The sequence below is a fragment of the Zonotrichia leucophrys genome, chromosome 27 (assembly GCF_028769735.1).
Source record: "Zonotrichia leucophrys gambelii isolate GWCS_2022_RI chromosome 27, RI_Zleu_2.0, whole genome shotgun sequence".
NCBI lineage: Eukaryota > Metazoa > Chordata > Aves > Passeriformes > Passerellidae > Zonotrichia > Zonotrichia leucophrys.
The window spans coordinates 6,169,717-6,309,133 of NC_088196.1; the positions used below are offsets into that span (position 1 = coordinate 6,169,717).

The 139,417-nt window shown below is 47.2% G+C and overlaps 7 protein-coding genes across 12 annotated transcripts; all 7 read right to left on the bottom strand.

The window, feature by feature from the left end:
- Nucleotides 1-288: 288 nt before the first annotated feature.
- On the bottom strand, nt 289-85,015 carry HOXB3 (homeobox B3). Of its 4 annotated transcripts, none has more exons than XM_064733811.1 (6): nt 84,881-85,015; nt 33,041-33,311; nt 20,685-20,752; nt 13,005-13,061; nt 3,797-4,275; nt 289-1,114 (listed from the first exon to the last, which is right to left on the bottom strand). In XM_064733811.1, the coding sequence occupies exons 5-6, from the start codon at nt 4,176-4,178 to the stop codon at nt 321-323; spliced, it is 1,176 nt and encodes a 391-aa protein (XP_064589881.1). In that variant the 5' UTR covers nt 4,179-4,275; nt 13,005-13,061; nt 20,685-20,752; nt 33,041-33,311; nt 84,881-85,015; the 3' UTR covers nt 289-320. The 4 variants fall into 4 exon arrangements, with proteins under 4 accessions (XP_064589881.1, XP_064589883.1, XP_064589882.1 ...); XM_064733813.1 differs by lacking the exon at nt 84,881-85,015 and adding an exon at nt 37,876-37,993; XM_064733812.1 differs by lacking the exon at nt 33,041-33,311 and having other exon boundaries at nt 84,881-84,973.
- On the bottom strand, nt 39,151-43,205 carry HOXB4 (homeobox B4). Its single transcript, XM_064733390.1, has 4 exons — nt 43,092-43,205; nt 42,494-42,863; nt 40,233-40,503; nt 39,151-39,208 (listed from the first exon to the last, which is right to left on the bottom strand). Exons 1-4 carry the CDS (start codon nt 43,203-43,205, stop codon nt 39,151-39,153), a joined length of 813 nt encoding a protein of 270 aa, XP_064589460.1.
- Nucleotides 66,648-68,720, bottom strand: HOXB5 (homeobox B5). The gene is made up of 2 exons (XM_064733814.1): nt 68,126-68,720; nt 66,648-67,198 (listed from the first exon to the last, which is right to left on the bottom strand). The coding sequence occupies exons 1-2, from the start codon at nt 68,673-68,675 to the stop codon at nt 66,951-66,953; spliced, it is 798 nt and encodes a 265-aa protein (XP_064589884.1). The 5' UTR covers nt 68,676-68,720; the 3' UTR covers nt 66,648-66,950.
- HOXB6 (homeobox B6) lies at nt 71,235-84,980 on the bottom strand. Of its 2 annotated transcripts, XM_064733818.1 has the most exons (3): nt 84,881-84,980; nt 75,236-75,387; nt 71,235-72,108 (listed from the first exon to the last, which is right to left on the bottom strand). In XM_064733818.1, exons 2-3 carry the CDS (start codon nt 75,258-75,260, stop codon nt 71,849-71,851), a joined length of 285 nt encoding a protein of 94 aa, XP_064589888.1. In that variant the 5' UTR covers nt 75,261-75,387; nt 84,881-84,980; the 3' UTR covers nt 71,235-71,848. The 2 variants fall into 2 exon arrangements, with proteins under 2 accessions (XP_064589888.1, XP_064589887.1); XM_064733817.1 differs by lacking the exon at nt 84,881-84,980 and having other exon boundaries at nt 75,236-75,714.
- A 3,140-nt stretch (nt 85,016-88,155) lies between the features above and the next one.
- On the bottom strand, nt 88,156-92,427 carry HOXB7 (homeobox B7). Its single transcript, XM_064733819.1, has 2 exons — nt 91,844-92,427; nt 88,156-88,679 (listed from the first exon to the last, which is right to left on the bottom strand). The coding sequence occupies exons 1-2, from the start codon at nt 92,244-92,246 to the stop codon at nt 88,426-88,428; spliced, it is 657 nt and encodes a 218-aa protein (XP_064589889.1). The 5' UTR covers nt 92,247-92,427; the 3' UTR covers nt 88,156-88,425.
- A 2,043-nt stretch (nt 92,428-94,470) lies between these two features.
- Nucleotides 94,471-96,069, bottom strand: HOXB8 (homeobox B8). 2 transcript variants are annotated; one of them, XM_064733816.1, is made up of 2 exons: nt 95,652-96,069; nt 94,471-94,997 (listed from the first exon to the last, which is right to left on the bottom strand). In XM_064733816.1, exons 1-2 carry the CDS (start codon nt 96,067-96,069, stop codon nt 94,693-94,695), a joined length of 723 nt encoding a protein of 240 aa, XP_064589886.1. In that variant the 3' UTR covers nt 94,471-94,692. The 2 variants fall into 2 exon arrangements, with proteins under 2 accessions (XP_064589886.1, XP_064589885.1); XM_064733815.1 differs by having other exon boundaries at nt 94,471-95,000.
- Nucleotides 96,070-107,144: 11,075 nt separating this feature from the next.
- HOXB9 (homeobox B9) lies at nt 107,145-114,262 on the bottom strand. The gene is made up of 2 exons (XM_064733391.1): nt 113,872-114,262; nt 107,145-107,380 (listed from the first exon to the last, which is right to left on the bottom strand). Exons 1-2 carry the CDS (start codon nt 114,260-114,262, stop codon nt 107,145-107,147), a joined length of 627 nt encoding a protein of 208 aa, XP_064589461.1.
- Between the last annotated feature and the right edge of the window lie 25,155 nt (nt 114,263-139,417).

A 139,417-nucleotide genomic window follows, 5' to 3' on the forward strand; every position in this document is an offset into this window, starting at 1 on the left:
ATCTGGCTTGGAAACGACGGATTTGGCCGCTCCAACCCTGCAGGATTCCCACCAAACCACCCCGAGCCCGTTTCAGAAGCATTGGTGTCAAAACCCAGGAGGTTCCTCCCTTCCAAAGCCACCAAAACCAAAGCCACCAAAACCGCTTGGTGCTCATAACAAACCCCGAAACCGCTTGGTGCTCATAACAAACCCCAAAACCGCTTGGTGCTCATAACAAACCCCAAAACCCTTCCAAAACCAGTGAGGCCGGAAAGAAACCCAACACAACCCAAACCACCCTTTTTTTTTTCCCCCAAAAGTAAAACCAGCTTCCCCTCTCACAGGTGGGTGAGCTTGGGCGCCTCTTGGATTCTGCCCTGAGAAGTCGCGTGGTGCGACGAGAGCTCCGCGTAGGCCGCGTGGCTCTCGCACGGTCCGTGGGGCTGGCCCGGCGGGACCCCTCCGTAGTCCATGGCGCCGGCCTGGTGCTGCTGGCCCAGGTGGTTGAGGCCGTACAGGGCCGGGCCCGAGGCGGGCAGAGAATCCACAAAGTTCCCTCCGACGTAGGCGGGGCTGCCCTGCATGGCGCCCGCGCCGTAGGCCGCGCCGTTGGCCTGCAGCACGTGCGGCTCGTACTCGGCCGCCGCCGCGGGCCCGGCGAATTTCTGCTGGTTGGGGCAGCCCTTCAGGGCGGCCTGGTAGCCGGGGTTGGGCACGGCGTAGGCGTTCTGGTGCGCTTTGCCGAAGGACGGCGGCGAGGGCGCCTCGTAGGCCCCGCTCATGGGGTGCAAGGCGTTGAGGAACCCCGCCGAGGCCTGCATGGGCTGCGGGGGGCTGCCCGCCGGCGAGGGCCCCCCAGAGGAGGAGCCGCCCATGCCTTTGGATTTCTGATCCTTTTTGTACTTCATCCTCCTGTTCTGGAACCAGATCTTGATCTGGCGCTCGCTGAGGTTCAGCAGGTTGGCCATCTCCACGCGCCGCGGCCGGCACAGGTAGCGGTTGAAGTGGAATTCCTTCTCCAGCTCCACCAGCTGGGCGCTGGTGTAGGCCGTGCGTGCCCTCTTGGAGGCCGAGGAGCCCGGGGGGCTTTTCTCACCGCCGCCGCCTCCTCCGCCGCCGCCGCCGCAGGTTTCTGTCGCGCCCCCGGAATGAAATAAAAGAGAATTACTTAGGCGCAGAAATTGAATGCGTCGCTTCTTAATAAAGCCGCCCCTCGCCCCCCTGCGCCGCGGCCTGCACTCCATAATCGTGGCGTTTATTAAGAGTCCTGTTCTCCAAAGCTGCCCCTGCTTTATGAAAATTGGATCATGTCATGTAGGAGAGGATTCCCGGGCCCTTTATTGAGGAGGAGATTATTTCCCGGGGATAATTTTGCGGAAAATGAGGTTTGGCAGGGCAGGGCGGCCGCGGGGCCAATTAATGCGGGGTGGGGAGGGGGTGGTTTGCACACAGGTGTGACACCAAGGCGTGGTTTGCACACAGGTGTGACACCAAGGCGTGGGTTGCACACAGGTGTGACACCAAGGTGTGGTTTGCACACAGGTGTGACACCAAGGTGTGGTTTGCACACAGGTGTGACACCAAGGTTTGGGTTGCACACAGGTGTGACACCAAGGTTTGGGTTGCACACAGGTGTGACACCAAGGTGTGCTTTGCACACAGGTGTGGCACCAAGGTGTGGGTTGCACACAGGTGTGACACCAAGGCGTGGTTTGCACACAGGTGTGGCACCAAGGTTTGGTTTGCACACAGGTGTGACACCAAGGTTTGGGTTGCACACAGGTGTGGCACCAAGGTGTGGTTTGCACACAGGTGTGACACCAAGGTGTGGTTTGCACACAGGTGTGACACCAAGGTGTGGTTTGCACACAGGTGTGACACCAAGGTTTGGTTTGGACACAGGTGTGACACCAAGGTTTGGGTTTGCACACAGGTGTGACACCAAGGTTTGGGTTGCACACAGGTGTGGCACCAAGGTTTGGTTTGCACACAGGTGTGACACCAAGGTTTGGGTTTGCACACAGGTGTGACACCAAGGTTTGGGTTGCACACAGGTGTGACACCAAGGTGTGGGTTGCACACAGGTGTGACACCAAGGTGTGGTTTGCACACAGGTGTGACACCAAGGCGTGGTTTGCACACAGGTGTGACACCAAGGTGTGGTTTGCACACAGGTGTGACACCAAGGTTTGGGTTGGACACAGGTGTGGCACCAAGGTGTGGTTTGCACACAGGTGTGACACCAAGGTTTGGGTTTGCACACAGGTGTGACACCAAGGTGTGGGTTGGACACAGGTGTGACACCAAGGTTTGGGTTGCACACAGGTGTGGCACCAAGGTGTGGTTTGCACACAGGTGTGACACCAAGGTTTGGGTTGCACACAGGTGTGACACCAAGGTTTGGGTTGCACACAGGTGTGACACCAAGGTTTGGTTTGCACACAGGTGTGACACCAAGGTTTGGGTTGCACACAGGTGTGACACCAAGGTTTGGCTCTGAGAGAAGAAAACTTCATAAATTGTGTTCATGGGGGATGGAGCGCTCACCACGGGGTTTGTGTGAACGGGTTTGTCAAAGTTGTGGTGAATCCAAACTGAATTTTTGCTTTTTATCTGAATTGATCTGAGTTCTGGTAAATCTGAGCTGAATTTTTTGGTTTTTTTTCTGAATTCATCTGTGAAAATTTTGGTTTTCATCTGAATTTATGTGAACTGTTGTAAATTTGAGATGAAATTTTGGTTTTCATCTGAATTTATCTGTGAATTTTTGGTTTTTATCCAAATTTATCTGAACTGTGGGAAATCCAAGCTGAATTTCTGATTTTTATCTGAATTTATCTGAACTGTGGCAAATCCGAGCTGAATTTTTGATTTTTATCTGAATTTATCTGATGTGTGGCAAATACAAACTGAATTTTTGATTTTATCTGAATTTATCTGAACTTGGACATAGCACCCCACCTGCTCTCTCTGAGTGCCGGGAAGGCACCAAACAGAATTTTAGCGGCGATTTGGGCAGCTGGGAGAACATTTTCCCCAAATTTGTGTCCACCAGGCAAACCAGGGTTTGGCACCCGTGGTTGTGTTTGAAATAAACCCATAAATAAATAAATAAATAAATAAATAAATAAATAAATAAATAAATAAACAAAGCAGGGGTGGGTGGGCAGTGCCCGGACCCTCCTGGGGTCTCACGGGGTCCTTTCCCCACACCTCCAGAGGAGAAGGGAAATGTTCACCCCTGTGAGCTCTTCCTTCCTCCCTTTGGGATTCTGGGCAGGAAAACGGGAATTTGGGTCTCTCTTAAATTGATTTCTGCAACCCTTAGACATGTCTTTGGGATTCTGGGCTGGAAAACGGGAATTTGGGTCTTGCCTAAACTGGTTTCTCCAATCCTTTGCTGTTCTTAGACCTCTCTTTGGAATTCTGGGCTGGAAAACGGGAATTTGGGTCTTCTCTAAGCTGATTTTTTCCCACCCTTTGGGATTCTTAGACCTTGCTTTGGACTGCTGGGGGAAAAAGGAGAATTTGTGCCTTCCCTAAATGGCTTCTCCAACCCTTAGGCCTCTCTTTGGAATTCTGGGCCGGAAAACGGGAATTCAGTCCTTCCCTGAACCGTTTCCTCCAACCCTTTGTGATTCTTAGACCTCATTTTGGAATTCTGGGCAGGAAAATCAGAGTTCTGGCTTTCCCTGAACCAATTCCTCCAGCCCTTCGCCGCTCTCAGACCTCCTTTCCCAATTCTTTGGCTTTTGAGCCTTGTTCTCTCACAGCGGGCCAGGCCGGCGCGCGACACCGCGGCCTCCCCATCTACCTGCGCCGGGCGAGCCGCTCTTCTGCTTGGAGTTCTGCCTCGACTCCTTCATCCAGGGGAAGATCTGCTTGGAGATGCTGCCGCCGGCGCCCAGGCTGGATTTCCCGGGGCTGTTTTTACCGGCGCTGTTGTTGTTGGCGCTGTTGTTGTTGGCGCTGTTGGCGTTGGGCGACGCCGGCGGCTCCGCGGGCCGCATGCAGCTCCCGTTGAGCTCCTTACTCTTGCCGTGGGACTGCAGGGAGCAGGAGGACCTCTGGAAGTCGCTCTCCAGGTGGGAAGAGGCCTGGAAGGGCCCCTGGGCGCCCTCGTAGCCGAACCCATTGGCGTAGGAGGAGTAGGCCCCGAAGAGCGCGGAGCTGTCGTAGTACGAGGCCTTCTGCATCTTCCTTGGCTACCAGGGTCCTGACACCCCTATGGCAGAACATTGGCACCCCGAGGCCACGTGACGGCCCCTCTCCAGCTGGCTGGTGGGAGCTGACCTGAAAGGTTAGCAGAAAAAACACAATAATAGTGCCAGGAATCCATCTTGGGGCCTGAAAGGCTCCTGACATGAATAGGGTCCCGCCGAACGGGGGGGGAACAGATGCTGCCAGCAGATTTCACCCTGCCCAGCCTGGGAGAAATTTGATTTTTGAGGGGGTTTTTGGGGTGGCAGAGCTTCTCTTTCCGCGGCTGGTTTCGCTCTGTGGATTCACTGGGGATGGCCTCTGTACATTGATTTATTCTGGATTTATCCCCGCGCACAAACCCCCTAAAACACCCCTGGGGGGTTGCGTCACTCACACATTTACACACCCAGCCAAACCCCAAATCAGCACAAATGCGAGAGCACAGAGCGGAGAATCGGCCGGCCGAAAACACAAAAACAACCAAAGTCCTCCTTGTCCCACTGAAATCACGCACGGAGCAGCCCCAGAACCCTCCCAGCACAGAAATTCAAAGTTTATCCCCAGGGTTTGTTTGCTTTTGAGCTGCAAACAGCAAAAATCCGTGTTTTCCCCCAGGAACAGCAAAAATCCGTGTTTTCCCCCAGGAACAGCAAAAATCTGTGTTTTCCCCCAGGTAACAGCAAAAATCCCTGTTTTTTCCCCAGGAACAACAAAAATCCGTGTTTTATCCCCAGGAACAGCAAAAATCCGTGTTTTAACCCCAGGTAACCATGAAAATCCGTGTTTTCCCCCCAGGTAACGCTGTCCCGGCACACTTGGCTCCGTTTTTTGTTTACTCAGGAACTCCCAGCGCCTCTGGAATTCAGGGCAAGGATTCCCAGCAGATCGGAGCAGGCAGGAATTCCAAACGCGATTTCTGCCCCTGGCCTGCTCTGGGTCTCTCTCCCCTCCCTGACAGGTTCCATTTAGAAAATAATTCCTTTTTTTTTTTTTTTCTAATTTTTTTTTTTTTCCCCGGCACGGTTTTGCGTTTCTCAGCCCAAATCCCGAGCTGGGGAGCGGATCCCCGACCCCGCTGGGGTTTCATCGCTGTTGTTGTTTGATTTTTTGTTTTCTCTCTTTCTCGTGGAAAACAAACACTTCACGAGGCCATGTGCTCCTGGCTTTGCACCCCTTGGATTTTCCTCTATCCCAACTCAAAAAGTCTAAAAAAGCCCCAATCCAAAGCTGAAAATCACAAAATTAAACCTCTTTTTTCTCCCCTCTGAGATTTTTCTGATTTTTCTCCATCTCTTTCTTTTCCCTTTCCTTTTTCTCCCAGCAGAAACTTTCTCCTCCATTAAAAACAGAGCAGAAATACCCCGAGAAAAAAGGTGAAAACAGCTTGGGAATAATCGGCAGAGGGATTTTTAAAAAGGGCAGAGACTCCTCTCTGCCTCAGGAGCCAGCGCGCGTTTGTTTGGGGATTGATATCCATTGTATATTTAATAGTATCTCGTGTATATTCAGTTTTATCTGGGCCTCTTTCATCCTGCACAACAAAACAAAACAAACCCGGCCCAGATAAAGCCCAGCGCGATATTTTCAAGTGCCGGGGCTTTTACAGAAGCCCCAGCTCGACAATAAATTACATTTTTTTCCCTCCTTTTCCTGGCTGCTGTTTTTATGTCACTTCACGCCGAAGCTCCGTTTGCTTCACCCCGTCCGCGGAGGGACCGCTGGGGCTTTTGGAAAATTTATTTATTTAATTTTTTTTTTTTTTTTTTTACCCTGATTAAATCCTTCCCGCATTCCCAAATCCGCATCGGATCTTCCTCGGAGATGCGTTATTGTCTGCGCCGAGGGCAGATCCTCGCTGCGAGTTATTCTCCTCCTCCTCCTCCTCCTCCTCCTCCTCCTCCCTGGCCATGATAAATTTGTCTTATTAAAAAGTAGCCTCCGCTCCCCGAGCCGTGAATTAATTAATTAACAAACAGCAGCGCCTTGATTATGAATAGGTTCGCTGGAAATATCTGCGAGGGGGCAGAGGTGGGAATTTCTCCAAGGCCTCTCTGTCTGCTAAAGATTTACTTAAAAAATAAAAAAACAAAACCCAAAAAACAGCGAAAGAATCCCAAACCAGAACCTCGTGAGGCTCGGCCAAAGCAGCTAAAAATAACGGCGATTATTCTTTTTTTTTTTCCTGGTTTTTTTTTTGGGTTCCTGTTGTTTTAAACGTCCATAAAATAAATTTACAACCCCCTCCGCCTCGCTCGTGGCTCCGCTTTGTACCTCATCTCTCAGCGCCTCACAAATGCCGCTCATTTATCTTCGCCCGGGACGGCCGCAATCCTAATTATTTACTCCAAGGAATTGCTTAGGAAAAGGGGAAAAAAAAAAAAAAAAAAAAGAAAGGAAAAAAAAAGCCCGGGCAGAATAATAAATATTCGATGATGTCGCGCTCCAATTAAAGGCGGGCGCTGGGAGTTTCACTCGGGCAGCGATTCCCCAAAAAACTCTTTGCCTGCAACTTTGGAGGGCGAGGATTTTTGGGGCCATTTAAATAATAATAATAATAAAAAAATAAATTTAAAAAATCAAAATAAATGAAGAACCGGGAGGGGGGGAAAGGTGAGGCAGCGAAAGGGGTGCGGGGAGGATGAGGATGCTCGGGGACAAAATGGAAATATAGAAATGCAGAAATATAGAAATGCAGAAATGTAGAAATGCGGAAATGTAGAAATGCAGAAATGCAGAAACGCAGGGATCAGGCGGGGAAAGGGAGGGAAGCAGCCGAGGCCGAAGGGATTTTCTGCCCCTCCATGTTGGAAAATCCGAATTTCGCGATCCGAGCGCGCTCGTGGGGGGCGCGCAGCCCCCTCTCCCCTCCCCCGCCCCCGGCGGCCCCACCGGGCTCGGCCCCGCCGCTCGTTCCGGTTCCGACCCGTCCCAAATATCCCAAACGCGCCCCGCAACAATGGGGGGCGAGCCCGAGCCCCGCGCCCGCAAAAACAACGGAGCGTCCCCAAAATTCCCCTTCCTCCATCCCCCCCACCCCAAAACAACGTCTGGAAAAAAAAACGCGGGGAGAGGCGGAAAAAAATTAAAAAATTTAAAAAAAACGCGGCGAGAGGCAGAAAATAAAATTCAATTTATAAAAACGCGGGGAGAGGCGGAAAAAAAAAATAAATGAAAAATGAAAACAAACCGCGTGGAAAGGCGGAAAAAAAATTTAAATAAATAAAAATATAGAGGGTGGGGGGTGGCGGGATTTAAAAAAAAAAAAGAAAATGCAGGCGGTGGGTGAGGGCTGCAAAAGAGGCTCTGCGTGGAAGGAAGCTTAAAGCTTGTGAACTCTTCTTGAACCGAGATTGGAGTCATATGGTCATAAATCATTGGGACATATACTCCGCCATTCACAAAGTGATAGCCTATTTGAGTCCGGCTTACCTTAGTCTCTGACGAGCCAAGCACAGGCAGACATAATATATTTTCACATCCAGCATCCACGCAATCAATAAGCGAGGAGTGACCCCCCCTCCCGCTTCCCTCCCGGTACTCCCCGCTTTTTGCTGCTTTTTTTTCTTTTTTTTTTCTCTTTTTTTTTTTTTTTTTTTTGGTCTTTCTCTCTCTCTCTCCCTCTCTCTCTCTCTCTGCCTCCTTTCAAAACGTTACGGGGATAAACGTGCGGCAGAAGCGTCAAAAGGATCAAAAAAAAAAAAAAAAAATTAAAAAAAAATGGAAAAGATTCAATCCGGTTTTGTGGCGGGGTGGGATGGGTTGGTAAAAATGTTATTTTTAAAAAAAATATATATTTTTAAAAAATAAAACAGAGGGGGAGAGGGGGGGTTCAGCCAGGCGGTTACGGCGGCTCAGATTGTCTCGCTCGCTCTCCGTTTAGGGGGAACGGGGGGGATAAATAAAAAAATAAATAAATAAATAAAAAATGATTTAAAAAAAAAAAAAAAAATCAGGAACGCTTCCCAGCTTTGGCGAGGCGTGCGGGAAAAGGCGAGGGGGGTTTGGGAATGGCCAAACGCTGGAGGTTCCACTTGGCCTCTGCTACGCGCTGCTCACTGATAACAATGGCCTCTGCTCGAGCAAAGGGGAAGAAGGGAGACGAGAAGGGAGGAAAAAAAAAAAAAAAAAAAGGAGAAGGAAACAAAAAAAAAAAAAAAAGGAAAAAGCGACCAGAAATTCAGAGATAATTCGGAGATAATTCGGAAATAATTCGGAGATAATTCGGAAATAATTCGGAAATAATTCAGGGATTATTCAGAGATAATTCGGAAATTCCCCCCCTCACCAGCACCACCCGAACCCCCCCAGGAACCGCTGGGATTTAAATTAAAATTAAATTTTAATTGAAATGAAAATGATGGCGGGAAGGCTGCGGGGGCTCGGAGGTGATGGGAGGGGGGTTCGGAGCAGGGACCCCCCCAAATTGGGGTTTGGTTGGGGGCGCTGGGGAATGGAAATCGCGGGGCCCGGCCTGGGCAGGAGGCGGCGGCGGCGCCTTTGATCCACGTGATGAGCAATTAGGCGTCAATTTATGCAAATGAGCCTGGCGGGCAGCTCCCCGCCCCCCCCCCAGCTGAGGGGGCGCCCCCAAATCTCCTTCTCCAGGGCACCCCAAAAAACAAACCCAAATTTGGGGGGTTTCGGAATGTTTGGTGTGGCTACAACCCGGAGTAACTTCAGCGGAACTTCCACCACCCCAAGGATGCTCCCTCAATTTCCCTTCTCCTCAGCCACCCCAAAAACCAAACCCAAATTTGGGGTTTCTGAAAGCTCGGTGTGGCTACAACTCGGAGTAACCTCAGCGGAACTTTCACCACCCCAAGGATGCTCCCTCAATTTCCCTTCTCCTCAGCCACCCCAAAAAATAAACCCAAATTTGGGGTTTCTGAAAGCTCGGTGTGGCTACAACCCGGAGTAACTTCAGCGGAACTTCCACCACCCCAAGGATGCTCCCTCAATTTCCCTTCTCCTCAGCCACCCCAAAAACCAAACCCAAATTTGGGGTTTCTGAAAGCTCGGTGCGGCTACAACTCGGAGTAACCTCAGCGGAACTTTCACCACCCCGAGGATGCTCCCTCAATTTCCCTTCTCCTCAGCCACCCCAAAAACCAAACCCAAATTTGGGGTTTATGAATGTTTGGTGTGGCTACAACCCGGAGTAACTTCAGCGGAACTTTCACCACCCCAAGGATGCTCCCTCAATTTCCCTTCTCCTCAGCCACCCCAAAAAATAAACCCAAATTTGGGGGGATTCGGAATGTTTGGTGTGGCTACAACCCGGAGTAACCTCAGCGGAACTTCCACCACCCCAAGGATGCTCCCTCAATTTCCCTTCTCCTCAGCCACCCCAAAAAACAAACCCAAATTTGGGGTTTCTGAAAGCTCGGTGCGGCTACAACCCGGAGTAACTTCAGTGGAGTAACCGCACGACTTTCACCACCCCAAGGATGCTCTCCTCAAAATTCCTTCTCTCAGCCACCCCAAAAAACCAAACCCCAAAAATTTTGGAGGTTTCTGGGGGTGTTTTGAGCAATGCTCGCTCTTTCTACAACTCGGAGTAACTTCAGCGCAACTTTCAGCGCTCCAGAGCCAATCTCCCTTCTCCTCAGCCACCTCAAAAACCCCAAACCCCGTTTCTGGGCTTTCTGAATGTTTGGTGTTGCCACAACTCGGAGTAACTTCGGTGGAACTTTGAGCACCCCAGAGGATGCTCCCCCAATCTCTCTGCTCCTCAGCCACCCCAAAAACCAAAACCCCAAACTTTTGAGGGTTTATGAAGGGTGTTTTGAGCAATTCTCACTGTTCCTACAACTCGGAGTAACTTTGGTGGAACTTTCAGCGCCCCAGAGCAAATCTCCCTTCTCCTGGCAGTCACCCCAAACCCCATTTTTGGGGTTTCTGAGTGTTCGGTGTTGCTACAACTCGGAGTAACTTCGGTGGAACTTTGAGCACCCCAGAGGATGTTTCCCCCAATTTCCCTTCTCCTCAGCCTCCCCAAACCCCAAATTTTTGGGGGGTTTCTGGGGTGTTTTGAGCAACGCTCAGTCGCTACAACTTGGAGTAACTTCGGCGGAACTTCGAGCACCCCGGAGCCAATTTCCCTTCTCCTCAGCCACCCCAAAAACCAAACCCCAACATTACTGGGGGGTTTTGGAGCAATTCTCTCTGTTCCTACAACTCAGAGTAACCTCAGCGGAACCCTGAGCGCGCTCAGTGTCGCTACAACTCGGAGTAACTTCAGCAGAACTTCGAGTAGCCCAGAGGATGCTCCCCCCACTCTCCCTTCTCCTCAGCCACCCCAGAAACCAAACCCCAAAATTTTGGGGGGTTTTTGGGTTTTCTTCTGAGCAAAACTCACTGTGGCCACAACTCGAAGTAACTTCAGCGGAACTTTGAGCACGCTCGGTGTTGCTACAACTCCGAGCAACTTCAGCGGAACCTCGAGCACCTCGGAGCCAATTTCCCTTCTCCTCAACCACCCCAAAACCCAAACGCCAAAATTTTGGGGTTTTTTTTTTGAGCAATTCTCTGATCCTACAACTCGGAGTAACTTCAGCGGAACTCTGAGCACGCTCAGTGTTGCTACAACTCGGAGTAACCTCAGCGGAACTTTGCTCACCCCTTGGCCCCGAGGGGTTCTGGGGGGACCATAAAGATAATTATGATGGCTGTTAATAAAGTTAATTATGATGGCTGTTAATGAAGCTAATTACTAGTGCTGGTATCAATAACCCCAAATTTACGATTTTCGCCTCTCCCGGCAGCCAAAACTTGGCCAAGAGGGGATTTTAGGGAGTTTTTTGGGGATTTTAGGGACTTTATTTTTAGGAATTTTGGGGATTTTTAAAAAGAGAATTTAGGGATTTTTTTTTAGGGATTTTGGGGTTTTTAAAGGGATTTTAGGGCGGAATTAAAAAATCCCCATAATCAGGAGGGGCTGGCGAGTGGGAGGAAGGCAGGGCTGAGGAATTTAGGTGTCTGCACTTTTTTTTTTGCTTATTTTCCCTTTTCCCCCCTTTTTTTCCTTTTTTTCTTTTGTTCCCCACCCCAATTATCTCCTTTAATTGTGGGCGCTCCCCCCTCGGCCCGAAGTGCTGACGAGGGGAAATTTGGGGAAGAAAAAGGGAAAGAGGCTCCGCAAAAATCTCATTGGAGCTGCCTGGGATGGTGGGGACTCATCGAGGGGTCCCGTGGCCTTTTCTTTCTATTTTATTTTTTAAATGATTATTCTTTAATTTTTTTTTAATTTCTGTGTGCTGCAGCTTCAGGCTGAGAACTCTGGAGAGCAAAGGAAAAAAGAAAAAAAAATTAAAAAATAAGTGGAAAAAAAGAAGAAGAAAAAAAAAGAAGAAAAGGAAAAAAAGAGAAAAAATTTAAATTAAAAAATATAAGGAAAAAAAAAGGAGGAAAAATAAATTTAAAAATAAGGATGCCCAAGGGAAGATTTGGACTTTTGGGGGCTCTCTCAAAAGCCGAGGTTTTCCAGGTGATTTTTAAAGTTTTATCCCGAAAATTCCGGGTTTTTTTGCAGCTTTTGTTGCGGCCGCAGCCCCAGCTGGGAGCGGGACCACCGCAATTGGCGATTTATGAGGATTTTGGTTCCCCTCCCCTCTCATCTGAGATTTTATGAGCGGCTCCGACATCAATCTCCGGCTACGAGACAGGTCCTGCCGGCGTGGGATTCCCGGGGAAAATGGGAAAAAGAGGGAAAAAAGAAGAAAAAAAAAAAGAGGAAAAAAAGAGGGAAAAGAGGACAAAGAGGAAAAAAGAGGAAAAGGAGGAACAAGAGCAAAAAAAGAGGGAAAAGAGGAACAAGAAGAAAAAAAGAGGGGAAAAAGAGGGGAAAGAGAGGAAAAACAAGTGGAAAAAGGGGAATAAGAGGAAAACCAACCGCGGGCTGTTTGCAAACTTCTCCAGAGCTGAACCCCCCAGGATTTCTGCATTTCTGATTTTTTGGGATCATTTCTGCATTTCTGGGGTTTTTTGGGGTAATTTCTGCATTTCTGGAGCTCCAGGACAGCCAGAAGTGCCCTGGGTGCCGGGAGCGGCCCCTCCGCAGGGTGAGAAATTCGGATTTTTACCCCCAAGCCTGAGAAATTCGGATTTTTGCCCCCGCGAGCAGCCGGGACAGCCCCGCGACTCCTGCTCTGCCCAATCAGTCGCGATATGGGAGTTTCCCTCCAAGGCGGATGTCGCGATTTGGGCTTCCCCTTACAAGGTAAATGCCCCGATTTGGGCTTTTCCCTCCTTTCCAAGGCAAATGTCGCGATTTGGGCTTTCCCTTCCAAAGGCAAATGTCGCGATTTGGGCTTTCCCTTACAAGGTAAATGCCGCGATTTGTGCTTTTCCCTCCCTTCCAAAGGCCAATGTCGCGATTTGGGGTTCACCTCCAAGGCAAATATCGCGATACGGGGGTTTCCCTCCAAAGATCAATGTCGCGATGTGGGCTTTGCCCTTCAGAGGCAAACGTCGCGATACGGGCTTTGCCTTCCTTCCAGGGCGAATGTCGCGATTAATAATAATAATAGTAATAGTAGTAATAGTAGTAATAATAGTAATAGTAGTAATAATAATAATAATAATAATAATAATAGTGATAGTAGTAGTAGTAATACTAGTAGTACTAGTAGTAATAATAAAAGATAACGTAAAATAATAATGAAATAATAAAAGATAACATAAAATAATAATGAAATAATAGAAGAGGCCAGGCTGTGGGAGTGTGGGGGTGCTGCTGAGGACGGACGGACGGACAGAGGGACAGAGGGACAGACAGACTGACGGACGGACAGGACAGACGGAGCTAATTGGAAACTCACCGGGTCTCCGGGGGCGGCTCCAGCAAATCCGAGGCCGGCGTGGGGCGAGGAGCGGGGCTGAGGAGGGAAATGAAATAAAAGTGAAATAAAATAAATGAAAAATTTGGGTCAGAACGGGGCGGGGAGGGGACGGAGCAGCGGCGGTGGCGCTGGGGGCACCAGGGACAGAATGGGGACAGGAGGAGCAAAATGGGGACAAGGGGAGCAAACTGGGGCAAGGGGGACAAAGCTGGGACAGGAGGGACAGAATGGGGATAAAAGGGACAAAATGGGGACAAAAGGGACAAAATGGGGACAAAAGGGACAAAAGGCCCCCCGAGGTTCCTCCCCCGGTGTCGCCTCCTCCAAGTTGGGATTTTCCCGGAGGATTTGGGGCGCTCTGGGGTTTCCTTCTGCTTCCCCTCACTGGAACCCCCCTGGTGGGGACACCGGGGACATTGGGGGACACCGGGGGACATCGGGGGACACCGGGGACCACCAGAGAACACCAAGGGTCCACCAGGTGACACCGGGGACATCAGGGACATTGGGGGACACCGGGGGACACCAGGGAACACTGAGGAACCCAAGGGACATTCGGGGACACTGAGGAACATCAGGGGACACTGGAGGACACCAGGGGACATCAAGGGACACCAGGGACCACCAGGGGACACCAGGGTCATCAGGGGACACTGAGGAACACTGGGGACCGCCAGGGGTCCACCAGGGGACACCAGGGTCATCAGGGACATTGGGGGACACTGGGGAACATCGGGGGACACTGAGGAACCCAGGAGGACACCAGGAGACATCAAGAGATGCTGAGGGACACCAAGAAGACATTGAGGAACCCTGGGGACCACCGGGGGACACCAGGGGACATCAGGGGTATTGGGGGACATCGGGGGACATCAGGGGACATTGAGGAACCCATGGGGACACCAGAGGACATCAAGGAACACCAGGGGACACCAAGGGGACACCAGGGACATAGGGGACACTGGGGACACTGGGGGACATCAGGGGACATCAGGGGACATTGAGGAACCCATGGGGACACCAGGGGACACCAGGGACCACTGGGAGACCACCAGGGGACACTGAGGAACAGCAGAGGACACTGAGGAACCCCGAGGAACACTGGGGAAGCCAGGGGACATCAAGGGACACCGAGGAACTCTGGGGAACACCGGGGGGACACCAGGGGACACCAGGGACATCAGGGGCATTGGGGGACATTGGGGGACAGCAGGGGACACTGAGGGACACTGAGGAACCCATGGGGACACCAAGGGGACACCAGGGACACCAAGGGGACACCAGGGACATGGGGGACATTGGGGGACACCGGGGGACATCAAGGGACACCAGGGACCACCGGGAGACCACCAGGTGACATCAGGGACATTGGGGGACATTGGGAGACACCAGGGGACACTGACAAACCCAAGGGACATTCGGGGACACTGGAGGACACCAGAGGACACTGAGGAACCCTGAGGGACATCCGAGAACACTGGGGACAACCAGGGGACCACCAGGTGACACTGGGGACATCGGGGACATTGGGGGACATCGGGGGACATCAGGGGACATTGAGGAACCCCGAGGGACATCAGAGAACACCGGGGACAACCAGGGGACCACCAGGTGACACTGGGGACATCAGGGACATTGGAGGACATCGGGGGACACTGAGGAACCCTGAGGGACATCAGAGAACCCTGGGGACAATCAGGGGACCACCAGGTGACACCGGGGACATCAGGGACATTGGGGGACATTGGGGGACAGCAGGGGACACTGAGGGACACTGAGGAACCCATGGGGACACCAGGGGACACCAGGGACATGGGGGACACTGGGGACATTGGGGGACAGCGGGGGACACTGAGGGACACTGAGGGACACTCAGGGACACTGAGGAACCCATGGGGACAGCAGAGGACACCAGGGGACACTGAGGAACCCAGGGGGACACCAGAGGACACCAAGGGGACACCAGGGACATGGGGGACATTGGGGGACATTGGGGGACAGCAGGGGACACTGAGGGACACTGAGGAAGCCATGGGGACACCAAGGGGACACCAGGGACACGGGGGACATTGGGGGACAGCAGGGGACATCAAGGGACACCAGGGACCACCGGGAGACCGCCAGGGGACATCAGGGACATTGAGGGACATTGGAAGACACCAGTGGGGACACTGACAAACCCAAGGGACATTCGGGGACACTGAGGAACATCAGGGGGACACTGGAGGACACCAGAGGACACTGAGGGACATCAGAGAACCCTGGGGACAACCAGGGGACCACCAGGTGACACTGGGGACATCAGGGACATTGGGGGACATCGGGGGACACCAGGGGACACTGAGGAACCCAGGGGGACACCAGGGGACATCAAGGGACACCAGGGGACATTGAGGAACCCCGAGGGACATCAGAGAACACCGGGGACAACCAGGGGACCACCAGGTGACACTGGGGACATCGGGGACATTGGGGGACATCGAGGGACATCAGGGGACACCGGAGCCCCCCCAGACTCCCGGGTTTGGGGTCCCTTTGGATTCGGTCCCAAAATTCCCCCAAATGACCCCAAATTAACGCCCTGGAGATGCAACAATATTAAAAAAAAAAAAAAAACCAAAACATTTCAAAAGCCAGGCCGGGACAGAGCCGCCCCCTGAGCGAGTGAGGAGGAGGCAAAAAAATGAAATTAAAAAAAAAAAAAAATCTAATTTAAAAATATTTTCGTTTTGGGACGCATCGGGTGGCTTCAATAATCCCGTTTCCTCTGTGGGTGTTGATGGCGTTAATCTGAAATAAAATCGTTCCCCTCGCATCCATCAGCGCGGGGGCTTTATTAGGATTATTATTGTTATTATTGTTATTATTGTTATTATTGTTATTATTATCGAGTTTTTAATGCGCCGCCCCCGCGATTTTCCCCTCCCGTCTCAGCCGGGGCTGCTCGGGTCCCTCGGGGGGTTTGAAAAATGGGAAAAAAATTCAAAATAAAAGGGGGAATAAAATTAAAATAAAAGGGGAAAATCAGAATAAAAGGGGGAAAAAAATCCCTAAATAAAAAGGGAAAAATGTCAAAATAAAAGGGTGAAAAAAAATCAAAATAAAAAGGGAATAGAATTAAAATAAAAGGGGGGAAATCAGAATAAAGAGGGAAAAAACCATCCCAAAATAAAAGGGGAAAATTGTCAAAATAAAAGGGTGAAAAAAATCAAAATAAAAGTGGGATAAAATCAAAATAAAGGGGAAAAATCAAAAGGAAAACCAACAAAATTAAAGGGAAAAAAATCAGAATAAAAGGGGGGAAAAACCATAATAAAAGGGAAAAAAACCACCCCAAAATAAAAGGGGAAAAAATCGAAATAAAAGGTACAAAAAGGAAGATTTCTGCGTTGTGATCTCAGCAAACGCTGCCTCTTCCCCAGTTCCTCCCAGGCCGGGAGCGGGGATGGAGAAAAGTGGGAAAAACGAGGGAAAATCGGGTTTTTTGGAGAGAGGGAGGGGAAAAACAGAAACAAACGCGAGGAGCTGAATAAAGAACGGCTGCGGCGGGGGGGGCCCGTTGTGCTTTGTTTTTCTTGTTGTTTTCCTTCCTTTTTGATCATTTTTAATTTATTCCCTCGCAGCAGAAACTTTCCCCGCCCTTCCCCGCCTTCTTTGGTTGAATTTGGGGTTTTTTGGGTTTTTTGGGGTTTTTTTTCTGTATTAATTCTTCTCTCAGGGGCGGGGCCGCTCCCGCTCCTCCCGCATCTCAGACCTTTTAATTTTTGGGCAAAAAAAAGGAGAAATTTTGGGATTTCCATCCCGCAAACAGCGAGGAGGAGGAGGGGAGAGCAACGAAGGCTCCGGGGCCTGGCGAAACCCCGAACAGAAGCGGAGCAGGGGAAGAAATCCAAATTTTTGTCGTTGTTTTTGGTGACAGATCGGAGTTTTTGCCTCGGCCTGACCTTTGCTGGGAGCAGCAATAATTCACCGGTTAATGATCAACCCGGGGAAGCGCTTCGGAGCTGCCTCCCAAAAAATAACACCAAAAAAATTCCCAAAAAATCAAAATAAACCCAAAAATCCGCCACAAAACACTCCCTGGATGGGGGCACATGGGAATCCAGAAATCCAAGGAATTTTTGGGGATCCTGAGGAATTTGGGGGCTCCCAAAAGCCCCCGGAGTTTTTTCCCAAAAAATAACAGCAAAAAATTTCCAAAAATGAAAATAAACCCAAAAATCCGCCCACAAAACACCCCCGTGATGGGGGCACATGGGAATCCAGAAATCCAAGGAATTTTTGGGGATCCTGAGGAATTTGGGGGCTCCCAAAAGCCCCCGGAGTTTTTTCCCAAAAAATAACAGCAAAAAAATTTCCAAAAAATCAAAATAAACCCAAAAATTCCCCACAAAACACCCCCGTGATGGGGGCACATGGGAACCCAGAAATCCAAGGAATTTTTGGGGATTCTGAGGAATTTGGGGGCTCCCAAAAATCCCTGGAGTTTTTTCCCAAAAAATAACACCAAAAAAATTTCCAAAAATCAAAATAAACCCAAAAATCCGCCCACAAAACACCCCCGTGATGGGGGCACATGGGAATCCAGAAATCCAAGGAATTTTTGGGGATCCTGAGGAATTTGGGGGCTCCCAAAAATCCCTGGAGTTTTTAGGGGCTCCAGGACTTTGAGACATTCAAAAATCCAGGATTTTTTGGGGAGGCCCCCAGAAGTTTTTAGGAGCTCCAATATTTTTGGGGGAACCCAGGATTTTTTTGGGGCTCCAGGATTTTTGGGACACTCAAAAATTCAGGATTTTTTGGGGGGGGCTCCAGGAATTTTTAGGGAGCCCCAGGAATTTTTGGGGGGAATTTGGGACACCCAAAAATCCTCTCCAGGCTCAGCGAGAGGGGGAAAATTTTAAATTTTTGGGGATTTTGGGGGGCAGGGATGGGAATCCCCTTCCCCCTCCCCCTTCCCCATTCCCGCCCCTTTTTCCCCAAATCATCGCTGGAATTCTGCGCCCACGTGACCCAACCACGTCAAACTTTTGGGTTTTTGGTTTTTTTTTTCCCTCATTTTAGCGAGAATTGGGAATCCCAAGAATTCCCGAAACTCCTCCAGGAGCCGAGGCCCCAACTCCAATCCGGATTTTTCCTTCTCTTTTTGATTTTTTAAAAATTATTTTCTCTTCTAATTTTCATTTTCCCCCCTTTTTCTCTTTTGCATAAACGGAGAGAGTTGCAGCACCAAGCACGGCTCGCAAATCCAGAGAGGAAAAAACAGGATTTGGGATCAAGGAAAATGAAAAATTTGGGATTTTTTTCTGCCTCCCAAATCCTGGGGATGGCCCCGGCATAGAGGAGGTGGTTCCCGTTTTTCCCCGTTTTTTCCCGTTTTTTCCCGGTTTTTTTTCCCCCTTTTTTCCCGTTTTCTTTCTAATTTTTAACCCACCCTCTCCCTCCAAAAGACAAAAAAATAGGAAGGGAAAAACAAAGAAAAGACGGGGAAAAATGAAGATTCAAACTTTTCTCCCCCGAGCTTTTCCCAGGGCCGTTTTTGCGAGGAAAAGGAGGAATTGGGTGAATTTGATTTTTCCTTGCAGGAATCCCCGCCCGGATCCCGGAAGGAGCGAGACGAGAAAAGCCGAATTTCCTTTTCACCTCAAAAACATTTAAAAATCCGCAGAAAGAAGGAAAAGCGGCGCCAAGAAATTCGATTTTTCCGCTCTGGGACGGTTTCACAGCCAGGATTTCTCCGCATCCCAAAACAGCCCCAAAACCACCGCGCCCGGCTCTTTTTGGGGTTAAAATTCGCTTTTTTTTGGTTGTTGTTCTGGGCATCCTCATCAGCACTTCAAAGGGATCGGGTTAATTTTTAATGGGGGGGGATTTGGGAGGGGAGGCACCGAAAGGGTTAAATCCCATTCCTGCCAAAATCCGGGAGAAAATTCCCAAAATCTCCAATCCCGGCACCCCCAGGAACCCTGGAACAACGCACGGGGGGGAGGAAATCCCAAATAAATTCAATTTTCGGTGCTGAAACCCCCAAAATAAACAAATCTGGAGGAGCTGAGCTCCCTCCTCGAATCGCGAATAAAATTCGGATTTTTTTTTTAGGGAGAGCGGAAGAAAAAACTCCTTGGAAAGGCGGGGAAATAAATCAAATAAATCAAATAAATCCCCTAAAATTGTGCTGTCCCAAAAGAGCGGGAGCGGCCCCGAATCCGCCCGGTTAAAGATCAGAAATGTCCATTAATATCAATTGACTTCAGCGCAAACTTTGCTTCTTCACGGAGCGGGTGATTTATGATAAAATCAATTAAATCACGGCCACTTAGGGGCTGCGGTTTCTCCTCGGGTTTCATCCGCCAGCACATCGAGAGCTCGGTTAAAAAAATAAAATAAATAAATAAATAAAAGGAATAAATTTAAAAATTCGAGTTTGGCCGGAGGAGGATGGGGAGAATTGCGGAGCTGGAGAGATTTGCAGAACATAAAATAATAAAATAATAAAATAATAAAATAATAAAATAATAATAATAAAAATAATAATAAAAATAATAATAAAAATAATAATAATAATAATAATAATAATAATAATAATAATAATAATAATAATAATAAAGAAACAAAAAGGGAAGAAAAGCAGAAAAGACGCTGCTGGAGCTGCTGCCAATTCAGCTTTTGGCCCTGGGAAACCCGAGCCCAAAACTTTCCCGATTTCCCGAGGAATGAGGAATTTTTGGAGCTGGCAGCGCCTCCGGAGGGAGAGGAGCCAGAGCAGAGCGGAGAGCACAAAAATATTGAAATTTCCACCCAAACTTTGCCGCTTTCATTCCATTTTCTGAGTTATTTTTTCCCCTTTCCCCGAAGCACAAAGGATTTTTCTGTCTCCCTTTAAATCTCGCACTCCTGGGGGAGGAGGGACCGGGATTTTTATTTTTTATTTTTAATTTTTTATTTTTTCCCTGAGACAGAAATTCGGAGCAGAAATCCCCAAAAATGAATCCTGCGCGGTTCCCACGCCCTCCCCGCCAGCTCTGGGGGCGTTTCCCCCAAACATTTCTCAAATCGGAGCTTTTTAAGCCCAAAAATCGGAATTTTCAGGAGCCTCAAGCCCCGAAGTGGGGAAGGAGAAGCAGCGCGGGCATCCAGATGTTGGTGGGGCACATCTGGCCCGGGAGAAACGCGCTCCAGCTTGGGAAAATTCCCTTTTTTCTATTTTTTTCTCCTTTTTTTTGTAATTCGTGTTTGCTCCGAGTAAACAAAAAACTTGGTGGGGCCATAAATCACCGGGCCGAGCGCTCTGCGCTTTCACAGCCGCTTTTCCAAAGGGTTTTATGGCTTTTTTTTCGATTTTTGACCTTTTTTTTTTTCCTTTTCAAACCACACAGAAGTGAGAAATCTTTACCAAATGCGTCCCAGCAAAAAAAAAGGAAAATAAAAGAATTTTTCTGTGGGAAAAAGGAGCTGGTGCCGGTTCTGGATTTATTTTTTTTTGCTCCTCTCCAGCCTCCCCGAGGCATCGCAGTTAATTCGAGGCTCAGCCTCGTCAGAGCGTTCGGAGCAATTAATTAATTAATTAATTAATCACAGCTCCGGCCCTGGCTGCCTTTATTTATTTATTTATTTTATTTTTATTTTTATTTATTTATTTATTCTTTTTGAACTTCTTACCTGCGGGACTCCGGGGCTCCGAGGAGGAGGAGGAGGAAAAGCCGGCTCGGGGTGCGGAGGATTCCTCACTGGAGCAGGAAAATTAAGAAGAATCTCATTTATTTCATCTCGGTCGCGTTGGGATTTTTTGAGGTTTTTTTCCCTCAAAAAAGCTTTGATTTTTTTTTAATTTTTTGGGGGTATTTTTGGACTCGGTGGGTTCGGACGGAAGGGATTGGAGGCGGAGAAAAAAATTAAAAAATTGGTGAAAAAAACCCTCAAATTGTGGCAAGGATGGGGATGGGGGGCGAGCGTTTGTTCCGCTCCGGGAAAAAAACAGAAAAACGGGGAAAAAACTCCCAAAAAAACCCCCAAAAATGCCGGGATCTGCCCCGAAAGCTGTTTCTCTTTATGAAGACTTTAAAATGTTGCGAGAGGGAGGAACAGTGAGTGACAAGGGAACCAAAGGGATTCCGCTGCTCGGGGCCAGCCGGGATTGGCAGCGCTGAAATGGATTCCATATGGCCGGGAAAACTCAAAAAAACCCCAAAGAGAGCGGAGAGGGACGGCACAGGGCAGGGAGGAGGGAGTTAGAGTTAAAGTTAAAGTTAAAGTTAAAGTTAAAGTTAAAGTTAAAGTTAAAGTTAAAGTTAAAGTTAAAGTTAAAGTTAAAGTTAAAGTTAAAGTTAAAGTTAAACCCAGCGCGTTTTGGGGTTTCTTTCACCCCGCGGTGAATCCCGGGGTTAAATCCCCATTTCCGGGCGTTTTTGGGAGCCCCAAATCCGGGTTGGTTTTAGCGCCGAGTGAGGTCAGAGAGGGGAGAGGGAATTCAGAGCTGGGAGAGGATCCTGCCCCCCAAAACCCGCCGGGAACTGGGGTGGGGGAACGACTGCACCCTAAAAACACCACCCCAAAACTGGGGGGAACATCCCCATCCCCAAAACAACACCCCAAAACTGGGGGAGGAACATCTCCATCCTGAAAGCAGCGCCCCAAAACTGGGGGGAACATCCCCATCCCGAAAACAGCACCCCAAAACTGGGGGGAACATCCCCATCCCAAAAACAGCACCCCAAAACTGGGGGAGGAACATCGCCACCCTAAAAGCAGCACCCCAAAATTGGGGGGAACATCCCCATCCCAAAAGCAGCACCCCAAACCCACCGGGAGATGGGGAGGGGGTTCCGGGGTGGGGGGGGGTCCCTGCCCCGGTGCCCCCATCCCGAAAGCAGCACCCCAAAACTGAGGGGGAACATCCCCATCCTAAAATCAGCACCCCACAAGTAGGGAGAAACATCCCCAAAACTGTGGGGAACCTCCCCACTCTAAAATCAGCACCCCAAAACTGGGGGGGGAACTTCCCCATCCCAAAATCAGCACCCCAAAACGGGGGGGAACTTCCCCATCCCAAAAGCAGCGCCCCAAACGCACCGAGGGATGGGGAGAGGGGCTCGGAGTGGGTACCCGGTGCCCCCATCCCAAAAGCAGCACCCCAAAACTGGGAGGCAACGTTCCCATCCTGAAAGCACCACCCCAAAACTGGGGGGGACCATCCCCATTCCAAAATCATCGCCCCAAACCCACCGTGGAATGGGCAGAGGGGCTCGGAGGGGGTTCCGGGGGGGGGTCCCGGCCCCGGCGCCCCCATCCTAAATGCAGCACCCCAAAACTGGTGGGAACTTCCTCATCCCAAAAGCAGCACCCCAAAACGGGGGGGACCATCCCCATCCCAAAAGCAGCGCCCCAAAACGGGGGGGAACTTCCTCATCCCAAAAAGCAGCACCCCAAAACTGGGGGGACCATCCCCATCCCAAAAGCAGCGCCCCAAAACGGGGGGGACCATCCCCATCCCAAAAGCAGCGCCCCACAACTGGGGGGAAACATCCCCCAAAACTGCGGGGGAACCTTCCCACCCTAAAAACACCAGCCCAAAACTGTGGGGGAACATCCCCACTCTAAAATCAGCACCCCAAAACTGGGGGGGAACTTCCCCATCCCAAAAAGCAGCACCCCAAAACTGGGGGGACCATCCCCATCCCAAAAGCAGCACCCCAAAACTGCGAGGGAACGTTCCCATCCTGAAAGCACCCCCTCAAAACTGGGGGGGACCATCCCCATTCCAAAATCATCACCCCAAACCCACCGTGGAATGGGAGAAGAGGGGCTCGGAGGGGGTTCCGGGGGGGGGGTTCCGGCCCCGGCGTCCCCATCCTAAATGCAGCACCCCAAAACTGGTGGGAACTTCCTCATCCCAAAAGCAGCACCCCAAAACGGGGGGGAAACATCCCCCAAAACTGCGGGGGAACCTTCCCACCCTAAAAACACCAGCCCAAAACTGTGGGGGAACACCCCTACTCTACAATCAGCACCCCAAAACTGGGGGGGAACTTCCCCATCCCAAAAGCAGCACCCCAAAACTGGGAGGGAACGTTCCCATCCTGAAAACACCACCCCACAACTGGGGGCGAACATCCCCCAAAACTGCGGGGGAACCTTCCCACCCTAAAAGCAGCGCCCCAAACGCACCGGGGGTCGGGGAGGGGGTCCCGGGGGGGTCCCGGTCCCGGTGCCCCCATCCCGGCCCGGAGCGCTCCGTTCCCATCAGCGGCGGAATTCCCGAACGCTCCCCGAGCTCCGAGCGCTCCGCCGGGCCGGCCCCGATGGGCTCCGCACCCGAGCGGAGCCGCGAGCGGGGATTTCTCCTTAACCCCTCCCCTGCGAGCCGCGCTCAAAAACAAAGGAGGAAAAAAGGAAAAAAAAAAAAAAAAAAAAAAAAAAAAAAAAAGGAGCGAAATCGCCACCCTCGGCTCTGATTTATCGCCTCGCTTTTCATCTCGGGATGGCTGCGGGCAGGGAGGTGTTGGAACGCCCTTGTCGCCTTTTATTCCTTTCGTGTCTCTCCCCTTTCCCTCCTCCCCGCGCCGCCAGGAAAAAAAAAAAAAAAAAAAAGGAGAAAACTTCAAAGCGAACCCGAACCCTCCCCAAAGCCGCTCCCGAAGTTCTCCTCGAGTTTTTCCCTTTTGTCTCCGCTCGTGTTGGCCTCGGGTTTGCGGAATAAAAAGCGGAGCGGCCGCGGCTGATCCCGGGGCGATGCTGGGGGGCTCGGAACTCATCAAACCACATAAAACACATAAAAAACACATGGCAAAAAGCGGGGGGAGCAGCTTCTGCTCCGCGCCCACACCTCGAATTTCCGCGTTATTTTGTTTTAATTTTTTTGGGTTGTTTTTGCTCGCCTCGGCGAGGCTCTGCTGTGAAAGAAGCCTCCCCTGCCGGCCGCAATAAATCCCGAATTAAGGTTTCGCGTTTTCGGCGTTAATCGCTTCCTTTGGGGCAGGACCAAACCCAGCCCTGTCCTGGCGGCACCAGCGCGGAAAATTCGGGATTTTGGAGCTGCTGGAAGCGAGACAGAGTCCTGACGGTGCGAGGAACAGCCAGGAGATGGCAAAAAACCCCAAAAAAATCTTATGGGGGGGTTTTGTGTCACCCAAACCCCTCCCCAACCCCGACTCGTCCCGAAGGGGCAGGACCGTGGGGTGGGGCTGTGCCCTCCTGGGTCTGGGGTCCCTTCCTGGCTCTGGGTCTGGGGTCTCCTCCTGGTTCGGGGTCTGGGGTCCATTCCTGGCTCTGGGTCTGGGGTCTCCTCCTGGTTCGGGGTCTGGGGTCCCTTCCTGGCTCTGGGTCTGGGGTCTCCTCCCTGCTCTAGGTCTGGGGTCCATTCCTGGCTCTGGGTCTGGGGTCTCCTCCTGGTTCGGTGTCTGGGGTCCATTCCTGTCTTTGAGTCTGGGGTCCCCATCAGATTCGGGGTCCCATTATGGGTCTGGGTCCCGTTATGGGTCTGGGGTCTCCTCCCGGTTCGGGGTCTGGGGTCCATTCCTGGCTCTGGGTCTGGGGTCTCCTCCCGGGTCTAGGTCTGGGGTCCATTCCTGTCTTTGGGTCTGGGGTCTCCTTCTGGTTCGACGTCTGGGGTCTCCTCCTGGCTTGGGTCTGGGGTCCCCATCAGATTCGGGGTCCCATTATGGGTCTGGGTCCCGTTATGGGTCTGGGGTCCCCTCCCGGTTCGGGGTCTGGGGTCCCTTCCTGTCTTTAGGTCTGGGGTCTCCTCCCGATTCTCAGTCCCTTTCTGAGACAGGGTCTGCTCCTGACTCTGGGTCTGGGGTCTCTTTCCTGTCTTTGAGTCTGGGGTCTCCTCCCGGTTTTCGGTCCCATTCTGGGTCTGGGGTCCCTCCCAATTCGGGCTCCCATTCAGAGTCTGGGTTCCCTTCCTGTCTATGGGTCTGGGGTCCCCTCCCTGTTCGGGGTCTGGGGTCTCCTCCCGGTTCTCTGTCCCATTCTGGGTCTGGGGTCCCCTCCTGATTCGGGGTCCCGTTCTGGGTCTGGGGTCCCTTCCTGTCTCTGTGTCTGGGGTCCCCTCCCGGCTCTGGTTCCCATTCTGGGTCTGGGGTCCCTCCTGGTTGGGGGTCTCTCCAAGGCTCCATCTTTCCAGCTTTTCCCTGAATTTTCGGGCTCCTGACGCGGTTCTGGGGGTCCCCCCGGTTCTGGGGGTCCCGCTGGACCCGCGGGGTTCTCCTGGGGCTCTGAGCCCCCAAATCGGGGCTGGGGTCGTGTCGGGGTCCCGGGTCCCCCAGGCCGCCCCCTCCCCGGTTATTGGGGGGCACAAACGGGGGGGCTGCACCGGGGCTGAACCGAGCCCCCTCCTCAATTTAACGGGCGGGGGGCTCCGGGATGGCTCCCCCTTCCTGGGCCCGTTTCTCACTCTCACAGTCCCGAACCCAGAGGAGAAAATATTAATAATTATTATAAAAAACCTAAAAATTAATAATTATTATTATATTTTAAAAAGCAACAAAATCAGATAAACCACTACGGGAAAAATAAACCACAGAGGGAAAAAATTTTAAAAATTATTATTAATAATTAAAAATTATTATTATTATTTTTTAAATGCAACAAAATCAGATAAACCACTAGGGAAAAAATAAACCACAGAGGGAAAAAATTTTAAAAATTATTATTAATAATTAAAAATTATTATTATTATTTTTTTAAATGCAACAAAATCAGATAAACCACTAGGGAAAAAATAAACCACAGAGGAAAAAAAATTTAAAAATTATTATTTTTAAAAATGCAACAAAATAATAAAAAATGAAGAAGAAGGGAGTGGAGAGGGGTCTGCACGCACTCAAAACCGAGGGCAGGAATGAAAATGAACCCGGGGCTGTGTCCCTGGATGTCCCTGAATATTTCATGGGAATCCGCGAAGGTTTCCCTGAGTCAGACGGAGCCAAAGAGCCGCGGCCGCCGAGCGGAGCGCGGGGGGAGCAAAACGCCCAATTCTCACCCCGACATTTCATCTCCGCTCCCGCTGTCACTTTTATTGACTCCTCGCATGTCGGAGCTTGTAAAATATTTAAAAAAAAAAAAAAAACAAACCTCCCGAAAACATAAAAACCAGCGCTGCCGTTTCCTGCCCGCCCTTTCAACGCGCCCGCCCGGGAGCCCCGCCAGGGGAGGGGAGGGCGGCGCTGCCTCGGAGCCCGCGGTGCGCGGGGGATGCGCGGGGGATGCGCGGGGGATGCGCGGGGGATGCGCGGGAGATGCGCGGGGGATGCGCGGGGGATGCGCGGGGGATGCGCGGGGGATGCGCGGGGGATGCGCGGGGGATGAGCACAGGATGCGCGGGGGATGCGCGGGGGATGAGCACAGGATGCGCGGGGGATGCGCGGGGGATGCGCGGGGGATGCGCGGGGGATGCGCGGGGGATGCGCGGGAGATGCGCGCGGGATGCGCTGCCCCTTTTCCCGACACAAATCTCTTCCCAGCGCTTTCCCCGCGGTGTTTGACAGCAGGGAGCAGCTCCCGACCCGATTTTGCCGATTTTAACCCCAATTTTTGGGCGCTTTTCCCGGCGATGTTTGGGGAGCAGCTCCCGACCCGATTTTGCCGATTTTAACCCCAATTTTTGGGCGCTTTTCCCGGCGATGTTTGGGGAGCAGCTCCCGACCCGATTTTGCCGATTTTAACCCCAATTTTTGGGCGCTTTGCCTGAGGTGAAGCCCTGAAGGGAATCGCGACCCTCGGGGCGCTCCGTCCAACTTTGATCCTCAACCCCTCCATCCCAGCCTGAGCGAGAGCCCAAAAATTCCGGGAAAATCCCTGGAAAAGCTGCGGGAAAATCCCGAAAAAGCTCCGGAACGCCCCAAAAGGAGCTGATCCCCCTCTCTGTCCCCCGCCTTTTGGGGACAATCCGCCCCTGTTGGGGTCCCCGAGTTGTCCCCATTGTTCTGGGAGAGCCCCCTCCCAGCCCCGCTTTGACGCTTAAAAAACCATATTTAATATTTTAAAAATAAAATGATTTCATTGAATTCCCATTTCTCAAGGCGTAAATTCAACATTCCGGGGTAAAATCGGCGGGGGAAGGCTGGGGAGGGGGAAAGGGGCGAAAATGAGCTCTGGGCGCCGTAATTTTGATTTTAAGGTCGCGCTCTTTGCCGAGCCTCGCACGCCAAACGAGGCGTTCCCGCTCTCCCCCGAATTTATACAAATCTCTCTTTAATTGGCAATCACAGACGCCGTAATTTAAGACCCCCGGCTCCGGAGCTTTCATATTAGCGCTGATCTATTGCTGTGAAGCGGCCGAAAGGATCAGCTCCAGGGAGAGGGGCGAGGGGAGAGACCCCCGCTCGCCAACGCCGGCGCTCGCACATCACCCGCGCCCCGGCGATGATTGATCTCGGCCCGGGCCATAAACAACGCGGCTCCCCGTCCCAAACGCGCGCACCGCGGCAGCCGCGCCGCCGCTGACATGTTTATTGCCATAAATCAACAAAAGAGGGGGAAAAAAATAAATAAAAAATTTTAAAAAAAAAAATAAGAGAGAGGAGAGGTTGCGAGGAGAGAGAGAGAAAAAACCTCCCCAAAAAAAAAAAAAAACCATCAATGAAATGCCTCGGCGGGTAGAAGGAGGAATGGCAGGAAATGGAGCCGGGGCGATTTGTCACGTTTTACGACAATAACATTAATAACAAACAATAAATTTCCATGGACACGCGGGGAGCGCCCGCTACTCACGGCGACGATCCGGCCCTCGGCGTGCGCGGCGCTTTTAGCGCGGCTCCGCTCCCATCTCGCCGCCTCTCGCTCCTTTCTCTCCCTTTTTATTATTTTTTTTTCTTTTTTTTTTTTTTTTTTTTTTTTTTCTTTTTGCGCCCCCCTCTCTCTCTCTCTCGGCGCTCCAAAGGACACTCGGATTTCGCGTCAGGCTCGGGGAGACCGCGGCCGCGATTTTCCTGACGAATACATATCTATTCTGCAAGCTCGGCATTAATTATTTAATGAGCCACGTGATGAGGGGGAAGGGGGAAGGGGGTCCCTCCGTTCCGCACTCGCAGGACCACTCTGACCTTCCACCGGAACAGCGCTTTTTCAAAAAAAAAAAAGAAAAAGAACTTTCCAACCCAGCGCCGCTCGATTCTCTGTTAAACACCGCGATTTTGGGTCATTTCCCCAAACCCTTCCCTAAACCCTTCCTGGAGTTTGGCTTTGCTCAGCCAGAGAAAACCCCGATTTTCCCCTATTTTTAATTTTTTTTCCCGATTTTTAATAATTTTTTTCCCGATTTTTAATATTTTTTTCCCAGATTTTTAATATTTTTCCCCGATTTTTAATATTTTTTCCCCCGATTTTTAATTTCTTTCCCCCACTCTGCGCAAGCCGAGATTTTGATCACAACCGTTCCGGAGCCCAAAGCAGCCGAGAATATTTATTTCTAATATTTCTTTCTAATATTGATTTCTATTATTTGTTTCTAATATTTATTTCTAATATTTATTTCTAATATTTATTTCTAATATTTATTTTCTAATATTAATTTTCTAACATTGATTTCTATTTTTAAAGGGCTCGCAGCTCCCCCTGACTCCCGGGCCTGCCCGCTGTTATTATTTGGCCTGGAGTTTATTGTGTTACAGAAGGGAGGAGGGGAAAAAAAAAGGGAAAAAAAATCAAATTTTGAGGCTGAGGAGCTGCCAAGCGCGGGGATCTTGGGAAATAAATAAAAATAAAGAGACAGAGAGGGAGAGAGCAACAAAGGGAAGCGCTGGAAAGGAGCAGGAGCCGGGGGAGGGGAGGGATCCCCCAAAATTGGCACCGAGCAGAGCCCGAAATCCTCGAAAGCCCCAAAAACCCCAAATCCCTCCGAGCACCCCCAAATCCCCGGCTCCCAAATCCCTGCGGGGTAAAGCCGGGAGGGAGCGAAAATTAAGGGCGAAAATAAAGAATTCAAGGGGAAAATAGAGAATTTAAAGGGGAAAATGAAGAATTTCAAGGCTGAAAAAAGCGGATTTTGGACTCGCTGGGAGCCGGGCTCGGTTTCCAGCAGCCCTCGATGATTTCTGCGTGGATTTTATGGAGTGCGGGGCTGGGGGGGATAAAAAATCCGATTTAAAAGGGCTGGGGGGGCTCCAGAGAGCGGAAACTCCGCGGGGTTGAGGGAATTTCAGGAGAACTTCGGGACAATTCAAAAAACCGCAACTTTCACTTCGTAAAAACTTCTGCTTTTCTTTTTTTCTCCCCTTTTTCTTTTATTTCCCCTCTTTTTCTTCTTTCCCCCCTCTTTTTGTTTTTTCCCCCTCTTTTTCTTCCTTTTCCCCTCTTTTTCTTCTTTTCCCCCTCTTTTTCTTTTTTTCCTCTTTTTCTTCTTTTTCCCCTCTTTTTCTTTTTTTCCCTCTTTTTCTTTTTTCCCCTCTATTTTCTTTTTTTCCCTCTTTTTCTTTTTTTCCCTCTTTTTCTTTTTTTCTCCCTCTTTTTCTTTTTCCCCTCTTTTCTTTTTTTCCCTCTATTTTTTTTTTCCCCCCCTCTTTTTCTTTTTTTTCCCCCTCTTTTTCTCCTTTTCCCCCTCTTTTTCTTTTTTTTTCCCCCCCTCTTTTTCTTTTTTTTTTTCCCCTCTTTTTCTTCTTTTTCTCCTCTTTTTCTCGCTCATAACGGGCAGACTCGTTTAAAAAGAGAAAAGAGCAGCAACAAAAGGGAGCGGATCCAGCGCAGGCACAAACGGAGCTCAGAACCCCCCACCCCACCCGGCATTTTTGGGGCTGTTTAATACCAAAAAAAAAAAGAAAAAAAGCAGAAAAAAACCCTTATTTTAAATTTGGCGATTTTTTTTTCTGTTTTGTTTCGTTTTCTCAAACCCCCTCGCTTCAAAAGCCGGCGGAGGCGGCCGAGCCCTCGGAGGTGCCGCGATCAAAAGGCGTCGCCTTTGTGAGGATGAAATGAGTTTATCCCGCCCGTGATTTACGGCCGCGGCCGCGCCGCTCTTATTGCGCCTCATAAATCTGTCAGCGGCGCTGGGAAAGCGCCGGGCGCCGTTCGGGGGGCGCGGAGCCAGCCCGGGACAGCGCCACCCCCTCGGCGCCCGTCCCGTGTCCCCAAGCCCCCGACCCCCCAGACCGAGCTGGCAGAATAATTGATTTTCGGGATTTTTCACCGCACTGTGCCACATATGATTTTCGGGATTTTTCACCACCGGGTGCAGAATATATTGAATTTTTCGGGATTTTTCACCGCACTGTGCAGAATATATTGAATTTTTCCGGGATTTTTTCACCGCACTGTGCAGAATATATTGAATTTTTCGGGATTTTTCACCGCACTGTGCAGAATATATTGAATTTTTCGGGATTTTTCACCGCACTGTGCAGAATATATTGAATTTTTCGGGATTTTTCACCGCGTCCTCACAGCCCCTGCTGCCCGCTGGGGATGGGCTCTGAGGTTTATTCAAGTCATCTTAATTTTTTGGGACAATTTTGGGCATTTTTGGCCCAGTTTGGGGGTGTTTGGGTGGATTCTGGGTCGAATCTGGGGGTGTTTGAGTGGATTTGTGCTTTAATTTGGGGATTTTGGGGGGGATTTTTTGGCCCAGTTTGGGGGTGTTTGGGTGGATTCTGGGTCGAATCTGGGGGTGTTTGAGTGGATTTTTGCTCTAATTTGGGGATTTTGGGGGGATTTTTTGATCCAGTATGGGGATTTTGGGTCCAATTTGGGGATCTTTGGGGTGGATTTTTCATCCAGTTTGGGGATTTTTAGCCCAATTTCGGGATCTTTGGGTGAATTTTTGGTCCAATTTGGGGATCAATGGGGGATTTTGGACCCAATTTAAGGATCTTTGCTCCAATTTGGGGGTCTTCGATGGGATTATTTTGTCTCATTTGGGCAACTTTGAGGGATTTTTTGCTCCAGTTTTGGGGGTATTTGGGTGTTTTTGCTCCAGTTTTGGGCCGGTCTATGCGGGGATTATTTTGCCTCATTTTAAGATCTTTGAGGGGATTTGTTTTTGTCCAGTTTTGGGATTTTCGAGGGGATTCTTTTGCTCCAATTTTCCCATCTTTGGGTGGATTTTTTTTCCTCCAGTTCGGGGATTTTTGGGTGATTTTTTATTTTTTTTTTTGCCCATTTTTTGGGCAGGGATAACAAAGAGCTCCGGGGGGATTTGGGGTGACCGGGGGGGTCCCGGGGAGGAGGAGGAGGAGGAAGAGGAGGAGGAAGAGGAGGAGGAGGAGGGGGAGCACAGGGACTCTGCAAACAAAGGAATTTCTGAAATCAGATCAGACCAGGCCAGGCCGCAGCTCCTCTGCTCCTCTGGCTTTACATTTGTAATTTTTCCCCCCAAAAAATTAAAATTTATGCGGCCAACCCCACTCCCATCCCCCAAAACCCCCCTCTCTCCCGACACAAAACAAGGCGCAAAAAAATCCCATTTTTACACAACAAAACCACGCGAGAAACCCCGTTAGGCCCGGAACGATCAAACCGCGAGAAAACAGAAATAAATCAAATTTTAGGATTTTTTCGCCCCCGTTTTTCGCTCCCTCCCCGCTGACCGCCCAGGCCCGGCTTTGCTGGGCTGGGGGCTGAGCTCGGGGTCCGGCCTGGGGCAGGTCAAGGGGTCCGGGGTCACTCCCGGGCTGTAAAAGCCGCGCTAATGGGCCAGAAAAGTGAACTCTGCGTGACCCCGGCCCGGCCGCGCGGCCCCGGCTCCGATTTCCTCATTTCCCACAGAAATCCGCGGGCACGGCCAAAACCCGGCGGGAAACGGCCCCGGCACGGCCTGAACCGGCTGGAAACGGGCTGGAAACGGGCTAGAAACGGGCTAAAAACGGGGTTAAAACGGGCTGAAAACGGGCTCAAAACGGGGGTGTTCCTGGGATGGTTTAAACCCGCAATATTCAGAGTTTATGGGACAGTTTAAACCCGGAATATTCAGAGTTTTTGGGACACTTTAAACCCGGAATATTCAGAGTTTATGGGACAGTTTAAACCCGGAATATTCAGAGTTCTTGGGACGGTTTAAATTGGGAATGCTCAGAGTTTATGGGACAGTTGAAACCCGGAATATTCAGAGTTTTTGGGACGGTTTAAATTGGGAATGCTCAGAGTTTATGGGACAGTTTAAACCGGGAATATTCAGAGTTCCTGGGACAGTTTAAACCGGGAATATTCAGAGTTTATGGGACGATTTTAACCAGGAATGCTCCCAGTTCCCGGGACAGTTTAAATTGGGAATATCGAATTTCCTGGGACAGTTTAAACCGGGAATATTCACAGTTTCTGGGACAGTTAAAATTGGGAATATTCCCACTTCCTGGGACAGTTTAAGCTGGGAATGTTCCCAGTTCCTCGAAGAGTTTAACCCGGGAATATTCCCAGTTCCTGGGGCAATTTAAACTGGGAATATTCCAAGTTTATGGAACAGTTAAACCCGGGAATATTCACATTTCCTGGGACAGTTTAAGCCCAGAATGGTCCCAGTTCCCGGGACAGTTTAAACTGGGAAAGTTCTCAGTTTCTGGGACAATTTAACCCGGGAATATTCACATTTCCCGGGACAGTTTAAACTGGGATATTCCCAGTTCCTGGGACAGTTTAATCCAGGAATATTCACGTTTCCCGGGACATTTTGAACCAGGAATAATCGCATTTCCCGGGACAGTTTAACCCGGGAATAATCGCCTTTCCCGGGACACTCAGAGGCCGCTGCACCAAACCCTCCCCAAACCGTCCCGCCAGAGATTTAACTGCAGAAAAAACGGGGAAAAACCGATTTTTGAGCATAAACCCCAAATCTCCACCCGGAGCTCCCGCAGCAAACCCCAACCACGCCCAGCCCCAAACCGAGACGGAATTTAAACAAAAACCCCCAAACCCCTCCAAGACCCGCCCCAAAAACGGAGGGAAAAGGGAAAATCCCACACGAGCGCTCGCGGGGAGCTTCTCCTTCCACCTCCACCGGCTGAAAACTCCTTTTTTTTCTCTGATTTCCCCCAGATTTGGGTCAGAGCCCGGTCCCAAAGCCCCAAAGCCGAGAGCGGCTCCGTTACCTGCTGCGCTCCCAAATCCTTCCTGCATCGCCCTCATGCTCGGGGTGGCTCCTTCCGAACCCACAGGGGAAGGGGGGGCTGCAGCAAATTTGGCTTTTCTCCCCCAAAAAAAGAGAATCTTTCACCTCTGGGGCGCGGGTTTTATTACCGGCAATATTTCTGTTATTATTGTTATTATTAATATTATTAATTCTAATTCTCATTGGTGGCCCCGAAGGTTTCTTGGAGGAGTCCGGGGGATTTTTGCCGCCAGACGGTCTGCGGAGATTTGCTGTTGAATAACAATGGGAAAAGGGATAAGTATTTAAAGAAAAGAAGTGATTAATGATTTTCTGTATAATTCTCGCATTTTTCTTGCCTTCTGTCCGCTCCTAATGGCTGTGAACTTTCGGGTCCTATAGAAATCTCCTTTTCTCCCCCTTCCATCCCATTCACGCTCCCCAGCTTTGATTTGCCCCCACAGACCCCGCATTCCTGCCAGCATATGCTGCTCTTTTTTCATTTTTTTCCCCTTTTTTTTTGGGTTTAAAACACCCATTTTTGGCCGTTCTCAGGAGCCCCCTCTCGAAACTCGCACCCTCTTCCCAAGCAGATCAAAGGGAGGAGCAGCGGAATAAAAATGCAGCAGCGGCCAAACAAACCGCCCCAAACCTGGCGGAACTCGGATAAAATACAGCCCTTGCCAGGAAAATAAATAAAGAAAATAAAGAAACGTGCGAGTTGCGCTGTCGCCACCTCTTAAACCGCGAGAATTAAACCAAAACCCGGCCATAAATCCGATTTTTTTTTTGTATTTTTTTTTACATCACACCCAGCAGAGCCCGCACCATGTGACCGCAGCGATATTATTTATTTTAAAGCATTAAAAAGAGAAAAATTTAATAATAAAATCACCCGGGAGGGTTTTGTGTGAACGGGGGGCGGAGGAATTTTGGGGAGAAACGAGTGAGATCCTGCAGCCGGGAGAGATTTGAAATATCCCAGCCCTGCTTTGTCTCGGGACAAACTGGGGCCGGAATTTGGGTCCTGATTGGGCTTTTGGGAGGATTCCGTGAATATTGAACAAACCTTTAAAAAATTATTATTATTACTATTATTACTATTATTACTATTATTACTATTATTACTATTATTGCTATTATTACTATTATTACTATAATTATTTATATTATTTTTATTATCATTACTTTTATTATTTTATTTTTATTTTATTTTATTTTTACTTTTAAAATTTTATTCTATTTATATTTATAATTTCACTTTATTTATATATAGACATTTATATATCCATTTATAGCTACGTTTTCTATTTATAGCCCTCTCTATTTATATTTACACTTTATATTTATACCTCTACTTATCGCTGCACTTACACCCACCCTTACAGATATATTTATACTTAAATCTATATCTAACACGTTTTTATTCCTATTACCATCATTATTTCAGCCCTTTCCCTGAGCTGCCTCCACCCCCTTGGAGGACAATAAATTTATTTTTTTTTTTCTCCGCGCTGTTTTTTTTTTTTTTTTTTTTTTTTTTTTTTCCCTCTCGATCCTTTCGTACCCGAAAAAAAAGAAAATGAAAATTAATACAAGAGCTGCGGCTGACAAAAGGAGCCATTTGTCTTCTTGATTATCTATTTGCTTGTCAGGCCCTGAGCTATGGCAGGAGCGGCTCCTTTTGTGCACCCCAAACCCACCCAGAACCCCCCGAACATCTGGGCCCAAATTGGACTCATTAATGCATTAACTACCCCGGAGAAGGAGGGATTTCAAACAACAAAAAAAAAATTAAAAAAAAATAGAAATAAATAAAAGCCAAAAGATCTCGGGAGAAATCGGAGGCAGCAAAGCGTTAATGAGCGGCCGCGTTCGGGCTGGGGCGCGGAAAAAGAGAATTAATCTGCGCTTTGAACAAATAAATCATCATATCTGGGGCTTAGCGCTACTTAGAGCTGCTCAAACATCTTTTGTTTTCATTAGGGGGCTGCGCCGCTGACAACAAAAAAAACGCGAAAAAAAATCGGCAAAATTACAAACAAACCGATTGTTCGCGGCTCGAGATAAATATATTTATTTTTCCACCCCATAAATAACCCCAGCCCGGCCTCGCCCCCCGCAAGAACCACGCAGGGGCAGGTTTGGGATCAGAATTTATTTCTGAGCTGCGGTTTTGGGGGGTTTTTGGGGATTTCCGGGTAAATCCGGACACCCCCGAGGACAAAGGGGACAGAGGGGTCGGGGCCGCCCCTCCCCAGGCCCGAAATTCACATTTTCAGCCCCAAAGCGGGGCAGGGAGGAGCTTTGGGGCGCTCCCAGTTCATCCCAGTTCATCCCAGTTCATCCCAGTTCCCTCCCCACCCCCCTCACTCACAATGAACCTGCTGGGGTTCAAAAAAACCCCAAAAAATCCAAAAAAAGGGTTTGATCCCACTCCATTCTCTTCATTTCTTTGTCCAACACCTCCTTGACCCAACTCTCATTTTTAAATTTTTTTTTTCTTGCTGATATCACAAAGTTCTCAACTCCCCGGAGAGATTTTGGGGGGTTTTGTTGAGTTTTTGGGGGTTTTTGGTTTTTTTGTGTCTCCAGTTTCGTCTCTTTGGGACAACGGGGCAGAAACTTCGGGGTTGGGAAGAAAGAGAGGAGGGGGGAGAAAATTGATAAAGAAAATGGAAAAAAGGGAGAAAAAGGAAAATAAAGAAAGAAAAACAAAGAAAAACAAAGCGAAAATGAAGGGGGAAATGGGAAAAATATGGAGGAAGGAAAGGAATTTAAAAAAGGGGAAAAAAGGGGAAGGAGAAGAGGGGAAGAAGGAGGGGGGAAGAAAATTGATAAAGAAAACTTTTTAAAAGGGGAAAAAGGAAAAAAACAACCCAAAGAAAAACAAAGGGGAAAAAGAAAAAAATAAAGGGAAAAATGGACAAAAATATTTTCATGAAGACGGGGAAAAGGGGGGAAAAGAGAGAAAGAAAAGAAAATAAACCATGAAAAGAAGAGAATAAAAGGGGGCGAAAAAGAAGATAAAATGAAAAAAAAAAATATTTCAAGGGGGAAAAAGGAGGGCAAAAAAAAAAAAGGAAAATGAGGGGAAAAAAAAGGAAAAAAAAGGAGAAAAAAAAGGAAAAAAAGGAGAAAAAAAAGGAAAAAAAGGAGAAAAAAAAGGCCAAAAAGGGGGTGGTGTAGAAAATGCAGTTGTGGGGAAGGAGCCGAGGCTCATTTATTAAAGCGGGCGCTGCTGTCGGGGTAATAGCAGACATAAGGTCCATCCTTTGTACGGGAGAGTAAACATGACAAATGGGGCCGAGCTCGGCGTGATTAAAGATGAAACAAGGATCCATCTCAGGCAAATCCCCAAAAAAAAATCCTGCTCCAGCCTCCCCTTCCCCGGCAGCCCCGGCTTTGTGCTCAGCTGAGCCGGCCCCGCGCTTCGAATCGGGGTAAAAATGGGCAAAATTCAAATTATTGGTGGGAATAACCAACACCCGCCTGTCCCTGTGGGTCAAATTGGCATAAAAATGATAAAACTCAAATTATTGGTGGGAATAGCCAACACCCGCCTGTCCACACAGTTAATTCATGTTAAAATTATCAAAATTCAAATTATTGGTGGGAATAACCAACACTGCCTGTCCACAAAGTTAATTCATGTTAAAATGATCAAATTTCAAATTATTGGTGGGAATAACCAACACCGCCTGTCCCTGTGGTCAAATTGCATAAAAATGATAAACTTCAAATTATTGGTGGGAATAACCAACACCCGCCTGTCCACACAGTTACATTCATGTTAAAATGATCAAATTTCAAATTATTGGTGGGAATAACCAACACCCACCTGTCCACACAGTTAAATTCATGATTATTGGTGGGAATAACCAACACCCACCTGTCCACACAGTTACATTCATGTTAAAATGATCAAAATTCAAATTATTGGTGGGAATAACCAACACCCGCCTGTCCCTGTGGGTCAAATTGGCATAAAAATGATAAAACTCAAATTATTGGTGGGAATAACCAACACCCGCCTGTCCACACAGTTACATTCATGTTAAAATGATCAAATTTCAAATTATTGGTGGGAATAACCAACACCCGCCTGTCCACACAGTTAAATTCATGTTAAAATGTTCAAATTTCAAATTATTGGTGGGAATAACCAACACCCACAACTCCCCGTGGGTCAAATGGAGTAAAAATGAGCAAAATTCAAATTATTGGTGGGAATAACCAACACCCGCCTGTCCCTGTGGTTAAAATAAAAAAAATTATCAAAACTCAAATTATTGCTGGGAATAACCAACACTCGCCTGTCCCTATGGGTCAAATCGGTATAAAAATGATAAAACTCAAATTATTGCTGGGAATAACGAGCACCTGCCACTCCCCGTGGTTCAAATGGCACAAAAAGGATCAAAACTCAAATTATTGTGTGGAATAACCAGCACCCAGCACTCCCAGTGGGTCAAATGGCATAAACATTATCAAAATTCAAATTATTGGTGGGAATAACCAGCACCCGACCTTCCCCAGGGGTCAACTCAGTGTTAAAAATGATAAAACTCAAATTATTGGTAGGAATAACCACCACCCGCCTGTCCCCGTGGTTAAAATCGGTGTCAAAATGATCAAAATTCAAATTATTGGTGGGAATAACCAGCACCCGCCTGTCCCCATGGTTGAAATAAAAATTAAAATTAAAATTATTGGCCATAAATAATGAGCACCCTGTCGGTCCCTGCTGTTCAGATCAGTGTAAAAAATGACAAAAATTAAAATGATCGCGTTTCCCGCTCTGCACTCGCTCGAGTTCACACCCCAAGCACGCACACGCATCCATGGGGGCGGTTATGGGGCAGCGGCCCTTCTGTGGGATCGGGTTTGGGATCCTCCTGGTGGGATCGGCCTTTGGGATCCTCCTGGTGGGATCGGCCTTTGGGATCCTCCTGTGTGTGGGATCAGGTTTGGGATCCTCCTGGTGGGATCGGCCTTTGGGATCCTCCTCCGTGTGGGATCTGGGTGTGGGATTTGAGTTTGGGATTCTCCCTGTAGGATCTGGCTTTTGGATCCTCCTTGCGGGATCAAGTTTGGGATCCTTCTTGAGGGATTTGACTTTGGGATCCTCCTGGTGGGATCGGCCTTTGGGATCCTCCTCCGTGTGGGATCTGGGTTTGGGATCCTCCTCCTTGTGGGATGTAACTTTGGGATCCTTCTCCTTGTTGAGCTTGGGATCCTCCTCTTTGAGGGATCTGCCTTTGGGATCATCCTTGAGGTATTTGAGTTTGGGATCCTCCTGGTGGGATTTGAGTTTGGGATCCTCCTCCTTGTAGGATCTATGGTTGGGATCCTCCTTGAGGGATCTGCCCTTGGGATCCTCCTCCCTGTTGAGTTTTGGATCCTCCTCCTTGTGGGATCTGCCTTTGTGATCACCCTTGAGGTATTATTTGAGTTTGGGATCCTCCTCTTTGTGGGATTTGAGTCTGGGATCCTCCCTGTAGGATCTGGCTTTGGGTTCCTCCTCCTTGAGGGATGTGGCCTTGGGATCCTCCTTGTAGGATCTGTGTTTGGGATCCTCCTTGTGGGATTTGAGTTTGGGATCCTCCTTGTGGGATTTGAGTTTGGGATCCTCCTTGAGGGATCTACATTTGGGATCCTCCTCCTTGTGGGATCTGTCTTTGGGATCCTCCTTGTGGGATTTGAGTTTGGGATCCTCCTCCCTGAGGGATCTGCTTTCAGGATCCTCCTCCTTGTGGGATGTAACTTTGGGATCTTCCTCAAGGGATCTGCCTTTGGGATCCTCCTTGAGGGATGTGGCTTTGGGTTCCTCCTCCTTGTAGGGTCTGCCTTTGGGATCCTCCCTGTAGGATCTGGGGTTGGGATCCTCCCTGTAGGATCTGCCTTTGGGATCCTCTCTTTGGGATCCGCAGGGATCAGCAGGAGGAGCTGACCCGACCTCGCTGTTGGGTCATGAAGAGCAGCCTGACCTTTAACCCTGGATCAAACAATCATTAAATAATGATAAAAATTAAAACGATCACATTTCCCTTCCTGCACTCACACGAGTTCGTTCACACCCCAAACAAGCACACACATCCATGGGGGCGGTTATGGGGCGGCGGCCGGTCTGTGGGATCGGGTTTGGGATCCTCCTTGAGGGATCTGCCTTTGGGATCCTCCTCCTTGTGGGATTTGAATTTGGGATCCTTCTCCCTGTAGGATCCGCCTATGGGATCCTCCCTGTAGGATCTGTGTTGGAGATGATCCTCCTCCTTGTGGGATTTGAATTTGGGATCCTTCTCCCTGTAGGATCTGCCTTTGGGATCCTCCCTGTAGGATCTGTGTTGGAGATGATCCTCCTACTTGTGGGATTTGAGTTTGGGATCCTCCCTGTAGGATCTGTGTTGGAGATGATCCTCCTCCTTGTGGGATCTGTGATTGGGATCCTCCTCCTTGTGGGATGTAACTTTGGGATCCTCCCTGTAGGATCTGTGTTTGAGATCCTCTTCCTTGTGGGATGTAACTTTGGGATCCTCCCTGTAGGATCTGCCTTTGGGATCCTCCCTGTTTGATCTGCCGGGATCTGGAGGAGGAGTTGACCCGATCTCGGTGTTGGGTAATAAAGAGCACCCCTGCCTCTCCCCACGGTTCAAATAATAATTAAAATAACGATAAAAATTAAAATGATCACATTTCCTTTCCTGCACTCGCGCGAGCTCACACCCCAAACACGCACACGCATCCATGGGGGCGGTTATAGGGCGACAGCCGGTCCGTGGGATCGGGTTTGGGATCCTTGTTGGATCTGGCTTTGGGATCCTCCTCCTTGTGGCATCTGCATGTGGGGTCCTGCTCCTTGAGGGATGAGACCCTGGGATCCTCCTTGACGGATCTGCCTTTGGGATCCTTGTTGGATCTGGCTTTGGGATCCTCCTTGAGCGATGTGGCTTTGGGATCCTCCTCCTTGTGGGATCTGCATTTGGGATCCTCCTCCTTGTGGGATCTGCATCTGGGATCCTCCTTGTGGGATCTGTCTTTGGGCTCCTCCTCCTCCCTGTAGGATCTGGCTTTGGGCCCCTCCTTGTGGGATCTGCCTTTGGGATCCTCCTTGTGGGATTTGCGTTTGGCCTCCTCCTCCTCCTCCTCCTCCCTGTGGGATCTGCGTTTGGGATCCTCCCTGCTGGGCCTGCAAGGCGCTGGAGGAGGAAGAGGAGGAGGAGGAGGAGCCGGACCTGACCTTGGTGTTGGGCAGTTTGTGATCCTTCTTCCACTTCATGCGCCGGTTCTGGAACCAGATCTTGATCTGGCGCTCGCTGAGGCTCAGGGCGTGCGCGATCTCCAGGCGCCGGCGCCGCGTCAGGTACCGGTTGTAGTGGAACTCCTTCTCCAGCTCCAGCACCTGCTGCCGCGTGTAGGCCGTGCGCGAGCGCTTCGCCTCCCCGCCGCACAAACCGGGGCTCACTGCCGGGGGCCACGAGGGGAAAAAAAGGGGGAAAAAGGTGTGAGAATAGTAAAAAAAAAATAAAAAAAATTTAAAAAAAATGGGGGCGGATACGCCAAAGTGTTAAAAAATGGGGCGATGTGAAAATAGAGAAAATGGGGGGGGGATGTATTGAAATACAAAAAAAAAGGGGGGGAAAGATGTGAAAATATTAAAAAATAAAAGTGGAAATATGGGAAAATATAAAAAAAATAACCAGGAAGGAAATATGTGGAAATACAAAAAATGGAGGGGGGAGGTGGAATATGTGGAAATACCAAAAAATGGGGGAGGAATATGAAAATATAGAAAAGTATATGTATATGTATATATGTAAAAGTATATATGAAAATAGAAAAGTGGGAGGAAGATGGAGAAGTATTTAAAAACGGGGGGGGGGAATATGTGGAAATATAGAAAAATGGGGAGAGATGCGAAAATACCAACAAATGCGGGGGAAATATGTGAAAATATAGAAGAATTGGGGGGGGGGAGTGAAAATACAGGAAAATGGGGGACAAAGATGTGCAAATACCAAAAAAAGGGGGGAAATATGTGAAAATATAGAAAAATGGAGGGGATGTGAAAATATAGAAAAATGGGGGGAAATGTGGAAATACCAAAAAAATGGGGGGAGAAATATGTGAAAATATTAGAAAAATGGAGGGGAATATGTTGAAATATTAAAAAGGGGGAAATATAAAAAAAGTAGGGGGAAAAAAGTGAAAATACACAAATAAAAGGGGAAACATTTGGAAATACAAAAGAATTGGGGGGGGTAATGTGAAAACATGAGGAGAAGAAAAGGGAGAACATGTTAAAACGCACAAAAAAGGGGAGGGGGAAAGATGGGAAAGCATGAAAAAAAAAAGAGAGAAAATGTGAAAACACACAAAAGAAAGGGGAAAAAAGATGTGAAAACACGCACAAAAAAGGGAAAAAACCGAGGGGAAAATATAACAAGAAAGAAAAAAAAAAAAGAAGGGAAAACACACAGAGAAAAGGGGGAAATATAAGGGGAAAATAAATAAAAAAGGAGGAAAAATAAGAAAAGCAGAATTACCGAGCTGTTCCTTTAAAGGGGTCTTTCCCCCTCAAAAAAAAATCCCAAAAAAAAAAAAAAAAGCGCGTCACAGATTCTTTGTAAGGGGGGATTTGGTTTAAAAAACACATAAATAAAAAGGGAATGGTTCTAAAAATGCCCCCAGAGCCGAGGAGCGAATCTGCACCTCTTGGTGGACGCGGATTCCTGACTGGAGTTTTTCCCCAGGCCCCCCCAGTGCCCTGAGAGGGTGGAAATTGGAAATTCGCATTTGTGCGCTCGCAGCTCTGCCGGAACAGCGCGGAATTATCCCCAAAAGTTCCCCCTGCGCGCTGGGAAAGGGGCGAGTGCGGGTTGGGAAATGCCTCCCTTGAAAAAAAAAATAAATAAAAAAAGGGGAAAAAAAAAAAAGAGGGGGAAAAAAGGAGCAGGGGGAAAAGGGAGGGGAAAAAAAAAAGGAGAATAAAAAAGGGAGGGGGAAAAAAATCCTGAGGGAAAAAAAAGAAAAAAAAAGAAAAGAGGGCAGGGGAGGGGAAAACAGTAAAACTTTACTCAATCCGCCACTTAAATACAAATTACCAAAACATAAAACTTCACTTAGGAAGATTCAACAGCCATAAAAAAAAAAAAAAAAAGGGGGAGGAAAAAAAGTAAAAAAAAAAAAAAAAAAAAAAAGCAAAGTAGCCTGGAAGAAACTGGAGGAGGATGGTAACAGAGACTTCAAAGGCACATGGCCAAGCAGAGCAATAAAAATTTATGGAGGATGTAATTATAGCGCTCTGCAAAGCGGCGCTCGTAAATCTCCGCCGGGCGGGCGCTCCTTTTACAAGCGCCGCACCAGCTTTTTCCGCGGGCCCGCGAGGTGCTACTCCAACTATAAAGCGCGAAGCCCCTTTTTCCCCCTTTTTTTCCTCCCCGCACTCACTCACCCGAGCTTACGTGGACTTTTTTCATCCAGGGGTAAAGCACGGGCTCGGCGGGGCCGCGGCTGCAGCAGGCGGGGGGCGGGCTGGGGCTGCGCGGCCGCGGCTCGGCTGCGCCTCCTCCTCCTCCTCCTCCTCCTCCTCCTCCGCGGGGCTGCGCGGAGCCCGGGCACGGCGCGTAGGGCTGCTCGGAGCAGGCGGCCCGAGCCCCGGGCCCGTACATCGGCTCATGGTGGAACGGAGCCTCCCGGTGCCTCTGGTAGTACTCCGGCGAGTGGCTGGGAAGGTAATCGCTGTGGGAATATTCCTCGCAGGGTGGGAACTTGGGGTCCACGTAGTTGGAGTTGATCAGGAAGGAGCTCATGGCCATTAATTTCTTGGGGGTTTGTGCGCGCGGGAGCGCGGGGGGGAAGGAGAACAATTATATCTGTGTATGTCTATCTATCTATATATATATATATATATATATGTGTGTGTATGCCGCTCTCCCCTCTGTCTCTTTCTCCGCTTAAAATTTATTCGTGCGCCCCCCACCCACCCGCCCGCCCGCCCCCCCGCCTCCCCCTTCGGTGCTTTTCCTGTTTGGCCGAGCCCTCCTACTCACTGTCAAGTGAACAAAGTTGGCTCCATGTGACAGCGCGGGCCAATGGCGAGGGCCACGCCGAGCCCCGGATAAGGAAACCTGCCCAGCCCGGGCTCTCCCGGGGCCCCCCGGCATCCCCGGGGAGGCGCTCGGGGGGCTCCGGCTGCCCCTCGGTCACCCCCGGTCACCCCCGGTCACCCCCGGTGCCCCCCGGTCACCCCCGGTGCCCTCCGGCCCCTCCGGCCCCTCCGGCCACCCCCGGCTCCCCCCACCCCTCGGGGGTGTGTCCTGGGCCGGGGGCAGCGCGCCCCCCCCTCAGAACGCCCCCAAAAAGGGAATAATTCCAAGGAAAAGCGGAATTTTCCGGGGGTTCGGGGGCGATCGCGGCGCTGCCTCCCCCTCCCCAAGCCCCCCGCAGGCGCAGCTGGGCCGGGCCGGGGTCGCCGCCCCCCGAGCGGGGCTGTGGCAGAGATGGATGGGGCTGCGCGGGGATCGATAGGAGAGGCAGCGGCGAAATCGGGGTGCGGGGGACCCCAAAAGCCAAACCCCAAACCCCGCTCGGCGCCGCCCCCCAGCCGGACCCCGCGTCGATGAACAATCATTACAAAAATTATTGCGATTCTCACAAACCAAACCAACCCCAGCCCTGGCGCAGCTTGGCCTCGCCCTTCTGCTCATGAAGAGGCTTCGAGAGGCTCCGAGACCCCCCCGGAATCCCCCAATTCCTGCGGGCAGACCCCAAAAGGCGCCCCGGGAAAGCGGCGGCGGCGGCAGCAGCAGCGAGGAATTTTATTGATTTGTGAATCCGTGTCAGAGCACACGAATTAAAGCAAAAGCGGGCGAGCCCCGCTCTGAAATATCAGCGACAACGCCCGCGACCCCTCCCCAAATGCCCCAAATGCCCCAAATCCCCCTCGCAGCCCCGCCGTTATCTCCCAGCTCTGATAAAGTTTTATCGCGGCAGCGCCGGAGTTGAGCTGAGGTCAAACCCTCGGATTTCTAAAGCGCTTTTCTGGCCAAACCCTCGTTCCCACCCTTCTATTTTTGAATTTTTTAGGGTTTTTTTTGGGGGGGGTTTTATGGCTTCTGGGTTTGTAGTGTTTGTGTCAACTACATATTCCCCTAGATGCGAATTTGTGACCCAACTTCCTCTACACAAATTCGGATCTACAGGGTACATATAGAAGACAGTTGCGTCCTCCTCGGTCTCAGATCTTCTCCTACCGCCACAATTCTCTTCTGGGGCAAAATTTGGGGTTTTTGGGAAATCGGGGCTGCACCCCAGGAAAATTCCCCGCCCAGGGGAGAAGGCGATTCGTTAAAGCAGCGAGGCTGCGGAGCGCATAGAGAGGAAAATCGGGATTTTTCCACCTTCCCCTCCACACCTTGGGCGTTATTTTGGGGTGAAAAACTCAGTTCCTGGGGTGAAGGTGGAGGTGCGGGCGCGCAACGAGCCGCGGACCCAAAAATCCGCCTTTTAAAAGAGAAATCCCCCAAACTCCGTCCCCACCCCGCCCTGGAAGTCTCGTCACGATTTTCTGGTGGGCAGCGCAAAGATTTCATCCATTTTTCGTTGCTGGAGGTCACCCAAGGTTTGGGTTTAGCCGTGCGGGGAAATGGTAAAAAAAAAAAAGGAAAAAAAAGGAAAAAAAAGAAAAAAAAAAAAAAGAGAAAGAAACAGATGAAAAGAAATCCAGAATGTAAAGGCAGATGGGACGACAGGTTTTTTTTTAATGACAGGCAATTCTTTTTACAACCCGAGAAAAAGATCAAAGGCGTTTCATTTCCGAAAAAAGGGATATAAAGCAATAAAATATTCATACTGTCTAGGTAATGAACCTTCATTCGGAACTAATGAGGGTAGCATCATGTTGAGATTTCGTTTAAAATTACAGTTGCCCAAGAGATTCAAAGTAGAGCAGCCCCCCCTTTCTTTGCTCTTTTATTTTTTCTTTCTTTTTATTTTCCCTTCTTTCTTTTTTTCCCCTTTTTTTTCCTTTTTTTTTTTTTTTTTTTTTGTATTTCAAAAGGCAGAACATTTTCAGGTCAAGTATCTCCCGAATTAATTGCATTTAAATGCCGCAGCAGAGAGGGCACCGGGGAAAAGCTGCATTTACAATTCCTGTCAATGTACCCGGCACATTCCAAGAACTCCCGCATTTTCCATTAAAAAAAAAAAAAACAAATTAAAATTTCTGGCCAAGAATAAAACCCCCGAATTCTGGATTTTTCAGGTGCTTTCAGGTGAATAATCGCTTTTTCCTGCTAAAAGCTCCCGGCTAAACCCCGAATAACCAAGCGGCGCTTTAGGAACAAACCAAAGGCATCGAAGGAAACCCCAAAATCATTTCAGACCCTTTAAAAACCCCAAATTTCCGGCAGAAGCAGCGAAATCTTTTTTGAACCGAGCAGAATTTCCCACCTCCAAATTCACCTTTTCCTCTAAAACCTGCCGGGAAAGTGCGGAGCCAAACCAGCCCCGCGGCCACGGACGCCACAAAAATAAATCCCGTTACAGCTCCTTTTATTTTAAAATCCATTTAAACCCCCTTTTTATCTCTTTTAGATTGTATTCCTCCTTCCCGACCCCTCCAAGGCGATTTATTTATTCCATTTTCTGCCGCCCCAGCGCTAGGAATAGCCAGGCCTTATTCTCTATTTTTTAACCCCCTCCCACATCCCTTTAAAAGAAAAAAAAAAAAATCGGATTTTTTTTCCGCTCGGCGGTGACAGCGCAGGGCCGGCATTGCCAACCAGCACCCCTAGCGTCGGCCACGATTTATTTTCCCCCAAAACACCTCGGAGAAATCTCCCCCGATCCCAAATTCCCAACCCCTTCTTTCCACCTTTGGGATCCCGCGGAATTGACTCACTGAATTTTTATTTTTTGGAGGTTTTTTTTTCCCCCATTTCAGACCCAGCTCTGGGTGAACCTCGGGGATTGGCATTTTTGAGGAGGGGGTCCCCAAACCCTTCCCCAAAGGGGGGGTCCGGCCCGCCCAGGTGCGGTTCCTACCTTGGCTCAGCGCGGCTCCTTCTCCTCGGGGCGCTCCCGCCAAACTCGGGGAGCTTCGTTGGCCAAATCCCACAAAAACCCCCCAAAAATCCGCATGGCCCCCTCTCCGCTGCCCCCGAGCCGCTTTTATATCGCGATAATTCCCCCAAAACCCCAAAATTCCCTTCTGGCTTCCCCCAAACCCCCAAATTTCCCTCTGGCTGTCCCCAAACCCCAAATTTCCTTCTCGCTGCTCCCAAAACCCCAAATTTCTCTCTGGTTTCCCTCAAACCCCAAATTTCCCTCTGGCTTTCCCCAAATTTCCCTTTCGCTTCCCCCAAACCCCCAAATTTCCCTCTCGGTTCCCCCAAATTTCAGTCTGGCTGCCCTCAAAACCCCCAAATTTCCGTCTCTCTGCCCCCAAATTTCCGTCTCTCTGCCCCCAAATTTCCGTCTCTCTGCCCCCAAATTTCCCTCTTTCTCTCCCCAATTTTCCCTCTCGCTGCCCCCAAATTTCCCTCCCGCTCCCCTCCTTCCTCCTCCCCTCCGGCCCTGGCGTTTTTGGGGTTTTGGGGGTGATTTTTGGGGTTCATTTCGGGGCCGCTCCCCCGCCCCGCCGGCCCCGCATTGTCCCGGCGCTGCCGCGGAGGCCCCGGAGCGCCGCGGGCTGGGAAAGGCGCAAGTTTTGGTATTAATCTCATACTTTGGCAGTCTTTGTTAAACAGCGAGGCGTGTCCGCAGCCGCGCTGACCCGCGCTTCACCCCGAACTTTTAATTTTTTTTTTTTTTTTTTTTTTTTTTTGCGCTTCTTTTTCTCCCTTTCCACCCGCCCCGAGGTGTTTCCCCCCCCCCGGCTCCGATCTTTCCCCTCTCCGAAGATGGAGATTTATTTTGTTTAATTTGATTTTTTTTTTGATTTTTATTTTTCTTTTTAATTCTTGTGGGATTTATCTGAGGGGGGTTTAAACAGGGCAGAACTTGGAATAAATAAAAAAAAATCTCGCGGATTCTCTGAGGTGGATAAAGCAGGGAAGGCGAGGTGGGGATGAACCCACACCTGCTTCGAGACGGGAAAATTCCCATTTGAATTCCGATTTCAACCCCGCTCCAAACTCATCAGAAACCGCCCCAAAATTGGGATATTTGGGCGAATTGAATATTTTGGCACGCGAGGAGCTGCGGGCAGGGTCGGGCTCCGCGTCCCTGCGGGAATTCCCTTTTCAGCCCCGCTTTTACCACCAGCTCCGACACGGCCATAAAGGGCGATTGGGGACGTAAATCGCGATTAAAAAGCGTATTCAATCGATTGCCGGGCGGAAAAAAACCCCGAGAATGGGGGCAAAACCCCCAGAAACGGGTTTATTCTCTCAGCAAAACCCTGACCCCGCGCTCAGCCCGAGAGATAAATTAGAAATATCCTGGAAAACGATCCCTTTAATTTCCTCTGCCCTCCCCTAAATCGAGATTTAAACACGGCGGGGGCAGAGCTCGGGAGGCGCCGCCAACAAACGCGCAGAAATTCCAATTTTTGGGGCGATTTTGTTGCTACCTGCTCGTTTTCATCGGCCGGGAACAAATGGGATTTATTGGCCGTTACCTGCTCGGGAGTGCGGGGCGCAGATAAGCGCGGTAATCACCGCGCTCGGGAGATGGATCCGCGGCAAATTCACGGCAATTAATTCAATTTCCCCTTATCAGGCGAAACAAAAACGTTTTCTCCCGGATTTTTTTTTTTTTTTTTTTCACCTCCGAGCCCCGCGCGGGGAAAGCAAATGGATTTTCCAGAGCGCCTTTCCCAGGGCTCTAATATTCGCCCTTCTTTCTGTCCCGAGGGGAAAAATGAGCCTCGTTAGGGGGGGATTTAATCCCTGAAAATGTTGGAAAGCTGGCAGGGAGGAGGAAAAAAAAGGAATAAAATAAAATGAAAAAATAAATAAAATTTAATGAGTGTAAATATAAAAATATATATAAAATAAATGCATAAAAAATAAATATAAAATAAATGCAGAATAAGTATAAACAACTATAAAATATAAATACAAACGTAAAATGAATATAATATAAAATCTCAAATGAATATAATATAAAATATAAACAGAAAAAGACAGATAAAAATAAATATAAAAATAGAAATAAATACAATAAAAAAATAAATATACTTTTTAAAAGCCAGGCAGGAGAGAAAATTCACAGGGATTTAAAAAAAAAAAATTATATATATATCTATTTTTAATTCCACTTTTTTCCAGGAGGGTTCGCCTCGCTCCGAGTGTTTGCTTAAGGAGCGGTGGAAAAGATCTTCCCCCGGTCCCAGTGCAAATAATATTTAAGAGTTTGGAGGGTTTCGAAGTCTGGCAGCGCAGAAATAACTTTGGGACGCCAAGGGAAATATTTATTATATCAGTTCATTAAACTGCTGCAGCGGGCGGAGCGGAGCCGCGCTTCCAGCCAGGAATAAAAAGCATTTCAGCCCAATTCCGGCTGCAAAATAAGATAATAATAATAAAAAAAAAAAATTAAATAAAATCAAACCGGGCTCCTTCGCGGCCCGAGCCAAGCGGGCACTTCAAACCAGCGCCCTCCAATCTCTCCATAAATTGAATTTTCCAGCCCTCAGCCCTCGGTGCCGCCCATAAATCACCGCAGGTTTCCCACGCTGAGGTGGGAAGGGGAAGAAACCGCGCAGGATTTTTTTTTACAGTTCCATTTTTTCACAATTCCATTTCTTTCCAATTCCATTTTTTTCCCAATTCCGTGGTTTGAGATCCCTCCCGGGCACCGGGAGCGTTTCCGAGCCGCGATGTCCGAGCGGATTCGCTCCCACCCTGGCAGATTTTCCTTCCTCTTTTTTTTCCCCTCGGATAATTTAAACCCTCTCCAAACAAAATTGACGCCGGAATGAAAATTATTTTTTAACTGCTCGCGTTAATATCCTAGAGGGACCTGGGCGTAATTGGATTTAATAAATGCATTTCCCTGAGATTCCGCTCGTTCCAGCCCAAACGGCGTTTCGGGGCTTATCTCAAAAATTGCCTTCATTTCCTCGCGGGAGAGACCTGAACCAAGCTGGGGTTTAAAATGTTGAATTATTTTATTTTTCATTATTTTTAATATTTTTTTCAAGTTGTATTTGTATTTATTTTTTAATGATTTTTATTTTGAGTTATTGGTTTCATTTTTATTTTTAATTCTTTTCCTTTGTATTTTATTTATCCTTTATTCCTTATCCTTTATCCTTTATCCTTTATCTTTTATCCTTTATTATTTTATTTTTATTTTTATTTTTAATTTTTTAATTTTTATTTATTTTTGGTTTTGTTTTTATTTTTATTTTTATTTTTGTTTTTATTTTATTTCTGTTTCTATTTTTATTTCTGTTTCTATTTTTATTTCTGTTTCTATTTCTATTTCTATTTCTATCTCTATCTCTATTTCTATTTCAATTTCTATTTTATTTTTATTTCTATTTCTATTTCTATTTCTATTTCTATTTCTATTTCTATTTCTATTTCTATTTCTATTTCTATTTCTATTTCTATTTCTATTTTATTTTTATTTCTATTTTAATTTCTATTTCTATTTCTATTTCTATTTCTATTTCTATTTCTATTTCTATTTCTATTTCTATTTCTATTTCTATTTCTATTTCATTCTATTTCTATTTCTATTTCTATTTCCATTTCCATTTCCATTTCCATTTCTATTTCTATTTCTAGTTATCATTTTTAATCCTTATTTTCAAATATTACACTTATTTTCACGTTTATTCCCGTTTAAAATTCCATTTACATTTTAAATTTTTTTTTTTTTTTTCCATTTCATCCCTATATTTCACCCCTCTCCACTCAACTTTCACCTCCAATTTTCCCCATTATCCCCCCAAACCGGGCATCAATTCCCGTTTTCCCCCTCCCTCCGTTCCCAGCCCGGGCCCGGCCGGAGCTCGGTGAACTTTTGACCCCCGGCCCGGTGACCCCGCGGCCCCGTCTGGGCCCGCCCCGCGGCCGGCGGGGCCGGGAACGGCGGAACGGCCCCGAAAATGCCGAATGATGCTCGATAATGGTGAACGGCGAAATACGGCCCGAAAATGGGAAATACGGCTCCAGAAATGCGAAATAATGCTTAATAATGCTAAATAATGCTAAAAGGCAAAATATGCCCCAAAAATGCAAAATAATGCTTAATAATGGTAAACGGCGAAATATGCCCCAAAAATGCTTAATAATGCTTAATAATGCTAAATAACGCTAAAAGGCAAAATATGCTAAATAATGCTTAATAATGCTTAATAATGCTAATAATCGGCGAAAATGCGAAATAGGCCCAAAAATGCGAAATAATGCTGAATAACGCTCATAGTGCTCAACAATGCTAAACGGCAAAATATGGCCCAAAAATGCTAAATAATGCTTAATAATGGTAAACGGCGAAATATGGCCCAAAAATGCTAAATAATGCTGGATAATGCTAAATAATGCTGAATAACGCTCGATAGTGCAAATACTGCCCAAAATGCTAAATAATGCTAAATAACCTCCATAATGCTAACATGCTACAAATGCCCAAAATGCTAAATAATGCTATAATGTACCAAAATGCTAAATAACACTCCATAATTCTAAAAAACGCTCCATAATTCTAAATAACGCTCCATAATGCTTGATAACGCTCCATAATGCTCAATAACTCTCAATAGTGCTAAATAACGCTCGATAGTACTCAAAATTGCTAAATAACGCTCCATAATACTCAATAACGCTCCATAATACTCAACAATGCTAAATGATGCTTGATAATGCTAAATAACGCTCCATAATTCTAAATAACACTCATATGCTCAAAATGTATAACGCTCATAATGCTCAATAGTAATGCTCAAATGCTAATAACGCTCCATAATGCTAAATAATGCTCCATAATGCTCAATAATGCTAAATAATGCTAAATAATGCTCCATAATGCTAAATAACGCTCCATAATTCTAAATAACGCTCCATAATTCTAAATAACGCTCCATAATCTTGCTAATCTCATAATCTTCATAATGCTCAATACTGCTAAATAAGCTCGATAGTGCTCAAATAGTACAAAAGTTCGCTAAATACCACTCTAATGGCTCATAATGCTAAATAAAGCTAAAAATAACCCTCCATAATTCTAAATAACACTCCATAATTTTTGATAATGCTCCATAATGCTAAATAACGCTCCATAATTCTAAATAACACTCCATAATTCTTGATAATGCTCCATAATGCTCAAATAATGCTCAATACTGCTAAATAATGCTCAACAGTGCTCCATAATGCTAAATAACGCTCCATAATGCTCAATAATGCTAAATAACCCTCCATAATTCTAAATAACGCTCCATAATTTTGATAAGCTCCATAGTAATTTTATAATGGCTCATAATGCTCAAAATGCTAAATAACGCTAAATAATGCTTCATAATTCTAAATAACCCTTCCATCATATTCTTGATAATGCTCCATAATGGTAATAACCTCCATAAATGCTCAATAATGCTCAACAATGCTAAATATTGCTCCATAATGCTCGATAATGCTAAATAACGCTGCAAAATGCTAAATAATGCTCAATAATGCTCAATAATGCTCAACAATGCTAATTAACACTCCTTGCTTGGCCATTTCCCCTCCCCAGCCGAGAAGCACAAAAATCAGAGTTTGAACTGCCCAGAGCTGGGGTAGCGCTCGGGGTTACTTTATTTTTTACCCATCCCTTCTGCTTTTTTATCTGAAATATCAGATATTGCTGATTTCCCTTTGGATTCTTATCTGAAATATCAGATAATTCTGATTTCCCTTCCTCCTTCTTTTTATCTGAAAATATCAGGTATTGCTGATTTCCTTTGGATTTTTATTGGATTCAGATATTCTGATTTCCCTTTGGATTTTTATCTGAATTATCAGATAATTCTGATTTCCTTCCTCTTTCTACTGAAATATCAGATATTGCTGATTTCCCTTTGGATTCTTATCTGAAATATCAGATAATTCTGATTTCCCTTCCTCTTTTCTTAACCTGAAATGTCAGATATTGCTGATTTCCCTTTGGATTTTTATCTGAAATATCAGATATTGCTGATTTCCCTTTGGATTTTTATCTGGATATCAGATAATTCTGATTTCCCTTTGGCTTTTTATCTGAAGTATCAGAGAGCTGTGATTCCCCTCCCTCTTTCTATCTGAAATATATGATATTTCTAATTTCCCTTCCGCTTTTTAAATCTGATAGTTCTGATTTCCCTTTGGCTTTTTTATCTGAAATATCAGAAAGGGACAAAAACCCAAAAAATTCGCCTGAACATTTCCTAGCGTTATTTCACTTTTATTGGCGAGTAATAAAGGACAAATAACGCTACGGCCCTGATGGTTTGACTTCTGTTATTCAAGGGATTTTTACTTTTATTCAGTGAATTCGCCTCTTTCTGATATTATGGCTTTTTTTATTCGGGGAATTTTTAATTTTATTTCTCACTGAACTCTCCTCGCCCTGATATTTTGACTTTTCTTATTTATGTTGCTGCTATTGCCATGAACAATAATATTTTTCTGATAGTTTTACTTTAATTGTTTATATTACTTCTATTACCATAAATACTAATATTTTCCTGATATTTTGATTTTATTATTCAGTGAATTCACCTCGTCCTGGTATTTTTACTTTTCTTAGGTATATTACTTTTAGTACAATAAGCAACAATATTTCACTGATATTTTCATTTTATTATCCAGCCAATTCGCCTGATATTTGCCATTTTATCATTTATATTGCTTTAATTTTGGGGTATTTTTCCCAGGTATTATTTTTGGGGCGCGAAGAGGTTTTGGGGTGAATCCTGAAGGTTTTGGGGGGGTCCCGGGGGGTTTCGGCCGCAGCCCGGCCGTGAACTTGGTGTGAAGCGAGCTCTGCTGGCTGCTCGGGGGCGTTACAAGCCGGCCCAAAAAACCCCAATCCCACCCTAAAAAAAATTCCCTTTTTTTATCCCAAAATCACCAGCGAATGTCCGAGCCCGAACCCCCAACACCGGCCTTTGTGTGGACCCCAGGGGGCGGATAAATAAATGAGATATACACGTAAATAAATGAATTATATATATAAATAATTGAAATATATATATAAATAAATGAAATATATATAAATAAATGAAATACATATTTAAATAGATGAGCCAGATATTTATACATATGAGCTATAGATATTTATATATATGAGATACAGATATTTATATTTCTGGCCCGGGGTGTGTATATATCCTGCACATGTTAAAAAGAGATAAATCACCAAAAAAAAAAAAAAAACCAAAAAACCCAAAAAAAACCCCAACCTGCCCTTCTTTCAACGCTGGCTGTCAAAACAGTTTCTATTTAGGGAAACAGAACACGGGAAAAGCGCGGCGGGCTGGACACCTCGCCAGTGAAGTTATCAACCTCCTTCCAAATGTCATTTATTTCACCCCAAACTGGGGGGGAAACGGGCAAAAAGCGGCTCGGAAAGGAAATTTCGCGGGGCTGGGAAGGGATCCCGGGGAGGAGGAGCTCGAAGCCATAAAAGTCATTTTTTGGGGTTTTTTTTTGGTTTTTTTTTGGTAAATTGGGAGGTGTTCGTGAGGAGGGGTTTGGGTTGGTGGGTTGTTGTAAAATGGGGAGAGGGAAAAATAGAGGGGAAAAATGGGAAAAAATAGGGGAAAAGAGAGAAAAGAAGGGGGAAAAGTGGGGGAAAAATGTAAAAATAGGGGGGAAAGGGGAAAAAAGGGGGAAAAGGGGGATAAAAGGGGGGAAGGGCGAGAAATAGGGGGAAAGTGGGAGAAAAATGGAAAAATTGGGGGGAAAGGGAAAAATGGAAAGAAAAGGGGGGAAGGGGGGAGAAAAGGGGGAAAAATGAGGAAAAATGAGGGGGAAAATGAAAAATAGGGAAAAAATAGGGGGGGAAGGGGGAAAAGAGAGGATAAAAAAGGAGGGGAAATGGGGGAAAATGAGGAAAAATGGGGGAAAGGTGGGAAAAACTGAAAATCAAGGGAAAAATAGGGGGATAAAATTTGAAAATGGGGGGAAAGATAAAAAAATAATGGGAACGGGGAGGGGTTGGGGCCGGTGGGAAGGCAGGAGCTGCTCGGAGCCGGAGCGATTCCTCAGGCTGGAATTGGTCTGTGGGGGAGGGAAAGGTTCCTTTGGGAGGTCACGGCGGGGCTGGGCTGGCCCGGGGAAATCGGGATAAATCATCGGGATAAATAAAATAATCGGGGTAAATGAAATAATCGGGGTAAATGAAATAATCGGGGTAAAAAAAATATTGGGGGTAAATCAAGTGAAATTCAGGAATTGGGCTCCCTGAGCTTCGGTGCTGTAGTAATGAAAATAAAAGGAATTAAAAATAAAGGGGGGGAAATAAGGAGGAAGGGGAAAGGAAAAAGGGAAGGGGAAAAAGGAAAGGGGAGGAGAAAAAAAATGAAAAGAGGGGGAAAGGAAAGGGGGGGAAAAGAAGGAAAGGATGGGAAGGAAAAATGGAGGAAAAAGAAGAAAGGGGGGGAAAGAAGGAAAGGAGAGAAAAAGTGAAAAAGGGGATAAAAAGCAGAAGGAAAGGGGGGAAGGCAGAAGGGGGAAAAAGGAGGAAAAAGGAGGAAAAAACAGAAAAGGGGGAAAAAGGAGAAAAGGGGAGGGAAAGCAAGGGAGGGAAGAAATGAGGAGGGGGAAGAAAAAAGAGGGGAAATGAGAAAAAGGGGGAAAGCAGCAGAAACGGGGAGAAAAAAAAGCAGAAAAAGAGGGAAAAAGAGAAGGAGGAAGGGGAGAAAAACAGAAGAGGGGGAAAAGAAGGAGGAAAGGGGAGATAAAAGCAGAAAAAAGAAGAAGGAGGGGAGGGAAAAGAAAGAGGAAAGGGGAGGAAAATCAGAAAAAAAGAGGAAAAAAGCAGCAGGAAGGGAGGGAAAAGAAGGAGAAGGGGAGAAAAACAGAAGAGGAGGAAAAAAGGAGGAAGCAGAAAAGGGGGAAAAAAAGAAAGGAGGAGAGGAGGAAAAAGCAGAAAAGGGTGAAAAATAGGGAGGAGGGGATGGGGAAAAGAGAAAAAAATGGGGGAAAAAGGAGGAGAGGGGGAAAAAGGAGGAGAGGGGGAAAAAGGGAGAAGGGGGAAAAAAGGAGGAGAGGGGGGAAAAAAGGATAAAGGGGGAAAAAGAGAGGAAGGGGGAAAAAGGGGAGAGGGGAGGGGAAAAGAGGAAAGGGGGGAAAAAAGGAGGAGGGGGGGAAAAAGGAGGAGAAGGGGAAAAATAGGGAGGAGGGAGGGGAAAGGAAAAAAGGGGAAAAAAGGAGGAGAGGGGGGAAAAGGAGGAAAAAGGGGAAAAAAGGAGGAGGGAGGGGAAAAGGAGGAGAGGGGGAAAAATGGGGGAAAAAAGGAGGAGAGGGGGAAAAAAGAGGAGAGGGGGAAAAAAGGAGGAGAGGGGGAAAAAAGGAGGAGAGGGGGAAAAAAGGAGAAAAAGGGGAAAAAATGGGAAAAGGAGGAGAGGGGGGAAAAAATGGGGGAAAAAAGGAGGAGAGGGGGAAAAAAGGAGGAGAGGGGGGAAAAAAAGGAGGAGGAGAGGAGGAAAAAGCAGAAAAGGGTGAAAAATAGGGAGGAGGGGATGGGGAAAAGAGAAAAAAATGGGGGAAAAAAAGGAGGAGAGGGGGAAAAAAGGAGCAGAGGGGGAATTTGCGATCGCTGCTGCTCTCGCTGTCCCTGGGTCGGAGCTCGGGCCCTCCCTCCCCCTCGCTCCGCTGGCAACAACAAAAAAAAGGCGAAAAAAGCCCCAAAAAGGCCGCGCTGGAGGCGCTGCGGGCCCGCGGAGCTGCCCCGGCCCCGCTCGGGCGCTGCGGGCCCGGCGCTGACCTCGGCGTGATCCCGCGATGAATTATTGATGAGATATGAGCTGCGATCGCCGCGCAGAATGCAAACCCCATTATACTGTTAAAATGGCGATTTAATCGTTTAGAATAGCTCTGGTGCGCTGCTGCTTTTTTTTTTTTTTTTTTTTTTTTTTTTTACTGTTTTTTTTTTTTTTTTTTAGCGCTCTCTCTCTCTCCTCTCTCTCTCTCCTCTCTCTTTCTCGCCCGCCTCATTCGTGCCCCTTCGTTTTCATTTCATTCTCTTAATTAAATGCTGTAACTGATTTTAATCGGGTTTTTTTTTTTGGGGTGTATAAAACGAGGCGGAGTTACCTCGGCTTTGGTGGGGTTTTTTTGGGATTTTTTTTTAGTGCCAACCTCTGTGCAATTTTTGGGTGGGAGGAAATTCTGATTTTATTCGAAATTTTTAATTTCTAATTCTAATTTTAATTGGAATTCTATATCACACCTCACCCAGCGAGCGGGGAAAGGCCTAAACAGCACGAAAGCTCAAAAAAAAAACCCCAAATCCTTTAAAAATAAAATAAAATAAAATAAATCAATGACATTCAAGATGGCCTCAGCACGGCATTACAACCTCGAGCTGCTTTTTGCACCCCCAAACCTCACAAATTCACCCCTTCACCCCAAATTTCTTGCTGAACAAACCCCGGAATTGAATTTTATGGGTGAAATTTCTCCTTTTTTCCCCCCTTTCGGCAGCACCCGGGGCATGGGGGGCCCTTTCTGCCCAGCCCCCCCAATAAAAGTGGCTTGATGAGGGTTTTAATTAATCCAGATCCTCATTTGGGCTCTGGCGGCCTGGGGAACCTTGGGTTTGGGGCAGAAAATGATGATTTAGGGGGTTTTTTCCCCCTTTAAATCCCTGGTGATGACAGCAAAGCTTCAGGGTGAACACGCAGGACAAGGGGATGGAAAAAAGGAGAATTTGTTATAATGGGAATTTTTAGGGACAGAAAAAGGAGAATTTGTTATAATGGGACATTTTTAGGGACAGAAAAAGGATTGCTAAATGGAATTTTAGGCGAAGGGAAATTTGTTATAATGGGAATTTTTAGGGACAGAAAAAGGGGAATTTGTTATAATGGGACATTTTTAGGGACAGAAAAGGGGAATTTGCTATAATGGGACATTTTTAGGGACAGAAAAGGGAATTTGCTATAATGGGACATTTTTAGGGACAGAAAAAGGGGAATTTGCTATAATGGGAATTTTTAGGGACAGAAAAAGTGAATTTGCTAAAATGGGACTTTTTAGGGACAGAAAAAGTGAATTTGCTAAAATGGGACTTTTTAGGGACAGAGCCATGTGAGCTCACAGGGAGGGTCCTCACTTGGCATTTTTGGGGCAAAACCCCCCAAATTTCAGCACGGGGTGTTCACAGAACCCCGAAACCCGAGGTTTCCCCGCCTGGAGCAGCAAACCTCGGCACAAATATTCGATTTTCACCCCAGAATTTCCCTGCCCCGACATTGAATGTTTGTCCTGTGCTCTGCAGCTGCGGAAGGAGCGACGGTCCCGTGCCTGACGTGCGCCCTGGGAGCGGCAGAAAGGATGAAAAATGCCCAGGAAAAGGCAAATCCCCGCCTACCTGCACGGTCAGAGCTGCGCTTTCCTGTTTACTCTGCTCACGCTTCCTTTCGCACCCAAACGGGCGGGGTTTTTTGGGGTTTTTTTGGTTTTTTTTTTTTTTTTTTGTGGTCGGGATTCATTTTTTCCTTTAAAAAAAGGAAGCCTGGGCCGAGCCCGTGACCCCGCGCAGGGTGGAAAATGGGGGGCGGTGATGCCTCGCAGGAAGAGGGAGGTTGGGCCGAGGAAAACACCAAAAAAAGCCATTAAAACCCCCAAATAAATCCCTAAAAACGCAATTTATTAGGAGGAAAACCTCCACGAACAGCCCCAGAAATGCTGCAGGTGGAACTCAGAGATCCTGGGGTGGAAATTCCAGCTGGGATGCTCCAGGCAAGGGGACAGCACAGCTGGGACCTGTGGTCACCCCAGCAAGGAGCTCGTCCCATGGCTGGAAACCCCACTGGGAAACCCACTGGAAAATCCCATGGCCAAAACTCCACTGAAAAATCCCATAACCAAAACTCCATTAAAAAATTCCATGGCTAAAATTCCATTCAGAAAAATCCTCCATGGCAGAAACCCCACTGAAAAATCCCAGTGGAAAAATCCCATGGAAAATCCAGCTGGAAAATCCCATGGCAAAACCATGAAATCCACAGCTAAACCGTGATCACCAAAACTGTCCATGCTGAACCCCTGAAACCCACTGAAAATCCATGGCAAATTCCACTGAAAATCCATACAAAATCCACTAAAATCCATGGCAAATCCACTAAAATCCATGCCAAATCCACTGAAATCCATGGCAAACCTATGGAAACTCCAGAAAATCATGGCAATTCCACTGAAACCACAGCTAAAATTCCACTAAAGCCCACTGAAATCCCATGGCTAAAACCCATGGAAACTCATGAAATCCATAGAAAAATCCGAAAAACCCATGGCTGAAACCATGAAATCCACGAAAAATCCCACGACCAAATTCCGAAAAATCCATCCAAAATCCACTGAAACCCTGGCAAACTCACTAAAATCCATGCTAAATCCATGAACCCAGAAATCCAACAAACACTGAAAACCAGCAAAATTCACCAAAACCACTAAATCCTGGCTAAACCAGAACCCATGAAATCCATGAAATCCATGGAAAATCATATAAAAACCATGGGAATCATAAAACCACTGAAAACCAGGCAAAAACTCCATAAAACCACTGAAATTGCAAATCCTAAACCAGAATCCACTAAAATCCATGCTAAAACCCATGAAACCACAAAATCCATAAAATCCATGAATCCACAAACCTTGAACCTGAAAATCCATCAAAACTCACTGAAATCCCATGCAAAATCCACTGAAACCAATATAAACCTATGGAAACCATGAAATCCTATAGCTAAAATTCCATGAAAAACTCCACTGAAAAATTCCTAAACCAAAACCCACTGAAATCCATAACCAACTCCACTGAAATCCATGGCAAAATCACTGAAATCCATTACTAAAAACCTATTGGAACCATTGGAAAACCATAACCAAAATCACTGAAAATCCCATGGCTAAATCCACTGAAATCCATGGTAAAAACCTATTGGGAACCGATGAAAAATCATAGAAAAATCCATGAAAAACTCACTGAAAAATCCATAACCAAACTCACTGAAATCCATACCAACCCGGAATCCATAACCAAATCCACTGAAAAATCCATGGCAAATTCCCAAAAAAATCCCTACTAAACCCTATTGGGAAACCCATTGGAAAATCCATAACAAAATCCTAAAACCTGGCTAAATCCACTGAAACCCATGGTAAACCTATGGAACCTGAAATCCTATGCTAAATCATGAAAAACCCACTGAAAAATCCCATAACCAAAATCCACTGAAAAAATCCCATAACCAAAATTCCACTGAAAAAATCCCATACTCAAAAATCCCACTGGAAAAATCCCATGGAAAATTCCAAAACCAATCCCATACAAAACATAAACTGAAAACCACAACAAATCACAAAAAAAACCCATGGCTAAAAATCCCACTGAAATCCAATAGTAAAAAACCCTATGGGAAAACCCGATTGAAAAATCCCAACAAAAATCCATGAAAAACCCATGAAAATTCCATACAAAATCCACTGAAAAATCCATACCAAAAACTCCACTGGAAATCCCATGCAAAACTCCATGAAAAATCCATAACAAAACCCACTGAAAAATCCCATGAAAAACTCCTGGGAAACCATAACCAAATCCATGAAAATCCATGGCCAAAACTCACTGGGAAAATCCCATGCCAAATTCCACTGAAAAATCCCATTACTAAAAACCCATGGAAAACCCCATGAAAACCATAACAAAATTCCACTGAAAATCCCAGGCTAAAATTCCACTGAAAAACCATACCAAAATTCCACTGAAAAACCCATACTAAACACTGAAAAACCATGGCTAAAAACCCATGGAAATATGAAAACAACAAACAGAAAACTACCAATCAGAAATCCATGCAAATCCATACTAAAACCATGGAACCAGAAAATCCCATAAACATGAAAACCAACAACCCCTGAAAACCATGGCTAAATCCAAACCCGAAACTACGAAATCCATGAAAACTGAAACAAAAACATGCAACTGAAAATCCAGCTAAAATCCACAAATCACTAAAAACACTAAAATCCGCAAATCCATAAATCGCAAACCTATTGGAAACCCATGAATCCATCCAAATCCACTGAAAAATCCATCAAAAACCCATAAATCCTAACCAAATCCATAAAAAATTCCATGAAAAATCCACTAAAATCCAACAAAATCACTGAAATCCCTAAAAACCTATCTAAAAACTCCCTGAAAATCCAAAATTCCACTGAAAATCCATGGCCAAAACTCCATGAAATCCAGCCAAAATTCACGAAAAATCCCATCAAAACCCATTGGGAACCCATGGCCAAAATTCCACTAAAATCCATGGTAAACCATTGGAACCCATGAAATCCTATGCAAACATTGAAAATCCACTGAAAATCCATACAAAATCATGAAAAATCCCATACAAAACTCCATGAAAACACAAATCCACTGAAAATCCCATTCAAAAACCCATGGAAACCTTGGAAATCCAACCAATCACTGAAATCCCATGTAAAACCACTGAAACCATGGTAAAACCATTCATGAAAATCATGCTAAATTCTGAAAAACCCATGAAAATCCATAAAATCACTGAAAATCCCATAAAACCATGAAAATCCCATAAAAACTCCACTAAAAATCCTGAACCACCCTTAAAACCCTATTGGAAAACCCCACTGAAAAATCCCATAACCAAAACTCCACTGAAAAATCCCATGGCTAAAAATCCCACTGAAAATCCAATAGGTAAAAACCCTATTGGGAAACCCGACTGAAAAATCCTATAGCTAAAAATTCCATTGAAAAACCCCACTGAAAAATCCCATAACCAAAATTCCACTGAAAAATCCCATAACCAAAACTCCACTGAAAAATCCCATAACCAAAACTCCACTGAAAAATCCCATGGCCAAAATTCCACTGAAAAATCCCATGCCAAAACTCCATGGGAAACCCACTGAAAATCCCATAACCCAAAATCCACTGAAAAATCCAAACCAAAAATCCACTGAAAATCCATAGCCAAAACCTTAACACTGAAAAATCCCATCTAAAAACCATGGAAAACTCCACTGAAAAATCCCATAACCAAAATTCACTGAAAATCCAAAATCCATGAACCAAAACTCCCTGGAAAAATCCCATAACCAAAACTCCACTGAAAAATCCCATTACTAAAAACCCTATTGGAAAATCCCCATTGGAAAATCCCATAACCAAAACTCCACTGGGAAATCCCATTGCCAAAATTCCACTGAAAAATCCCATGGTTAAAATTCCACTGAAAAAATCCCACTGAAAACCCATACTAAAAACCCCACTGAAAAATCCCATAACCAAAATTCCACTGAAAAATCCCATAACCAAAACTCCACTGGGCAATCCCATGGCCAAAATTCCACTGAAAAAATCCCATTACTAAAAACCCTATTGGGAAACCCCATTGGAAAATCCCATAACCAAAACTCCACTGAAAAATCCCATGGCTAAAAACCCCATTGGAAAACTCCACTGAAAAATCCCATGGCTTAAAAATCCCACTGGAAAATCCCATATCTAAAAACCCCATTGAAAAATCCCATGGCTAAAATCCCCACAGAAAAACCCCATAGCCAAAAACCCCATGGACAAATCCAAAATTCTGCTTTTTCCCCCCTCAAAACCCCAAATTTGCTGCTGGTTTAAGGGTTAAAAACCCCAAATTGTGGCTCCTGTAGGGGTGAGCTGGTTTGGGAGGGAAGTTTGTCCAGAAATACCCAAAAAATGCAATTTTGGGAGTGGGGATGGATGGATGGATGGATGGATGGATGATGGATGGATGGATGGATGGATGGATGGATGGATGGATGGATGGACGGCCCATGGAATTTTGGGAACACGAGGATTTTTGGGGTCCAGGCACATCCCAAACACCCACCAAAGCCAAGATTTGGGATCAGGATGGGATTTGGGATCAGGATCAGATTTAGGATCAGGAAAATTCAATTTTTAACCCCAGAAGGAACAGGAGGCTGAAGCAGGAGAAGGCCGCCACTGATCCCACCCCAACAGCACCAAACCTCCCCAAAATTGGGGCTAAATCACCAAATCTGAGGCCAAAACCCCCTTCAAAGAGCAACTCCGCCCCAATCCCACCAATATCTTTATTTTCCCTTGAGAAAAACCCCAAATCCCCGAATTTCCAGAGCTGTGGGGCCCGAGATTTTGGGAGCCACCTGGAGCAGGAGAGGGAAAACAGCCCGAGGCAGGGAAAACCATCTCCAAAGTGAGCGAAAATGGGGAAAAAACCACAAAAAGTACCAAAAGAGACGGACATGTGTCCACCAAATGTGGCCAGGGTGAGAAAAGGGAGAAAGAAAAGGAAAAACAAAACCAAGAAAAAAGGGAATAAAAGCAAAGTTTGCTGCGAATCCCAGAAAATCCTCAGCCAACTTCGCCTCCGAGTTCATATTTTAAATTTAATTCGATTTTTTACGGAGGGAGGAGCCGCCTCAGGTGTGAGGATGCCACAACTGAACTTCCCAAAAAAAACCCCAAAAAACCCAAAAAAACCCCACAGCAGCGTCTCCAAGCTGGAAATTTTGCTTTTTTTCCCTTTTTTTTTTGCTCTACCTGCCCAATTTCTGCTGGGCCACCTGCCCGGCTCTGCCCCTGACCCAAAATTTTCCCGAATTTTGGTTTTTTTGTCAGGGAAAGGAGGCTCTGGGGGCTCCAGATGCGGGAGCAGCAGCTCCCAGGGATTATTTATTATTTTTCTGTAGCGCTCGGAGCCGCAGACACAAGAGTGGTCATTCAGGGTCTCCAGATGGCAGGGACGGAGCGCGGAAATGCGAGGACACCCGATCCTGGTCAATGTCTGCGCTTGGGCGGGGGGAGGAAACCCGAGAGGGAAAGGAAAAAAGCAAAAAAAAAAAAAAAAAAAAAAAAAATAGGCCTGAGGCAAAAAAAAAAAAAATTTAAAAAATCACAAAAAATCAGCAAAGCACAAAATAAATGAAATAAACCCCAAACGGGCCAAATAGCAAGGGGAGGTGGGGAGGAAAAAGCGGATTTTTGTGGGCGAGCAGGTGAAGAGGGCCGGGAGGGAAGGTGAGAAGCAAAAAAAAAAAGGGCAAAAAAAAAAATAGGCCTGAGGCAAAAAAAAAAATTAAAAAAAAATCACAAAAAATCAGCAAAGCAAAAAAAAAAACCCCAAATAAATGAAATAAACCCCAAACGGGCCAAGCAGCAAGGGGAGGTGGGGAGGAAAAAGCGGATTTTTGTGGGCGAGCAGGTGAAGAGGGCCGGGAGGGAAGGTGAGAAGCAAAAAAAAAATAGGCCTGAGGCAAAAAAAAAAAAATTAAAAAAAATCACAAAAAATCAGCAAAGCACAAAAAAACCCCAAATAAATGAAATAAACCCCAAACGGCCCAAGCAGCAAAGGGGAGGAAGAGGAGGGAAAAGCGGATTTTTGTGGGCGAGCAGGTGAAGAGGGAAGGTGAGAGCGGCATTGAAATGCAAATGTGCCCGGGCCGCCTCTGTCCCCTGGCAGCGCCAGCGCCAGCCCCAAACTTGGCCTCGCGTCCCCGCCAGCGCTGGCAGAAGGGATTTCCAGCAATTTTTCACCGATTTTTCACCCATTTTTCACCGATTTTTCTCTTTTTTTTTCACCGATTTCCCCCCATTTTCCACCCCGAGGGACGCAAACCCCTCCTCAAAAATCAGCATTAAAACTCCCACAAGTTGAACCAACCCCCGCCAACGCTCCAAACCATACATTTTTGGGTTTTTTTGGTTTTTTCTTTTTTTTGGGTTTGTTTTTCAAAGCAGAGAATATTCGAGGACTTACTCGGAGCGCTGCAGTCCGCTCGCCCCGCGCTCGCAGCGTTTATCTCTCATCTGGAAAAGCGCTCACCCTCCGCCGCCCCCGACACGAGGCACGGCGAGCAGTTAAAGTGTCACTTAACATTCTGGAGAATGTGAAATATATTGTACATTGTCAACTCCCCAAAACCATAAAACTAACTTTATGGACCTCACGTGACTTTTGAGAGCCAGTGAGGGGGTATCTGAGCCGGGCTCCGGGCGATTTTTACGATCTAACTTCGAGATAAAACCCCCCCTGTCCGTTTGACATCTAAAAATGTCACCGCCACTTTTGGGAGAGTTTGCTATGGGTAAAAAAAAAAAAAAAAAAAAAAAGGGGGGGGGGGAAAGGAAAAAAAAAATTAGGGAGAGAAAAAAAAAAAATTACCAAAGGAAAGGAGAGCAAATGGTTTGGGACCTGACAGTGCACTTCACATCCCTCTCAAAATCACTTAAGGAGTCCCCAAAGTGTGGCAGAGATTGAGTTTGGTAAGTTCCGAGCTCAACTTTCCGCGGCTGCGGAGGCGCCCGAGGCGTCGCGCTGAGCTCGCCGCTGCTCCGGGCTCGGCTGGGCCGGCCCAGGGTTGGGTTTGGGCCGGGAGCGGGGTTCGGCAGAGCGGGATCCGCGTTAAACCCGGGGCTGGGCGGTGAAACCGGGACTGGGCGGTAAAACCCGGGACTGGGGGGTAAAACCCGGGATTGGGCTGTAAACCCGGGACTGAGCGGTGAAACCGGGATTGGCAACCGACTGAGCGTACGGATTGCGCGGTAAAACCGGGAGTACCTGAGGCGGTAAAAACCGGGACTGAGCGGTAAACCGGGAGAACTAACCGGGATGGGGTAAAACCCGGGATGAGCGTAAACCCGGGACTGAGCGGTAAAACCGGGACTGAGCGGTAAAACCGGGACTGGGCGGTAAAACCGGGACTGGGTGGTAAAACCGGGTCTGAGCGGTAAACCCGGGATTGGGCTGTAAACCCGGGACTGAGCGGTGAAACCCGGAATTGATCGCTAAACCCGGGACTGAGCGGTAAAACCGGGATTGGGCCGTGAAAACCGGGAATGAGCGGTGAAACCGGGACTGGGGGGTAAAAACCGGATGACAGTAAAACCGGGACTGAGCGGTAAACCGGGATTGAGGGGAAACCGGGATGCTGAAACCCGGGACTGGCGTAAACCGGAATTGAGCTAAACCCGGGACTGAGCGGTGAAACCGGGACTGAGCGGTAAACCCGGGACTGAGCGGTAAAACCGGGACTAGCGTGAACGGTGAAAAACCGGGACTGAGAGGGTAAACCGGACTGTGGGCGGTAAAACCGGGACTGAGCGGTAAAACCGGGACTGAGCGGTAAAACCGGCCCGGAGCGGCCGCAGAGCTCGGCTTTACCCGGGATAATCTGATTGATAATCCCGGACTAACAAACCCCGGCCCTGCGCTGCTCCGCGCGGCCTTTGGCCCCTCTGCGCCTTGAAATTGGAATTTCGGGTGATTTTCGCTGGCCGAGCATCCCCGCAAGGCCCGGGAGGGAAAGGAGCGTCGGGGGAGCGAAATTCCCTTTTTGGCCGAGGCGTTTTGGGGGCGTTCTGTGCGGTTTTGGGGGCGATGGTTGAGTTGGAGCCCCGCGCGGTGCCGGCATTTGGGATTTGGGGCAGATTTTGAGCGGATTTTGGCGGATTTTGGGCGGATTTTGGGCGGATTTTGGCGGATTTTGGCGGTTCTGAGGCTGAGGAGCCGCGGGGCACCTGGCGCGTTCGGATTTCGGAGGGGTCGGAGGGGGTAAAGACGCGACTGGGAGCCTTTGTGAGTGGGGGAAAACGTTTATTTGAGTTCGAGTAAAGCTACAAACAAATACAAAAAGCTGCTTGGCCAAGAACTACCCGGCTGCGAGACATGACAGATGCCATTTTTACACAGAACACCGCATTCACTCTGCCCACTACGACCCGGCTATTACTCACGGCAGAAATATTTCTAATATTTACAAACACCAGAGCACTCCAGCGTCGCTCTCTCCGCTTTTGTACATTTTTTTCTTTTTTCTTTTTTCTTTTTTTAATTTTTTCTCTTTTTTTCCCCTTTTTTTTTTTAATTTTTTGAGTTATTAATTATTGGTATTATTATCAATTTTTAATAGTGAAGTTCACCCACGTCTAAAGAGTACGCCTTGGAATGAGGCCGGGATTAGAAATCCTGGCCTGGAGTTTGGACTAAAACACAGACTGGACAATTTTAAGACAGAAAGATACAAGAGCTGCTTCTTTTTTTTTTTCTATTTTTTTTTCTAATTTTTTTCCATTTTTGTTGGGTTTTTTAAAGACTTTTTTTTTTTTTCTGCCACTGCAGTGCAGGAACCCCCGATTTTCGCTTAGGCAGAGAAAAACTCACCCAAGAGCAGGAAACTCGGATAAAAAGGGGAGGGGGGGGGAAAAAATTAAAATAAAATTAAAAAAAAAAAAAGAAGAAAATCCCAACAAATAAAGCAAGAACCGTATCTGTTCTGGATTCATAAATAAGTTATCACATTCAAGGGCTCACAGAACACATGCCAGCTTTCCAGAAAGCACCAAGAGAGCACGGACACACACATTTAGAAGAACAACGAGAGCAGGAGGAGCATCTGGAAATAAAATTTAATTTTTTTTTTTTTTTTAAAAACAAACAAACAACCGAAAAAGAAGAACTTGGAGCTCAGTCCCGGGCTGGGGGCACCCCCAGGAGCTGCTCTGGGCAGGAACCAGCCCCGAAGGTTTCTCGCTGCTCCGTCCTCCCAAACTGCCATCTGCCCATCCTTCCTTTATTTCATTATTCGCTCGGGGGTTTCGCTGTGGTTTTGGGTTGTTTTTTTTTTTTTTTTTTAATTTATATATTTTTTTATCTCCTTCCTCTTCGCCTCCCGCTCGTTTCGCCCCCCGGTTTTTTTTTTTTTGCGAGCTCAGGGCTGGAAGGCGCTGCCGGCCGAGGCCAGGCTCATGCTTTTCAGTTTGTTATCCTTCTTCCACTTCATGCGGCGGTTCTGGAACCAGATTTTGATCTGGCGCTCGGAGAGGCAGAGCGCGTGAGCGATCTCGATTCGCCTCCTGCGGGTGAGATATCTATTGAAGTGGAATTCCTTCTCCAACTCCAGCGTCTGGTAGCGAGTGTACGCTGTCCTCGCCCTCTTCCCGTCTGGTCCGGTCATGTCTGGGTAACACGGACAACAGCGGGGTTGGGGTTTGCTCTTTCTGCTCGCATTTCGCCTATTTTCCACCTATTTTCCGCCTATTTTTTTAATTTCAAGCCTATTTTTAGATTTTTAATTTTTTTTTTTTTTAATAGTGCAAAGCTGCGAATTGCCCCCAAATACCAGCACCCCCCCCACACCACTCCTCTGTCTCGTTTTTCTCCCACGCGTGTGGAACCCCCCCACCCACCCTCGGCCCCTGCAGACCCCAATTCCCCGCTCGGGCTCCGTCATTTACAGCTCTGGGCATCGCTGCCCTTTCCGCGCCCTTCCCTGGCTCCGGGTTTGGGGCACAAAACCGGGAATTGAGCCCGGAGCGGGGCTGGGGGGGCGGCTCTGCCCCTCCCGGGGGTCTCCCGGAGGCTTTGGGGGGCTTGGCAAGGGCAGCTCGGCGGGGACGAGCCCAGGAAAGCGGGGCAGGACGGGCTGCGAGCCCCATCCGCGCCTCCAGCTCCGTTTTAAGGCTCAATTCTCCCCTTTGCACCCCAAACAACACCCCCTTGGCCTCGGGTTTTAAATCACCTCTCTCCCACCGCCCGCACGGTGCCGAGAGCTTGGGGAAAAGCGCAGGGGAGGGCGAAAGGAAAATAAAATCGCCCCCCAGAAACGCAGAGAGACACACGCAGAGCCCAGAGGCAGCTCCGGAGCGAGAAATACAAAAGCAATAAATAGCTGCGATTCTGATCAAAGCGCCTCGGCGGAATAAAGGGAAGGAGAGAGCGGAAAATAAAGCGAGCGGGGCTGGGGGGGGTGGGGGGGGAGGGAGAGAAAAAGGGGGGAAAAAAGAGAAAGAAACAGCGAGGTGGGGTCGGGTTGGGGTGGGTTGGGGGGGGGATTGTGCGGCAAAAAATAAACAAGCACAAGGAGGGAAAAAGAAGGAGCTGTACCATGGCTAATGTGAAGTTTCCTCATCCAAGGGAATATCTGAGGTGCCTGCCCTTCTGTCGCTGCCGTGGAGGTCGCGATGGGCTCTGCCTGCGCTCGGGGGATGCTGCTGCTTATTGGAGTGCCCTCGTCGGCTCCCGAGGACGCGCTGGTCTCGTCTAGTTCTGTGAAATTTGTGTTGGTGCTGCTGGCAGCAGGAGCCGGCTCGGAGGGGGACGGGGCGGGTTTGCCTCCGTGGCTCTCGCTGTTGGAGCAGGGCAGGGAGTCGGGAGAAGATAAGGAGCAGCTGGACGCCTGTCTAAACCTGCTCTCCTGAGCTGGAGAAGGGAAACCGCGGGAGCTCTCGCCCACAGCCCCAAAGTGACTGGAGGAGGCTGAGCGGTTGATGCTAAGGTCCATCCCATTGTAGTTGTAGCCATAAGAGCTGGAATGCATGGTGCTTGAATCTCTGTAAGAACCGTTCATGGAACTGCCGGTCCCATAATTTAGTAACTGATAGTCGGGGCCATTTGGGTAGCGCCCTGAGAACGAGTTTACAAAGTAAGAGCTCATTTGGGTTATTTTGGAGGGCTTGATTTGTGGCTCGTGGTCGTTATAACCCCGTGCTTGACGATTTATGATGTATTAATGAATTATAGCAATGCACTGTACTTCGTTTTTGCTATGTATGCGGCCAAATATGGGGGGAGGGTGGGGGGTGCGTTTGGGCGTCACGTGCTTTTGTTGACCAGTCGTAAATTCTCGCTGATGACCTCAAGAGGTAATTCATGCTCTATGGTTACAAATAATGACGAGCGCGGAGCCGCTTTAGGCCCAAAGTCGCCCCAAATCCGCCGCCGCCATCGCCCCCCGCCTGGGCGGAGCGCGCCACCTGCCGGCCGCGCCGCGCCACTGCGCCTCGGGGACGCCCCCTTCCTCCTCCTCCTGCTCTCCCAAAAAAAAAAAAGGGGAAAAAAAAACCCCAAAAAAATCCCCCGTCACCCCCACTGCGGTTCTGTGATTCCGCTCCGTTTTGGCTTTTTTTAAAAAAACAGAAAAATATGTTTAAAAAAAAAGTGGGGGGTGCGAGGAGAGGGTGCGGCGCGTCCTGCGGGGCCGGGCGCCCCCGGGCTCGGGGTTGTTCTGGAGGAGTCTCGGTGTTGGAGAAGCGCTGGAGAAGTTTGGGATGAGGTTTTTGGGTGGCTCGGAGGCCTCTGGGGGGGTCCGCAGTTGGAAGGGGTGGCCAGGAGGAGCTGCGGGCGGTTTTGGGGCGGTTTTGGTGCAAAAGTCGAGGTTCCTTCAGGCAGGAGCTCGCACCTCAGCTCTGGAGGGGAGAAAAAGAAACTCGGGGGGAAAATCGGGTGGGAGAAAGGAAAAAGAGGCGAAATCCGGCCGGTGGAAGGGTTGGCAGCGCTGGTTTTTGGGATGTTCCTGCTCCTGAGCGTTTCCACGTCCTCTCTGAGCCTTGGGCTGCGCGGGTTTCCCTTCCCGTTGTTGACCTGCCAGGAACATCGGGGAGCAAAAGCGCTCGGAAATTGGGGAGAACGTTGGGAAAGAGCTGGAATTTTTTAGCCATCACTTTCCACTTTTTCCTCTCCTTCTTCTCTTCCCTCTGTCTCTCTCCTTTTCTCTGCCTCTGTCCTTTTTCCAAATTTTATTTTCCTTTTTTTGTGTTTGGTTTTTTTTTGTTTTTTTTTTTCCTTTCCCCTCCTTCCGAGGCACTTCAGGAATTTTCGCGTGGCTCGCCTGCAACTCGTTGGGAATTACGCGCCATATTGAAAGTGACATATAATTATAATAATTACGGGCAATGAAAAGCGTGGCAATAACAGCAAATGTCCCACAGCTGTGAAGCTTCTGCGTGAATTGATTCCGAGCGTGGCTGCCGTTATTACCGGAGCCCGTGGCGCGGGGGGGACGCGCTCCCACCCCGGCCGCTTTCGGGTGGCCCCGCTCGCCTTTTCCAGCCCCGAACCCCCCAGCAGACAGCAAAAGTAAAAATCATCCTCCGCTCTCATTTCTCATTCCATTCCTCCCCGCGAAGCCGGGGAAAAGTCGGGGATTTCGCAAGAAAATTCCTCAAAACCTTCCCCGTCCCGTCCCCAGCCAAGGCAAGGAGGCGCTGGCCAGAGAAAATCAAATTCTGCCCTTTCCAAGGAGCTCCATTCACGATTTTCCCACTTTTTTCCTCCCCGGTTTAAACGAGCTCTCATTCTGGCAATGAGAATTTTTTTTCCGGGGTGAATTCCTTGGAAACCTGGAATATTTTAAATTTTTTTTTAATTTTTTTTTTTTTTTTTTGCGCCACATTTCTCTTTGATTTGGGGGCGCGGAGCGGGGGAGCAGATGTTTGAAAGATGCTGGGCAAATGTTAGGTGGCTTTGGCGGATAAATGAGCGCGTATTTTTGCCCGTTTCCTTGATTTATTGTGGAGATGGGAACGGCGTTTCGTCATAACTCTTTGTACTGTAACAATAAAAAAAGAAAAAAACAGAGAGAAAGAGAGGGAGCGAGCGGTGCTGAGGCAGAAATGTCAGCCAGGAAATGCTCCTGGAGAAAGGGCTCCCATCGCGGATCAGAGCCAAAAATGGGGGAAAATCAGATTTTTCTGTAATCCCGAGCGCTCCCGATGTCTGAGGACATCGGCGCCCAGGGAGAGGAGAAAAATCTCCTTTTCACCCCCCCTGGAAAAGGGAAAATTCCCCTCAAAACAGCGCTAATAACGACAGGGGAGGGCTGTGCGGTGAGATCGAGGACTTGGCTTTTATTAGAGAATTCCATGTTCATACCTAAGACAAACTCCAAACACAACACGTACAAAAATTAATAAAATAGAACTTTCTGTCCTTGTTCTTCTTTTTTTTTTCTTTTTTTTTTTTTTTTGCAGCCTTGTAGGTAGTACTCGTTCTTTCAGTAGATTTTTTTTTTCCTTTTGAAAATAAAAAAATTTAAAAGGCAAAAAAAGAAAAAAAAAAAAAACAAAACCCAGCCCAAACAAAAACAAACACCCCAAAACTAATTACAAAGAACCTCAGGGTTTGATTAATTTACCAAAGGAGTAAAAAAAAAATTAAAAAACAAAAAGAAAAGAAAAAAAACCCAACCTATGTCAACCGTGCATGGAACATTTGTACAAAATTAGGACAATAAACACCCCAAATGACATATATTGCAGCACTTCCATTAAATACAAGAGTTAGCAGGTTACTAACAGTGACACCAAGGGTAGAAACACGGCTAGGAGTCCTTTTTTTTTTTAATTTTTTAAATTTTTTTTTCCCTATTTTCTCTTTCCCTCCTTCTCTCTCTCCATCTCCTCACTTTTTAATTATTATTATTATTTATTATTCCATTTCCATGAGAGGGGGGGTTGGCGGAGCAGGAGGGAAAGGGTGAAAAAACCTCAACACGCCGCTAGAAGAAGCCTGATGAATTTTTGCGGTTTTTTTGGACAAAATCAGTGGGAATTGGAGTCCAAGGTGTTGGCGGCCCAAACTTTGTGGGCCCACTAGAAGCCGGGTTAATTTTTGCTTTTTTTTGGGGCAAATTCAGTGGGAATTGGAGTGCAGGGCATTGGTGGCCCAAACTTTGGGCCATCCCACTCCCTCCCTCAATTCCAATTTTTTAGCGTTTTTCTCCTCGCGTTTTAAATAACTTTTTTTAGTTGTTGTTGCTTTTTTTCTCTCTCTTTTTTTTTTGTTTAATTCTTTTTTGTTGTCGCTGTTTTTTGTTTAATTCCCCTCGCATCACTCGGCCGCCTTCTCCTCCTCCTCCTCGGCGCTGAGCTGCGAGGAGCTGAGCAGTTTGTTCTCCTTTTTCCACTTCATCCTGCGGTTCTGGAACCAGATTTTGATCTGGCGCTCGGTGAGGCAGAGCGAGTGCGCGATCTCGATGCGGCGCCGCCGGGTCAGGTAGCGGTTGAAGTGAAATTCCTTCTCCAATTCCAGCGTCTGGTACCGCGTGTACGTCTGGCGGCCCCGGCGGCCGCTCGGCCCGAAGGACGAACCTGGGGCCGGGGGGAAAAAGGGCAGGAAAAAAAAAGGGGGAAAATCAGCGAAAAAACAAAAAAATGCGAATAGGAAATTTAAAAAATATAGAAGGAAATAGGGGGAATATTAAAGAAACAGCGGGGGAATAGGAGGGAAATAGGGGGGAATTTAAAAATATAAGAGAATAGGGGGAAATATTAAAAAATAGGGGAAAATTTAAAAATATAAGAAAATAGGGGGAAATATTAAAAAATAGGGGAAAATTTAAAAATATAAGAAAATAGTGGGGAAATATTAAAAAATAGGGGAAAATTTAAAAATATAAGAAAATAGTGGGGAAATATTAAAAAATAGGGGGAAAATTTAAAAATATAAGAAAATAGGGGGAAATATTAAAAAATAGGGGAAAATTTAAAAATATAAGAAAATAGGGGGAAATACTAGAAAACAAGGGGAAAATTTAAAAATATAAGGAAATAGGGGGAAATACTAGAAAACAAGGGGAAAATAGGGGGAAAATTTAAAAACATAAGAAAATAGGGGGAAATACTAGAAAACAAGGGGAAAATTTAAAAATATAAGAAAATAGTGGGGAAATATTAAAAAATAGGGGGAAAATGAGGGGGAAATTATTATAAAATAGAAGAAAGTAGAGGGAAAAGGGGGATTAAGGGAAAAGTAGGGGGGAATAGAAGGAAATGGGGGGAAGTAAGGGGAAATGGAAGAAAAGATAAGAAAAGAGGGGGAAATAAGGGAAAATAGGGGGAAATATGGAAATTAAGGGGAAATAGGGGGATATAAGGGGATATTAGGGGAAATGGAAGAAAAGAGGAGGAAATAGGGGGAAATAGGGGAAAGTAGAAGAAAATAGGGGGGAAAGAGGGGAAATATGGGGAGTTAGGGGGAAATAGAGGAAATAAGAGGAAATGGGGGGAAATAAGGGGGGGAATTAGGGGAAATAAGAGGAAATAAGAGGAAATAAGGGGAAACAGCGGAAATAAGGGGACACAGAAGGAAATGCGGGGAAATAAGTGGGAAATAAGGGGGAAATAGAGAAAAATAGAGGGAAATAGAGGAGAGGGGAAGGGGGAACACCGAGTTTGATTTTGGGGACGGTGCGGGGGGGGCCGCGCCTTCCTGAGCTCTGCGCAGCTCCAGGGGGAGCGGCCCGGCCGGGCAGGGGGGGTTAAACCGGGATTTGGGCATGGGGGGTTAAACCGGGATTTGGACAGGGGGGTTAAACCGGGATTTGGGCAGGGGGGTTAAAGCCGGAATTTGGACAGGGAGGGTTTGAGCCGGATTTTGGGCAGGGGGGGTTAAAGCCAAGGTTTGGGCAGGGGTTAAACAGGGATTTGGGCAGGGGGGTTAAACCGGGATTTGGGCATGGGGGGTTAAACCGGGATTTGGACAGGGAGGGTTTGAGCCGGATTTTGGGCAGGGGGGGTTAAAGCCAAGGTTTGGGCAGGGGGGTTAAAACCAGGATTTGGGCAGGGAAGGTTTGAACCGGGTTTTGGGCAGGGGGGAGTTTGAGCAGGGATTTGGGCAGAGAAGGTTTAAGCCAGAATTTGGGCAGAGCAGGTTTAAACAGGAATTTGGGCAGAGAAGGTTTAAGCCGGAATTTGGGCAAAGGAGGTTTAAACCGGGTTTTGGGCAGGGGAGTTTGAGCCGGGTTTTGGGCAGGGGGGGTTTAAGCCGGAATTTGGGCAGAGGAGGTTTAAGCCGGAATTTGAGCAAAGGAGGTTTAAGCCGGGTTTTGGGCAGGGGGTTTTGGGCAGGGGGTTTTGAGCCGGGTTTTGGGCAGGGGGTGTTTAAGCCAAGGTTTGGGCGGGGGGGTTAAAACCAGGATTTGGGCAGGCGGGTTCAAGCCGGAATTTGGGCAGAGGAGGTTTAAGCCGGGCTTTGGGCAGGGGAGTTTGAGCCGGGTTTTGGGCAGGGGGTGTTTAAGCCAAGGTTTGGGCAGGGGGGGTTAAAACCAGGATTTGGGCAGGGGGAGTTTGAGCCGGAATTTGGACAGAGGAGTTCAAGCCGGAATTTGGGCAGGGGTGTTTAAGCCAAGGTTTGGGCAGGGGGGGTTAAAACCAGGATTTGGCCAGGCGGGTTCAAGCCGGAATTTGGGCAGGGGGAGTTTAAGCCGGGCTTTGGGCAGGGGGTTTTGAGCCGGAATTTGGGCAGGGGGAGTTTAAGCCGGGCTTTGGGCAGGCAGAGCAGGCCGGATCCATCTCCTGCCGGGCCGAGGGACCGCAAGGTGTTCCCGGCCCCCCCGCGCCGTAATAGATGGCGGCATTTAAGCCATAATGAAGTGAATCGATCTGCCCGAAGCCCGCATTAAACAGGACACAGCGCTTGATGTCCCCGCGCTAATGGACATCAATTTGGAACTTAAAAGGCAACAAATGCATCTAAACACGGGCGAGGAGAGCAGCGAGGCTTCTGATATTTTTCTTTTTCCTCCCACCCACCCTCCACTTATCTGAGTTTTAAAAATTATGATTGGAGCTCTGATTGAGGAAACAGCACTTAAAGAAGTCATATATCACCGGGGAGGGGGGAGAAAACCAGGAAAATCCTCCCCAGGCAGACTTTTCATTAGGTGAGAGTCGCATTAAAAATGCAACCGTCCGCCTTCAAATATTTAAACACTTTTTCTGGCATTTAATGAGAGAGAGAGGGAGGGAGAGGGAGAGAGAAGGGAGAGGAGCTGTGTGTGTAAAGTCATCCAGATCCGATTTAGAAAAGATATCTCCCCGTGCGTGTGGGGGCACGGACAGAGACAAATCGCTGTAGCTGAGTGACACGCCAACAGGAATGTGGCAAAAAAAAAAAAAAAGAGGGAAAAACAAGAAAAAAACAAGGTGGGGGGGCGAGCGGGACAGAAATTCAGAAATTCAGAAATTCAGAAATTCAGAAATTCAGAAATTCAGAAATTCAGTTTTGGGGTTGAAGCGTTCCTAGCTTGGGGGAACCTCGGAGCGCTGGGAAGTTTTGGTGCGTGTTGGGAGCCCAAGTTCCCCCCGCTGGAAGTTTGGGCTCTCACACCGAACCTTCCTCCTGCTCCCCTCGCTCTCCCTGGCGGTAACAAATACGAAAAAAGGGGGAGGGAGGAGGAGACGGGCGCGTTTATCGCCGCAAAAAGAGCAAACTCACTATTGCAAGAGTTCATCCGCTGCATCCAGGGGTACACGGGCGCCGAGCACTTCTGCTCCTCGCTCTCTCCGAAGGCGCTCTTGCCGTGCGCGCAGTCCTTGAAGGAGGGCGCCTCGTCCAGGCTGGGAGGGGCGCACGCCGGCTCCTTGTCCCTGAAAAAGCCGCCGGGCCCGAAGTCGCAGGCGGCGGCGGCGCGGCCGCCGAACGCCGCCGAGCTCTGCTGGTAGTAGGGAGAGGAGGAGGAGGAGGAGGAGGAGGAGTAGCAGCCCTTGTCCTGCGCCGCTCCGTAGGTGCCCGGGTAGTGCCGCAGAGGGTCCGCGTAGCCCGAGGGGTACAGCGGGAGCTGTCCCAGGAAGGGCTCCTGCCCCGCCGCCAGGCTCACCGGGAAGGTCGAGTTGACAAAATAAGAACTCATCGGGAAGGAGAGAGGGCGAGAGGAGAGAGATTCCCCCCTCTTTCTTTCTTTTTTTTTTTTCTTTTCCTTTTTCCTTTTTTTTTTTTTTTTTTTTTTTTTTGTTGTTGTTGCCGCCTGAGTGTGTGTATGTGTGTGCGTGTGCGTGTGCGTGCCGTCCCTTTTTTTGCCCGGGCTTTATGATTTGTTGTGTTTTATAGTCCAAGTGGTTTAGCTATTAGTGGTATATCGGAGATTGGGTTTTAGCTGAAGGGAGATGGCGCGGTGCCAGCGAGGGACACAAGGAAATACAACCATCTGATCACGGGCTGACCAATAGCAGGCGCCTGAGGTTGCAAAATAGCACCCATGAGGAGCGGAGATTGCACCAGGGACCCCCAAGAACAAACCGTCCACCCCCTCTTCCCTCCCTTTTAAACAACAGAAAGGCACCCCCTTAACCAAATATATAATATCTGCCGAAAGCAGCCTTCTCCCGGCGCGCTGCGAGTTCATAAATAAATAAACGCGCGGTCCCCCCCTTCCTCCTCCTCCTCCTCCTCCTCCTCCTCCTCGTCGCCCTCCCCTCTTCCTCTCCCTCCCCCGGAGCGCCCATGGCGGTGCGAGCGCCGAAATTTTGATTTTTGCACCCAAAAGCCGCGCGCGGAACCGCGGGGAGCGGGGGGGAAAAAAGAGAGAGAAAGAACAACAACAAAAAAAGTTCATTGCTGGCGGCGGCCAAAGTTTCACCCGCGGTCCCGGAACGCGCCGGGGCTCGGGGCGGGGAAAAGCGGCGCAGAAATGAAATGAAAAGTTGTTTTAAAATGGAATTAAAAGTTGTTCCGAGCCAAGTTCGCCCGGCCGGGGCCGAGCCGGGCTCGCTCCGCCAGGAGAAATCGCTCCGGGAACTTGAGCGGCTCCGCGCCGCGCTAATTAGCGCTAATTAACGCTGCCCCGGCTCTGCCTCCGCCGCTTCTCCGCACTGGTGCGGGCACAGCTCCGCGGTTCGGGAGGGAAATGGAAAATGGAAAATATTGGGAAGTGAAATAATGGAAATGTTTCCTCGGCGCTCCGGCCGGAGCCGCGCTCCTCCCGCATTGTGCCCTCTTGCGTTTTTTGTTAATGCCGGACCCGCGCCCGACCTTTTATGGCCAAAGGCGAGCTCTGGGTGCGGGGAAAAGCGGAATTTATCGATCGGGCCCTCCCGGGGGGCGCCAGGGCAGCGGAGCCCCCCTTCGAGCCCGTCCGCACCAGCAAACACCGAATTTTGCCCGTTTCAACCCCGCGAAAGGGAGCGCAGAAAGTCTCCGTGCCCCTGAAAGCTCCACTTTGCGCTGGGTTTTTAAATTTTTTTTTTTTGGTTTTTTAAAAATTTTTGTTTCACCCGGATTTCCTCGCTTGGCGCTACCTGAGCATCCCCCCCGAGCCCCTCGCTGGCTCAAGGTGGGGGTTGAGGCTTCTCTCGTCCCTTTTTTTTTTTTTTTCTGGTTTTTATGTGGCTTTTCGAGGGGGAAAATCAGTCGAGGCAGCGGAGAGGCAACGCCGGAAAATAAAGCAAAAATTAAAAAAAAATATAGAATAAAAAGGGAAAAGAAAAAGGGAAAAGAAAAAGGGAAAAGAAAAAGGGAAAAAGAAAAAAGGAAAAGAAAAAAGGAAAAGAAAAAAGGAAAAGAAAAAAGGAAAAAAAAAAAGGAAAAGAAAAAAGGAAAAGAAAAAGGGAAAAGAAAGGGAAAAGAAAAATAAGAAAATTTAAAAAAAAAAGGAAAAGAAAAGGGAAAAAAGGGAAAGAAAAATAAAAAAAAGAAAAGAAAATGCAGCCAAATGACGCCCGGCACCATCCCCCCGATCAGCAGCGTTTATCGAGGGGTTGCTTCCTGTCCGAATTTGTGACCATCTGTCTGTCGGGGCTGAAATCCCTCGGAATCTGCCACTTGCGAGCGCCACAAATCCACAATTCCCCATCCTGGGCCGGGCTCCCGGCGCCCGGAGCGGCTCCGAACGCGTTCGGTGTTTCCGCGGCCGAGCCGCAGGAACGTCCCGGGCGAGGCTCAGAATTCAAGGAAATAACAGGCGGAGGAAGCGGCTCCCCCTCCCCGCGATATCGCTGATTTTTCTCCTCGCAGAGTTTCCCCTTTGTGCCCGCAGCGCGACCCAAACTTGCCACGATTTGGAGAAAAATTTAAAAAAAAATAAAAAAAAAATTAAAATTAGGTTGTGAGGGAGCCATGAGTGGAGAAAAAAAAAGGGGCGAAAAAAAGAAAAAAATGAATTTTAAAAAAATCTGGGATAAGAGCTTTGCAGCTGGGGCGCTGGGTGAGTTACGCAATTTCTGCGGCTCTGCAAAAACGCCTTATCAGGATGACGCGATTATCAGGAGCCAGCAGCCCCCAATGTAAATTTAATTTTTTTGGGTTTTTTTTCTTTTTGGGGCAGAGGAATGGGATGTCCTGCAAGGGCAGCTCGTGAGGAACAGCGATCCGCCGGAAAAAAAATGTTTATCTTGATGTTTTTCCGCCTCTCCTATGATTGCTCTGCAAATAAATCCCTCGAAATAGTTTGGGGGAAAGCAGAAAAAAAAAAAATCGGGAAAAATTAAAAACCTCACAGCTCGTTACGATAATTTGTGGTTGAAAGGGGCTTTTCGCCGAGGTTTTTTTTTTTTTTTTTTAATAAAGAAAATAAAACCGCGCTAATTGAAGGCGGCCGCTCGCTAATTGCGCATCGCCGACATCTCTGGAGATTTAAAATTTATTTTTTCTCTTTTCGAGCCTCTGTAGGGGCAGGAAAAGGGACAAACCTGAGCTCCAAGGTGGGAAAAAAAACCAAAAAACCCAAAAACCCCAAAGGCCGGGGCAGTTTTCATCTGGCCGGGGTCAGGCCCGCGCTGTAATTGATTTGCCACCTACGATACATTTAAATTCGAGCCGAGGGCTTAACGCGCACTAAATCTCCCGGAATTGAGCGCTCGGCTCAGGGGTGGTTTCCATCCCCCCGTTCGAGGGCTGGAAATGCGGAATTTCGGATTGAAACCGCCCCGAGTCCCGAGCGGGTCTGGATTTGGGTGATTTCTGTTTGTTTTGGCCGCCTCAGCTCTGGATTTGAGCCGGGCTTGGGTGGGCGCGGCTTTAATCGGATTTTGGCCTCATCTCCTGAAAAATAACCCCAAAATTCCAGATCTGCTCGAGATCTGCAGAGAGGAGCAATGAAGTGGGGAGGGGGCTCGGCTTTAATCAGATTTTGGCCTCATCTTTTTTTTTTTAAAAAAACCCCAAAATTCCAGGAATGAGGTTTATAAAGAAGGAGCAATAAAGTGGGGAGGGGGCTCGGTTTAAATCAGATTTTGGCCTCATCTCCTGAAAAATAACCCCAAAATCCCAGGCTCGAGATCTGCAGAGAAGGAGCAATAAAATGGGGAGGGGGCTCGGCTTTAATCAGATTTTGGCCTCATCTTTTTTTTTTAAAAAAGACCCCAAAATTCCAGATCTGCTCGAGATCTGCAGAGAGGAGCAATAAAGTGGGGAGGGGGCTCGGCTTTAATCGGATTTTGGCCTCATGTAAAGAAGGAGCAATAAAGTGAGGAGGGGGCTCGGTTTAAATCAGATTTTGGCCTCATCTCCTGAAAAATAACCCCAAAATCCCAGATCTGCTCGAGATCTGCAGAGGAAGAGCAATAAAGTGGGGAGGGGGCCAGGTTTTAATCACATTTTGACCTCATATTTTTTTAAAAAAAACCCCAAAATTCCAGGCTCGAGGTCTGCAAAAGAGGAGCAATAAAGTGGGGAGGGGGCTGGGTTTTAATCAGATTTTGGCCTCATCTTTTTTTTAAAAAAAACCCCCAAAATTCCAGGCATGAGGTCTGCAAAAGAGGAGCAATAAAATGGGGAGGGGGCTCAGCTTTAATCAGATTTTGGCCTCACTTCCTCAAGGGATCTTCCCAAAATTCCAGGCTCGAGGTCTGCACAGGAAGAGCAATAAAATGGGGAGGGGGCTTATCTTTGGCCAGATTTTGGCCTCATTTCTTCAAAAAAAAGCCCAAAATTCCAGGCTCGAGGTCTGCAAAGGAAGGGCAATAAAATGGGGAGGGGGCTCGGCTTTAATCAGATTTTGGCCTCATGTAAAGAAGGAGCAATAAAATGAGGAGGGGGCTTTTCCTTAGTCAGATTTTGGCCTCATTTCCCCAAAAACCCCAAATTCCAGGCTCGATGTCTGCAGAGGAGGGGCAACAAAATGGGGAGGGGGCTCAGCTTTAATCACATTTTGGCCTCATTTCTCCCCCCAAAAAAAACCAAATTCCTATTGAGCAATAGGAGGAGCAATGAAATGGGGAGGGGGTTTATCTTCAGCCAGATTTTGGCCTCATTTCCCAAAAAAACCCCAAATTCCAGGCTGGAGCAATAAAATGGGGAGGGGGTTTATCTTTAGCCAGATTTTGGCCTCATTTCCCCAAAAAAACCCCAAATTCCAGGCTCGAGCAATAAAATGGGGAGGGGGTTTATCTTTAGCCAGATTTTGCCCTCATTTCCCCAAAAAACCCCAAATTCCAGGCTTGAGCAATAGGAGGGGCAATAAAATGGGGAGGGGGTTTATCTTTAATCAGATTTTGGCCTGATTTCCCCAAAAAAACCCCAAATTCCAGGCTGGAGCAATAAAATGGGGAGGGGGTTCATCTTCAGCCAGATTTTGCCCTGATTTCCCCAAAAAATACCCAAATTCCAGGCTCAAGCAATAAAGCAGGGAGGGGGTTTATCTATAGCCAGATTTTGGCCTGATTTCCCCCCAAAAAACCCCAAATTCCAGGCTGGAGCAATAAAATGGGGAGGGGGTTTATCTTTAGCCAGATTTTGACCTGATTTCCCCCCAAAAAACCCCAAATTCCAGGCTTGAGCAATAGGAGGGGCAATAAAGTGGGGAGGGGGTTTATCTATAGCCAGATTTTGCCCTGGTTTCCCCAAAAAATACCCAAATTCCAGGCTCAAGCAATAAAGCAGGGAGGGGGTTTATCTATAGCCAGATTTTGGCCTGATTTCCCCAAAAAACCCAAATTCCAGGCTTGAGCAATAGGAGGGGCAATAAAATGGGGAGGGGGTTTATCTTCAGCCAGATTTTGGCCTCATTTCCCCCAAAAACCCCAAATTCCAGGCTGGAGCAATAAAATGGGGAGGGGGTTTATCTATAGCCAGATTTTGGCCTCATTTCCCCAAAAAAACCCCAAATTCCAGGCTTGAGCAATAGGAGGAGCAATAAAATGGGGAGGGGGTTTATCTTTAGCCAGATTTTGGCCTCATTTCCCCAAAAATCCCCAAATTCCTGCCCAGGCGGGCGATGAGTGGGGGGGCAGCAGAAGGCGCAGCCCCCCTTTCCCTCTGACAGCCGCCACTCAGCGCGTCAATACAGACAAATCGCGATAAACGGCGATAAATCACGATAACGAGGAGGGTTCGGGGCTCGCCCAAGTTTCAGCCGCGTGGTTTTCCTGGCCCGCAGCCGGAGCGGGGAACGAGGGGATTAAAACAACACCCAAATATTTGGCCAGGCCGGCAGAAACAGAGCGCGGCTTGTGCCGGGCGGGAGCCGCTGGCAAAAGTTCCGCGCTGCTGCTCCCAATAAAAAATGAAACTCTTTATTTTTTTTTTTATTTTTTTTTTTTATATTTTTTCCCCTTTTATGAGAGCTGGAATGGCCGAGCCTTCAGGAGTGAGGGCGCAGCGGGGTTTCCTCAGCCAGGGAATTATTGCGGCCATAAAGCCGAGCCAAGAGTTGAACAAACCCCTTGTTCTTGGGAAGCCAGACACAGAAATCCACCGCAACGCTCCCCAAATCGCTTCGGAAAAATAAACCCGAGCGTTTAAAACAACCCCGAAGGTGTTAAAAAAAAAAAAAAAGAAAATAAATTTAAAAAAAAAAAAATTAAAAAATGGCTTCTCTCGCAGCGCGAACCCGGCTGAAAGTTAATTTCCAGCAATTGGAGTTTAATTTACCTGACTTCCCGCGCGGTAATAACCTGGCTAATGGCAGCTCGGAAAAGCAGCAATAATCATCTGCCTTTGTTCCATTAGGCAGCGCGGCTAATTATTAACGCCAAAATCAGCAAAACGCGGGGCGGGCAGGGGGAATTGAGGCGGCTTTGAGGGAACCCAAAGGCGCCGGACCCCAAAATTTCCCCCCTGGGATGGGAGAGGGGGTGAAATGAGGGGGGAATGACAGCACGGAACAACCCCAGCGCTGCTGCGGCACAAAATTCATTGATTTCCCTATTTCTTCTGGGTTTTTTTTTTTTTAATTCGAGTTTCCCCCCGCAGCCCCCGAGCGCGGCACTTTCTGGGGGAAAAGCAGCGCGATTCGGGAGCCGAGCAGTTGCCAGGAAACTGCGGGGCAGGAGGGGAAAACGAGAAGGGGGAAAAGGAGGGAGAAGGAGGGAGGGAGGGCAGAGGAACCTTTTAAAATCACAGGCGCGCATTGTCCGGCCGGGCCTGCAGCGACTTAAAAGCGACCCCGCGTCTGCCCCCGTCCCCAGCGACCCCCGAGCCCCCCGGACCCCGAGTGGCCACTGCGGGGACAGAGGGGCCAGCGCTCCCCCGCCCGGCATTTATTGCGTTTTATTGCGCTTTATTGCCGTTTATTGCCTTTTATTGCATTTTATTGCGGATTATTTCTCTTTATTTCTTCTTATTTCTTTATGGTGGGTTTTTTTTTTCATTCTATTTTATTGTATTTCATGTTATTTCTTTTTTTATTTTATTTTTCTCGTTTTGTTTCTTCTTCTCTCTTTTTTTTTGTCTTATTCCACTTCATTTCACTTTATTCCATCTTATTCCATTTTATTCCATTTTATTCCATTTTATTCCATTTTATTCCATTTTATTCCATTTTATTCCATTTTATTCCATCTTATTCCATTTTATTCCATTTTATTCCATATTATTCCATCTTATTTCATATTATTTCTTCTTATTTCTATTTTTTCAATTTTTTTTCTATTTTTTTCATTTTTTTTCCCCTTTTTTATTTCATGCTCAGCTGCCGAACCCCCTCCAGCCTCGCTCCGCCCGTCTCGGCCCCTCCGCGTTCCTCCGCGCACCGAGCGCACCCAGGGGGCGATTTCCCACCCCCGCGCCCACCTTTGGGGCTGCTGCGACAGAAAAAAAAATTCCTCATTTCGCTCCGAACCCCCCCAAAATCCGAATTTCCGCCCGTTCCAGGCGGAGCAAAACCCGAACGCTCCGCTCCCCCCGGGCCGGGCGGGGCCGGGCGGGGCCGGGCGGGGTTTGGGGACACCCCGGGAGGGGTCTGGGGGCTGGGGGAGCCCCCCGGTGCCCCCCGGTGCCCCCCGGTGCCCGCGGCCGCCGACGGTAGATGGCAGCAGACGGCGCGGAATGGGCGAGCCCACGGGAGGTTTGATTCGCTTTGCTCCGAATGAACCGGCGGGGACACCCCGAAATCAGCCCAAAATCAACCCAAAATCAGCCCAAAATCAGCCCAAAATCACCCCAAAATCACCCCCAAATCCTCCCCCAGCAGCGGGGTTCGGGCTCGCTCCGCTCCTTCAGGAAATGATTAAAAACCCTCTGGGGTTCCACAAGTGGTTGCCCACGCAACCTTCTTCTTTTTGTGCAAGAATCGGCACAAACCCCACATTTCTACATTAAATTATTGATTCTGATTCCCATTTTTGATCCCCTACGCCAACAGGAAAATAAACACAGCGAAAGGATGGGGCAAAGGGAGAGCGGGAGTTGGACCCGCGTCGGGTTTTTCTTCAGCCCCCTGGGCCGGTGATTGATGCAGAACGTAACAGGTTCGGGGAAGAAATGGCTTTTAAAAACCTCTCCGTGTTTATTACTCGCCATCATTTACCCCCTCGCCCGCGATATTCCGCGCCCCGAGATGAATCGCCAGTCACGGAATGGTTTATGCCGAAATCATGAATCTCCCTCCCTCCCTCCATCCCGCTCCTTCATTATCTCATTGCGCCGTCACCTCGGAACCGCGGCGTTCGCACAAAACATTCACAACCCACCCTCGAAACATCGGGGGGAAATATGGAATAAATGAGATTAAACCCGGCATCACCTCGGGGTGAATATTTTGAATATTTCCCCAAAAGAGCAGCGGGTTTGGGGCGCGGGGCGCGGAAGGAGAGCGCGGGATTTGCGCGGAACGCGGCCAGGAGGGAGCGCGGGGCTGGAGCTGCGGAACGCAATTAAAACCCGAGCAGCTTAATTGCCGCCCCACGTCAGCTCATCGGGGACTTGGGGAGAGGGAAAAAAAAAAAAATCACAATGAGAGCGCTGCGCCCTGCGCTGCCTCCGCTCCTCCATTCTTAATTTATTTTTTCTCCTCCTTTTTATTTTTTTTTTTTTTTTGTTCCTTCCCCCTCCTTTTTTTCATTGTGTTCTTTTTTTTTGGTTGTTGTTGTTTTGGTTTGTTTTATTATTATTTTTTTTCCCCCCCAAGGCTGATTTTCAGGTTTCCTCGAAGGAAAAAAAAAAACCCAAAAACCACCCCAGGCACCCAACGGCCCTGGAGAGCAGCGCGGAACGCGAGCGGCTCCCGCGGAAACTCCGCCAAAATCCCGAGACACGGAACCGGCACCGGGGGGAGGGAAAATAAACCCAAAACAAACCCAAAAGCGACAGAAGCGAACGCGACAAGTGCCCGCCAAGGGCTGCCCAGGCTGCTGCCGCCTCCAGGTGACCTCCCCGGCTCCTGCTCATCCTCCCAGCCCCTCTTCGCCTTTTCCTTCCCATTTTCCATTTCTTTCCCTTCGTTTTTCCTCCCTTTTTCGCCTCTTCGCCTTTTCCTTCCCATTTTCTGTTTCTTTCCCTTCGTTTTTCCTCCCTTTTTCTTTCCCCATTCTTTTTTTTTTCCCCCATTATTTCTTCCTTTCCTCCCCTGGCTTTCTTCCTTTCCCGTTTTTTTTTCCACCTTTATTTCTCTCGCCCTCCTCTCGATTTTTTTTTTTTTTTTTTTCCCCACCTTTATTTCTCTCTTTTCCTCAATCCCGCTTTTTTTCCCGGCTGAAATCGCGGCTGGAGCAGATTTCCGAAGCCTTTCATTCCTCTCCCTTCTTCACCACCCCACCCTTTTTTCCATCCACCACCACCTCCTCCTCCCCAGGCAGGAGAGATGGGCACGAAACAAGAAAAAGCAAAAGCAGCAGCTTGACAAATCCATCTTTACATTGAAATAATTAAATATATATATATATATTTACATAGATAATAATAAAGGAAGGAAAAGCATCGTGCCCTTACCTTTTGCCGTCCTGTTGCGCGGCTCGGGAGGGGATTTGGGGCGGGCAGGGAGAAGCCTGCGCTCATCCGGCGGCCGCCAAAGCGCGTCCCGACCTGAGCGCCGTCCGTCGCCCCTCGGGCTCCTCGGGGCCGCTCGCATTTTTTGGCGTGGAAAAAAGCAGCGAAAAAGCGCCCGCGGTGCCGCAGAATCCCCTCTGTCCTTGCGAGCCCCCCGAAAGCAGCGGGGAGACTCGGGGTGGGGAGGGGGGCGGGATTAAAAAAAAATATTAAAAAATAGGAAAATTTTTAAAAAAAATTTTTAAAAAATATTAAAAATAGCGGGGAAAATTGCGGTGATAATTAGGGAATAAAAAGCAAAATGTGCCGGGGTGATGGAGCCGAGGGGGGAGCCCGGGGGTGCGAGAGGCTCGGGCGGGCCCCCCCCGCCCCCTCTGCCCCGCTCCGGCCCCGCCGAGCGCGCACACAAAAACCAAAAAAATGCAAAGAGAGAGGGCGAGAGCCCTATGGAGGACACTGATCCGACCCAAGGTGCAGCGGACAGAAGAATGGTGCAATATAACCACATGGGAAATAATAAAAAGTTCATGTTCACGGTTAGCAGTCCACATGACCGGCTCTGGCCAATCCCAGAACCCAGCCACTCATAAAGTTCTATCACAAAGTTGTAAATTTTCATAAAACAACAAGGAATTTATTGCATTTCTTCATGACCGGTTTAACAGCAGTCTTTTTCTTAGCCGCCATCTTTTTTTTTTTTTTTTTTTCCTTTAACGCAAAAATATATTTTTAAAAAATCACCAAAAAAAAGGGGGTCGGGATTTTAATTTTTTTTTTTTTTTTTCATTTTTTCACCCCCCCTCACCCCACCCTTGACTTGGATATTGGGGGGGGGTCGTTGGGGATTAAAAAAACCCAATAACGCCTGAAATTCGCGAACAATAAAACCCCCCCAGAATAAAGAGCTGCGGGTTTGCGAGGGATGGAAGCGGGGACGGGCACAGTAAAACAGCGGGGTTCGCGATTTTGGGCTCATTTCCCTTTTTTTTGGGTCACAATTGGCACCTTGGGGGCCGAAAGGGGCTGAAAGGAGCCTTGGGGGGGTGGAAAAAAGGCGGAAAAACGGCGGGATCGGCGCTCGGGGGGCTGCGAACCCCCCGGGACCCCGCCCCGTCCCCCCGGGGTCCCCAGGGCGGATTTTGGGGTGTCCCGGCCCCCCCTTTGCCCTTTTTCCCTGGAATTGGCCCCAATTCCCGCTGGCTCGGGCAGGGGGGGGCTCCGGGAGCAGCAGAGGGGGCAGAAAATTCTGGAATCCCTTTATTTTGTATTTATTTCACCCCCACACCCCAACCTGGCTCTGCACCCAGCGGAAAAACAAAAAAAGGATTTTTTCCCTGATTTTCCCTGGATTTTTCCCTGGATTTTTTCCTGATTTTCCCTCGATTTCCCCCCTGATTTTCCCTGGATTTTTCCCTGATTTTCCCTCGATTTCCCCCTGATTTTCCCTGAATTTCCCCCCTGATTTTCCCTGGATTTTTCCCTGGATTTTTTCCTGATTTTCCCTCGATTTCCCCCCTGATTTTCCCTCGATTTCCCCCCTGATTTTCCCTCGATTTCCCCCCTGATTTTCCCTCGATTTCCCCCTCCAGGCGGGAATTTCGGGGGGAAAAGCGGGCCAGCGGATCCTTTATTAATTACGGGATTTCCATAATTAGGGCCGGCAGCGAATCTGGGGGCGCGCAGCTCCCTGACGTGGCGCCGGAATTTTGAGGGGAAAAAAATTAAATTTAAAACTAAAATGTGCCCGAGGGTGTGGGAGGTGGAGAAGGAGCGAGGGGAGGAAGAGGAAGAGGAAGATGCGGGGCTGCCACCGCCAGCTCCTCCCCGAGCTCCCTGAATTCGGGGTTTATTTTCCTTATTTTATTATTATTCTTATTTTTATTTAATTTTTTAAAAATCCCCTTCCCTGCGCATCTCGCCCAATAAAACCCCGCCGAGCCTCCGCGCCTTTATGCGCAGCGGAAATAAATAAATAAAATTTAAAAAATAAATAAATAAAATTTAAAAAAAAAAGGCGGGGAGAGGGTGAGAGCGCGGCCGAGGCGCAAATGCTTAAATTGAAATTTCCTCGCCTTTTGTTTTGCCTTGGTGATTTTTTAAATTTCTTTTTTTTTTTTTCCCTTTCTTTCTCTCCCTCTTCCCCTCGCGCGCGAGTTTTTAATTGCTTTAATTTATTTTATGCGCGCTTTGATGCTCGGCGTTATTTGGTGCTAATGAAAGAGTTCCAGTCCGCACCAAAGCAATTGAAGGGCGGAGGGAGAACCTTAAAAAGAAAATAATAAATAAATAAAATGGCCAAAGGCGCGGCGGAATGGATCGGAGAGGAAGAGAATTGAAGCGAGGAGCGGGGAGATTATTTGGGGCCATTGGGGGTTCTTGAAATTCCTTTTTTATCCTTTAAATTCCTTTTTTTTTTCCTTGAAATTCCTTTTTTTTCCCCCCTCAGGAATAACCCAGCGCAAGCACAGAGGGGACAGAGCCCAGCCCGCCCTTCCAGAGCCCCGAAAATCAATTTTTGCTCAGGATTTTCCCCAAATCTACGGAAAAAACGCCCAGATCTCCCATGGATCGGCTGTGCCAAAGGGAAGGAGAGAAATTTGGGTGGTAAACCGGGGAAAAAGGAAATTTCATCACCTTCATTCCAAAAAACGTGGAGTTTTTTTTGTGTTTAATGAGGGAGGCACCCAAGGCGCTGCGGATTGTTGGAGATCTCCTTTTTATTTCGAAGAATAATAATAATCACAGACGAAGGAAAATAATAATAATATTAATAATAATAATTATTAATAACAAAAAAAAAAAAAGCAACGCGCCGCCATTAAATAATTTGCTACTTCGATATACAACATTTGACGTAGCACAATATTAATTCCTCTGCTTTTTTCTCTTTTTTTTTTTTTAATTCTTTTTTTTTTTGTTTTCCCCTCCCCTTTATAGAACGACGAAGGTAAAAATGTCCACAGACAAAAGAGCATCGCAAGGAGAAAAGAAAACCGCGGAGGGGAGGAAGGAGGAATAATAATTCATATTATGTACAGGACTCTACGCGCTAAATGTCATTTGCATTCGGGCTTTCGGGTCACATTTTCTAAATTAAAGGTGCTAAACACGACCACGTTACTTCAGAACCCCCCCACCCCCCCCAAAAAACCCCCCAGTACACAGCCAAGTACAAATTACAGCGATTTACAAATTACTGCTGCTAGAGGGAGGCTCACACAGGAAAAACGCGACTCTAAAGCCACACGGAATAGGTAGATATTCTATTGTACAAAAAGGGGAAAAAAAATAACCCAAAAAAGAGGCTCTAATATAGGTAGTATTTTTATCTCAGTGTCATCGAACACAAGCATCACTCCTAGGGGTTTCGTTATCGGTGCGTTATCATTTATTTTTATATATAGTCCTTTTTTTTTGTGTGTGTGTGTGTGTTTTTTAACGCGCGTTTTCGCGTTTTTCGCGTTCTCCCCTCGCTTCCTGCATCCCCCTCACTCCTCCTCGTCCTCCTCGGCCTCTGCCTTTTCCTGCCCCGCCGAGCCGGGCCCGGCGCTTTTATTCTCCTTTTTCCACTTCATCCTGCGGTTCTGGAACCAGATTTTGATCTGGCGCTCGGTCAGGCAGAGCGCGTGGGCGATCTCGATGCGCCTCCTGCGCGTCAGGTAGCGGTTGTAGTGGAACTCCTTCTCCAGCTCCAGCGTCTGGTACCGCGTGTACGTCTGGCGGCCGCGTTTTCTGTCCGTCCCTGCCGAATAAACGCAGATTTGGGTCACCTCGGGGCGTTTTCGGTGGCATTTCATTTTTTTTTTTTTTTTTTTTTTTTTTTTTTTTTTGGCGCAGCCCGAAATTTCTCCTCTTTGTGCCACCCAACATCACACAACCCAGGCCAGAGATTCCTTTAATTTTCAGGAATTTTAGCAATAATTTTCCTAATTTTTTCCTGCTTTCCCCGCCTTTGCAGCCCCCCCCCAAACATCCCCAAAATCCCCAAATTTATTTAATTAATTTAATTTTCCTCCATCTCAAGGCCAGCGCAGCCTCCGAGCCAACGACAAAGTTCACAAAGTTTCCTGCCCTCCCATCCTCCGAGTTTCTGCCTCGGTTTCCATGCAGACCCCACAAATTTGGGATCATTTGGGGCAAAATGGGTGCGGGAAGAGCCGGGCAGAGAGAGGAGAGGGAGAAATAGGGGAGACATCGGCTGCCCCACAAATCGCGGTGTTTATCCCATCCGGAAGGTGCGAGATGCTTTTATTCATTCCAGGCGATGTTTTGGGGATTTTTTTGGGTTCTCAAAGGGTTTTTTTTCCCCTTTTTCGGGGTGCGAGGATGGGCAGAGCCCCAGCTTGGCCACCAGCCCCGGCTGCTTTTGGCAAAGGCCCCGCTCCTGATTTTCCCCTCCGCCCGACATTTCCTGGATTCCTGGTGGGGAATTATTCTGCAATCTGGTGTTTGTGATCGCGGCGTGTAAACTCCGCTCGGAACGCGTTCTTCCCCCCGGGCAGCAGCCCCCACCAGCGCTCCACCTTTTCTCCCTTTTTCCCCCTCAAACTCAACCCCTTTTTCCTCCCCTTTCTTTTTTTTTAATTCTTTAAGAAGAAAAGACCCAGTCATTAAAAGGAAAAGAAAAAAAGGGGGGGAAAAAAAGGAGGAAAAAAAAAGGGGGAAACGGGCCTGGCTAAGCTGTAAAGTAAAAATGTGCGGGTCGTGGAATGCGGGCTGTAAAATCGGCGAGAGCCATAAAGGCTGAATGGGGATGACAACTCTATCTGCGCCCGGGGATGGAATTCCTGCAAGGGGGGCTGCGAGGGCGGGACCCCCGGTTTTTACACCCCAAATTGAGTTTTTCTGGTTTCAGCCTCAGCTGACCCCAGAACACCCGGATTTTTGGTTTTTTTTTTTTTTGGAGGTTTGCTGTGTTTCTTTCCAGCGCTGAAAGAGGAGAGAGCGGGGGGGGAGCTCCTTAAATCTAAAGCGGGATAAAAGCGCGGATGAAGTGTTTACGAGCAGAAATATTTGGTCTTTGATAAATCAGCTGTAAAGGCGGGTGAGTGATGGGGCAGGTAACGGGGAGAGGTGGCCACCAAACCGGAGCGAGAGGAGCTCCCGCCTGCCCCGAGCCCCCTGCCCCGGCTCCTGCGCTGCTCTCCGGCCCCCGGAGCTCCACGCGGGACCTCCGCGGGTTTTCCGCGGCCGCGGAGCGCGGGTGATGCTCTGGAGGCGTGGATGGAAAAGGAGCCCACGCTTTGTGTCCCTCCTAGGTGGGACAGCAAATTCCTGGCCCTGCTCGGCATCCCGGGGGAGTGAGGAGCCCCGGACACGGTGACCAGGCCCACGAGTGACCACAGGCACTGTGACCGGCCCCACGAGTGACCACAGGCACTGTGACCGGCCCTAGGAGTGACCACAGGCACGGCGACCGGCCCCACGAGTAACCAAGGACACCGTGGCCAGCTCCAGGAGTGACCACAGGCACCGTGACCGGCCCCAGGAGTGACCACTGACACCGTGACCAGCCCCAGGAGTGACCATGGGCACCGTGACCGGCCCCAGGAGTGACCACAGGCACGGTGACCGGCTCCAGGAGTGACCACAGGCACTGTGACCAGAGCCAGGAGTGACCACTCATACAGTGACCAGCTCCAGGAGTGACCACAGACACCGTGACCAGCCCCAGGAGTGACCATGGGCATCCTGACCAACTCCAAGAGTGACCATGGGCACGGCGACCGGCCCCACGAGTGACCATGGACACCGTGATCGGTCCCAGGAGTGACCACTGATACTGTGACCAGCCCCAGGAGTGACCGTGGACACGGTGACTGACCCCAGGAGTGACCACTCATACAGTGACCAGTCCCAAGAGTGACCATGGACACCCTGACCAGCCCCACGAATGACCGTTCACACAGCGACCGGCCCTACGAGTGACCACAGGCACAGTGACCGGCCCCACCAGTGACCATGGGCATCCTGCCCAGCCCCAGGAGTGACCACTGACACCGTGACCAGCCCAATGAGTGACCACGGACACCCTGACCGGCCCCACGAGTGACCGCGGGCACGGAACGGGTCCCAGCCCGGTCCTGGGGCGCTCCGGGGGCAGCGGGGCCCCTCCAGGGCTGGGCAAATCGATATTTATTATATTATTAATGAAGGGGATATTTATTATGAAAGGGACATTTCTGAATCGCTAATTGGCGTTAATGCCCCGGCACGGAGCACGCGGGGCACCGGAGGCTCCGGAGGGTCGGGAAGGGGGAGAGCCCCCCCCCGGAGCCCCCCAGCTCCAAAAGGGATTTCCATGGGGGTTTGGGGGCGCCCCCTTTACCCGACATCCATCCCTCCATCCCTCCATCCCTCCGTCCGTCCGTCCGTCTGTCCGTGTGTCCGTCCCGGTGCCGCCGGGCTGGCGCTGTCACCGCTGGCGGTTTCGCGGAGCGGGGATTGAGGCTCCGCTCCGCTGACCGGGACACCCCAAATGAACCCCCCGAGCCCTCGGAGCGCCCCCCGTGCCGAGTGCGACCCCCCGGTCCCTCTGTGCGCCCGCACAGCTCCAGCACAGGGGCTGGCCGTGATCCCTGCCCGGACAGACAGACAGACAGACAGACACGGCCGCGATGAATATTTACAGCCCAGCGCGGGTTTGTGGCTGGGAGGGGGGGGGGCAGGAGGGGCTGGGGGTGCTCGGCTCTGCCCCCCCCCCCTCCCTTTCCAACAGTGAAACGTCACCAAAGGAGTTGGGAACGACCCCCCCCCCCCTCCCCATCCTCCTCCTCCTCCTCCTCCAGCGAACAACTCCCACTCCCCCCACCCCCAAACCCCCTGGGCGGGCCCTCCCCTCTCCCCTCTCCCCTCTCCCCTCTCCCCTCTCCCCTCTCCCCTCTCCCCTCTCCCCTCTCCCCTTACCTGTGCTCCGCATCCAGGGGTAGATTCGGAAGTTGCCGCTGTCCCCGGGCAGCTCCGGCTCGCGGTGCTCCGCTTTGCCGCAGCCCGCCTTGGCCGCGTCCCCCGCGCACATCACGGGCAGGCTCTGCTCGAACGCCGAGCAGGGCACGTTGAAGGAGCCGGGCTCCAGCCCGTAGCCCTGCGCGTACACGCTGGGGGGCTGCGGGTGCACCGAGCTGCCCCCCGAGTAGAGGCCGGGCATGGAGGCGGCGAAGGGAGGCGTGGATGCGGCCCCATAGCCCGCGCGTTGGCCGCCGGAGGCGAAAGCGCAAGAAGTTTGCTCGGGGAACACTCCGGACGGGAAAACCGAACTTGCGGCTTGATATTTAGAAAATAAAGCGTTGGCATAATACAATGAACTCATAATTTGGCCGGGTGATTTGTAGGTCGGGACGTTTTAGTGTCGGTTTTACGAGGTACCGTGATATATTACGGAATTAGAGTCCAGATTTACACCAAAAAGGAGCCTTTTTCCTCCCGGCCCCGGTGACGCGCGGGCACGTGGCCGCGGCCGCGCCAATCGGCGCCCGCCCCCTCCTCGGGGGCACGGGACTGCGCGGCCGGATTTATAAAATATGATAAATAATTGATGCCGTATAAAACCCCGCGCCAGCCCTGCTGCGAGGGGCGAAATCGTGCCGGAGTCGATAAGCAACCTGTAATCAGTTTTCAGCTCGGAGAAAAAGGGAGGGGGGAAAAAAATGGAAAAAAAAAAAAAAAAGAAAATCCATGGAAAAGGGGAGGGGGTTGCGAGCGCGCTGCTGCCGAAGCAGCGAGGGTCTCTCGGTCTCTCTCTGCCGGAGGAAAGCCAAGGGAGTTTTCTATTTATCCCTTTATCGATCCCGTCTAAATTCCCCTCCTTCGCACCATTTCCTCGGCTCGCAGCTACTTTTTCTGCAGACTTGTCCATAATTCCATAATTCCCTCCCTCCCCTCCCCCCGTGACCCTCGCCCCCCCCTCAACCCCCCCCCCCAAAAAAAAAAAAAAAAAAAGAAAAGTAAGACAAATGTCTCATTGATCCCTAATAGTTCCAGGCATCTTTTTTTTTTTTATTATTTTTTATTTTTTTCCACCCCCCGAATGCCGTTCCGCTCCGGATCTGATTTATCCCAGCGCCTCGGGCTGGGCGCCGCGCACCGAGCTGGCATTCGCTGTTCTCGTCGGCGAAAATAAAGGAAATTAAAGCGCGCTGGGACGGCTCGTTCCGCGGGGCTCGGAAGCTGCCCCCCATTGAATCCCGGCTGGACAGGCACCGAAACCCCCCCAAAACCGCGATTTGAGCCCTTTTTTTTAATGATATTTTTTTATTCTGGGCTGGGGAGGGGGCGCGCACAGGAATCCCGAGGCAGGAAAAGCAGACAATGGTGCGCGCTCTCCTTCCCCAAGGTTACGAGCATCCATCCCCGGCTCGGCTCAGCTGCGCCCCGCACAAAGCCGGCCCGGGAGCGCCCCGGGGGAGGGCGGGCGCAGAAAAAGGGGAAAAAGCCACAAAAACGCCCCAAAACCGCCGCGAATTCACCGGGGGTTACCTGGGTTACCTGCAGCGGGGGCTCCGGGAGCTGTCACAGCCGGGAGGAAGAGGAGGAAGAGGAGGAAGAGGAGGAAGAGGAGCAGGGCCCTTCCCCTCCCCGGCCCCAGCCCTGCCCGGCCCGGCCGAGCTTTTTCTCCTTTTTGTCCGCGCACAAATTTTTGAGTTTTTATTTCCTTTTCTGCGCGGGAGGAAGCGGAGCGGGGGCTGAAAGAATGATGTCACGGAATTCTCGCTCGTAAACTTTATTGTAACTTTTCTTCCGCCGCTTCCAGGTTTAGACAATAGAACAAAGTGGTGAAAGAACAACAAAATATAGCATTAGTTCCCCCAATAAAGTAATTCACGTATACAGTATACATTCTTTTTCACAGTTAACCTAAAGATCACTTTACAACTTGCTCCACTGTGCGCATGCTAACTAAAGGAGAGAAAAACGCTTTTTTTTTTGCTTTTTTTTCGCTTTTTTTTCCCTTTTTTTTTTTTTTTTTCCTTATGGAAGAGACATTGAAAAATTGAGGAAAAAAAGAAGGAAAAAAAAAAAAAACAACAACCAACCAACTAACCGAGGCAAAGAAGAGGAGAGAGAAAGAGAGAGATAACTATAGCATAAATAGGCAGTTTCATGTTGTTGGGATGTTTGTCTCAATAGCTACCTCCAGTACATACAGATAAAACCACAACAAAAACCAGGGCCGGGAAACGAACTAAAACTCAAATTAAAGCAACAACAACAACACAACAAAAAAAAAAAAAAAAAAAAAAAAACCACCCAATAATAATAATAATAAAAAAGTGCACAAATGTAATATCACATAACTCCTCTAGCGCTGAAAGCTATGTTAACCAACCCACCCCCCACGCCCCCGGAAAGAAGAGAGAGACAGCGAGAGAAGGACAGAGAGAGAGAGAGAGAGAGAGAGAGAGAGGATTTCACAGTCATGTTTTACAGAAGCTATTGCGTTACACTACCGCTAGTTAATAACTGGCAAAAGGCAGCGAGGGCCGGCGGTGCCTCCCGCCTCCCGCTCATTGTACCGCGGAGCGTCGGCTGTTTTATTTTACAGCAATAAAAGGGGTTGGGGGTTTTTTTTCTGTGGGGTTTTTCTCTTTTTTTTTTGTGGTTTTTTTTCCCTTTTCTCTTTTGTTTTTCTGGGTTGTTGTTTCTCTGTGTGTGTGTGTGCGTCCCCCAGCCCTCCCTTACACCGACTGCCATTAACGGGGGGCTCGGGGGGCTCCTCCACCCCGGCAGCGCTCGCCTTTCAGTCCTCAAAAATCCCTTTATTTCTTGTCCGCCTTCTGTGCTTCCCCTTCCTCGTCCACCTCCTGGGCCCTTTCCATTTTCTGTTTTTCCAGTTCCTCCTGCTCGCATTTGCTGCTGGGAAACTTGTCTTTGTTGTTCTCCTTTTTCCATTTCATCCTCCTGTTCTGGAACCAGATTTTGACCTGCCTCTCTGTCAACCCCAGGGCGTGCGAGACCTCGATCCTCCGTTTGCGGGTCAGGTAGGGATTAAACAGAAATTCCTTCTCCAGCTCCAGCGTCTGGTAGCGGCTGTAGGTTTGCCTCCCCCTCCTGCGTCCGGCGGCTGCTGGGGGATGGCGAAGGTTGCGGTGGGAGAAGGGGAGGGAAAAGCAGAGAAGGAGCTTGAGGAAAACACAAACCAGGCTCGGGGAGAGGCGGCGGCAGAGCCGGGGAAGGGCAGGGAGGGAATTGCGAGGTCCAGGGGGGAGATGGAGCCCCGAGAAGGGGATGGAGAGGAGGGGAAGGGGGGGTCGCGCTCAGCCCACCCCGACAGCCCGGCTGGGGCCGCGCTTTGCACGCTGATTATCACCCCCACCCCAAAAAAAAAACACCCCAAAAATTAAAACAAATTAAAATCTACAGCAGAGAGCCCGGAGCGAGCGGCCAACAAAAACGAAGGGGCTTTTCGAGGCTATAAAAGTGCCATAAACTTTAGCGACGCTTCCTCCCACAGAAAGCCCGGCTCGCTCAGCCCCCAGAAGAAAAGCTCTCCTTCAGGGTAATTAAACTATAAAGCAATTTACAAGTGCAAAAGTTTACCCCCGTAAAGCACTAAAATACGAAATAAAAGAACCAGGCAGCCAAAGAAAGGACCGGGGTGGTTTGGGGGGTGAGGGGGGCACAGAAAGAAAAGCAAAAAATCCTCCAACAAAACGCCAAAAAAACCCCGAAAGGAAAGAAACGCCGGGGAGGGGCGGGCGCGGAGCTGGGGGCTCACCTTGCGGTCGCATCCAGGGGAAGAGCTGCGTGGGAGAAGGGCTCTGCTCCGAGCTCTCCGCCTCCTCGGCCAGGCCGCCGGCCAGCTTGCAGTCCGCGTACTGCACCAGCTCGGGCTCCTGCGCGCCGAACAGGCTCTGCCGCTGCAGCGGCTCGTAGCCGTAGAAGTTGCCCGGCTCGCCATGGCACGCCACGGCGCACGGGTTCTGCTGGTACGGAGCGCCCGAGAGCGACGAGGCGCCGTGGTAGAAGTCCTGCAGCTGCGGAGGGGGCTGGAAGGTGCCCCCCGCTCCGGGGCCGTACACCACGGTGGGTCTGCCCCCCAGATCCTGCGCGAAGCCGCAGTCGTAGTAGTTGGGGCGCAGGGAGTCGCCGGTTTTGTACTTGGAGAAGAGTGAGTTGACAAAATAGGAGCTCATTTTAATTTCAATCGCCGGGTTGGTTTTTTTTTTCTTGTTTTTTTTTTTTTTTCCTCCTCTCTCTTCCTTTTTATATATATATATTTTTTTAAGCAGCCGAAAAAAAAAAAAAATTAAAAATATTCAAAATTCACCCCCGGCAACAAACCAGACCACGAGAATCTAGGACGGCAAAAAAATATTTTCTTTTTCTCTTCCTTTTTTTTTTTTTTTTTTCCTCTCTGAGCAGGCAGCAAAAAAAAAAAAAAAATTAAAAAAATATTAAAAAAAAAAAATCACCCCCAACAACAAAACCAGACCACGAGAATCTATTAGCGAAAAAAAGAAAGCGCTAAGATGCTAAGCAACGGCAGTTTGTGATTTCCAGGAATATAAAAGGAGGATATAATCAAAACTCTAAGCCTGCATGATATTGAATTCTTTCCTCCCCCCCCACCCCTAAAAAAAAAAAAAAAAAAAAAAAAAATCGCCACTTAAAGAGTTCTCGCTTTACATTTCCAAGAAGAGATGCCAGTTCATAAACAGTTTTCAGTGATTTACTTCGGCGCAAATGAGTTGTTTCATATTTTGCAGTGTCTTTTCATGATCATTTGCATCTATTACCAAAACCTCATCCTATTGGCTTCTCCTTACTCCACACGGACCCGGCACCGCATGATTGTGAGAGGAAGAGTGTGGGAGAATAAAGGAGGAAAAGCGAGCGAGGGGGAGCGGGCGAGGGAGAGGGAGGGAGAGGGGAAGGGAGAAGGAGGTGGGGTGAATATACGGATTAAATATGTTTAACTACCCCCATTAATGAGGTACCGCTCGCCTCACAACAAATCACGCACCCGGACCACCCAAAAGATTGATTTTTGGGGAGTGTTGGAAAATTAAAGAGGAGCGCTCGCAGTCGTTAATTTCGAAATTTTAACGAGGCAGTTTTAGCCTTTTTAAATGTCAGGGTCGCTTTGGAAAACTGTAAAAGAACACGATTTAATTGCTACCAGTTTTAAAAGGTCCTATAAATGTAATTGGTATTTTAATACAAGTTATCAAATCATACAGCTTCTTATCCTAAACATATTTTAAAACAAACGAGGTAGTCATATTTAACATTTTAATGATCAATTTCCTTATTATTGATAAAGGTTTAACTATCGCGCGAAGGGAATTGCGTTTGTAATAGCCCCAAAAAAGGCCGTAAACTGTTTAACAAACTATAAAGCGCCATCAAGCCGGGGATGTTGTTGTTGTTTATGCCGCACTCCATAAAAGCCGCTCGGCTTTTACGAGCGCGCTCCTCCAGCGCCATAAACGCGGGGCTTTGCTCGGGAGCCTTGCGCGGCCGCGGAGCCGCCGATGTTGAACCCGAACCATCGCGGTTTTCCACCCAGAACCGCGGCTTTGCCTCCTCCTCCTCCTCCCCTTCCTCCCCTTCCTCCTCCTCCTCGCTGGGGATGACTCAAAAAACTCCAAATTTGGGGGCTCCCATCGCCCCCTCCCCTCCAGCCCCGCCTCGCCCCCCTCAACTTCCACTTCTTCATTTCACCCTTCTCCGTTTCACCCTTTAAATTTCATTTTTAATTTTCATTTTTTTTAAATTCCATTTTCTAAATTTCATTATTTTTTTCCCCCTCCCATTTTTATTTATTTATTTTTTTTTCCCAGGGTAAAAAAACCCTGCGGGGCGGGGAAGAAGAACAGAGAAATTTTCCCTTTTATTGGCGTTTGTGGCGAGAGCGGAGCCCGGAGTTGCCCCTCGGATGCCGGCGCTGCAATTTCGCAGCGCCGGGAACACACAGGGGGTAGATTTGGAAATTCATTTCTCGCACTCAGCAAATATTACCCAGGCGTTCCTCGGTTCATAACGGCGCCAACCCCCCCAGAGCCCCCCGCAATTCCAGATGGGTTTTTCAGCCTTTCCAGCCTCTCTTTTCCTCCTCAATTTGGGGGTTTTTTTTCCCCCCGTTTTGCCCCGCCTGGGTTTGTGCTCTGTCCGAACGGGGGTGAAGCCAAAAACTGAATTTTAGGAGGGTTCCGCTCCACTTGAGGGACAAAATTCAACCTCCGTTGCACGAAAAAGGAGGAGAAAGTTGAAATATTTCAGTTTTTTCTACCTTGGTTTTAAAAACAAATTTAAAAATCGCCACTAAAATCCTCAGTGGGGGAAGGCGGGGAGCGAAGGAAGGCAGAAAGGAAGAGGGGGGAAAAAAAAAGACAGAAAACCAAGATAGCAACGGAATAAAACTTTAAAGGCATCCTTAGAGAAATAATTTAAGTAAATACGCTTCCTTTATTTTGCGCGGGGATAATTCCAGCCGAGCCTAAGAGCCTTTCGCAGTAATTATTGCTGCTGGAGCACTTGCAGCGCTATAATTAAAGCTTTTCTCGCCCCTCTAAAACACGAGTTAACATTTTCTTTTTTCTCCCCACTTTTATTGCCGATCGAGCAGGTTTGGGTTTCATAAAACCGTCAAAAAAAAAAAAAGAAAAAAAAAAGAAAAAAAAAGCCCCGAAAATGGTGCGGAGAAGCAAACAGAGCTTTGGAACCTGGCAAAGGGGAGATGCTGGAATATCCAGGGGGGAAAAAAAGAAAATAAAATGGAAACGGGATGGGTGAAGTGGATTCGGGGCAGAAGTTTCTGCGCCCGAAGTTCGGGAAAGGGGAAAAGGGGAAGAATTGGGGGATTTGGGCCGGGAAAGGAACATTTGGGCCAAGAGCGGGAGGATTCGGGTGCCCAGCAAAGCCCAGAAATCAACGGCTGATCCTAAATCATCGCCGCTCCCGATGAAAGGAAAACGTTTCCATTCCAAGGAAAACCGAGCGGGAGCGCGGCGTGGGTGTCGGGCAGAGATAATTTATAAACACCCAGCGGAGGAAAAGATTTATTGGGAATTCATAAGGCCAAAAAAAAAAAAAAAAAAAAGAAATAATAATAATAAAAAAAAAAAAGGAAGAGCCTCAAATCCTTTCCTCAAATCCTTTCCTCGCTAAACCTCAAGTTTGCTCCGCTCTGCCTCTCGCCGAATGCACAGGGGCGAGATTTTTCTTCATTTCGCTCATTTATTTCTGTTTGCGCTCGTATTTCACGTCGCGGCGATGAAACGGAGCCTCGAGATGCCGAAACTTTGCCTCTTAAAACAAGATTTCCCACCCTGCGGGCTGGAATTGTTCCGCCCTCACCCAAAATCTCGATTTTTGGAGCGGCGGGAGCGGTTTCTGGTGGAACTTGGGAGCAATTCTCGGTCAGGGAAAAAACCCCGTTTATACCGATTTGAAAGAAAACCCATCTTGAAATTATTGCCGCCGTTTGTAGCGGAAGAATTTACAACATCTGAGTAAATTTTTTGCCTCGTAATTCTGAGGAATCAAAGGCCGGAATCAAAGTGAGCTGGTGGAGTTAAAAGTTGACATTATTGCCTCCGCATCGGGGGTGTATTTAAATGTGCCCCAAACCTCGGTGGTTTAAGAGCATTTTGGGTTCATTTACGCGTTTGTGGCATTTAAAAAAAAATATTTCTGAAGCTGTTAAAGTGAAGAATTCAAGCGAAGAGCGTCAGCAGCGCCAAAAGATGGGGCGGCCAGGCCAGAAATGAGTGTTCAACTTCTAAAAGAAACAAATGCTGTTGTTTTGTTGCACGGTTGAGTTGGGGTTTTTTTATTTAACTTTATTTAATTTTTTTTTTTATCCTGCGGTGGCTGGGATTATAAAACACATAAAATATCGAGCGGGGAAGGCGCAGATCATCCTAATGGCCGAGAGGAAAAATATTGTCCCGGCTCTGCGCGTCCCTTTTCGCCCCGAAACCTTGGAGCCGCTCGCTTTTTTCAACCCCGCACACGTAAATCTGCGGGCCTGGGGTAATTCCAGCTGTCCTCCCACCTCCAGAGCGGCACAAAACAAAACCCGGCGCTTTTTTATTCCCTTTTAAACCAACATTTAGCGGGGATGGATGCGCGCCCCACCTCTCAGCGCGGCTCCTCCGCCGCCTTGCCGCGGTGCTTTTCCCCTTCCCAGCCTGACATAATTTAGCCTGGATCAAAAAAATAAAAAAAATAAATAAAAAGAGAGGAGATGTAAGCTATAAAAGGGGCAAAGCAGCGATAATTAACCCAATATTTTACCTAATGGGATCAAGGTGTTCGCGCCCGGGGGGCGCCTCTAGCGTGGAGCGACGGCGCCACCTCGCGGCCGCGCGCGGAACTGCAGGCGGAGCCTCCCCGGCCGGGGGGAAAACCCAAAAAAAGGGAAAAAAACCCATCAAAAATCAAGAATTTCATCCTGGCCGGGAGGATAAAAAGGCTTCAAAAATACAAAAAGGAAAGGAGGAGAGGGAGGAAAAGAGGAGGAAAAGGAGAATGAGGGGTTTTATTTGTCTCCTCTTCGCCTCGCTGGAGTTCCCTCAAAGTGCGGCAATAAAAAAATAAAATTTAAAAAAGAAAAAAAGAGGCGAAGTGGGCTCGCTTTTGAAACGCGCCATTGTTTCGAATTCCGAGACTAAACAATCGGTCATTCTGCTGCCCGGGGCTGTAAAATCATCAAGAGCTTCCCCAGCCCAGACGTCTCGCCAGAACTTGGGGAGTGCGGGCGCTGGGGGTGCCTCCTGTGCGCGCGTTGTTGTTGTTGTGTGCAGGCCTGGAATTGCTTTAAAGGGAGAAAAAAAAAGAAAAAAAAAAAAAAAAGGTTAAAAAAAAAAAAAAAAAGGAAAAAGAACAAAGGGAATCGTCCCGAGCGCTGGATTTTCACGGCATCTGCAAGAGGAGAATAAATTAGCAAAAGTCCCTCCCCGGCTTTTCTTTTTTTAAACCCCCAATTCTGATTTTTTTTTTTTTTTTTTGAGCTGTCCCCTCCCTCAGCAATAAAAAAAAAAAAAGGGGGAAAAAATGAGAAAAATAAAATAAAAATAAAGTAAAAAGAGGGGAATCTGTTGATGGGCAGCCCCAGCGCTTTTCCGAGCGGGGCTTCCCCGCTCCTCGCAGTAATTTAGGAGTTCCTGAAAGTTTTCTTGCGCCGTTTCCTTTACAGCCGCTCAGTTCCTTAACCTTCAGAAATTTATACCCTATAAAGTTTTATAGCGGTCATATTCTTTTATGGCAGCGCGCTGCGCTGAATTTTCCTTTCTTTATGACAAGTTCCTTCCCTTTCTCTGCCTTCCCTCCGCCAGCTCCAAAATTCTTCCTTCTTCTTTTCTTCTTCTTTTGTTTTCTTTTCAGAGCTGCCCCAAAGAAAGGAGATTTTTTTTGTTGTTGTTGTTTTCCCCCTTTTTTTCCCCCCCTAAAGCAGTGAAATATTGCCCTTTAGAGCGGCCCATTTTGTTAAAAATTACCGGGTCCTGCTCCTCGCTACCTGTTCCCTGCGGGGTCAGCGGGGCTCGGGGCTTGTTCCGGGATTTTAAATTGTTATTATTTAAAATTTATTTTTTTAAAAATATAAAATAGTTTTCCGGGTTCTTGCGGGGCTTTGTGAGCGATAAAAACTCAAAGGAATTTCGGGAGGGAATCGCAGGAATCGCTCCTGGAAAAGGAACCGAGGTGACGCCGAGAGGGGACACAGGGCGGGGTTTTTTGGGATTTTTGGGTTTTTTTGTGGTTTTTTTTTTTTATTTTTTGGGGTTTTTTGGGGGGTTTTGGGGTTTTTTGGGGGTTTTTTTGGGGTTTTTTTGGGGTTTTTTTTGGGCTTTTTAATCTTTTCGGGAAAAGTTTTTCCATGGGCGAGAGGCGAATAAAGCGAGGAAAGGCAGAAAATCCACGCTGAGCCTTTTCCCCTCAGGCTGGGGCGGGAATGAAGAAAAGAAAACTCCAAAAAATAAAAAATTAAACCCGCGAACGAGGGGCAAAGGCGGAATTTAAAATAAAATCAATAATTTTGATTTTGAAACATTCGGGAGCGCAGCAAGTTCGGGTGGGACCCAGCAAACACTTGCTGCTCCCCAGTTGAATTATTTTGGAATTATTTCGGAATTATTTCGGAATTATTTCCACTTTTTCTGGGCTGATTTTTGGGAATCTGAACCCAAAAAATAGGAGGAAAAACCAGGGCGGGAATAATTGCGGGATTTGGGGTGAGGAACACAAAGACAGAGCGCTGCTCGTTGTTCTAAAATCGATTTTTATTCTGGAGCATTAAAACATCTCTGGAAAATACATCCGGGCCGACGCTACAGAAAACAAAATTTTACAACATTTTCTCTTTTTTTTTTTTTTTTTTAATTTTTTAATTTTTTTAAGATTTTTTTTTCCTATTAAAATCAGCTAACGTCTTCCACTCTATTCTCAAAGAACCTCATCGTCGTCATCTTAAAAATATCTGCTCTTTAGCACAACTCTAAGGAAAAGTGAGAAAAATCCGCTCCTAAATCCCGGCGGCCGAAACATCGAGGAACTCGTGGGAAATGAAAATTGAGGAGGATTTGGGCAAATCCGGGCTCCTTTGGGGACGCGAGGGGTTCGTTTCCCACCCGTTTTCATTCATTTAATCCGATTTTTTTTTAAAAATAAATCAGCATTTGGGGAAATCTCCCTGCTAAAAGGCCTCAAAATTTGAATTTTTTTAGCTCAATTTTTAAAGTTTGGGTGGAGCTGAGCTCCCTCCGGCAGCACAAGGGTTAAACGTGGGAGCAGCTTCGGGCTGGAAAGTTTTTCACGAGAAAAACCCAAAATTGGAAGCCCAAAAATGAAACAAATTTCGGGGGGATTCTCCCGAATCCTTCAGCTCTGGTTTCGCTTCGATGGGAGAGATAATTTTGAGTTTTTTGGGGGGTTTTTGGGGGTTTTTTGAGCGGGTTTGGAGCGGCGGAAATTTCAGCGCAGCTCCTCGGGATGGCGGAGGGAAGGGGAGGAAAAAATGGAAAACAAAAAAGAAAAAAAAACCCCAGAAAAAAGAGCAGGAGCGGTTAAAAAACTGCAAATCGGCGGAATTTCGCTATCGCTGCTGCCCAGAGCGGCCCCGCTGATAAAACTTTCCCTGGAAACAGATTTGGGCTGGTTCCTCCTGATAAACTGCAGGGAAAATTTGACTTTTTTGTGCTTTTTTTTTCACCCCCTGTCCCCATCCCGGAGCCCCTCAAAAGCCTCAAATTCCGAACTCCGCGCACGGACCAAACTGGAGAAGTTTATTTCGATTTATTTTTTTAAAAATTCGGGTTTTTTTTTTCCAGCCACTACCAACGCTGAACTCTTCGAAAAACTTTTTTTTTTTAATTTTTAATTTTTCTTTTTAATTTTTAAAAGAAAAAAAATATTCAAAACAGGAATGAGAATCCACAGCACGGACAGGAACACGAGCACGAACACGGGTCACAAACACCCACACGGAACCGAACTAAACCCCCCCTGCCCTCCCGACCCTCCCGAACCCCAAAATCGCCCCAAAAAGAGACAAAAAAACCCCAAATTTCCCCCCAAAAATCCGCGCTGCAGCCTCGGGGCGAGGATGAGGATGAGGATGGAGGAAACCTCGGGAAATCCGCGCTGGAAGCGGCCGAAAAATCCCCCGAGCCCGGCGCGTTCAAGTATCCAAAAATCAGAATTTTTTACAAAAAAAGGCCGGGCTGGGCTCGGCGCTTTTATCTCTGCAGCAGCTCCAGGAAAAAGTCCAAAATTCCTCAATAAATTATAAATACCGAGCGCTACCAGCGGCCGGGCCCTCCCTGAAAGCTCCACTAAGGTAGTTTATTTATTTTCCTTTTTTTTTGTGGGATTTTTTTTTTTTTGCTTCTTTTTTTAATTTTTTTTTTTTTTAATTTTTAAACTAGAAAATCCCGTTTTTTCCTCCTCTCTAAAAAGTCCGGGGGAAGTTGGCGGGGGGTTCTTCCTCCCTTTTCTTTTTCTCCTCAATAATTTACAGGGCCCCACTCTCCCCCCTCGCTTTTTCTCCTTTTTCTCTTTTTTCTCTCCTTCCCAGCACAAAAAACCCAAATCCAGGCGATTCTGCCCCAAAAAAAACCCCAAACTTCTCCTCCAAGTCCCAATTTCCTCCAAAAGCGCGGCCGGAATCCGAATTGCGCCAAATAATTGAAATAATTCAAATTTTTCATGGCAAACTGAGATTAAAAAATTGAAATAAAAAGGGAATAAAAAATGGGGGGGGGGACCCCAAACTGGGGCTGGAAATGATTTGTGGGGTGTAATTAAAGGCGGCCTTAATTAATGTGTCTGTGGTGCAGGGGTTTAATTAAAGCGTCTGGGAGGGTTTGGGGGGAAAAAAACCCAAAATTTTTGGGAGGAAAAGAGAAAATAAAGGGGAGGTTTGGGTTTTTTTTTTTTTTTGAGTTTTCTGGGGGAAAATTAAATAAAAAAGGGGAAAAGTTGGTCCGACAGTGGGGAGGGGAAAAATGGGGGAGAAAAGGCAAAAAGGAAAGAAAGAAAAGAATCCCAAAAAGGGAACAAGGGAAGGGAAATGAACCCCAAAAAGGAGCCAAATTTTGGCCGAGCTGCACCAGAAGAAGAAAAGAGATTTAAAAATTTAAAATAACCAAAATTTCAGCTGGAACAGCGGAGCTGGGACTGGGGGAGGATCCGGTGCTGCTTTTGGGGCGGTTTGGAGAAAAACGCTGAAATTTGGGGCCGCTGCCTCTGTCCCGTCCCGCCTTGCCCTGCTCGTTCCTTCCCCCCAAAAAAGATGAAGCAAAAAGAGATTTTTAAAGAGGAAAACAACCAAAATTTCAGCTGGAACAGCGCGGGAGAGGATCCGGTGCCGCTTTTGGGGAAAAACGCTGAGATTTGGGGCTTTCTCCTCTCTTTTGCCGCTCTCTCACTCCTCGCTTTGGGCTGAGTCACGTCCAGAAGGCGAAAAGAGATTTCAATATTTGAAATAATCAGGATTTCAGCTGGAACGGCGGAGCTGGGGCTGGGGGGAGGATCCGGTGCCGCTTTTGGGGCGGTTTGGAGAAAAACGCGGAGTTTTGATGGCGCTGCCTCTGCCGTCACTCCTTACCCCAAAAAGGAGCCGCACTTTGTGCCAAAACACGAAAAGAGATTTTTAAAGAGGAAAAGAACCAAAATTTCAGCTGGAACAACGGACTGGAGGAGGATCCAGGGCTGCTTTTGGGGCAGTTTGATGAAAAATGCTGAGTTTGGGCCGCTGCCTCTGTGTCCCTTCACTCCGTGCCCTCCTCATTCATTTTCCCCAAAAGGAGCCGCACTTTGGGTCTCGTTGAACCCCAAAAAAAAGATTTTTAAATGAAAATAACCAAAATTTCAGCTGAAACAACAGACTGGGGGAGCTTCCGACGCTGCTTTTGGGGCAGTTTGGCGAAAAAACGCTGAGATTTGGGAGCGCTGCCTGTCCCGTCACTCCTGACCCCAAAAAGGAGCCGCGCTTTGGGCTGAGTTGATCCAAAACGCGAAAATTCGATTTTTTAAAGAGGAAAATAAAATTTCAGCTGGAACAACAGACTGGGGGAGGATCCGGCGCTGCTTTTGGGGCAGTTTGGAGGAAATCTCTGAGTTTTGGGAAACTCCAAACTCCTTTTTGGAGCCGCACTTTGGGCTCCTTTTACCTCTGTTCTCCAGAAGGAGAAAAGAGATTTAAAAAATGAAAATAACCAAAATTTCAGCTGGAACAACAGACTGGGGAGGATCCAGCGCGGCTTTTGGGGCAGTTTGGAGGAAAATGCAGAGTTTTGGGAGTGCTGTCTCTCCTGTCACTCCTTTCCCCAAAAAGGAGCCGCGCTTTGGGCTGAGTTGCTCCAAAACACGAAAAGAGATTTTTCTTAAAGAGTAAAATAAAATTTCAGCTGGAACAACGGACTGGAGGAGGATCCAGGGCTGCTTTTGGGGCAGTTTGATGAAAAATGCTGAGTTTTGGGAGCTCTGTCCATCCCGTCACTCCTCCTCATTCATTTTCCCCAAAAGGAGCCGCACTTTGGGTCTCGTTGAACCCCAAATAAAAGATTTTTAAATGAAAATAACCAGAATTTCAGCTGAAACAACAGACTGGGGGAGCTTCCGAGGCTGCTTTTGGGGCAGTTTGGAGGAAAACGCTGAGTTTGGGGTCGCTGCCTCTGTCCTCTCACTCCTTTCCCCAAAAAGGAGCCGCGCTTTGGGCTGAGTTGCTCCAAAACGCGAAAATTCGATTTTTTAAAGAGGAAAATAAAATTTCAGCTGGAACAACAGACTGGGGGAGGATCCGGCGCTGCTTTTGGGGCAGTTTGGAGGAAATCTCTGAGTTTTGGGAGCTCTGTCCATCCCGTCACTCCTCGCCCTCCTCATTCATTTTCCCCAAAAGGAGCCGCACTTTGGGTCTCGTTGAACCCCAAAAAAAGTTTTTTAAATGAAAACAACCAGAATTTCATCTGGAACAACAGACTGGGGGATCTTCCGAGGCTGCTTTTGGGGCAGTTTGGAGGAAAACGCTGAACTTGGGGTCGCGGCCTCTGTCCTGTCACTCCTTACCCCGAAAGGAGCCGCGCTTTGGGCTGAGTTGCTCCAAAAGAGATTTTTTGAAGAGGAAAATAAAATTTCAGCTGGAACAACAGACTGGGGAGGATCCGGCGCGGCTTTTGGGGCAGTTTGGAGAAAATCTCTGAGTTTTGGGAACTCTGCCTCTGTGTCCTCTCTCTCCTTTCCCCAAAAAGGAGCCACGCTTTGGGCTGAGATTTTTTTGAAGAGAAAAATAAAATTTCAGCTGGAACAACAGACTGGGGAGGATCCAGCGCCGCTTTTGGGGCAGTTTGGAGAAAATCTCTGAGTTTTGGGAGCGCTGCCTCTCCTGTCACTCCTCACACCCAAAAGGAGCTGCACTTTGGGCTGAGTTGCTCCAAAACACGAAAAGAGATTTTTTAAAGAGTAAAATAAAATTTCAGCTGGAACAGCAGATGGGAGGAGGATCCAGCGCCGCTTTTGGGGCAGTTTGGAGAAAATCTCTGAGTTTTGATGGCGCTGCCTGTCCCGTCACTCCTTACCCTGAAAGGAGCCGCGCTTTGGGCTGAGTTGCTCCAAAACACAAAAATTAGATTTTTTAAAGAGTAAAATAAAATTTCAGCTGGAACAACAGACTGTGAGGAGTTTCCAGCGCCTGTGGGGAGTTTCCGGCGCCGCTTTTGGGGCGGTTTGGAGGAAAAAAACCGCCGAGTTTTCGCCAACTCCGCCGTCACTCCTTGCCCTGCTCCTTGTTCATCTTCTTCATCTTCATCCGTCGGTTCTGGAACCAGATCTTGACCTGGCGCTCGCTGAGGTTGAGCAGCCGCGCCACCTCGTGCCGCCGCTCGCGGCTCAGGTACGCGTTGAACAGGAACTCCTTCTCCAGCTCCAGCGTCTGGAATTTGCTGTACGGGCAGCGCTTCTTGCGCGACGAGCGCGCCTGCAGCCAGCTGGCGGCGGGGTTGGCTGCAAAAAGGGGGGTTTGAAGAGTAAAAATGGGGGCAATGGGAGGAATCAGAGTTTTGGGGTTTTTTGGGGTTTTTTGGGGGTTTTTTTGGGGTTTTTTGGTGTTTTTTTGGGGTTTTTTGGGGTTTTTTTGGGGTTTTTTTAAGGGGAGGTGGGTGGTGGTAGTAGGGCAATGGATGAAATGAAAGATGAAATGAAGCGAAAGAAAAAACCAAAAACGAAAACAAGCAAAAGAAACCTGAACAAACCAAACCCAAACAAAAACAAAACAAACCCAACCAAGACCAACAACCCAACAACAAAAAACAAAAACCAACCAACCAAAAACAAAACCAAAAACCAACAAACAATAAACCAAATCAACAAACCAACCCAAACCAAACCCAACAAACCAAAAAAAAAAACAAAAGCCAAAAACCAACCAAACCAACCAAACAACCAAACCAAACCCAAAAACAAAACCAAAAACCAACCAAACCCAACCAAACCAAACCCAACCCAAATCAAACCAAAACCAAAACCCAAAAACAAAACCAAAAACCACCAAACCAATGAAACCAAACAAACCAAACCAATAAACCAACCAAACCAAACCCAACCAAACCAAACCAACCAAACCAAACCAAAAACAATACAAACCAAACCAAAAACAACAAAACAAAAACCAACCAAACCAACCAACCCAAACCAAACCAAAAAACAAAACCATAAAACCAACAAAACCAATGAAACCAAACCAACCAAACCCAAACCAAACAGAAAAACAAAGCAAAAACCAACCAAACCAAACCAAACCAAACCAAACCAACCCAAGCCAACACAACCAAACCAATGAAACCAAACCAAACAAAAAACAAAACCAAAAACCAACCAAACCCAACCAAACCAATCAACCAAACCCAACCAACCCAAACCAACCCAAACCAAACCAAACCCAAAAACAAAACCAAAACAACCAAAACCAAAAAACCAAAACCAACCAACCAACCAACCCAAAGACAAAACCAAAAACCAACCAAACCAATGAAACCCGACCAAACCAAACCAAACCAAACCCAAAGACAAAACCAAAAACCAACCAAACCAATGAAACCAAACCAACCAAACCCAACCTAACCAACCCAAACCAAACCCAAAAACAAAACCAAAAACCAACCAAACCAACCCAAATCAAACCCAAAAACAAAACCAAAAACCAACCAAACCAATGAAACCAAACCAACCAAACCCAACCTAACCAAACCCAACCAAACCAAACCCAAACCAAACCCAACCAAACCCAAAAACAAAACAGAAACCCAACCAAACCAACTCAAACCAGCCAAACCAAAAAACAAAACAAAAACCAACCAAACCAACCCAAACCCAACCAAACCAAACAGAAAAACAAAGCAAAAACCAACCAAACCCAACCCAACCCAACCAAACCACTTCAAACCCAAACCAAAACCCAATCAAACAACAAAAAATAACAAAGCCCAAAACTAAAACTAATGAAACCAAACCAAACCAAAGCAACAAAAACCACACAAACCAAGCAAGCAAAAACACCAAACCCAAAACTAAAAGCAAACAGAACTAAACCAAACCCGGAAGAAAACAAAAATAAAAACAAAACCACAAAAAAACAAAAAAATAAACAACTAAAAACCCAACCCCAAGGCCCAAAATAAACCCCTAGAAAATCCAGAAAGAACCCTTTTGAAAACCCCAAAAATTCCCCAAAAATTCCAGCGGTGCCGGAGCTGGGACTGGGGGCGCGGGAGCTGAGGGGTTTTGGGTTCATTTCTGTGGGTTTGGGGTTTATTTCTGTGGCTTTTTGGGTTCATACCTGATGGTTTTGGGTGAATTTTTGCGAGTTTTGGGGGAGGTTCTGTGGGTTCTGGGTGCACCTCGAGGGTTTTGGGGTCCCTGTCTGGAGGTTTTTGGGTGAATTTCTGTGGGTTTTGGGTGCACCCCAAGGGGTTTTGGGGTGAATTTCTGTAGGTTTAGGATGGACCCCGGGGTTTTTGGGTGAATTTCTCCAGGTTTTGGGGTGAATTTCCCCGGGGTTTTTGGGTTTTTTTCTCCAGGTTTTGGGGTGAATTTCCCCGGGGTTTTTGGGTGAATTTCTCCAGGTTTTGGGGTGAATTTCCCCGGGGTTTTTGGGTGAATTTCTCCAGGTTTTGGGGTCCCGCCCCAGCCCCCCTCATTCCACACAAACAAACCAACCCCAAATTTTCCCTTTTCTCCCCATTTTCCTCAGGATTTTCTCCCCCAGCCCCATCAAGCAGGGAGGGGAGACCTGGAGGGGCTTTTCCTGAAAAAAAAAATCCTGGCAATTTTAATTTTTTTAATTAATTTTTTTGGTGCAATCTGGCCCCAAAAATCCCTCTCTGGCTGCCACCACCCCCAGCCAGCGACATTGGCAGGGCTGGAAATGCAGCCAAAAAATAAAGAAATAAAAATAAAAGTAAATAAATAAAAGTAAATAAATAAATAAATAAATAAATAACTATTTTTTACAATAATTGCAGTTATCTTTTAATTATGTGATACCGTAAATCAAGACAAATAAGTTACATTTACAATAAAAGAAACGAATTTATAAAAGAAGTGAAATCCAAAACGAACACGTGGAAATAAAGAAATAAATAATGTTTTGAAAAAAATAAATCAATAAAATTAGGAATAAATAAAAGCCCGCCCTCGTCACGCTGGCGGGTGGGAGAAGCTTGGTGGGAATGGTGGAATAAAAAATGATAATTTTGGGGATATTTGGGGAGATTTGATAATTTTTGGGGATATTTGGGGAGTTTTTTCCATGGAGGGAGGCGAAATTTTGGGAGCCGAGCCCGCCCCGCTGGCAGCGGCCGAGGCGGCGAAAATCGCACCCGAAAGCGAAGTGGTTTTAGGGTAAATATTGGGATTTTCGCTAATCACCTGCAAATATCGGTAACGGGGGAGGGAGGGACGCCACGGCACAAATTCCCCTTTTATTCCCTTTTTTACCCCAGAATCGCGGCTGGAGCCGAAACCCCGCACAGAAACTCCTGGGCCACCCCAAACACCCCCTAAAAATCCAATTTATTGATTATTTCCAATAAAAAAAAAATATAAAATATCAACCCCGTGCGAGTCCTGCCCCTTCCGAGTTTGCGGGGCTGTTTCCTCCCCGGAATTGACGGGATCCAATATGCAGAATTAATAATTAAAGAGGAGGAAAGCTGTTAATAATTGATATTGTTAATCCTGCCCGCCATCCTTTAATGGCCGCGCTCCAGCCCGCCGGGTTCGGGGCATTTTGGGGTCGTTTAAATGGATTTTTATTTTATTTTATTTCCTCACAAATCCCCGGGCAGGAAAGCGAATGGGGAGAGGTCCTGGCATCTCTTTTATTTTTGTTTTTTTTTCTCCAAAATCCAGTAAAATAAATTAACAGCTTCCAGGCAGGGATTCATTAGGGAGAAACAACAACAAAAAAAAAGGGGAAAAACGGGAAAATCGGAATCAGGACTGGCCGCAAAACAGCCCGGAACGCCAGCAAGAAATTTAATTATTATTGAAATAAAAATAAAAAAACCGCACGGAAAGCAGAGCGGCTTGGAGAGGGATTATTTTGGGACAAAATGTTCCATTTTCGGGGGTTTTGTTTGGCGCGCTCGGTTTGGGTTTGTTCTGGATCCCTGCCCAGCACAACAGAAAAGAACTTTTCTTCTGGGCGAGTTCACTGAGAGGGGAAAGGGAAAATAAATTAAAAGTGAATTTAAAAACAGCAGCAGCAAGGAAAAAGCGCTGCGAGAGGAAATGGCGAGGGGGAGAGAGAAAAATCCGAGTTTTTAATGGGAAAAAAGTTCATTTAAAGGGAGAAAAAATGGGAATTTCCACCACCCGGAGAGCTGTGCTTTGCAGCTGGAAAATCGGGGTTTTAGAGGGAAAAAAAACCCATTTTTAAAAAGGAAAAAATCACATTTTATAGAAAAAACCGAGCTTTTATGGAAAAAATCCCCTTTTTATTTAAAAATTCGGGATTTTAGGGAAAAAAACCCCAATTTTTAAAAAGGAAAAATCCACTTTTTAATAGAAATATTCGAGTTTTTATGGAAAAAATCCCCTTTTTATTTTAAAATTCGGGATTTTAGGGGAAAAAACACCCAATTTTTTAAAAATTGGAAAAATCCACTTTTTAATAGAAATATTCGAGTTTTTATGGAAAAAATTCCCCTTTTTTATTGAAAAAATCGGGGTTTTTATGGAAAAAGTCGGGTTTTAATGGAAAAATTCGGGGTTTTTATGGAAAAGTTCGGGTTTTTTTAATGGAAAAATCTCCTCCTGGAGGGCAAAACCACTGCGGGGTCACCTTGGAGCAGAACCAGGCGCCAGCAGGAGGTGACGCCGCCGCTCCCTCCCTCCAAGCCAAATATTATCATTAAAAATAACAATATTAATATTATTAATAGCGTTAGCCACCCTCCGGGCCGATTATTTGGATTATTTTAAATCCATCTTTCACGCGGAAAAACGGAGCCCGGCCTGGAGTTTCAGCGTCTCCCCAATCCGGCGAAATTACGAATAAAAACTGATATAAAACTGATATAAAACCGATATAAAAGCGATATAAAAGCGATATAAAAGCTGATATAAAAGCTAATTAACTCCAACGCGCCCTCCCTCCTTCTCCGGTTGTATTTTGGGTTTTTTTTTTTAAAGCAGGGAAGGAGCGTGGCTCTGAAATATTCATCGCCGCTAATAAACAAACAATTAACGGCGCAAATAAATGAACTGCGCGCTCGGGAGGCAGCGCCGGCAAAGGCAGCGCGGAACCTCGGCCGGGAACATTTTCCCACCCATTTTTCCTCTTTTTTCCCCGTTTTTCCCCCTTTTTTCTCCCTCACTTTCCTCCCCTTGCGGAGTTTCCGCGTTTCCCTCCCAGTGAACTTTTTCCCGGAGATTTTTCCTTTTTTTTCTCCCTTTTTGTTTTTCCTCCCCTTTTTTCTCCCTCACTTTCCTCCCCTTGCGGAGTTTCCGCGTTTCCCTCCCAGGTGAACCTTTTTTCCGCGCGAGATTTTTCCTTTTTTTTTTCCCTTTTTATTTTTCCCCCCTTTTTTCTCTCTCACTTTCCTCCCCTTTCGGAGTTTCCGCGTTTCCCTCCCAGTGAACTTTTTCCCGAATTTTTCCTTTTTTTTTCTCCCTTTTTATTTTTCCCCCTTTTTTCTCCCTCACTTTCCTCCCCTTGCGGAGTTTCCGCGTTTCCCTCCCAGTGAATTTTTCCCGGAGATTTTCCCCCTTTTTCCCCTTTTTCCCCATTTTTTTCTCCCCGTTTTCCTCACTTTCCTCCCCTTGCGGAGTTTCCGCGTTTCCCTCCCAGTGAACTTTTCCCGGAGATTTTTCCTTTTTTTTCCCCACTTTTCCTCACTTTCCTCCCCTTGCGGAGTTTCCGCGTTTCCCTCCCAGTGAATTTTTCCCATCAATTTTTCCCCTTTTTCCCCATTTTCCCCATTTTCCTCACTGTCCTCCCCGGCGGTGTTTCCGCGGTTTCCCCGCTGAACTTTTCCCATCAATTTTTCCTCTTTTTTTTCCCCGTTTTTCCCCCTTTTTTTCTCCCTCACTTTCCTCCCCTTGCGGAGTTTCCGCGTTTCCCTCCCAGTGAATTTTTCCCGGAGATTTTTCCCCTTTTCCCCCATTTCTCCCCGTTTTCCTCACTTTCCTCCCCCGCGGTGTTTCCGCGCTTTCCCCGCTGAACTTTTCCCATCAATTTTTCCTCTTTTTTTTCCCCCCTTTCCTCTCCATTTCCACCCCGCGCAGTTTCCGCTCTTCCCCCGCTGAACTTTTTCCCTTCATTTTTTTTTCTTTTCTCCCCATTTTCCCCCCTCTTTCCTCTCCATTTCCAACCCGCGGCTTTTCCGCGCTGCCCCTCCGCCCTCCATTTCTTGAATTTCCTCCCTCTTTCCCTGCATTTTCCTCCCTTTTCCCTGGGTTTTTTCCGTTCCTCCCTTTTCCTGCGTCTCCTGGGATTTCCTGCCATTTTGCTGCCTTTTCCTGAATTTTCCTGCGTTTTCTCTGCGTTTTCCTAGTTTTCCTGCGTTTTCCTATATTTCCTGCATTTTCTGCCATTTTCCTGCATTTTCTTCTGTTTTCCTGCGTTTTCCTGTATTTTCCTGCCGTTTTCCTATATTTTCCTGTATTTTCCTGCCGTTTTCCTGCCGTTTTCCTGGGTTTTCCTGTATTTTCCTGTATTTTCCTGCCGTTTTCCCGCATTTTCCTCCGTCCCTGCCGCTCTCTCTCCTCTCCTCTCCTCACTCTCTCTCCATGCCCAACCCCAAAAAACCCCGATTTTTTATTCCCATTTCCTCACCCCCCTCTCTCTCCCACCCCATCCCATCCCTGCCCCTCCCCTTCCCCTCCCTTCCCCTCCCCAGCCCCGATTTTCAACTTTCACCCCCCCTTTTTTTGTTTTTTTTTTTATTTTCATTTTTATTGCGCCTCTCCCTTTTTCCCCTTTTATCACTCACTTTGATCTCGGCCGGCTTTGTCCTCGCTCCCTCCGGGTTTACGATCCTCGAAGCCGCCGCCGCGCCGCTGGACCATGGGGGCGATGCCCAGCGCGTCCTCCCGCGGCTGCTCCGGGGCGAAGCCGCCCTTGGGCCCATCCAGGACCCGGCCGAGCTCGGCTTTGGCCGGGCCGGGCCCCGCTTCCAGCCAGGGCTGGCCCAGGAAGGCGGGGAAGGCGGCGGGGCCGGGCCACGAGGGTTGGAAACTGCACGAGGGGAACTCGAGGGGTTCGCCGGGGGCTCGGGGGGCGGCGAAAGGAGCGGGGGGGAATTTAGGGGAGGGGGAGTCGTCGCCCTCGTGGCTGATGATGGAGTCGACGTAGTAATTGCTGAGGGTGCCAGAGATGGACATGGTGAGGCATCGTACGGGGCGGCGCTTGGGGTGGAAATTTCAAATTATGGAGTGGGAAAAAATAACAAAAAACCCCCTTAAAATTAAATATATGTATATAAAAACTCCTCCTAAAATTAAAATTAAACTCTTAGAATAAAAAGGGAAAACAATCATAAAATTAAAATGAAACTCCTAGAGTGAAAAGGAAAAAAAAATCATCAAATTAAAATGAATCTCTTAGAATAAAAAGAAAAAGAAAGCATAAAATTAAAATTAAACTCTTAGAATAAAAAGGAAAAAATATCATAAAATTAAAATGAAACTCTTAGAATAAAAAAGGAAAACAATCATAAAATTAAAATGAAACTCCTAGAATAAAAAGGAAAAAAAAAAGAATAAAATTAAAATGAAAATCCTAGAGTTAAAAGGGAAAGAAGTCATAAAGTTAAGATGAAAACTCCTAGAGTTAAAAGGAAAAAAAAAAAACAAACATAAAATTAAAAGAAAAAGAAAAAAAAAAGGAAAAATTGAAAGGAAAGAAAGCGTAAAAGGAAAAGGAAAGAAACCGTAACGTTAAAAGAAAAGACAGCGTGAAATGATAAGGAAAGGAACCATCGCGTTTAAAGAAGAGACAGCATAAAATTAAAAGAAAAGACAGCGTAAAATTATAAGGAAAGAAACCATAATGTTAAAAGGAAAGAAATCATAAAATGAAAAGGAAAGAAATCATAAAATGAAAAGAAAACAAACCATAAAATTATAAGAAAAGAAACACTGAAATGAAAAGAAAAGAAATCCTAAAATTAAAAAAAAAAGACCCTAAAATTAAAAGAAACAAACCCGAAAATTAAAACAGAACCTTAAATTAAAAAGAAAACAGACCCGAAAATTAAAAGAAGAGAAACCATAAAATTAAAAAAAACAACAAAAAACAAACAAACAAAACCAAAACACCACAGGCCCTGAATTCAAAAGAAACAGACTCTAGAATGAAAGGAAAAGGAAGCCCGGAATAAAAAGAAAAGCCATAAAACGAAGAGAAACAAACCATAAAATTGAAAAGGAAAAATTGTAGGAGGCTGAAAGAAAAAAATGAAAGAAAATTGGAAAAAATGAAAGAAATTTGAAAATAAAATGAAAGAAAATTGAAAAAAAAGAAAGAAAATTGAAATAAAATGAAAGAAAATGGAGAAAAAAATGGAAGAAAATTGAAAATAAAAGAAAATTGAAAATAAAAGGAAAGAAAATGGAAAATAAAATGAAAGAAAATGGAGAAAAAAATGAAGGAAAATTGAAATAAAATGAAAGAAAGTGGAAAAAAAGGAAAGAAAATGGAATAAAAGGAAAGAAAATGGAAAAAAATGAAAGAAAATTGGAGGAAAAAGGAAAGAAAATTGGGGGAAAAATGAAAGAAAATGGGAAAAAAATGAAAGAAAATTGGGGGAAAAATGAAAGAAAATTGAAAATAAAATGAAAGAAAATTGGGAAAAAATTGAAATATATGTTTAAAAATGAAGGATGCAAGGCTGTGGGTGCGGAGGAGCGGGCGCTCCGCGGACGCTCCGCGGGGCTGCGGAGCCGCAATGGTCGCTCCGAGGTCGCTCCGCGGGGCTGATAAAGCGCCGGGGCCGCGTCACTGCCGGGCCCGGGGCCGCGCCCGCTCCGCCCGCGCCCGCTCCGGCTCCGGCTCCGGCTCCGGCTCCGGCTCCGGTTCCTTTTATGGCCGCGCTCCCGGGCCGGGGCCGCCAAATCAATCAAAAATTCCAAATTCGCCGCAGCGGCTCCCAGGGAGGGTTTTTGGTGTTTCCGTTTTGCCGCCCCCTCCTCAGCCGGAGTTGGCGGGGAGGGGTCCGAGCGGAGCCGGGGTGGGATTGGGGAGTTCGGGATTTATTTTTTTATTTTTTTATTTTTTTTGTTGTTGAAGGGATGGTGCTGATGCGCCGGCTCTGCCTTCAGTGAGGACCGCGGGGGATTGGGGATGGATGAAAGGCGTCTCTTCATTTTTGCACCGCAAAAACGCGGGGAAAAACATAAATAAAATAAAATAAAATAAAAATAAAGTAATAAAAATAAAATTTAAAAAAAATGAAATGAAATGAAATGAAATGAAATGAAATAAAATAAAATAAAATAAAATAAAATAAAATAAAATAAAAATAAAGTAATAAAAATAAAATTTAAAAAAAATGAAATGAAATGAAATGAAATAAAATAAAATAAAATGAAATGAAATGAAATGAAGTGAAATAAAAAAAATAAAACTAAACTAAAATAAAACTAAACTAAACTAAAATAAAAATAAAATAAAATAAAATAAAATAAAATAACAAAATAATAAAAATAAATAAAAATAAAAAATAAAATAAAAATAAAATAATAATAAAAATAAAATAAAATAAAATAAAATAAAATAAAATAAAATAAAAATGAAATAAAAATAAAATAAAATAAAATAAAAATAAAATAAAAATAAAAAATAAAATTAAAATAAAATAATAATAAAATAAAATAAAATAAAATAAAATAAAAATAAAAATAAAATAAAATAAAATAAAATAAAATAGAAAAAGAATAAACACAAACAGCCCCCACCCCTCCTGGCCGCGATTTCTTTATGGTCACACATCCACATAAAAACCCGCAGAAATTCGCATTTTTGGGGGAGCAAAACCAAAATTCGCGTTTTTGGGGAGCGCCCGGAGCACTGAGGAATGCGATATAAATAACTATAAATAATTATACATAATTACAAATAATTCTAAATAATTATAAATAATGAACCGTCCGGCACGGGAGCAGGGATGCCCAACACATGAATTTCCAAACATTTCCCTCAATAAAATCTCAAATATTTCAATTTTCAAGCAGCCCCAGCGCTTTCCTCGGGCTCAGCGCTGTGGGATTTCCTTAGAAATAAATGTAAAAATTGAGAATTTCGGCGGGGCCGGGCCAATTCCCCTCGGCCGGGCCGAAATTCAGAATTTTACGAGGCCGTAAAAGGCCGAGCTTTGTTCCGCAGTGCCCCAAACCCGGAGTTTCATCCAACTCACATTGGCCCGCTTTGATTTTTATAGCCGCGGATTTATTGCCCGGGAAAGAGGGAAAAAAAGGGGAAAAAAAGGAAAAAATAAAGGAAAAAATAAAGGAAAAAATAAAGGGACCCCGTGCCCAACGCCACCCCCGCCTCGCTGGTTTATTTTATATTTTTTCCGCCAAAAATCTGAAATTTCTGGGTGGTTTTTAAACTCCCTAAATCCTAAATAAATCGATTTATTTCCAGCGGTTCCGCGGCCTCGTAAATGTTGGGTGAAGGGAAAGGTGCTGCCCTCGATCTGGAGAAAATAAAATAAAATAAAATAAAAATAAAAATAAAATTAAAAAGTGATTTTCCTGGATTTGGGCGGTGACAGTCAGGCTCGATTTGCCTCTCAATTTTTCAATTTATTTTTCCTCCCAAACCCTGAGATTTTGGAGTGTTTTATTCACTCTCTGCTGCTCCCAGCTCCTGAGGATAAATCGATTTATTTCCAGCGGTTCCGCCGCCTCGTAAATGTTGTGTGAAAGGAAAGTGCTGTCCACGATCCGAGGAAAATAAAATAAAAATAAAATAAAAATAAAAAGTGATTTTCCTGGATTTGGGCCATAACAGCAGGGCTCAATTCCCCTCATTTTTTATCCATTTTTTCCCCCCAAAACCTGAGATTTTGGAGTGCTTTTTTAACTTCCCAATGCTCCCAAACCCTGAGGAAAATTCAATTTATTTCCAGGGGTTCTGCGGCCTCGTTGAAGGGAAAGGTGCTGCCCATGACCCGGGGGAAAATGAAATTAAAATAAAATTTTTTTAAAGTGATTTTCCTGGATTTGGGCTCAATTTTTCTCCTTTATTCCCTTCCCCTCTCAGCCCACGGCCGGGCGAGATAAATCCCAAAAATCTTCATTTCCAGGCCCGGAATAACCAGCTCAGCCACAAAAATGAGGGAAAATTGGCAATTTGGCCTTTTCCAGCCAGGATAAACCACGGAAATCTTCATTTCTGAGGATAAACCACGGAAATCTTCATTTCTGAGGATAAACCACGGAAATCTTCATTTCTGAGGATAAACCACAGAAATCTTCATTTCTGAGGATAAACCACAGAAATCTTCATTTCTGAGGATAAAGCACGGAAAATTTCATTTCCAGGCCCAGAACAACTGGCATAGGCTCTGAAATGAGGGAAAATTCGCATTTTTGCCTTTTCCAGCCAGGATAAACCACAGAAATCTTCATTTCTGAGGATAAACCACGGAAATATTCATTTCTGAGGATAAACCACAGAAATCTTCATTTCTGAGGATAAACCACGGAAAATTTCATTTCCAGGCCCAGAACAACCGGCATAGGCTCTGAAATGAGGGAAAATTCGCATTTTTGCCTTTTCCAGCCAGGATAAACCACGGAAATCTTCATTTCTGTTGATAAACCACGGAAATATTCATTTCTGAGAATAAATCACAGAAAATTTCATTTCCAGGCCCGGAATAACCGACACAGGCTCTAAAATGAGGGGAAATTCGCATTTTTGCCTTTTCCAGCCAGGATAAACCACGGAAATCTTCATTTCTGTTGATAAATCACGGAAATTTCATTTCTGAGGATAAACCACGGAAATCTTCATTTCTGAGGATAAACCACAGAAATATTCATTTCTGAGAATAAATCACGGAAAATTTCATTTCCAGGCCCGGAATAACCAGCACAGGCTCTAAAATGAGGGAAAATTCGCGTTTTTGCCTTTTCCGGTCAGGATAAATCATGGAAAATTTCATTTCCAGGCCCGGAATAACCAGCACAGGCTCTAAAATGAGGGAAAATTCGCATTTTTGCCTTTTCCAGCCCCTCGGAGCGAGCTGAGGTTCCTGAGGAGGTGATGATGATGATGATGATGATGATGATGATGATGATGGTGATGAAGGTGACAAAAGCTCCCATCCCAACCCGAGCTTTGATCCCCCACCAAGATTTCCCCCAAAAGAGGCGATTTTGGGGCTCGCGGGGTTAAAAACTGAAATGGATCCGGGCTGAGGGGAGGAGCGGCCGAAATTTGGGAATTTGGGGTCAAGCTGAGATTTGGCAGCTCCGGCTGCGGAATCCGAGCGGAAATTTGGGGACATTTTGGGGACAATTTGGGGACACTGTGGGGACAATTTGGGAACAATTTGGGGACACTTTGGGGACACTTTGGGGACACTTTGGGGACACTCGAGACACTTGGGGGACAATTTGGGGACACTGTGGGGACACTCTGGGCACAAATTTGGAACAATTTGGGGATATTTTGGGGACACTCTGGGGATACTGTGGGGACATTTTGGGAACAATTTGGGGACACTTTGGGAACAATTTGGGGACACTGTGGGGACAATTTGGGGACATTTTGGGGACACTCTGGGGTCAATGGATCCAATTTGGGGACACTTTGGGGACACTTTGAGGACGTTTGGGGACACTTTGGGGACAGTTTGGTGATACTTTGGGAACAATTTGGGGACAATTTGGGAGCAATTTGGGGACACTGGGGACACTCTGGGCACAAATTTGGAAGAATTTGGGGATATTTTGGGGACATTTTGGGGACAATTTATGAACAATTTGGGGACATTTTGGGGACACTGTGGGGACATTTTGGGGACACTGTGGGGACAATTTGGGAACCATTTGGGGATGTTTGGGGACATTTTGGGGACAATTTGGGGACATTCTGGGGGCACTTCAGGGGCACTTTGGGAATAATTTGGGGACACTGTGGGGACACTTTGGGGAAGTTTTGGGGACATTTTGGGGACACTCTGGGGTCAATGGATTCAATTTGGGGACACTGTGGGGACTTTTTGGGAACAATTTGGGGACACTCAGGGGACAGTTTGGTGACACTTTGGGAACAATTTGGGGACAATTTGGGGGACACCCTGAGACATTCTGGGCACAGTTTGGGACATTCTGGTGACACTTTGGGACATTTCGGGTCCAATTTGGGGACACTTTGGGGACACTGGGGACATTCTGGGGACACTTTGTGAACAATTTGGGGACACTTTGGGACATTTCGGGTCCAATTTGGGGACACTTTGGGGACACTTTGGGGACATTCTGGGGACACTTTGTGAACAATTTGGGGACACTTTGGGACACTGGGGACATTCTGGGGACACTTTGAGACATTTCGGGTCCAATTTGGGGACACTTTGGGACATTTCGGGTCCAATTTGGGGACACTTTGGGGACACTTTGGGGACACTCTGGGGACACTTTGGGGACACTTTGGGGACATTCTGGGGACACTTTGGGTGAATGTCCCCAGGTGAGTGACCCTCGAGGTCCCCTCTCCTTTCCAGGGGATCACCCCAAAACAACAAATTAATTAATTAATAATTAATCCCCAAATCCGCCTCTCCCTCCCCTCCGGGGCCAATCCCTGAAATTTCCCAACTTTTCGCCTTCCTACCTGATTTTTAAAATTTTTTAAATAAATTTATTTTTGATTTATTTCTTTTTTTAAAGCAGCTCTGGGCGGGGAGAGCCCCGAATGTCACGGCGGTGAAATACGAGCGGGCTGTCACACTGCTCGCCTTTATTACCCTCAGAAATTATTATTATTATTATAATTATTATTATTATTAAATAACCAAACCAGACAATTCCGCAAATTCGAGGGGAAATCCTCAAAAGCTGTAAAAACTAAAAAAAAAAAAATAAATTAGATTTAAAGTTGGAAGGCGCCGGTGTTTGTGCAGCTGATGGATAAACGGCCGGGCTGGGGTTAAACGGGAGAAAAATGGAATTATTGGGGGCGAAGTGAAGGCAAACACCTGCTCTGCGCTCGGGCCTGTCTCACCTGTAATAAATACCTTCAGGCAAGGCAAAAATAAATAATAATAATAATAATAATAATAATAATAATAATAAATCCCTCCCGGCGCCACTGCTATAAATAAAGCTGCTGGTGGCAGCGTGCGAGAGTGAATAAATCCCAACCAGGAAAGAGCCTGGAGAGAGAAACCGAGCGGGTTTTCCATCCCTGATCACGGAAATCTCCAAACATCGCAAGAAAACCCTCAAAATCCATTTACTCTCGTTTTTTTCCGCGCCTTCAGGAGTTAATTTTTAATATTTTTAATTTTTTTTTATCCTTTAATCTCTTTTTTTAACCTTTTTCTGGTGGCTTGGAGAGCTGGATTTGAAATCCCCCCCGTCAGGAGTTAATTTTTTAATATTTTTAATATTTTTTTGTCCTTTAATCTCTTTTCTTAACCTTTTTCTGGTGGCTTGGAGAGCTGGATTTGAAATCCCCCCAATTGAAACGCATCAGAAATGAAATTGGAAACTCCTCTGCTCGCAAAACAAAAGCGAAAACTGGAGAAGGGAAACCCGAGGAGCGGCGCGGAAAAGTCGGAATTTTTGGGGAGAAACGAGGCGGGAAAGGCGAGTTTGGGAATGGGGTTGATTGCGGGGATGTGAGTGCGATGGGTGGGAGGGAAAAGTTATTTTTAAAAAATTAAATTTTGGAGAGGGAAAACTTCTGCTGGGCTTTGCTGGGTCAGCGCTGGGCGGGTTGGGCTGGGAGGGAAAATTCGGAATATTCTGGGAGGGAAAATTTGGAATATTCTGGGAGGGAAAATTCGGAATATTCTGGGAGGGAAAATTCGGAATATTCTGGGAGGGAAAATTTGGAATATTCTGGGAGGGAAAATTCGGAATATTCTGGGAGGGAAAATTCGGAATATTCTGGGGCCCAGCTCTGATTTTAATTCTCTTTTTCTCATTTCAATTCTCTTTCTCTGATCTCAGTTCTTTTTCTGTCATTTCAATTCTTTTTCTCTCATTTCAATTCTCTCTCTGATCTCAATTCTCTCTCATTTCAATTCTCTTTTTCTCATTTCAATTCTCTCTCTGATCTCAATTTCCTTTTTCTCATTTCAATTTTCTCTCTCTCATTTCAATTCTCTTTTTCTCATTTCAATCCTCTCTCTCTGATCTCAATTTTCTTCCTCTCATTTCAATTTTCCTTCTCTCATTCCAATCCTCTCTCTCTTATTTCAATTCTCTCTTTCTGATCTAAATTCTCTTTTTCTGATCTCAATTCTCTTTCTCGTCTCTGCGGACAGAAGGAACATTTTGCCCAAAAATTCCCAACTTCCCAATCCCCTCCTTGCAGTCAGATTTGGCTTTTCCCCAAAATATTCCTGAAATATTCCCATTTTTCGGCCCCGTGATTTTATAACTTTTGGCTTAAGGAAGGAGCAATCGGAAACGCCTTTAAACCACTTTTAAAGGGTTTTTTTGTTATTTTTTAATTAAATCTTGCGACTTCTTCCGGCCGGTTTCGCCTCTGAGATTTGGGGTTTTTGGGGGGAGATTTGGGGTTTTGTCCCGGCTGCGCTTCAGGGAGGGGGAAAACCCCAAATTTTGGGATTTTGGCGGGATTTTGGGGGGATTTCTCAGGATTTTAACCCACCTGAGCGATTTTCGGGTTTTTCCTGTGCTGGTTTGTGTTTGGGAGCTGATAAGGGAGGATTAAACCGAGGCTGAACTTCGCGTCTGTTGGAGATAAATCCCTGATAACTCCGCCTCAAAGCGTTTATTTTAAATTAAATTAAACATTCCGATATTATAATTATAATAACGCCGATAATCACAAAAAAGGGGGAAATTATTTGGGGGTTTTTTTTGGCTTTTAAGGGCCAAGAAACAGAATTAAAACCCCACCATAATTAATGAATAATTCTTTAAGACACGTGAGAGGCTCTGAAGGAAAATTCAGCCAGGGGTTCCCCCTCCCTAGAACGCGAAATTCCCTCTGAAAGGGTGAAATTTTTGGGGGAAAAAAGCCTGAAATGAGTTTTTTTGTGGCCTAAAAGGCGATGGGATCTACCTTGGCCATTTCCTGTGCCGGGTTTGAATGCTGGGGGCTGTTAAAGGAGGGAGGGAGGGAGGGAGGGGAGAATTCCGGCTCCGAGGAGAAGCGAAAACAACTCAGGAAGGAGGGAGCGAAAGTTTACCCGGGCTGGGGAAAAAAAGGGAAAAAAAACTAAAAAAAAAAAAAGGGATTTTAAATGAGGTTTGTGAGCTCGGCAATTCATAAAACGCTCGGGATCGGCGTGGTGGGAAACGGAGCGTGAGTGAGTTTGGGAAAGGGGAAAAGGGAAAAAGAGAAATAAAGTGGGGATTGCTGAATTGTGGGAGAGTTGGGGAAGGGGAAAAAGGGAAAAAGGGAAAAAGGGAAAAAGGGAAAAAGGGAAAAAGAGAAATAAAGTGGGGATTGCTGAATTGTGGGTGAGTTTGGGAAGGGAAAAAAGGGAAAAAGGGAAAAAGGGAAAAAGGGAAAAGGGGAAAAAGGGAAAAAGGGAAAAAGGGAAAAAGGGAAAAGGGGAAAAAGGGAAAAAGGGAAAAAGGGAAAAAGGGAAGTAAAGTCGGGATTGTTGCATTGTGGGTGAGTTTGGGAAAGGGGAAAAGGGAAAAAGAGAAATAAAGTGGGGATTGTTGAATTGTGGGGGAGTTTGGGGAGGGGGAAAGGGAAAAAGGGAAAAGGGGAAAAATGGAAAAAGGGAAAAAGGGAAGTAAAGTCGGGATTGTTGCACCGTGGGTGAGTTTGGGAAGGGGAAAAAGGGAAAAAGGGAAAAAGGGAAAAAGGGAAAAAGGGAAAAAGGGAAAAAGGGAAAAAGGGAAAAAGGGAAAAAGGGAAAAAGGGAAAAAGGGAAAAAGGGAAAAAGGGAAAAAGGGAAAAAGGGAAAAAGGGAAAAAGGGAAGTAAAGTCGGGATTGCTGAATTGTGGGAGAGTTTGGGAAAGGGGAAAAAGGGAAAAAGGGAAAAAGGGAAAAGGGGGAAAATGGAAAAATGGAAAAATGGGAAAAGGAAAAAAGGGAAAAAGGGAAAAAGGGAAAAAGAGAAATAAAGTGGGGATTGCTGAATTGTGGGTGAGTTTGGAAAGGGAAAAAGGGAAGTAAAGTCGGGATTGCTGAATTGTGGGAGAGTTTGGGAAGGGGAAAAAAGGGAAAAAGGGAAAAAGGGAAAAAGAGAAATAAAGTCGGGATTGCTGAATTGTGGGAGAGTTTGGGAAGGGGAAAAAGGGAAAAAGGGGAAAAGGGGAAAAGGGGAAAAAGGGAAAAAGGGAAAAAGGGAAGTAAAGTCGGGATTGCTGAATTGTGGGAGAGTTTGAGTGTAACTGAGATACCCCTAAAAAAAACCAAAAATCCCCAAAAATCCTAAAAAAAAACCAAAAAAATCCCCAAAAAACCCCCAAAAAACCCCAAAACACCAAACCCTTCATCCAGCTCGTATTTAGGGGATTCTGCTGACTCTGCTTTGGGCTGTAATTGGGATAACCCTCAAAAAACCCCAAAAAGCCCCAAACCCTTCATCCAGCTCGCATTTAGGGGATTCTGCTGACTCTGCCTTGGGCTGTAATTGGGATAACTTTCCAAAAAACCCCAAAACGCCCCAAAATGGAGGTTCAGGCCGGGAGGAAGGGAGGGAATGTCCCGCTCGGGTGACAACCGAAGTGTCGCTGCCCTGCAGGAGGGGACAGGGCGGGCACAGGTACAGCAGCGGGGCTGGAATTGTTCCCAAAATTTAAAAAAAAAAACCAAATAAAAATGGAATTTCTTCCTTTGGGACGGGCTCTCCACGCTTCCCCCAATTAAATTTAAACCAGATTAAACCCCGGTCGGGGGTGGGGGAGATCCAGCTTTGGCAGGAGCGGGATTTGGGGGGGAAAACGTTGATTTTAAGCAGCGATTTTCCCCTCGTGGGCGGGCGCGGAGCGGAGGAGAATCCCGCGGTGCAAGGTAAGCTCCGCTTTTGGGGGATTTTATGGGGAAAAACGGCAAAACCCGAGCGCTGCCGCCTTCCCATCCTCGGCTTTGCGGGGGAAGGAGCCGCAAACCCCAAACCCCAAATCCCAAACCCCAAACCCCAAACCCCAAATCCCAAACCCAAATCCCAAACCCCAAACCCCAAACCCCAAATCCAAACCCCAAATCCCAAACCCCAAACCCCAAACCCCAAATCCCAAACCCCAAACCCCAAACCCCAACCCCAAATCCCAAAACCCCAAATCCCAACCCAAACCCCAAATCCCAAACCCCAAACCCCGAATCCCAACTCAATCCAAACCCCAAACTCGCTTTTGGGGGCTGGTCCCGATCTATTCCCTCGGTTTTTCCATGGGAAGGAGCCCCAAATTCTGCTTTTTGGGGTGCTGATCTCGATCTCTGCCCTCGGTTTTACAGGGGAAAGGAGCCCCAAACCCTCAAACCCCAATTTGGGGGTTCTGATCCCATCTCTGCCCTCCAAAACCGAATTTGGGGTTCTGATCCCATCTCTGCCCCTCCAAACCCCGTTTTGGGGGTTCTGCTCCCATTTCTGCCCCTCCAACCCCATTTTGGGGTTCTGATCCCTATCTATTCCCTCGGTTTTTCCATGGGAAGGAGCCCCAAACCTCAAACCCCAATTTGGGGGTTCTGATCCCATCTCTGCCCCTCCAAACCCCAATTTTGGGGTTCTGATCCCATCTCTGCCCCTCCAAATCCCATTTTGGGGGTTCTGCTCCCATCTCTGCCCCCCAAATCCATTTGGGGTTCTGTCCCATCTCTGCCCCTCAAACCCCATTTGGGGGTTCTGATCCCATCCCTGCCCCTCCAAACCCCGTTTTGGGAGTTCTGCTCCCATCTCTGCCTCAAAACCCCGGGGTCCCTCTCCCCTTTCCCAGGAAGGAGCCCCAAACCCCAGTTTTGGGGTTCTGCTCCCATCTCTGCCCTCCAAACCCCAATTTGGGGGTTCTGCTCCCATCTCTGCCCCTCCAAACCCAATTTGGGGGTTCTGCTCCATCTCTCCCCTCCAAACCCCAATTTGGGGTTCTGCTCCCATCTCTGCCCCTCCAAACCCATTTGGGGTTCTGATCCCATTTTCCCTCCATCCCCGGGGCCACCCCCTTTTGGGGGTTCTGATCCCATCTCTGCCCCCCAAATCTCATTTTTGGGGTTCTGCTCCCATCTCTGCCCCTCCAAACCCCAATTTGGGGGTTCTGATCCCATCTCTGCCCCTCCAAACCCCAATTTTGGGGTTCTGCTCCCATCTCTGCCCTCCCGGTTGCCGAGCTCGGGCTCAGCGGCCGCAGACGGTGCCGCCAGCCCGGGGCTGCCTTTGGGGCCGCTCTCGGTTTATCATTGGGGCCGCTCTCGGTTTATCATTGGGGCCGCTCTCGGTTTATCATTAACTTCCCCAGATTGTCCTTTTCCGTTTCAGGGCTTTGAGGCACCGGGAGCCCTAAAAAGCCCCGGTCCTTTGTCGCTGTTTGCCTTTCCCCTCCTAGAAATGTTTGTTTATGGGCGAGAGTGGCTTTTAAACGCCGGCTCTCGCCCCCAGCCGAGCCCGCGGTTTGTTTGCTTTGGGTTTTTTGCGGCAGCGGAAGAAAATTGTAAAAATAACCCAGCTTAAACTAAAAAAAAAATAATTTAAAATAAAGCAATGGGCTCGGGCACAAAAAGCAGGAGCAGATGGCGGGCGAGGCGCTGGGTTTGGTATCGAAATTTAATTCCTTAAACCTCGCAGGGAGATCAATTGCCAGGCCTGGCCCCGAGCATGGGAAATTGGGTTTTATGAGGGCTGGGAACGGCGGAGCGGGGAAAATCGCGGATTTGGGGAAGTTTGGGTCGGTGCGCGCTCACACAGCTCGGGTGAGCCCCGCAAACCCGCGCTCCGCCTTTCTCGCTGAAACTTTACACTTTCAGCGCTTTGCTTGGTTGGTTTGGGTGATTTTCCCCCGTTTTTTTTAATCAATGTAATCCCTGAAGGAAGGATGCGGCCAAACTGAGGTGGCCACCTAAAAAATCCTTTTTTTGGGGTGAAATTCTGAGGATGCTGAATTTGGAGTTAGAGGCGATGAAATTCAAGATCAGCTCCCAGCCATCATTTCTAGGTCCCTAAAATCCTGGGCCAAATATTCAATATCCTAACACCAAAATCCCATTTTTTTTTTCCATAGGAAAATCGGGCAGGACTCGCTGCCCAGCCCCGTCCCTATAAAAATTACCGGGGAAATTTTAATAAACTTATTTTATCAAGGGTAATAATGAACCCCCAGAGCTGCTCCAGCCCCTTTGTGCCGCCCGAACCCCGAGCTGGGATCGCGGCCCCCCAAATCAATCCCTCGTGGCCCCGGGGGTGTTTTTGGGGTGAATTTCCACGGCACGCACGGCCCGAGGCGTTCGCTGGGCCCGGCCCGCGGGATTTGCGGCGTTTCGGCCTCTGAGAGGCGCCGCAGCCTCATTAGAGCGTTCGTTAATCAGCGCTTGATGAGCCGGGGCGGGCCTGGAGGGAGCCCGGGGCGGGAGCGGAACAAAGAAACGGAACCCGGGGCTGGCCCGGGTGGGGCCGGGACAGAGGGGACGGAGCCGGGCTGGGGGCACCGAGCTGGGGGCACCGATGTGGGGACACCGATATGGGGTGGGGGACACTGATATGGGATGGGGACATTGATATGGGGTGGGGGACACTGATATGGGGTGGGGACAATGATATGGGGTGGGGAACATTGATATGGGGTGGGGGACAATGATATGGGGTGGGGGGACAATGATATGGGGTGGGGGACATTGATATGGGGTGGGGACACTGATATGGGGTGGGGACACCGATATGGGGTGGGGGACACTGATATGGGGTGGGGACAATGATTTTGGGGTGGGGACACTGATATGGGGTGGGAGCAATGATATGGGGTGGGGGACGGGGGACATTGATATGGGGGGGGACAATGATATGGGGTGGGGACAATGATATGGGGTGGGGGACACCGATATGGGGGCACCGATATGGGGTGGGGCAATGATATGGGGTGAAGACAATGATATGGGGTGGGGGGCACCGATATGGGTTGGGGACAATGATATGGGGTGGGGGACATTGATATGGGGTGGGGACACCGATATGGGGTGGGGGCAATGATATGGAGTTGGGGGCAATGATATGGGGTGAGGACAATAATATGGGGTGGGGGACACCGATATGGGGTGGGGACAATGATATGGGGTGGGGACATTGATATGGGGTGGGGACACGATATGGGGTGGGGACAATGATATGGGGTGGGGACACTGATATGGGGTGGGGGCAATGATATGGGGTGGGGACATTGATATGGGGTGGGGGCAATGATATGGGGTGGGGACACTGATATGGGGTGGGGGACATGATATGGGGTGGGGACACTGATATGGGGTGGGGGCATCGATATGGGGTGGGGGACACCGTATATGGGGTGGGGACACCGATATGGGGTGGGGACAATGATATGGGGTGGGGGCAATGATATGGGTGGGGGACACTGATATGGGGTGGGGGCACGATATGGGTGGGGGACAATGATATGGGGTGGGGACACCGATATGGGGTGGGGACAATGATATGGGATGGGGCAATGATATGGGGTGGGGAAATTGATATGGGATGGGGACACTGATATGGGGTGGGGACATTGATATGGGGTGGGGACACCGATATGGGGTGGGGACACTGATATGGGGTGGGGGGCACCGATATGGAGTGGGGGACACTGATATGGGGTGGGGACACTGATATGGGGTGGGGGGCACCGATATGGGGTGGGGACACTGATATGGGGTGGGGGCACTGATATGGGTTGGGGACATGATATGGGGTGGGGACATTGATATGGGGTGGGGGACATTGATATGGGGTGGGGACACCGAGCTGGGGACACCCATATGGGGTGGGGGCAATGATATGGGGTGGGGGACACCGATATAGGGTGGGGACAATGATATGGGGTTGGGGACACGGATCCGGGTTGGGGACACGGAGCCGGGTTGGGGACACGGGGCCGGTGGCTCCAGTCCCAGCGGGGCACAGAGCATGGACAGGAGGGGACATTGGGCTGGCAGCCTTTGCTCAGCGCTCAGGGACAAACACCGGGACAAACAAACACCGGGACAAACAAACACCGGGACAAACACCGGGACAAACACCGGGACAAACACCCGGGACAAACAAACACCGGGACAAACACCGGGACAAACACCGGGACAAACACCGGGACAAACACCCGGGCCCGAGAAGGGGGAACCGGGCCGGGGATGAAGGGAGGTGACAGTCCCGAGTGGGGACACGGTTCTGAGGGAGGATCCGGTCCTGGGGCAGGGGACAAAGACCCAGAGAAGGGGACACGGACCCAGGAAGGGGGACACGGCCCCAGGAATGGGGACACGGCCCCAGGAAGGGGGACACGGGCCCAGGAAGGGGGACACGGGCCCAGGAAGGGGGACACGGCCCCAGGAATGGGGACACGGCCCCAGGAAGGGGGACACGGGCCCAGGAAGGGGGACACGGGCCCAGGAAGGGGGACACGGAGCCGGAGAAGGGGGACACGGACACGGGGATGAAGAGGAGCCACGGCCCCGGGAGAGGGGACAACGTCACGGGTGGGGACACGGAGCTGGGAAGGGACACGGATCCAGGAGAGGGGACAAAGTCCCGGGAGAGGGGACACGGATCTGGGAAGGGACACGGAGCCAGAAAGGGGACACGGCCCCAGGAAGGGGGACACGGATCTGGGAAGGGACACGGAGCCAGAAAGGGGACACGGCCCCAGGAGAAGGATCCATGGATGGATCTAAGAGGGGACACGGTCCTGAGTGGGGACAAAGTCCCAGGAGAGGGGACACGGACCCGGGGAGGGGACACAGGAGAGCCCCAGGAGGGGGACCCAGCGCCCCTGGAGGTGCCAGCAGGGCCCGGCAGCCCCAGGAGAGGGGACAAGAGGGCTGGCAGTGAGAGGACAGGGGACAATCGGGGCTGGCAGCCCCAGGACAGGGGACAGTCGGGGCTGGCAGCAACAAGAGAGGGGACAATCAGGGCTGGCAGTCACAGGACAGGGGACAGTTGGGGATGGCAGCACAAGAGAAGGGACAAGAGGGGCTGGCAGTCAGAGGTCAGGGGACAATCGGGGCTGGCAGCAACAAGAGAGGGGACAATCAGGGATGGCAGCCCCAGGACAGGGGACAATCAGGGATGGCAGTCACAGGACAGGGGACAGTCGGGGATGGCAGTGAGAGGACAGGGGACAATCAGGGATGGCAGCCATAGGACAGGGACAATCAGTGTTGGCAGCCCCAGGACAGGGGACAGTCGGGGCTGGCAGCCACAGGACAGGGACATTCGGGGCTGGCAGGGACAATCAGGGATGGCAGCCCCAGGACAGGGACAGTCGGGGATGGCAGTCACAGGAAAAGGGACAATCAGGGCTGGCAGTCACAGGACAGGGACATTCAGGGCTGGCAGTAACAAGAGAGGGGACAATCAGGGTTGGCAGCCCCAGGACAGGGGACATTCGGGGCTGACAGGGACAGTCGGGGCTGGCAGGGACAGTCGGGGCTGGCAGGGACATTCAGGGTTGGCAGCCATAGGACAGGGGACAGTCGGGGCTGGCAGGGACAGTCGGGGCTGGCAGGGACATTCAGGGTTGGCAGCCATAGGACAGGGACAGTCGGGGCTGGCAGGGACAGTCGGGGCTGGCAGGGACAATCGGGGCTGGCAGTCAGAGGACAGGGGACATTCCGGGTTGGCAGCCCCAGGACAGGGACATTCGGGGCTGGCAGGGACAGTCGGGGATGGCAGGGACAATCAGGGTTGGCAGCCATAGGACAGGGACAGTCGGGGCTGGCGGTGTCCCCAGCGCCGAGCAGTGACCGGAGTGAACCGGGCAGTTGGATGTCGTTGTGTTTGAAAGCACGAGCCCAACAACATGAAACTACCTAATCCACAGGGCAGCGCTGCTCCGGCCAAAAACTCCGAAAACACCCTAAAAACACCCTAAAAACACCCAAAAACCACCTAAATCCTAAAAAAACACCCTAAAAACACCCTAAAAACACCTAAATCCTAAGAAAACCCCCTTAAAAACACCCTAAAAACACCCTAAAAACACCCAAATCCTAAAAAAAAACCCTTAAAAACACCCTAAAAACACCCTAAAAACACCAAAATCCTAAAAAAACCCTTAAAAAACACCCTAAAACACCCTAAAAACACCTAAATCCTAAAAAAAACCCTAAAAACACCCTAAAAACACCCAAATCCTAAAAAAAACCCTTAAAAACACCCTAAAAACACCTAAATCCTAAGAAAACCCCCTTAAAAACACCCTAAAAACACCCTAAAAACACCTAAATCCTAAAAAAAAACCTTAAAAACACCCTAAAAACACCTAAATCCTAAAAAAAAACCCTTAAAAACACCCTAAAAACACCTAAATCCTAAAAAAAACCCCTTAAAAACCCCTAAATAAACCCCAAAGCCCCCTAAAAAAAAACCCTAAAATCCCTAATACAACCCGAATAAAACCCCTAAAAAAACCCTTAATAATATCCTAAAAAAACCCTAAAAAAACCCCAAAGCCCCTAAAAAAAACTCTTAAAAAACCCCTAAAAAAACCCTTAATAATATCCTAAAAAAACCCTAAAAAAACCCCAAAGCCCCTAAAAAAAACTCTTAAAAAACCCTTTAAAAAGCCTATAGGAGCTTCTGAAAAACACCAAAAAGAAAAACCTTAAAAAACCCCTAACCTCCTCCCAAAAACCCCGAATAAATCCCGAATAGAACCTTAATAAAACCTTTAGAAAAACAAAACAAAAAAACCTCTAAAAAATCCATTTAAAAAACCCCAATCCCCCCCCAAAAAAACCCTTAAAAAAACTCCAAAAAAACCCGTAATAAAACCCAAAAAACCCATTAAAAACCCTTAAAAAACCCTAAAAAAACCATAAAAAAACCCTAAAAAAAACCTAAAAAAATCATAAAAACCCCTAAAAAAACCATTTAAAAAACCTAAAAAAAACCCCAAAAATTCTAAAAACCCCTAAAAAATTAAAAAACCCCAAAATCCTCCGATCCGGCCCCAAAAGGCGCCCTCGCAGCCATTTTAGGGGGCACCATCCGCGCTGAACTTGGCGAGCGGAACAAAAGGCACAAAAAGGATCCATTGAGAACGAAATAAAAACCCCGCGGATTTTGGGGGAAATCAAAGAAAAATCGGTTCCTCTCCCGCAGGAGCCGCAAACAGCGCGGAGGAAACGGGAAAACGCCTTTGAGAGGGAGAAAAAAGCGATTTTCGGCGCCATAAAAAGCAGAAAAAACCCAAATTCTTCCCCCGCCTCGGCCGTTTGAAAAATCGTTTCCTACACGAGGCTGCTGCTCATTAAAATTTAATTATTTGGGGTTTTTTTTTGCATTTTAATTGGGTTTTTTTTTATTTTTTTCGAAGTCTGAAATGGTCGGAGTGTGGGTGGATTTAAGCAGGGAGTTCTGGGGGGAAATGGAGAATTTGGAGAAGTTTTTACAGAATAAAATAAGTGAGTTCTGAGGGGAAAAAAGGAGAATTTAGGGAAAATTTTTGTAGGGAGTATTGGGGGGAAAAATGGAGAATTTGGGGAAGTTTTTGCAGGGAGTTCTGGGGATAAAATGGAGAATTTTGAGAAGTTTTTGCAGAGTAAAATAAGTGAGTTTTGGGGGAAAAAAGGAGAATTTGGGGAAGTTTTTGTGGAGTAAATGAAGGGAGTTCTGGGGAGAAAAAAAGGAGATTTTGGAGGAATTTTCTGGGGGTTGAGGGAAAGAGAATTTGGGAAGTTTTTGTGGAGTAAATACAGGGAGTTCTGGGGAAAAAATGGAGAATTTTGTGAAGTTTTTGCAGAGTAAAATAAGTGAGTTCTGAGGGAAAAAAAAAGGAGAAATTTGGGTTTTTTTACAGAATAAAATAAGTGAGTTCTGAGGGGAAAAAAGGAGATTTTGGGGAAATTTTTGCAGGGAGTTCTGGGGAAAAAATGGAGAATTTTGAGAAGTTTTTGTAGAGTAGAATAAGTGAGTTCTGGGGGAAAAAAGGAGAATTTAGGGAAAATTTTGTAGGGAGTATTGGGGGGAAAAATGGAGAATTTTGTGAAGTTTTTGCAGAATAAAATAAGTGAGTTCTGGGGGGACAAAAAGAGAATTTGGGGAAATTTTTGTAGGGAGTATTGGGGGGAAAATGGAGAATTTTGTGAAGTTTTTGCAGAGTGAAATAAGTGAGTTTTGGGGGAAAAAAGAGAATTTGGGAAGTTTTTGTAGAGTAAATGAAGGGAGTTCTGGGGAGAAAAAAGGAGATTTTGGAGAAATTTTCTGGGGTTGGGGAAAGAGAATTTGGAGAAGTTTTTGTGGAGTAAATGAAGGGAGTTCTGGGGAAAAAATGGAAAATTTTGTGAAGTTTTTACAGAATAAAATAAGTGAGTTCTGGGGGAAAAAAGGAGAATTTTGTGAAGTTTTTGCAGAGTAAAATAAGTGAGTTCTGGGGGAAAAAGGAGAATTTGGGGAAAATTTTGTAGGGAGTATTGGGGGAAAAATGGAGAATTTTGAGAAGGTTTTGCAGAGTAAATGAAGGGAGTTCTGAGGGAAAAAAAAAGGAGAAATTTGGGGTTTTTTTACAGAATAAAATAAGTGAGTTCTGGGGGGAAAAAGGAGAATTTGGGGAAAATTTTGTAGGGAGTATTGGGGGGAAAATGGAGAATTTGGTGAAGTTTTTGTGGAGTAAATGAAGGGAGTTCTGGGGAAAAAATGGAAAATTTTGTGAAGTTTTTACAGAATAAAATAAGTGAGTTCTGGGGGAAAAAAGGAGAATTTGGGGAAGTTTTTGCAGGGAGTTCTGGGGAAAAAATGGAGAATTTTGTGAAGATTTTGCAGAGTAAATGCAGGGAGTTCTGAGGAAAAAAAAAAAGAGAAATTTGGGGTTTTTTTACAGAATAAAATAAGTGAGTTCTGGGGGACAAAAAGGAGAATTTGGGGAAAATTTTGCAGGGAGTTCTGGGGGACAAAAAGGAGAATTTGGGGAAATTTTTGTAAGGTAAAACCAGGGAATTTTGGGGTAAAAATGAGAATTATTCAGGATCTCCTCCCCTGGAAGGAAGCGTAACTTGAGTCATTTAAAGAAGAATTTAATTGGGAGGGAGAAGGGTAAAAACCATAGAAATCAATTAAAGAAAAGGGGAAAAAAGTGAAATTTGGGGATTTTTTTAGGTGTAAAGAACATTATAGAGAAATTGGTGTGATTTTCTCCCTCCAAATCAATGGAAAAGTGGGATAAAATAATGGGAAAAAGGAGAATTAAAGGCAAAGGAGGCCTTCAGGAAAAACCTCACCAAAATTTCAATTAGAGGAAAAAATTATATATTATAAATGATATTATATATGCAAACATTATCTATTTATTATATGCATATAAAATGTTATTTAAATATTTATCTTAAAAATTTAGTACATTAAAATTTAATAATTTAATAATGTTTCTTATTCTAAATATATTATACATTATGTACTATATATTATATATTATATACTATATATTATATACTATATATTATATAGTATATATGATTACATATTATATATTATACATTATATACTATATATTCTATATTATATATTATATAGGATATATATTATATTATATTATATTATATTATATTATATTATATTATATTATATTATTCAATAAATATATACTTAAGAATATTATTAAATATAATTATTTATTAATTTTTTTTTTAAAGGACAATGCTTCCCCCAGCCAATCGGCTCAGGCTTTTCCTATGCAAATATTAATATATCTTTAATTTATTTTATATATTTAATAGATAGAAATTCCAATTCTTACCTGGGGCTTGTCCTCAGGGCGAATTAAAGAATTAACGGGGGAAGGAAATTCAGAATCAGCCCAGGCTGGGTTGAAAAGGGCAAATTTGGGGGGAGTTGAAAAGTTCAGCGAGGGAGGCGCAAACTTGGCCAGAACTCGGCTCCGTTTCCATGGAAAAGCCTCGAAAAAGCCGGGATGGAAACCTGAGGGGCCGGAAATAGAGAAAAATACAATAAAATACAGGAAAATACAAAAAATAGAAAAAAAAATATACAGGATAATACAAGAAAAATGCAATAAAATACAAGAAAAACACCAGAAAAATAGAATAAAATAGAATAAATCACAATTAAATAGAATCAAACTTTGCCCTGTTGTTGAACTTCGGGAAAAGAAATAAAAACCTGGCAAGAGGCCTCGAAAATGTGACCCGGGATATTCCTGACCCGGGTTAAATCTGACCCGGGATATTCCTGACAGCCCTGGCCAGCACAGAGGGATTGACCCGAGCCCTGGCCATGGCCACAATTCCATCAATAATTCCACCAATAATTCATCAATAATTCCACCAATAATTCATCTATAATTCTATCCAGAATTCCAATAATAAAAAATTGGATTCAATCCAGAATTGCAATAAGAAATCAATAATTCCACCAATAATTCCGTCCATAACTCCATCAATAATTCAAATAATAAATCAATAATTCCTCCAATAATTCCACCTATAATTCTGATAACAAATCAACAATCCCACCAATAATTCCAATACTAAACTAATAATTCCACCTATAATTCCAATACTAAATGAATAATTCCTCCAATAACCCCACCAATGATTCCAATGCTAAATTAATAATTCCGCTTATAATTCCAATACTAAACTAATAATTCCACCTATAATTCCAATAATAAACTAATAATTCTACCTATAATTTCAATAATAAATAAATAATTCCTCCAACAATCCCACCAATAATTCCAATGCTAAATTAATAATTCCACTAATAAATAAATAATTCCTCCAATAATCCCACCAATAATTCCAATGCTAAATTAATAATTCCACTAATAAATAAATAATTCCTCCAATAATCCCACCAATAATTCCAATGCTAAATTAATAATTCCACCTATAATTCCAATAATAAATAAATAATTCCTCCAATAATCCCACCAATAATTCCAATGCTAAATTAATAATTCCACCTATAATTCCAATAATAAATCAACAATCCCACCAATGATTCCAACGCTAAATTAATAATTCCCCCTATAATTCCAATAATAAATAAATCATTCCTCCAATCATGACACCTATAATTGCAATACTAAATCAATAATTCCACCGATGATCCCATCAATAACTCCACCGATAATTCAAATAATACCTGAGGGATTCCGCCAATAATTCCGATGATGACTAATTAATCCCAGCAGTAATTAATCCCCTGGCGGTGGCCTCGGGGCGGCGCTCGGAGCCTTTTGTTCCCTCGGCACCAGGAGGGAAAACATCAAAAACCTCGCCCTGAGCTCCTTTTTTTCCTCTTTTCCCATTTTCACCCCCCAGGGAAAGGAGGGAAAAGCAGAAAAGCAAAAAAAAAAAAAGTTCTGGGTCAAAATTAAGGTTTCTGGTTTAAGGGAAAGTGAAAAAAAAAAAAAAGAAAAAAATTAATAAAATAAAATAAAATTAATAACCTCCAACAGGGCACCCTAAAACATGGACAAACCCAACCTGAGCCCATAAACTGGGAACGAATCCCTGCAGGGCGCCCCAAAGCGGGACCGAGCTGGGCTGGGGGGCCTGGCTGGGATTCACCCCCCGGGATCTGTGGGAGGAGCTGATCCCGATCCCGATCCCGATCCCGATCCCGATCCCGATCCCAGTCCGGATCCCAATCCCCATTGCCAGCCCAGTCCTGATCCCAACCCCGATCCCAATCCCAACTCCAATTTCAATTCTCATCCCAGTCGCAATCCCATTCCCAGTCCTGATCCCCATCCCAATCCCAGTTCCAATTCCAGTCCTGATCCCAACTCCCATCCCAGTTCGAGTCCTCGTCCTGATGCCAGTCCCAACCTCGATCCCATTCCCAATCTTGATCCCGATCCTGATCCCATTCCCCAGTCCTGGTCTTGGTCCTGATCCCAATCCTGACCTCATTCCCAATCCCGATCCGATTCCCAATCTTGATCCTGATCCCCATCCCCATCCCAATCCTGATCCCAATCTCATCCCATTCCCTTTCCCAATCCCAGTCCCAGTCCCAGTCTTGGTCCTGATCCTAATCCTGATCCCCTTCCCAATCCTGTTCCCATTGCCCATCTTAATCTTAATCCTGATCCTGATCTTGATCCTGATCCTGATCCCCATCCCCAATCCCATCCCCGTCCCCAATCCTGATCCCAATCCCATCCCGTTTCCATTCCCCACCCCATTCCCGATCCCAGGCCTAGTCTTGGTTCTGATCCTAATCCTGATCTCATTCCCAATCCTGATCCCATTGCCAATTTTAAACTTAATCCCAATCCTGATCCTGATCTCCATTCCCATTCCCATTCCCATCCCCAATCCCATCCCTATCCCCAATCCTGATCCCAATCCCATCCCATTCCCATTCCCATTCCCAATCCCATTCCATCCTCACCCCCATCCCAATCCCAATCTTAATCCCATTCCTGTTCCCCATCCCAGCCCTGATCCCAATCCCAATCCCGATCCTGATCCCATTCCCAGTCTCGATCCCGATCCCAGCCCTGATCCCCATCCCCAACCCAATCCTGATCCCGATCCTGATCCCAATCCCGATCCCCATTCCCATTCCCATTCCCATTTCCATCCATCCCCATTCCCCATCCCATCCCCATTCTCATCCCAATCCCAATCCCAATCCCAACCCCAATCCCAATCCCGACCCCATTCCCAATCCCAATCCCCATCCCCACTTTGGGGGATTCCAGTTCCCAATTTTGCCTTTTCCCCTCTGCCGATCCCCTCCCTGCCCTTCATCCTGTTAATTAACCCCCCCATAATTAGATGGATTAATTAACCTCGAGCTGGGAAACCCCATGGAAACCCCATGGAAATCCCACTTTCCCTCCTCACCCCCTTTTTTAGGAATTCAGTAAAAAATCCTTTAAAAGCAGAGCCCAGCTCAGAAAATCCCAAATCCCAGCTCACCCCACGGAGCCAATTAGCAGCAAAACCCTAATTAACCCTAATTAACGGGGAGGGAAAAGCAGCGGCAATTCCTGCACAAACTCTTCGGGATAAGTCTGAGAATTCCCAAACTTTTTTGGGGATAAATTGGAATTATTGTCCAAGGAACTCCTTGGTGCCAAGGAACTCCCTGAGCACCCGAAATTCAAATTAAATTTAATTAATTAGCTGATTAAATAATGCTAAGTGCCTCTGCACCCCCACGGTTGAGCTGGGCCTCATTTTAATATTTAATTATTATTAATTGTCCCATTTTAATGTTAATAATATTAATTAATCCCCAGACATGCAGCAAAATTTAATCAAATGAGGTTTCCTTTAATTAGGGATTTTTGGCCGCAGGGGTTGGGGGTTAAAAGTAAAAACTTCGCAATTAAATAAAATTAATTAAAAATATTAAAAATATTTGTGCTGAGCACATGGTCAGATAAATCCATTTTGATTTCCTGAACTAAACCTCTCGCTTTGCCCAGGTTTCAGTGAAATAATCCTAAAATCTTATTTTTAATTAATTTTTAATTATTCCCCTGAGCTTTCCTAAAAAAGAAGTTCAAAAAAGAGTTTAATTAGTTTTATATTAATTAAGAATCCTTGGAAATGAGCAACAGGAATAAATCCAGCACCGGGCATTGCCTGAAAAATTCAAAATTCAGTTTGTCCTTATTGCATCCATTTGCTGGGAAAATCAATTAAGCCCGAATTAATTAAATTTAGAGATTTTAATGAGCTCTTCCAGGGCTGGAAATCCATAAATTCAATTTAATTTTGCTCCTTATGCCTCGGGGGTGTAATTTTAATTTTAACTCTAATTTTCATCTTCATTTTAATTCCAATTTTAATTCCAATTTTATTATTTTAAAACCAAGCAGAGGCCGCATTTGGGCAGGAATTCCCAAAGTTTTCCCAAATTTTGGAGCCGGGAATTTCTCCCTCTCCAACCCTCGGGTTTCACCCGAGAGAGGATTTTATGGTGAAAAAAAATGAAATAAAAAAGAAATTAAAAATGAATTAACCCGAGCTTGCCCTGAGGGTTTTTACCCCGATGAGGAGAAATTATTCCAGGGAAAATCCAAATTATTAAAAGGTCTGGAAATTAAACTGCCTGAATTCAAAGTATCAGAATTAAATTTAAAATTATCAGAATTAAAATTATCAAAATTAAAATTATCCAAAACCCACAAACCCGAGCAGCGTCACTCACCCGGCCGTGCCTTTCCTCGCCGATTTTCCATTTTTTAAAAAA

Excerpts from the sequence above, each read along its gene's own strand:
- HOXB3 (XM_064733811.1), bottom strand. The coding sequence starts at position 4,178 with ATGCAGAAGGCCTCGTACTACGACAGCTCCGCGCTCTTCGGGGCCTAC. Across the intron at positions 1,115-3,796 it reads GAGCGGCTCGCCCGGCGCAG|AAACCTGCGGCGGCGGCGGC; the intron begins GTAGATGGGGAG and ends GGGGCGCGACAG.
- HOXB4 (XM_064733390.1), bottom strand. The coding sequence starts at position 43,205 with ATGCCGGGGGGCCCCGGGAGAGCCCGGGCTGGGCAGGTTTCCTTATCC. Across the intron at positions 42,864-43,091 it reads CCAACTTTGTTCACTTGACA|AAATTAATGGCCATGAGCTC; the intron begins GTGAGTAGGAGG and ends CAAACCCCCAAG. Across the intron at positions 39,209-40,232 it reads TCTTCCTCCTCCAGCGCCTT|GCAGATCCCTCAAGGAGGAT; the intron begins GCAGGCCCAGCA and ends AGGATCCCAAAG.
- HOXB5 (XM_064733814.1), bottom strand. The coding sequence starts at position 68,675 with ATGAGCTCTTACTTTGTAAACTCGTTCTCAGGGCGCTACCCAAATGGC. Across the intron at positions 67,199-68,125 it reads GAAACTTCACATTAGCCATG|ACATGACCGGACCAGACGGG; the intron begins GTACAGCTCCTT and ends CGTGTTACCCAG.
- HOXB6 (XM_064733817.1), bottom strand. The coding sequence starts at position 75,650 with ATGAGTTCTTATTTTGTCAACTCGACCTTCCCGGTGAGCCTGGCGGCG. Across the intron at positions 72,109-75,235 it reads GCGGATGAACTCTTGCAATA|GTTCGTCCTTCGGGCCGAGC; the intron begins GTGAGTTTGCTC and ends CCCCGGCCCCAG.
- HOXB7 (XM_064733819.1), bottom strand. The coding sequence starts at position 92,246 with ATGAGTTCATTGTATTATGCCAACGCTTTATTTTCTAAATATCAAGCC. Across the intron at positions 88,680-91,843 it reads CCCCTGGATGCGGAGCACAG|GGACGGACAGAAAACGCGGC; the intron begins GTAAGGGGAGAG and ends TTTATTCGGCAG.
- HOXB8 (XM_064733815.1), bottom strand. The coding sequence starts at position 96,069 with ATGAGCTCCTATTTTGTCAACTCACTCTTCTCCAAGTACAAAACCGGC. Across the intron at positions 95,001-95,651 it reads CCCCTGGATGCGACCGCAAG|CAGCCGCCGGACGCAGGAGG; the intron begins GTGAGCCCCCAG and ends GCCATCCCCCAG.
- HOXB9 (XM_064733391.1), bottom strand. The coding sequence starts at position 114,262 with ATGTCCATCTCTGGCACCCTCAGCAATTACTACGTCGACTCCATCATC. Across the intron at positions 107,381-113,871 it reads CAAAGCCGGCCGAGATCAAA|CCAACCCCGCCGCCAGCTGG; the intron begins GTGAGTGATAAA and ends CCCTTTTTGCAG.